This window comes from Enhydra lutris, unplaced genomic scaffold (genome assembly GCF_002288905.1).
Source record: "Enhydra lutris kenyoni isolate GAN:26980312 unplaced genomic scaffold, ASM228890v2 scaffoldscaffold12, whole genome shotgun sequence".
Lineage (NCBI taxonomy): Eukaryota > Metazoa > Chordata > Mammalia > Carnivora > Mustelidae > Enhydra > Enhydra lutris.
This window is the reverse complement of record NW_019154096.1, coordinates 54,107,141-54,229,036: the sequence shown is the minus strand read 5'-3', so window position 1 is coordinate 54,229,036 and position 121,896 is coordinate 54,107,141. Positions and strand designations below refer to the sequence as shown.

The 121,896-nt window shown below is 47.1% G+C and overlaps 5 protein-coding genes across 12 annotated transcripts in view; 2 read left to right on the top strand and 3 right to left on the bottom strand.

Annotated features, from left to right (window-relative positions):
• Positions 1-1,030: 1,030 nt before the first annotated feature.
• Positions 1,031-16,120, bottom strand: LOC111145155 (nucleolar and coiled-body phosphoprotein 1). Its single transcript, XM_022499849.1, has 14 exons — positions 15,936-16,120; positions 12,374-12,429; positions 12,123-12,265; positions 11,889-12,019; positions 9,970-10,135; positions 7,550-7,607; positions 4,837-4,918; positions 4,572-4,710; positions 3,963-4,091; positions 3,656-3,766; positions 2,924-3,568; positions 2,635-2,741; positions 2,100-2,192; positions 1,031-1,950 (listed from the first exon to the last, which is right to left on the bottom strand). The coding sequence occupies exons 1-14, from the start codon at positions 16,053-16,055 to the stop codon at positions 1,792-1,794; spliced, it is 2,139 nt and encodes a 712-aa protein (XP_022355557.1). The 5' UTR covers positions 16,056-16,120; the 3' UTR covers positions 1,031-1,791.
• A 1,719-nt stretch (positions 16,121-17,839) lies between these two features.
• Positions 17,840-32,801, bottom strand: LOC111144879 (peroxisome proliferator-activated receptor gamma, coactivator-related 1). 5 transcript variants are annotated; one of them, XM_022499449.1, is made up of 14 exons: positions 32,649-32,801; positions 28,687-28,875; positions 27,973-28,119; positions 27,744-27,845; positions 24,725-27,629; positions 24,368-24,421; positions 23,473-23,530; positions 22,429-22,499; positions 20,480-21,203; positions 19,355-19,501; positions 19,179-19,245; positions 18,938-19,059; positions 18,537-18,688; positions 17,840-18,240 (listed from the first exon to the last, which is right to left on the bottom strand). In XM_022499449.1, the coding sequence occupies exons 1-14, from the start codon at positions 32,799-32,801 to the stop codon at positions 18,137-18,139; spliced, it is 4,995 nt and encodes a 1,664-aa protein (XP_022355157.1). In that variant the 3' UTR covers positions 17,840-18,136. The 5 variants fall into 5 exon arrangements, 4 of the variants coding, with proteins under 4 accessions (XP_022355157.1, XP_022355158.1, XP_022355160.1 ...); XR_002640447.1 differs by lacking the exon at positions 32,649-32,801 and having other exon boundaries at positions 19,351-19,501; positions 28,687-29,040; XM_022499450.1 differs by lacking the exon at positions 32,649-32,801 and having other exon boundaries at positions 22,429-22,496; positions 28,687-29,040.
• A 12,972-nt stretch (positions 32,802-45,773) lies between these two features.
• Positions 45,774-59,203, top strand: LOC111144769 (LIM domain binding 1). Of its 4 annotated transcripts, none has more exons than XM_022499209.1 (11): positions 45,774-46,047; positions 54,209-54,311; positions 54,434-54,478; positions 54,594-54,669; positions 54,797-54,899; positions 55,071-55,243; positions 55,720-55,842; positions 56,080-56,163; positions 56,258-56,381; positions 56,582-56,730; positions 57,425-58,518. In XM_022499209.1, the coding sequence occupies exons 1-11, from the start codon at positions 46,023-46,025 to the stop codon at positions 57,653-57,655; spliced, it is 1,236 nt and encodes a 411-aa protein (XP_022354917.1). In that variant the 5' UTR covers positions 45,774-46,022; the 3' UTR covers positions 57,656-58,518. The 4 variants fall into 4 exon arrangements, with proteins under 4 accessions (XP_022354917.1, XP_022354921.1, XP_022354922.1 ...); XM_022499213.1 differs by having other exon boundaries at positions 45,916-46,047; positions 56,582-56,724; XM_022499214.1 differs by lacking the exon at positions 45,774-46,047 and adding an exon at positions 51,354-51,600 and having other exon boundaries at positions 57,425-59,203.
• A 24,216-nt stretch (positions 59,204-83,419) lies between these two features.
• Positions 83,420-86,000, bottom strand: LOC111145088 (HPS6, biogenesis of lysosomal organelles complex 2 subunit 3). Its single transcript, XM_022499718.1, has one exon. The coding sequence runs from the start codon at positions 85,973-85,975 to the stop codon at positions 83,567-83,569; it is 2,409 nt and encodes an 802-aa protein (XP_022355426.1). The 5' UTR covers positions 85,976-86,000; the 3' UTR covers positions 83,420-83,566.
• Positions 86,001-91,479: 5,479 nt separating this feature from the next.
• LOC111145330 (chromosome unknown C10orf76 homolog) overlaps positions 91,480-121,896 on the top strand; it is a 182,045-nt gene continuing 151,628 nt past the window's right edge. The window contains exons 1-9 of the mRNA XM_022500169.1: positions 91,480-91,518; positions 105,275-105,387; positions 108,603-108,659; positions 108,805-108,951; positions 110,810-110,917; positions 115,814-115,906; positions 116,681-116,755; positions 116,877-116,963; positions 121,185-121,241. Of these exons, the coding sequence (XP_022355877.1) occupies positions 105,286-105,387; positions 108,603-108,659; positions 108,805-108,951; positions 110,810-110,917; positions 115,814-115,906; positions 116,681-116,755; positions 116,877-116,963; positions 121,185-121,241 (726 nt within the window). The 5' untranslated portion in view covers positions 91,480-91,518; positions 105,275-105,285. The remainder of the gene's footprint in view (positions 91,519-105,274; positions 105,388-108,602; positions 108,660-108,804; positions 108,952-110,809; positions 110,918-115,813; positions 115,907-116,680; positions 116,756-116,876; positions 116,964-121,184; positions 121,242-121,896) is intronic.

Sequence of the window (121,896 nt, the reverse complement as noted above, 5' to 3'; positions counted from 1 at the left end):
CCATTGGCCATTCTGCCAACCCCAGTTTAGACTATGCATGATCTGGACTATGGCCTGGACAAGGCACCATGACACAAGGAATGGCCACGAAAAGCCAGAAAGCTGCTGTCAAGAAAATTCTTCAGTGAACTCACAGGTCTCACTCCAGCCCTCTAACTGGCATCCAAGTTGTTCTGGTTTAAATAGGTGAGAGGGCTTTGGACTCACAATAAAAAACTCCCAAGACACATTATACACCAGCCAGTTTATTATTTTGTACTAAGATGGGTAACTCCTACCATGCAGACTGATGCGCCTATGTCAGCATGAAAGCTGCATATTCTTCCTAGAGGCAGTTACACGGAAAACCAACTTAGTATCAAGTTACCTGGCAAGTATGGAATCAGAACAAGAGGAGGCTAATCTTAAAACCTACACCTCCCTCGTCCATAAAGCTGGGGCACACTTTCCCACCACAGAAACAGCCCCAGTCTCCAGTTTGCTGTTGCGTCCTCCCTCCGCATCTTGCTCGGGCCAAGCACTGTCATCTCCTACAGCTTTAGGATCAGCTGCCTTGGCCTCAGAGTCGCATTTCTGCTCACTGTTTTTTTTTTACTGTTACCTCCACGGTTACTGACAGTTAAGGTTCTGAAAGGGGCACATCAGATGCTCCCATGTTCCAACTACAAACAACAATCTTGTTGGGATGCTCTCCCAACCCCACCAAGTTTTACCACCTAATATACTTCATAAAGGTTCTTCCCATTTCCGTAAGTACATACACAGGTTACCTATAAATTTGCCTAATGTAATCTAATTACTACTGAGAATTGAGATTTTTAGTTACAGTTTTTATTCTTTCATTTTCTTGATCAGTGATTTCCAATCACACAGGAGTTAATGAAGCTAATTTTGTGTCACCACTTTTACTAAAACAGAAATACCAAGTGATATGTACTTTTCAGATTAATGTTATTTTGTTCTCTAAAATGTAAAAAACAAGGAAATGCAGTCCTTAAATTAGTACTACTAAGGGTCATCAAAAAAAGTCTCCAAACAATAGAAAAGTTTATGCTTTCAAATTAAAAAACTAAACATATACTGCAAACATTAAATGTTAATATTACAGAAAACAAGATATTTAGACTAACCCCACAGCATTCACACTACACCAGAATTTTAACTGTAACAAAAGGGGATTTTATCCCCAAAAGTAGTTAAGTCCATGCTCGCTGAAAACATCAGTCCTAAACCCCATGAAAGAGGATGAACTACACAGTACATGCTTAGCAAACATATACATTAACCATTCTTAACTGCCCCTTCCCAAAGCTGTGAGGGGTAGGACGGATGAATGTGAACAAATGACAGAATTCTCCAATTATAAAAACTCCATAATGTAACCTTTACTACATCTTGGGCAATAGCTAAGATTTTACCTGTGGGTACCCACCTGTGAAATCACAAAGAAAATCAATAGGAAATGATTTAATATAAAATATACAAATTTCTCAGCATGAGGACTTCCACAGAACAGGGAGAAGGGAATGACAACTAAAATTTTTCTTTTTCTTAAAAAAGAACACTCCCCTTATGTTGTCCTTGCTACTCAACACTCAAAAACAAATCTGTACAAAACTACGAACACAGAAAAGAGCCAGAGAGGATGTTACAATGCAAAGTCTTCGGACCTCTTCTAAACTGCTGTCCTCGCCAAGACCCGTCCTTAACAGAGCTGAGAGTTTCCCAGGTCCGCTGGGGAAAGTAAGTGGCAAGGATCACCACCCCTGCTTCACCACACATGGCCCCAGGTCACTCGCTGTCAAACTTAATGGAATTGACCTGGACAGAGATGGAGCCTCCCCGGTAGCTGCCCCGCTTCTTCTTGGTTTTCTCATGCCGGAACGATTTGCCTTTGGTGAACTTCAGAACCTGATTGGCGCGCTCCCCCCAGTCTCCAGCTGCACCCCGCTGGTAAGCAGAGAGAAGTGGTTAATACACAGAAGGACAACACCAAGGCCCTGTTACTTTCTTCTCCTTGCTCAAGGCAACATGAACCAAAAAGCTGCCCTCTCTTCCACCCAGCCCCCTTAAGAACAGCAAACATGCTCTCCCCTCACCTTGGCATCAAAGGAATTATCTGCCACTCGAGCATCTACCTCAATTTCCTCCTCTCTGATCCTTCGGAAAGGGGATGATGCCCTTTTTTCTCCCTCGAGAAAAATGAAGTGAAAAAGAAATTAGGGGCGCCTGGGTGGCTCAGTGGGTTAAAGCCTCTGCCTTCGGCTCAGGTCATGATCCCAGAGTCCTGGGATCAAGCCCCGCATCGGGCTCTCTGCTCAGAGGGAGCCTGCTTCCTCCTCTCTCTCTGCCTGCTTCTCTGCCTACTTGTGATCTCTGTCAAATAAATAAATAAAATCTTAAAAAAGAAAGAAAGAAAGAAAGAAAGAAAGAAATTAAAGACAGAGTAGCCATTTAACAGAAAAGCCCTCCTTAGCTACACATGTGCGAGAGTGCCAGGCCATGCAGAGAGTTGTCAAGATCTCACGACCCTGAGGGGAAATCAAGAGTTGGAGGCTTAACCAACGGAGCCACCCAGGTGCCCCTTTCTACTCTTTAAAGGCTGGCTCCCGACAAGAAAATAAGATAACTTACTTTCTTCCTTTTTGGAAATGTGTTGGGGGTCTGGGGCTTTATCTTCTTGGCTTGAGGAGTCTCTGCCTCTTTGGCAGCCTCATTCTGCTTCCGCTTCTTTCCTGAACCTACAAAACAAAAAGCCAGACTCAGGAGACCAGCTTCCTATTCCTCCTCCCAGGTTCCCACACCGAGGGCATCCAACTGGAAGCCTAACTGTGGGCCTCCTCTCCCTACCCCATCCCCCAAGTGTATATCCCACCCATACTTGGGAGAACAAACCAAGGAGACAGATTCTTTGGATATAGACCTGGCTTAGAAACTGCTACTGCTGCCTTTTTCTTTTCTTCTTCTTCCTCATGGCTATCCCTGTCTGCTTTTCCATTCTGCGTAGTCACTGCAGAGGTCCCATTGGTCTTGAGGGCTTGTGGCCTTACACTGCCCTTGCCCTTAGGCTTCTCCTTCTCTTCTTCCTCACTGGAATCATCAGAGGAAGAACTGCTGCTGCTCTCGGCCTTTGCTTGCTTTGTGGAAGCCACCTTGGAAGAGGCTACAACTCCTGCTGCCTTCTGTGGCTTCTTTTTAACTGGGGATTTTGACATCTTCTCCTCCTTCTCTTCCTCACTGCTAGAACTATCTGAATCAGAGCTGCTGTCCCCACCACCCTGGGGGGCCTGTTTGGCAGGCAAAGACGGAGCTGCTTTGGCCGCTGCCTTGGACTTGGGGGTGACCACAGTCTTCTTCGTCTTTTCCTCTTCACTAGAACTGCTCTCCTCCTCGCTGGAGCTGCTATCAGCCTTTCTGGTGAGAGGCTTCTGGCCACTACCTACAGGCTGCTTGGGAGCTGTGGCTGGTTTAGCTGCAGGTTGCTTGGGAGTGGCAACTGGCCTACTTGGTAGATTCTTGGTGGTACCGGCTGATCTGGCAGGAGCTTCATCCTCAGAACTGTCAGAGTCTAGACAGAGAGCAAAGAATATATAGAAATCAGACTGAAGAGAGCCCCTGGAGCTCCCACCACCCTGAGGGCCTCCATATACCTCACCTGAGCTGTCTGAAGAGCTCTCTGGTGTTTTCTTTGCTGGAACTGGTTTAGAGGTTGCTTTAGAGATGACTGCTTTAGCTGGAGGTTTCTTTTCTTCCTCAGAACTTGAATCTGGAGAGAACCTATGGCATTAGGCTGGGACCAGAGTCCCAACCCAACCAAAAGCAACAAAAAGGAGGCTGCAAAGACCCACACAGAAACTTAAGCCCTGTCTTGCTTCAGTGAAAAACAAAAGGCATAGAGTCATTTTTGTCTTTTGTATTCCTCATCTACTCCCCCAGGCCCATTCTCCACAGAGGGGACTCACCAGACTCATCGCTGCTGTCCTCACTGCTCTCCACAGGCTGCTTCTTCTCTGCAGCTTTCTTGGGAGCCTGGGTTCCCAGGGACTTCTTGGATGGGGCAGCAGAAGGTGGGGGGACTGAACTATAGGGACCTGTTTTTAAAAAAAAAAAAAAAAAAACAAGGGACACCTGAGTGGCTCAGTGGGTTAAGCCTCTGCCTTCAGCTCAGGTCATGGTCTCAGGGTCCTGGGACCAAGCCCTGCATCGGGCTCTCTGCTCAGCAGAGAGCCCGCTTCCCTTCCTCTCTCTCTGCCTGCCTCTCTGCCTACTTGTGATCTGTCAAATAAACAAACAAAATATTAAAAAACAAACAAAAAAAACGATAGGGACCTGCTTCCCCCTGCTTATGCACACGTGCACATGCTCTCTCTCTGTGAAATAAGTAAATAAAATCTTAAAAAAAAAAAACAAGTGTTGTGGTGGGGCTCCATCCTTACTTAGCAGGAAGTCCACTTGGGATTCTCTGACTTTCCCTCTGCCCCTCCCCTCCCACTCCCACCTTGTGCACATGCTCGCTCGTGCTCTCTAAAAAAAAACAAATAAATAACTTTAAGGAAAAAACAAAACCTCACCTGGTTTTTTTTTCATGGGTTTTTTCTGCTCTTCCTCCTCCTCCTCACTGGAAGAGTCCTCACTGCTGGAACTCTTCTGGGTAGGGGCAGCCGTTGCTTTCACTGGAGCCTTGGCCACGACTTGCTTCTTAGGTACAGTCTGTGTCATATGGAGAAATTTAGTTACCACAGGAAAAAGCTGGTCCAACTAATCTTGCCAGGAAATGGAGATACCCTCACTCCCCCACCTCCCCATCCATCCCCTGGTAGAAGTTATGGCCCAAACCTTCTTAGGTATGGCTGTCGCCACTGCCGCCTCCTCCTCCTCACCACTGCTGCTGCTGCTGCTGCTGCTGCTGCTGCTGCTGCTGCTGCTGCTGCTCTGCTCAGAGGGAGCCTGCTTCCTCCTCTCTCTCTGCCTGCTTCTCTGCCTACTTGTGATCTCTGTCAAATAAATAAATAAAATCTTAAAAAAGAAAGAAAGAAAGAAAGAAAGAAAGAAATTAAAGACAGAGTAGCCATTTAACAGAAAAGCCCTCCTTAGCTACACATGTGCGAGAGTGCCAGGCCATGCAGAGAGTTGTCAAGATCTCACGACCCTGAGGGGAAATCAAGAGTTGGAGGCTTAACCAACGGAGCCACCCAGGTGCCCCTTTCTACTCTTTAAAGGCTGGCTCCCGACAAGAAAATAAGATAACTTACTTTCTTCCTTTTTGGAAATGTGTTGGGGGTCTGGGGCTTTATCTTCTTGGCTTGAGGAGTCTCTGCCTCTTTGGCAGCCTCATTCTGCTTCCGCTTCTTTCCTGAACCTACAAAACAAAAAGCCAGACTCAGGAGACCAGCTTCCTATTCCTCCTCCCAGGTTCCCACACCGAGGGCATCCAACTGGAAGCCTAACTGTGGGCCTCCTCTCCCTACCCCATCCCCCAAGTGTATATCCCACCCATACTTGGGAGAACAAACCAAGGAGACAGATTCTTTGGATATAGACCTGGCTTAGAAACTGCTACTGCTGCCTTTTTCTTTTCTTCTTCTTCCTCATGGCTATCCCTGTCTGCTTTTCCATTCTGCGTAGTCACTGCAGAGGTCCCATTGGTCTTGAGGGCTTGTGGCCTTACACTGCCCTTGCCCTTAGGCTTCTCCTTCTCTTCTTCCTCACTGGAATCATCAGAGGAAGAACTGCTGCTGCTCTCGGCCTTTGCTTGCTTTGTGGAAGCCACCTTGGAAGAGGCTACAACTCCTGCTGCCTTCTGTGGCTTCTTTTTAACTGGGGATTTTGACATCTTCTCCTCCTTCTCTTCCTCACTGCTAGAACTATCTGAATCAGAGCTGCTGTCCCCACCACCCTGGGGGGCCTGTTTGGCAGGCAAAGACGGAGCTGCTTTGGCCGCTGCCTTGGACTTGGGGGTGACCACAGTCTTCTTCGTCTTTTCCTCTTCACTAGAACTGCTCTCCTCCTCGCTGGAGCTGCTATCAGCCTTTCTGGTGAGAGGCTTCTGGCCACTACCTACAGGCTGCTTGGGAGCTGTGGCTGGTTTAGCTGCAGGTTGCTTGGGAGTGGCAACTGGCCTACTTGGTAGATTCTTGGTGGTACCGGCTGATCTGGCAGGAGCTTCATCCTCAGAACTGTCAGAGTCTAGACAGAGAGCAAAGAATATATAGAAATCAGACTGAAGAGAGCCCCTGGAGCTCCCACCACCCTGAGGGCCTCCATATACCTCACCTGAGCTGTCTGAAGAGCTCTCTGGTGTTTTCTTTGCTGGAACTGGTTTAGAGGTTGCTTTAGAGATGACTGCTTTAGCTGGAGGTTTCTTTTCTTCCTCAGAACTTGAATCTGGAGAGAACCTATGGCATTAGGCTGGGACCAGAGTCCCAACCCAACCAAAAGCAACAAAAAGGAGGCTGCAAAGACCCACACAGAAACTTAAGCCCTGTCTTGCTTCAGTGAAAAACAAAAGGCATAGAGTCATTTTTGTCTTTTGTATTCCTCATCTACTCCCCCAGGCCCATTCTCCACAGAGGGGACTCACCAGACTCATCGCTGCTGTCCTCACTGCTCTCCACAGGCTGCTTCTTCTCTGCAGCTTTCTTGGGAGCCTGGGTTCCCAGGGACTTCTTGGATGGGGCAGCAGAAGGTGGGGGGACTGAACTATAGGGACCTGTTTTTAAAAAAAAAAAAAAAAAAACAAGGGACACCTGAGTGGCTCAGTGGGTTAAGCCTCTGCCTTCAGCTCAGGTCATGGTCTCAGGGTCCTGGGACCAAGCCCTGCATCGGGCTCTCTGCTCAGCAGAGAGCCCGCTTCCCTTCCTCTCTCTCTGCCTGCCTCTCTGCCTACTTGTGATCTGTCAAATAAACAAACAAAATATTAAAAAACAAACAAAAAAAACGATAGGGACCTGCTTCCCCCTGCTTATGCACACGTGCACATGCTCTCTCTCTGTGAAATAAGTAAATAAAATCTTAAAAAAAAAAAACAAGTGTTGTGGTGGGGCTCCATCCTTACTTAGCAGGAAGTCCACTTGGGATTCTCTGACTTTCCCTCTGCCCCTCCCCTCCCACTCCCACCTTGTGCACATGCTCGCTCGTGCTCTCTAAAAAAAAACAAATAAATAACTTTAAGGAAAAAACAAAACCTCACCTGGTTTTTTTTTCATGGGTTTTTTCTGCTCTTCCTCCTCCTCCTCACTGGAAGAGTCCTCACTGCTGGAACTCTTCTGGGTAGGGGCAGCCGTTGCTTTCACTGGAGCCTTGGCCACGACTTGCTTCTTAGGTACAGTCTGTGTCATATGGAGAAATTTAGTTACCACAGGAAAAAGCTGGTCCAACTAATCTTGCCAGGAAATGGAGATACCCTCACTCCCCCACCTCCCCATCCATCCCCTGGTAGAAGTTATGGCCCAAACCTTCTTAGGTATGGCTGTCGCCACTGCCGCCTCCTCCTCCTCACCACTGCTGCTGCTGCTGCTGCTGCTGCTGCTGCTGCTGCTGCTGCTGCTGCTCCTTCTTGCTGGCCACTTTCCCATTGGTTAGTTTAGGTACCACGCGAGCTGGCGTACCTGGGAAGGAAAAAAAAATTGGGTAAGAAATACCAAGGCCTTAATGGACCCTGGAAACCTATTAGCTTAGAGCCTAGGAGTCTATCGATTCTCTTGCCTTCATTTTACTTTTTTAAAAGATTTTATTTATTTATTTGACAGAAAGACAGCTAGAGAGGGAACACAAGCAGGGGGAGTGGGAGAGAGAGAGAAGCACGCTTCCCGCTAAGCAGGGAGCCCGATGTGGGGCTCAATCCCAGGACCTTGGGGATCATGATCTGAGCCAAAAGCAGACGCTTAACAACTGAGCCACCCAGGCGCCCCAATTCTCTTGCCTTTACAGAAGGCATGAGGGAAACCGCCACGGCTGACTATCAAAGGATGACCTTCCTGACCAATTTCAAACATAAAACTATCTTTAATAAATGATATGATGTAGTGGGGCTCCTGGGTGGGTCAGTCCATTAAGCATTCGACTCTTCGTTTCAGCTCGGGTCATGATCTCAGGGTCAGTTTCAAGGCCTGCATCGGGCTCTGGGCTCAGAGCGGGGGTCTGTTTGTCCCTCTCACTCTGCTCCTCCCCCAGCTCATGTGTGAACATTCTCTCTCTCTCTCTCAAATAAATAAAATCGCAAAAAAGGAAAAAAAAATGTAAACAATTCAAATGTACTCTATGAAATCTTTTACTCCGACTTCATTCAGAGAAGCTCCTATAAATCATAACCTGTCATCACAAGAATACTACAAGAAAGAGTTTAAATTCTCACAGCTCCTACAGAGTAAATGCACAGGACAGATGGTGGCAATGAAAAGCACAAAACATAGATGTACAAGTGCTCATAACAAAATGGCATTTATAGGAATGTAAATCATCTATTAACAAGAATGGCAAATGGATACTTTTTTAAAGACTTTATTTGTTTGACAGACAGAGATCACAAGTAGGCAGAGAGGCAGGGAGAGAGAGAGGGGGAAGCAGGCTCCCTGCAGAGCAGAGTCCGATGTGGGGCTTGATCTCAGGACCCTAGGATCATGACCTGAGCCGAAGGCAGAGGCTTCAGCTCCCCAGTGCCCTGGGATACCTTTTAAAGATTTATTTATTTTAGGGGGCACCTGGATGGCTCAGTTGTTAAGCATCTGCTTCTGGCTCAGGTCATGATCCCAGCATCCTGGGATCGAGCCCCATATCAGGCTTCCAGCTCAGTGGGGAGCCTGCTTCTTCCTCCCCTGTTCTTGCTTTCTCTCACTGTCTCTCTCCCTCAAATAAATAAAGTCTTTAAGAGAAAATAAATTTAAAAAATAATAATAAAGATTAACTTATTTGAGGAAGAAAGAGCATGCAAGACTGAGGGCACAAGGAGAGGGAAAGAGAGATTTCTCAAACAGACTCTCTGCTGAGTGGAGCCCAACACGGGTCTAAATCCCATATCCCTGGGATCAGGACCCAAGCTGAAATCAAGAATTGGACACTCAACCGACTGAGCCACCCAGGTACTTCTGGATACCATTTTTTAAAACACATTTTTTGGGGGGCACCTGAGTGCTCAGAAGGTTAAGACTCTGCCTTTGGATCAGGTCATGATCTCTGGGTCCTGGGATCAAGCCCCGCATTGGGCTCTCTGCTCAGCAGGGAGCCTGCTTCCCCCCCTTCTCTGCCTGCCCCTGCCTACTTGTGATCTCTCTCTGGCAAATAAATTCTTTTTTTTTTTTTAAAGATTTTATTTATTTGAGAGACAGAGATCACAAGTAGGCAGAGAGGCAGGCAGAGAGGAGGAAGCAGGCCCCCCGCTGAGCAGAGAGCCCAATTCGGGACTTGATCCCAGGATCCTGAGATCATGACCTGAGCCGAAGGCAGAGGCTTTAACCCACTGAACCACCCAGGAGCCCCAAATAAATTTTTTTTTTAAAAAGCAAAGATTTAAAACAAAAAAACAAAAAAACTACATTTTTCCTCACTGCAGACTATTTCTCTAGCTACTAATCCCTAATTATGAAATGTTCCACTTATTAATAAAAACCCTCTTTAAGAAAAAAAAAAAAAGACACTAAGCAGTATTTCTAATTCAACAACCAGTGCCATTTCACCCCTATGCTAAAGGAGCAATTTTTTTTTGAGAGAGGGCAGGCAAACGTGGGCACAAGCATGCACACGTGGGATGGGGAATGGCGAAAAGAACAGGGAGAGAAAGAATCTTAGGCACGCTCCATGCCCAGCGTGAAGCACAACGCGGGGGTCAATCACAGGACCCTGAGATCATGACCTGAGCTAAAGGCAGAAGCTCAACTGACTGAACCACCCAGGTGCCCCTGAATGAGCAATTTTAATACTAGTCCCCAGAGCAAACTAGTCCCCAGCCTGGCCTCTTGGGAATGGAAATAGTACCTGGTTTGGCTGAGGCTTTAGTCTGAGTTTTAGCTGCCACAGGTGTTGTCTTTGGCTTCTGGTTCTTTGGTGACTCATCTTCTGAGCTTGAGTCTGAATCAGAATCAGAGCTCTTGGCCTTCTTAGGAGGAGCTTTGACTGCCTTGGGTTGGGGCTTAACTCCCTTCTGTGAGGAAACACACAATGAAGAGAATCAGCAAGAGGTTCTGGGTACCCAAAGGGCATCCTAAGGTGGAAACCATCCTAGACTACTTTTATTTTTTAGGAGCTAATGGAGAAGTAAGAGCAAATAAATGCTGAGCAAGACGACATCTGAGGGCACCTGGATAAATTAGTCAGTACAGTATGCATCTCTTGATCTTGGAGTCATGAGTTCAAGCACCATGTGTGACACAGAGTGTACCGAAAAAAGACAGCATCTGAAAAGGGCACCAAATTCTTCATGGGAAACAAAAATATTGGGGCACCTGCCTGGCTCAGTGGTTAGAGCATGAAACTTGATATTGGGGTCATGAGTTTGAGTCCCACACTGGGAACAGAGATTACTTAAAAATAATTTTAAAATCTCAAGAAAAAGGGAAAGGACGGATGGACAGATAGATGGAAGGAAGGAAGGAAAGAAGGTGGAAAGGAAGTGAGGGAGGAAAAGGGACTCCTGGGTGGCTCAGTCAGTTAAGTGTCTACCTTCAGCTCAGGTCATGACATCAGGGTCCTGGAATGGAGCCCACATCCGGCTCCCTGCTCAGTGGAGAGTCTGCTTCTCCCCCTGCCCTCCCTTATGTGTGCACACGTGCATGCTCTCTCTCTCAATAAATAAAATCTTTCTAATAATAGGAAAGAAGGGATGCCAGGATGGCTCAGTTCTTAAGCGTCTGCCTTTGGCTTGGGTCCTGATCCCAGGGCCCCAGGATCGAGCCCCACATTGGGCTCTCTGCTCAGTGGGGAGCCTGCTTTCCCTCTCCCAGTCCCACTGCTTGTATTCCCTCTCTTGATGTGTCTCTGTCATATAAATTTTTAAAAACTAACCTTAACAAAAAAAAGAAAGAAAGAAAGAGAAAGAAAAATCCAACCCTGTCCTTGTCATTCCCTGCTTAAGAGTTCCCAATACCTGTCTACAAAACATACTCTTATTTACTCTTGGGATCTTAGTGTCCCAGAAAAAACGAACGCCACCTTGGAAACAGAATGGGTTCCTCTAGATTCAGAGTGCAACTTCACCCTCACATACCCTTTCCAAGCTTCATACTTCTATTTTCTCCACCATGGTCACCTGTTATATATTTTACGTATTTATGTATTTAAAGATTCATTTTATGGGGCGCCTGGGTAGCTCAGTGGGTTAAGCCTTTGCCTTCGGCTCAGGTCATGATCTCGAGGTCCTGGGACTGAGCCCCACATTGGGCCCTCTGCTTGGCGGGGAACCTGACCCCCCGCCGCCTACTTGTGATCTTCTCTGTCAAATAAATAAAAATCCTTAAAAAATAAATAAAATTCATTTTATTATAAAGAAGAGGGGGCATGCACACTCACACACACTTGGGAGTGGGAGGAGGGGCAGAGGGCGAGGGAGGCAGAGTCGCAGAACCCCTGCTGAGCAGAGAGCCCAATCGGTGCTTGATCTCAGAATCCTGGGATCATGACCTGAGCCAAAACCAAGAGTAGGAGGCTTAACCAACTGGGCCACCCAGGCGCCCCTTATTTATTTACCTTTTAAGTAATCTCTACATCTAACATGGGACTCAAACATGTAACTCCAAAATCAAGAGTCCCATGCTTTACTGACTAAGGCAGCCAGGCGCCCCCGTAGTCACCTCTTATACACCCACTGGCATCCCTTGGTTCCAAGCTATTAAGCCAGGACTCTAGGTTTCTTCTTCCTAATCCCTTCAACAACCTCTTTCCTTCCCAAAGATGCAAACCTGAACAGGCTTTTTCTTCTTGTCATGGTCCTCCTCCTCATCACTAGATTCCTCACTGCTGCTGCTCTCTGATGCTTTGGCTGCAGCCTTTCCAGGATGCTGAGGCAAACTGGCCCGCTTGGCAGGTACAGCTGAACAGAACCACAAACCCCAGTGAGAATCAGCCACGTGGTACAGGCAGGCTACAAATACCTTTCTGGGAATCACTAACACCAACTCCTTGCCCAGCCTTACCAGCTTTCTTAGCTGGAGGTCCTTGGGGTTCTTCCTCCTCACTACTGTCCTCACTGCTATCACTGGATGAAGTCTTCTTCTTAGCCTTCTTACTCACTGGTCCATTTGCCTGTACCTTCCGCTTTGGGGCCTTGGCGGACCTGCTGAGGTAGATGAGGCTAACTTTTGGGGGATCAGGATCTTCCCACACCAAGGAACACAGCCCAACTCCTTGGGGGAAAACCAGTCACAGTGATACAGGGAAGACTTACTTGAGCCAGAAGCTGTAGATGTCTAAGAGAGAAGAGGCGTTGGCGTCCTGTTGGGTCTATAAGAGAAAAAAATAACTCAGTAAGAAAATTTTATCCTGGTTGTTCTAGCAGGAAATCAGATTTTTTTTAAAATTTTATTTATTTATTTAACAGACAGAGATCACAAGTAGGCGGAGAGGCAGGCAGAGAGAGAGGGGGAAGCAGGCTCCCTGCTCAGCAGAGAGCCGGATGTGGGGCTCGATCCCAGGACCCTGGGACCATGACCTGAGCCGAAGGCAGAGGCTTAACCCACTGAGCCACCCAGGCACCCCAGGAAATCAGATTTTATTCTCTCTTTAAAAGTGACCTGCTGGGGCGCCTGGGTGGCTCAGTGGGTTAAAGCCGCTGCCTTCGGCTCAGGTCATGATCCCAGGGTCCTGGGATCGAGCCCCGCATCGGGCTCTCTGCTCAGCAGGGAGCCTGCTTCCCTTCCTCTCTCTCTCTGCCTGCCTCTCTGCCTACTTGTGATCTCTGTCTGTCAAATAAATTTTAAAAAATCTTAAAAAAAAAAAAAAAGTGACCTGCTTTGGGGTGTCTGGTGGCTCAGTCAGTTAAGCATCTGCCTTCAGCTCAGATCATGATCTCAGGTCTTGGGATGGGGCCCCGCATCAGGCTCCCGGCCCAGCAGGGAGTCTGCTTCTCCCTCTACCCTCTGCTCACACTCACTTTCTCTCTCAACTAAATAAGCAAAATCTTAAAAAAAAAAAAAAAAAAAAAAAAAGGTGGCCTCTTCTATACCTGCTGTATTTGGTGTAAACGTTACATCTTTGTAAGACTTCTCCTACTTGCACAAATTAAGAGAAAAAAAATCTATTTATGTACTTTCCAATTTTCGACATCAAAAACTTGGGATACTCACAGTTTCTGTCACCATCTATCCCCAGTGAATCCTATTTATGAAAGCCTTTTAAAATATGTGCTTTCCCAGGACACCTGGGTGACTCAGTTAAGTGTCTACCTTCAGCTCAGCTCATAATCCTGGGGTCCTGGGATCCAGTGACAGGCTCCCTGCTCAGCAGGGAGTCTACATCTCTCTCTGCCCCTGCCCCGCCTTGTGCTCACACGTGCGCAATCTCTCTCTCAAAAATAAAATCTTTTAATGTGCTTTCCCTTTAAGCTAGCAATGCATTCGTTGTCTAGGAATTCATCCTTACCCATGAAACAAGAACACTAACAGAAGAGAGCATTTCCTGCAATATGGTTTATAATACCAAATCATTGGAAATCAACCTCCAAAACTGGTTAAAAAGCTAAGTTATAGGGGCGCCTGGGTGGCTCAGTGGGTTAAAGCCTCTGCCTTCCGCTCAGGTCATGATCCCAGGGTCCTGGGATGGAGCCCCGCTTCGGAGCCTGCTTCCCTTCCTCTCTCTCTGCCTGCCTCTCTGCCTACTTGTGATCTCTGTCAAATAAATAACTAAATTCTTAAGAAAAAAAAAAAGTTATATACTCAATACAAAAATTACTTTCAACTATTAATTACACTGATAATAGATTGTAAGTTGATACAAAAAAAAAAAAAAGCAAAACATTGCAGTACCATCAAGAGTACAGGCTCACAGTTACATGTGTATAAATGTGAAACTCACCTCTGCCTGTGTGTGACCCTGAGCAAATAACTTAATCTTTTCAAGACTGTTTATTTCTCTTTAACATGGAGATAATACTGTACATCTTATTAAGTTGTTGAGAGAATTAGGGATAATGCATATAAAGGACTTAGCATCTGGAAACACCATCTGGCCTTCAGTAAGCTTTGCAGAAAGATTAGTTTTTGTTATATAAAAAAATCCTGGGGCACCTGGGTAGTTCAGTGGGTTAAAGCCTCTGCCTTTGGCTCAGGTCATGATCCCAGGGTCCTGGGATCGAGCCCTGCATCGGGCTCTCTGCTCAGCAGGGAGTCTGCTTCCCCCTCTCTCTCTGCCAGCCTCTCTGCCTACTTGTGATCTCTGTCAAATAAATAAATAAAATCTTAAAAAAAAAAAGAAAATCCTGATTCTGAAAAAGACCCAATTCCATCCAGCCCATTGTGAAAATACTTTCTGCAGACTCCCTAATGGTCAATTAAAAAACAGTTCCAATATGAAAGCAGTTGTAGGGGATCACAGGGCAGGCTGTCCCAGCTTAAGGTAACCCTTTCTGAAGCTGATCTGATTCTGTCTTTGCGCAGCCTGATTCTGCCACAAAGAATAAATTTAACTTCTGAGTCAAAGGCTAAGACTGTCAAAGACTACATTCTACCCTCTTTCTTTTTTTTTTTTTTTTTTTAATTATTTGTCAGAGAGAGAGAGGGAGAGAGAGCAAGCACAGGCAGACAGAATGGCAGGCAGAGGCAGAGGGAGAAGCAGGCTCCCTGATGAGCAAGGAGCCCGATGTGGGACTCGATCCCAGGACGCTGGGATCATGACCTGAGCCGAAGGCAGCTGCTTAACCAACTGAGCCACCCAGGCGTCCCCATTCTACCCTCTTTCAAGATGTTTTCCCATGCATCAGGATTTTTTTTTTTAAATTAAAGATTTTATCTATTCATTTGACAGAGAGAGAGCAAGCACAAGCAGGGGGAGTGGCAGAGAGAGAGAAGCAGGCCCATGTGGGGCTTGATCCCAGAACCCTGAGATCATGACCTGACGCTTAACTGACTAAGCCACCCAGGCGACCCATGATTGCTTTTCTTGCGGGAGATTCCAACCCTTTCACATCCCTGGTCCACTTTTTACATGTGTTTGGACCATCCTATATTACCATAAATATGTATTACCAGAACTATGATAACAGCTTTCACTCACTGATGCTTCCTGAGCACCAGGCACTGGGATTGCCACTTCGTATTTATCACGTTACTGAAATTCACAAAAATATTATAAGATGGATGATGGCATCTCTGTAGGAATAGAAACAAACTCAGAGAGGTTCAGCAAGCTGTTCAGGTTACACATCTTAAGAAGTAAGAGAGCCTGGTCCCAAACCTAGATGTGCTTGATTCCAGAAGTCAAAGATCCAAGCCCACTACCTGGTAGGGCTGTGATGCTCAATTCTGCTTTGGTATACCTCTACTCTCACTTTCTTCTTTACTAACGAAAATCCCATCCCCCATTTCTAAAGCAATTTCATCTTTGAGTCCTGGGTAAATTCGACTGAGTTCAGGTCAAGTCACGTTTTGCATCAACCAACGTAAAACCCAAGAAGGAACCAAGAGCCTCCAATGCCTCCGGTGGGACACCACGCTCCCCGCAGCTCGCCGCACTCCGCCAGCCACGTGACCTGGGCCACGAGGAACCCACGCTGCCGTCGCTGCACCGCTCAACAGAAAAAGGCAACAAGATTCAACGCTACCTAGTGAGACCTCGTGAGGTATCAGTTGCCGAGACTCCAGGCTCCCGGGTCACCGCCGAGAGCTCGGCACAAAGGCCCCGCAGATACTGGATTGGAAGACCCTAGAGACCCCGGTACCCGGAAACCTAACCCAGTGAGGGCCGGAAGACCTGTGGTCCTCCCACCCCAGCCCTTGTCCCAAGCCCGCACTCACAGCGCCTGTTGCCTTGGCAAATTTATTGGCCACCTCCGAGAGCTGGTTATCGCGCAGAAAGCCGAGCACGAGGGGATACAGGTCGCTGGGAACCACGCGGCGCAAGCTGGCGTCCGCCATCCTCCGGGCAACACGCGTCACTACCGTTGCCGACGCTCAGGACTCAGGAACTCAGGAACTCGGGAACCCGGGAACCCGGACGAATGGGGACTGACCCCTGTGACGTCATCACGCGGCGCAGACGTACGGCGGAAGGGGCGGGCATACTCCGCAGGGCAGTCCCGCCTCCAATTTGGTGGCAGGATCGAGGCGAAATCTATAAACTCTTTCCGGTGCCACAAGCGTCGCCATCTTGGTGAGGGCGGAGCCCTCTGTCCACCACCTTGCGAAGGCGGAGCCCTGACGTCACGGCTCACGCCCTCGCCAGTGGCGGGAAAACTTTAGATTTCCCGCGCCCTTTCAGCTGGAGCCGCCGTTGTTTTTTTTTTTAAGAGCTGCTGCAACTGGGATTTGCATTCCAGAGTAGAGTGGACCGGAAGGCTTGAGCTGTCTTTGGACTCTCTAGACTCGGCCACAGGATCTCCCAACCACTCCCATTCGCGGCGCCAACCGATTCCCACCCTTCATTTTCCCTTCCTCGAACACCCAGAGAGGCTCTCTATGTCCGATACCATTCCAATTCTCACCTTCACTGCAGAGGATTCTTCAGATTATCCATGGTAATAGTGGTAACAGACAATCCCTAAAATTGCCTCTCTTTCAATCATGATTTGCCCTTGAGACAACCCCTTCCCCCTTACTTACTCATTCAGCATTAAGTCAGCTCCATGAAGGGAAAAGCCATTGTGAATGAACCCTGAGCAACACAGTAGCAATCTCTGCAAACCTATAATCCTAGAAATTGGGGCGCCTGGGTGGCTCAGTGGGTTAAAGCCTCTGCCTTCGGTTCAGGTCATGATCCCAGGGTCCTGGGATCGAGCCCCGCATCGGGCTCTCTGCTCGGCAGAGAGCCTGCTTCCCTCTTTCTCTGCCTGCCTCTCTGCCTACTTGTGATCTCTGTCTGTCAAATAAATAAATAAAATCTTAAAAAAAAAAAATCCTAGAAATTATCCTTCTATCTCCTGAATCACAGTTCACACTTGAACTCTCCCTGTGGGAGAACTAGAAAACCCTCCCAATGCCTCTGTCGTGAGTATTCAAAAATTAATGCCCAGGCCTGCCAAGTTAATTCCAATGTTCCATTACATTTCAGTTCACATCAGCAGGCATCATTCCCTTTACCCACTACCATTTAATTGCTTCCCCATTAATACCTGTCAGGAAAGGTAAGGATCCACTTTCTGGGGGGACATACCTCTCCTTTGCTCTTCTCAAAATAGGCACTCTCCTAGATAAACTCCTACAGATCTCCCTCTTACCCATGTTTATTCACATGTATGCATTCTTCTTTATACCTATTGTGTGCCAAGCATTGTGCTCAAGCTAAAATGGTACATACATGTACACATAAGCCTCGGTTTAGAAAACCTTTATTTGGAACAAGTATGAGCTTCCTCTAGGTCCTTAGTGGTAAAAATCCCTTCCTTGGGACTGTAGCATCAGCATCCCCTTGTTTGAAATGCAGAATCTCAGGCCCCACCCCAGAAGTCAGAATCTACATTCTAAAAAGATCACCAGGTAATTCAAATTTCCTTTTAAACTTGAGAAGCACTGCCCTAGAAAACTGATTTCACTGACAACACATGCTAAGGAACAAAGTTTTAAGTCCAATAGGATTTTGCACCTGACCAAAGGGAGGTCCTAGGAACTAAACGGAGATAACCATGTCCTTGATTGTGTTCAGATTGGAAAAGTGAGTATGTCTGGCACTAGCACCATTAAAAGAAGCACAACAGCACTTGGAATTCTCTCTAGTTCATGTTTATTAGTCTGCATAGTAACTTAGATCTTCCAAACACTGGGGTACCCCTCAGCCCCATCAGAACATAGGAATGCAAGTTAACTTATTTCAATGCCTGTTATAAAAAATGAATAACCCTTTAAAAAAATCTGATTTAACACATTTTTTATTTCACTTTTTTCCATTTCTTTATAAAACAGTCATTTCCTCACTAGCAGCTCTCTCCCCTAAAGTGGGGGAGGGGGGGTGGAGGAGGTTGGACACCTCCAAAGAAAAAGGGAAGGGGGAGAAGGGCCCAGGGTTACCTCCTGAGGTTCTTCTGGGCCTGTTTCAACAATGTGTCAAAGTCAAGAGAATCAAATTTGCTCTTTACAGGAGCAGGGTCAAAGTCTTCCCAGTTGGAGTCTATAAAAATAGAGACAGACATCAAGGTCTCTGACAACACTTCTCTACCACAGGGTCCTCAAACAGCCAGCCTGCTCCCACCCCAATAATGGACAGAAATAATATCACCCTGGTTTTAATTAAAAAACAAAACAAAAGAGCCCCCATTTCTCCTCTCATCCCACCCCCAGGTTCTTTGTGTGTCACATTCAGCATTAAGTTAGCTCCATGAAGGAGAGCCCCACTCTCAAAAAAGCTGGGAACCCTTCTGGGGACAGTATGAAGTATACCAAAGCTTCAGGGTTTCTTCCACTCACCAAGATCAGAATAGCTTCTCTTGCAGAACTGCCTGCGGCCCCCAAAGCAGAGATCAAAGGGTTGTTCATCTGCCTGCCTCAGCTTGTGGCCACTCTCAATGGCTGCAAATGCCTCCTCAGCATAGCGGTAAGTGACGAAGCCGTAGTTGTCACTGGTGAGGAAGATGAGGCAAGGCTAGGATGGCTAACTGGGCACATGCCATGGAAAACAGGTACTTCCCAGGGTACAGAGAGGGACTGGGGTGGTTCTTCTTATTCCCCAATGGCCAACCCTCTGATTGTGGGAGTGAAGCTATCATCCTACATTGCCAAGCACATCAGAGCAAGGGGGAAAGACCAACAAGCATCACGGTAAATGAATGGGAAGGAAAGGACACTCTGACCTTAGGGCCCAAGCTTACCCTTGGACACGGAAGTGGATAGTGCACTCCTCAATCTCTCCGAAAACAGAGAACCTCTGTTTCAGTTCTGACCTAGTCATGCGGCCAGGTATCTTCCCAATGAAGACCACTCTTCTCTCCTCCTATGTTGGAACAAGGAAAATTGATACATCGTGACCCAGAGCTACCAGTGTAGGAGACAATCAAAAGCTCATGGCCCAGGGGCAAGCCCCATTCTCCCAAGACCTGTTCCTCTACTCACTATTGCACGCTCCTTCTGCAGCACTCTCTGCCTTTGGTAATGGTCATGTGAACGGTAAGAGCCGTACCTGACATAAGAAGAAGGAGCCATCAGCCCCCCAGACAGAGATACCTCAAGTCTCAGAACTCTCAGGCACTTGCATCCCAGATGCACAGACTCCATAATCACATACTCACCGCCGCCTCCTGTCACTTCTCCGTCGGGGTGATGGGGAGCGGGACCGGCTTCTGGAACTGGATGAGGAAGATGAAGATGAGGAGGAAGATGAAGAGGAGGAGGAAGAAGAGCATCTTCGGGAACGTCCAGAGGAACTGCAACTGGATCTGGAGGATAAAGGGGCAGGCGGGAATGCTGGGAGCGGTGCAGAAATATTCTACTTACTTACCTTACCTCAGCCCCAGCCTCGCCTCCCTGTCAAGAAGCTCAGGCCCAAAAACAAAGCAGAGCAAAAGAGGTCTAGAAGAACTCCACAGATGACAAAACTGAGGCCCTCATGAACTTTAGATGTATCTGGAATGTTTTAGAGTGTTTTGGCACAAATCATAGATCATAGTTATTTTCAATCATGCAATTAAAAAAATATTTAACAAGTTGGTAAGAAGAAAAATAAATGGAGACTCAGAGATAAAGGGCTGTGCCCTAGGTCTTACAACTAGTTGGGGGAGCCAGGCCTAGGTCTCTGGGTTCCTGCTCCCCTAACATGTCTCACAGCAGTGCTGTGACCATGGCATAAAAGGGAGGTGACTTGTTAGACCTGTAATAGAGATCATTTCTCAAGAGGTCATTCTGGTTCCAAAACCAGGAATTCTTCATTCATTAAGCAGGAAAATTTGGGTCTGTTACGGAGAAAAAGGTACTGCCCGAAAATATATGAGGCCACAATAACAAAGGAATTGTCCAGACTCTGTCCTCAACGGATGATTAGAAGAACTGCCATCAACAACCCACCATCCCACCTTCCAACAGTCCACCAAGAAAAGAGCAGAAGTGAGAACTGATATAGTATGTGACAGATTAAACACAGGCAAGATCCAACCCTAATGGTCTCCCCAAGGCAGGGCTCAAGGAAGCAGGAGACTTCAGGGATACCCCAAACTCAAACAGGGGATAGAAGCTATCTTCTCACAGCTTGCCTCCTTCAATAATTCAAGAAAGGGGGAGAAGACAAAAGCCAAGGACAGAAGTGGAAGCCTTAGAGTCTGAAAGTATCAAACTCAATATGCAAAAGCTTTCAAAGTAAACTGGAGGAGAGGACATGGACTTCTTACATGAAGAGGACCTAAGAGGCCATCAGAGCTCACCTTCGCCACCTCTTGTGTGGGGGGGAGAGGGACCTGGACCGGGACCGGGATGAGGAAGACGACGATGAAGATGAAGAGGAAGATGCTTCGCTGGTCCGGTTGGACCCAGAGCTGACAGAACGGCTGCTGCGGCCCCGACAGCCCTGCCAGCCCCGGCTTGGGGGGCTGGCTGACCTGCAGGCTTTCCGGTAACAGCGCACTGACCGCTGCTTGGCTGAGGGCTCGAGGGGAGTCCTAGTGTTCATGTCATTCCGGCAAGGCGAGGCCTCAGGGGACAGCAAGGCAGATGGGGCGAGGCAAGGAGCTGGGGGATCTGCCTGCTCACTGCTAGTCCTGTGATCAAGTGGCTCCTGTGAGGCAGCTGTGCGTGGGGGGAGGGGGATGACTGGGCCCAGAGACAAGACAGGTTTGATGGTGATGTCCTGATGGCGTTTGACGTTCCATCGGGAGCCCACCTCTGGAATGACTAAGGCAGGCATCTTTTTGGGGGGAGTCCTGCTCCGGACACAATAATCATGGTCCCCAGAGCCCACATGGACTGGACTAGGGCCATGGACCCCTTCTTGGAGGCGGGCTGCAGCTGGATGTTTGGCCTCTGTAACTCCTTCAGGCTTCAGGGTTCCCTCCTGGGCGGTAGACTTAGGAGATCTGGCTTTGGCCAGCAGTGAGACAGCAGCCAGGGGCTTCCATAATTGGTGGGGAGGGGTAGCTGGTGGGGTGAGCCCTGTGAGGGGAGGGAGGATGGAGATAGCAGGATGAGATCTGATTCTACACTTCTAAACACTGCGTACATAGGCTCCACAGACCCCCACCTCACGTCACAAAGTAACCAACAATAGTCAACAGCCCAACTTCTCCCACTGTTGCAACTACTCCTTCCCCCAAGTTCCCTATCTTGGGGACAAAGCAACAGACACCCAGCTAGCTAGGGTCCTCCTGAACCCCTCAACCTCTCACTGCCCAAACCTAGCTATAACCTAGCTATGACCAGCTCCTGCCTGGTCCACCTCTCCATTCTTAGACCCAGCCCTCCCCCCAGCACTACCTGATTTCAGGGCTGCATCTTGCCTGGATTCATTCATGTAATCATCTTCCAATAATCTCCTACCTCAGGCTTCACACTCATCTATCCTGTCTTCTACATTCCCACTAGAGGGAGCACCCCAAAATCAATTGCTTCCTAAATACACGAGATAAAGTCCAAACAAATTAACACGGCATTCAAAGTTCCCATAATCTGACCTCCTACTTACCACTTCAGCTTCATCTCTTGCTTAAGTTCTACCCACCATTCCCATCAGCCACTATATTCTAGCCAAACCAAACAACTCCCCCAAACGTACCAGACTGGTTTTGTTTCTTCCGTTCACTCCAGCTGCTCCATCTCCCTAGAATGCCCCATCCCCTAAATCTATCTGATTGGTAATCTATCTCATTACCAATCAATCTATCTGATTGATTTTCTCAAACCTCTGCTTCAAGGATTACACCTTCTATATATAACCCTCCCCTGACTGTCCCATCTCAGACCCCACAATAAACCACAAAGGCAGGGCGCCTGGGTGGCTCAGTGGGTTAAAGCCTCTGCCTTCGGCTCAGGTCATGATCCCAGAGTCCTGGGATCGAGCCCCGCATCAGGTTCTCTGCTCGGCGGGGAGCCTGCTTCCTCCTCTCTCTCTTCCTGCCTCTCTGCCTACTTGTGATCTCTGTCTGTCAAATAAATAAAATTTAAAAAATAAATAAATGAACCACAAAAGCTTCTTTAACATCTTTAACATACAATCTCTCTGATCATTGGCTTATACATCTGCTCCCTGGACTCTGAGAACCTCAACAATGAAGATCAAGAGCTCTGTATTCCCAACATCTACACACACCCAGTGCAGGGCAGGCTCTATAAACATTTGCTGCATACTAATCAAAGGCAGAGTTCCCCGCTCTGAACCCACCTGCCACGTTGGCCAGTTCTGGGGCTTGTAACCGGTCTAGGGGCCTCTTCTCCTGGGGAGTGTCAACGCTGCTGGCAGGGGGGAAAAGGGAAAACCTGGTTCATTGCCTCCTCAACATCTTGCATATCTGTTTTCCTTACAAAGGAATGGGAGAGGGGTGTATGCAGAGAAGAAGGGGATACAAGGGGCGCCTGGGTGGCTCAGTGGGTTGAGGCCTCTGCCTTCGGCTCAGGTCATGATCTCAGGGTCCTGGGATCGAGCCCCGCATCAGGCTCTCTGCTGAGCAGAGAGCCTGCTTCCTCCCCTCTCTCTCTCTGCCTACTTGTGATCTCTGTCAAATAAATGAATAAAATCTTTAAAAAAAAAGGGGGGGGGGGATACAAAAACTGCCCCTATTACTCTCCTCCAGCACAACAGGCTCTTAGTGACCGAAATGTGGACTGGGTCTCAACTCCACTCTGTTCAATTCTAGGAGGCAGGCTGGCTATGACCCTGAATAGCCCCCACTTCCTTTAAGCCAGGAACCTTGCCTACCTCACTCAAAACCCAAAATCAATGTGGATGGGTGCCTGGCAGAACAGGACAGGGTAGCATGAACATGATAAATGAAAAAAGGCCTCTCAGTGCTGGAAGACTGGGGAACAAGTATGTCCAGGGTGCATCCTTCAAGGAGTCAGGAGAGCCCTAGCCATGAACATCTTCCCCACTTGACCTTATACCTTATACCATCACCAGTGTTGAGCAAGCTTAAAGTCTGTTAAAGAAAGGAAAGAAATCCCCAAAGGCACAATTTGCCAGAAGACAAAAAGTACCTCCAGGACATTTGGAATCCCAGACTGGCATCAGCAGAGGATGGTACACATCCGCCTATCTCACCATCCAAGACAGTGTCCAATAGTGCTGGGCTGAGTGAGGTAACAGGGAGAGACTCTAAAGCTAACTGAAAGCCCCTGCAACACAGGCATCCAGTTGACAGTCCTGCAGCGCCAGCCAGCTGCTGACCAGCAACTGGAGAGTAACTCACTTGTATGTCTCTGTACTCACCCTGAGTTTCCTATAGCCAGGCTGTCAGCAGGAGCCGGGGGAGGGCATTCCTTTTTGGCTGCAAAGAAACCAAATTAGTGAAAAGGCCAACCAGATGTTCCAGACAGAGAAGGTGCAAAAGGGCTTGCTTTGAGGCCCAAAGAAGGAAAATCCACTTTACCTTCTTATTTCACTGGGCTCTCCCCCAGAGATCCACTGTCTGCTAGTAGGTATGCCAATACTGTTTTTAATCACGTCTCTGCTCAGAGACATCTGTTAATTACTCACTGAATCCGAGACAGAGCCCAAACTTCTAAGCCTAGCATGTGAGGTTCCATGTAACCTAACTTCCTGGACGTGTGGTCTATTTGTTCTACACTTATCATATTTCATATTTTTCCTTGTACTATATAGATATTTGTTACTAATTCAGGGGTCATTTCTGTTGTTTTCTTCCCCAATCAGACCATAAGCTCCTTGAGAACAGGACACAATACCCTCACAGTACCTAGGGCCCTGCTTTGTACTGAGAAAGCTGAGCTATCCCTTGCCTTCCAAACACACCACACACCATCCTTCCTATACCTTGGACTTTATTCCCCCCCACACACATCCTGCCTTTCAAGGCCCAGCTTGAGAGCTACTATCCTCTACAAAATGTCCCCAACCAACCTGACCCTCTTGGATCGCCACATCCATTCACTCTGGATAGTTCTTGCCATGCTGTACTACCACCCTCTCCCAGGCTTAGGTTGCACTGCAGTGAACCTTATCTCCCCACTCCTATCAGAATGAGATTAATTCTCTGAGACTGCCCCTCCACCACTCCCTTCCTTACATCTAAGTTAACTACAGGGCTGGACCCAAAGAAAATAGTAACAGAAAGGGGTTCAGCATAGCTACCCAGGCTCCTCACCTTCAGATTTCTCGAACTGCTCCAGTAGACTGGACAGGTCCGACGCCTCAATTCCTGTGGAAGCACAGAACACAGGATTGGAAATGGAAGTACCCAGGTCCTAGAATTCACCAATCACCTCCCTTCTCCCTTTATGTTCTCCCTGTCCACTATACTAAGGAAACAAAGACAGCAACAGAAAGCAGGAAGAAATCAAACCAATCCAGAGCTCTGGAGAATACTCCAAACAAAACAAACCATCCTCCAAACAAATCCACAAAGCCCAGCCCCATCAAGGTGGTCTGTCCCATTCTAGAGTGTGCTCACCATCTAACCCCCATGCCCTTCACTCACATCAACAAACTGTGCAGCACTTACCAATCTCACTGATGAAAGCCTGTACCACATCCTCAGGGCCTTGAGTACGTGGGGTAGGCAAGAAGGAGAGCTTCCTTAGACGGGCTGGGTGGACAGCAGGCAGCTTAGTTACAGTGCTCTGCTTTGATGTTGGTGTGGGTGTGGGAACAGCCTTGGCAACAGGAGAGGGGGGCTTCTCTCTGGGCCTGGTCTCCTGGGTCTCAGGATTTAGCCTCTCTGATACAGGCTCCTCAACAGCCACACTCTCAGCAGACAGACATGGTGGAGCCTTCATCTGGGGGCTTTGTACTGGGGAGGACACCTTGTGTTTCAGATGGGGAGACGCAGGCACTGATTTGACCTCCACCTTGGTGGGCTCCACCTGTGGAGCTCCCTGGCTAGCTGACCCAAGACTGAGGGGAGGAGCCACTGGCCCAGGAAGTACACTTTCAGAAGGGCCAGCTGGAATGCCACTGGGCTCCACCTTGGGTGGAGGAGCAGCTCTCCCAACAGATGCTAGAGGCAAAGGAGGTGGTGGCACAGTAGGCCAGAATGGAGGGTGTTGCAGCCCTGGGCCCCATCCCAAGGGCCCATAGGCACAGCTGGAGCTGTAAGGTGGGATTGGGGCTGGAGGGGGTACCCAAGGCACATTGCAAGTGGGGGGCACAGCATAGGTGCCAGGAGTACCAGATACTAGGGGCACTGTTGGTGGGGGGGGCAGACAAGGATAGCCAGAAGGGGACACAGGGGGATAACAAGGCCAAGGTGGTACAGGAGCATAGTGAGTATAGGGATCACGTGGCACTGGGCCCATAGACACTGGAAGACTGGGAGGCTGCAACGGTGGTGGGGGCAGACTGGGGATCCCTTGCCTGCTTGTAGGAAGGGGCAGCATGGGGGTCATGCCTAGCCCACCTGGGGGGAAAGGCAAAGCAGTGGGCATTGTGGGAGGCATGGGCTGCACAGTAGGAGGTGGGGGTCTTGCTGGTAGTGGCAGCTCTTGGGATGGCAGCTGCTCTGTGGGAGTTGAGGCCATAGCTTTGCTTGCAGGTGGTTCAGGACCAGGAGAAGCAGGACTGTGACCCACAGGCACAGAGCAAGCCTCAGGAGAAACCTCAGGGCTTCTCTGCAGACCTATCTTCTTGGATGGGGCTGGTGGGATGACAAGACAAGGGATGTCTGCTAGTCCTGTGGGGGTCTCTGGGAGACTGGGCCACTTCCCAGCTGGGGGCTGGGGACTTCTCTCTTCTGCCTCTGCTTGGCGCTGCTGCCTTCGTCGCCGGTACTCTGATAGGCTAAGAGGCCGAGGTCTGGCTTCCTGGGTTGTAGCACTGGTACCACTTTCTACCTTCAGAGGACCCACAACCTCCTGGACTTCAGGGATGATGGCCTTTAGGGAGTCCAAGGACTCTGACTCTGGAAGGATCTGGGGAGCTGGACTCCCCTGGACTGATGACATGGCACCACGTCTGGGATCAGAAGGCCTAGACTTAACTAGCACAGAATCAACTGGACCCAGGTCACTGGGAACAGAGTCAACTGGTGCCGAGCTCACTGGGACAGGGTCACCTGGTGGCAAGTCATCTGAGATGGGAACAACCACTGTAGAGTCAATTTCTGTTGAGTCAGCCAAGACTGGGTCAATCAGCACTGGGTCAGCTGTGAGAGGGTCCACCAGCTCTGAGTTTGCTGAATCATGGTCACCCAATGCAGGATCAACAGGTACAGGATCAGCTAGAACAGGATTAACTGCAGTAGGATTGGTTTCAACAGAGTCAAGTGGCATGGAGTCTGTTAGACCAGAGACATGGGTTGGAACAAGGTTGGCTTGGATGCTGTCAACCAGATTGGAGTAAAGGTCTAGAGGATCTTCTTTGTCAGGACTAGCTTGCCCAGCACTACTCTCCAAGTTCCCAGAGCTAGGTTTCTCCAAGGCAGCTGCCCAGGCCCGAGCCCAAGCCCGGGGCTTCCCTCTACTACGAGGAGGCCCAACCTCTCTTGGAAGTTCCTCCTGAGGCAAGTTTCCTGCCTGAGAGGTCACCTCTGTAGCCATGGTAGACTGCCCACGAGAAGCTGACCTCAGTCTCCTGGCATAGCCTTCTGCACAGGCTGCTGGCTGCTCTTTGCTCTTCTTCTTCCTGCCCTTTCGAGCTCTCTGGGAGCTCAGCATTGTGTTGGCCAGTGGGTTCTGAGGCCCCTTGGGCATCACTGGCTCCATGACCTCCCTGGGGTCCAACAAGCAGACTGACTCCAGTTTTTCCTCGGAGTCCACTGACAACCCCTCTTTCTCAGGGCAGAGGTCTTCCTTGAGCACAGGAGCCTCTGTCTCCGACTCTAGCGTAGGCATGAGAAGCTTCAAAGCTGGACTGGCCTCTAGCGAGTCATCCAGGAGCACAGGCTGGGGCCCAGCAGGGATCTGCCGTACCACAACTGGAATCTCCAGGTCATTACCAGCTGTGGCTGCCTGGCCCACAATCTCTAGCACCACACAGTCCTCAGGCAGTGTCAAATCATCCGGCTGCTCCTGAAGCTCATCCTCGAGTGATGTCAGCTGAGTGAGACTGGGCAGGCAGTATGGATGCATGGCCCGCACCAGCTCACTCAAGGAGGAGATACTCTCATCACCAGCTGTCTGCACTGCCATCTCTGCTGCTGCAGTTTTATCTTCCTCCTCGGGGCAGGCCAGGTGCATAGGGAAGTCTGGGATACTGCTCACAGAGTTGTCGAGCTCCCCAGCAAGCAACTGGCCGCTGAAGCTGGCCACCTCCTCCTCTTCTTCCCCATCACTACGCTGCTGGGGAGGAGGCGACTGGCCCCGGCGGGCTCTTGATCTTGGGGGTCTCCAGCTAGGAAGCTTAGGGGATGAGGTCTCTAAGAAGGAAGGTGGAGAGAAGTCCCAAGGAGGATCTGAGAGAGACATCTCAACCTGTAGGAAAGAGGAGAAGCTGCAGAAGTTTTCTCTGGGGATACATTTTTCTAGGCCTGTCCCCACACACTCCTCCCTCCTGGGAGTCTCTGAGGCTCCCTTGGTCAGGCTTACCCCACTCACTCTACTACTGCCTGTGCTGGGCCCCAATGGGTCAACCGGGGTGATGAGGTCACGTTCCGGGGGTGTCCGGGAAAGGGTGAGCAGCTTGTGTAGCTGAGAGGGAGGAAAAGACCTGAGATGAGTTGGTGCTTCACAACCATATGAGAAGGCCCACAGTCATGGCTCTATCCTTTGCAGCAACCAACACCATCCCACCCCCCAACGGCAGTCCCACACTCACAGAGGAGCCCTCCCGAGGTGACACAAGCAGTTCTGAGTCAGGAATGCTGTCAAACGGAGACAGGTTCTCGGAATCTGCATTGTCCAAAATTTCTGTCAGAGCTGTGAGCAGCGACACTTCATTCTGGTCCTCCAGAGATAACCTGCTCTGCTCCAGAAAGACAACAGGAAGGTTCCACCATCATCCCTAATGATCTACTGGCCACTGAAAAGGACTGAACACCAAGAGAAATAGTCTCCCAAGCTACGTTCAGCTCAATTTCCCAGAGAGGTCTGAATGACAGAAAGCATGGACTCCAATCTCATTCACTGCCATCTCCCACCTTCCTAGTGCCAAGACAGGCCTGTCAGAATTGAGACTAGGCTTATGTTTCACATACTCCCTCCACCCTCGGGGATGATGTGGATGCTCAACAGACAACCCTTGGCTAGGCTGGAATTGGACTCAAAACAAATTGGAACTCTCTGGACATGTAAGATGGGGGCCCATGCAGGGGAAAAGGCCTTGGACTATTGTGCAAGCCTGCCAGGGCATCCTCGCATTGGACATGGTCTAGCATCCTACAGCCCAACTCTCACTGAGAGACAAAAAACACACTTCAAGGACTTGGTTTGGGTATCCAGGAACCAAAATCCTGGGAAAACAGAACCACTGAGCCACAGCCTCAAATGCAAAGCTCCCACCTGAAGACATTTAAGCCCAGCCCCAGCTCACCTCCCCAAGGCTCCCAAAATCCTCGATGAGGGAGATGAGGGAGGCATCCATGTAGCTCTGCATGGTCCCCAGCAGTGTCTCATCCTGCAGTATCAGCTCCTCCATCTCCAGGTCCTTGTCCCTCAGGCAGGGGCCAAGCCGAGACAGACTGACAAAACCAGAATCATCCCCCTCCTCGTGCAGCAGCACCTGGGGCAAACAGGATGGTCATAAGGGCTGCAAGGTATGGGACCTCTGGGGTAGCTGTGTGACAGGCTCTCTAAACCAGGAGCTCCACCAATCACCTCAGACTCAGCTGAAGCCCCATCAAAGCCAACCAAACCTCTGGACTTGCTGGGCAGAGAGAAGTACAACTCAACCCATGAGCCAAAACACCAGTCAGGATGGCAATGTTCTGGGCAAAAAAAAAGTTTGGCCTTCATCCAGAAACAGCTGGAGCCACAGATTATTAAACTAGGGAGTAAAAACATGAGAAAGATCAAAATTGTTCAGAAAAGTTGTCTGCTGGCAATGGTAAAGGCAGACAGTCTGAGGGGTACACCAAAGGAGAGGTGGTCAGCAAGGAGGCAATTTCAGCTCCAACCACCTTACTTTCCTCAAGTCCCACTCAGGCCTTTCTCCTCTGCTTAGCTCAAACTCAACCTTGTTCAAGACAACTCAGACTTCCCCAACCCATGCTGATCTCTCCTCATACCCAATCCAATTAGGTTTCTGTAGCACTCATTTTCTGGCAATCATTATATTCTTTGCATCATTACTAAAACCGGATTCTAAGTTCCTTTGGGGCCAAATAACCTTTTGTACCATACTAGCCTATATCCTTCTTGGAACTTGGAAGGGTTTAAACTGTGCTTCTACTTCCTGATGATCTATGATGCCTGGCACAGTGTCTTATACAGAGTTAACATACACACTTAATTCACATTTTTTTTTTTATTTTGAAGGCCCTACAACATGCCACTCAATCTATCAGTGGTAGTCCCAAAGGAAAAGTTCCCCACCTCAACCATGTGAGCACAAAAGAGAAAACCTGATTCGCTGATTCACTGCATAGAAAAGCCCCACCCCACTACTTGCCTGAAAACTAGCAACATCCTCAGCCTTGACAGTCAGGGAGCCACCCGCCCAGGCCTGTCAAGAGCGCCCAGGCCTGTCAAGAGCGTGGGTGTGGGCAGGGCCAGAAGTAGCTAGAAAGGGGCTGGCAAGGCCAGAGGCCAGAACCAAAGGTATCTCCACTATAGGAAACAGATGATGATGGCCAAAGAACAGGAACAAACAATGACAAGCTAATGCCCCATCCCCTTCTGCAACTCTGTACCTCTTCCAAGGGGGGAGGAGGAAGGCAACAAATGTGACTACAACCCCCTACCCACCATCCTAACCAAGATGAGAAGTTAGTTCCAATGCCCAGAGAGAGGAAAGGCTAGATACATTTTAGGAGGCCAGCTCCAGAGAGGAAGTGAAAGGTGGCGAGTTTTTGGCACTAACTCCTCCCAAGCCTTCACAATCCTGTAATTACAACCAGCAGTTGAATAGCACCTAGCTCAGCAAACACTCCTGCATGAGCAAGGACGCTGCATCTCAACTTGCCCTGCCACCTACCTGACCCAGCCACTAGGCCAGAATCTTAAAACAATGCCCAGCTCTGGGACCCACTCACCACCCCCATTAGGCAGGTACCGGAGCCCCAATTACAGATACCCCCTCTCTTCCCCTGACATCACCTATCCCTCAATCCCCAAAGAGCACAGCACTCAGACTACCAAAATCATCTAGGAGCTAAACCCAGGCTAAAAGCCAGCCACCAGCATCCCTAACTTCAGCAACTTCCCAACTGGCTCTCTCACACGCAGTCTTGTCCCTACAGGGTTCAAAACCAACTACAAACTATTAAGAACACACATCTGATCACTTTTTAAGGTTCTCCCTAAACCCCTCCAATGGTATCTTACTGCTCTTAGCACTAGATTTAAACTCCTTAATATGACTTACAGTCTTCCCAACCAGGCTCCTCTGCTCCACTATGTGTTCTCTCTTACCGCTGGACCTCTCTCTCTATGCAACAGACATACAGGTCTCTCCATTTCTTCAATAAGCCAGGTTCTCTCCCACTTCAAGGCCTTCCTATACTATTTCTTCTGATGAAAGCTTTCCTCCCCCACAACACACAGCCTTCAAGCCTCAACTTAAAATGTCCTTTCCCAGACCCTGCTCATTATACAAGCCCAAATATGCTGCACTTTCCTTTTGTCCCACTCATCATTTATTATCTGTCTATCCCAATAAAACCATATGAGCCTAGAGACCAGGGACTATGTGTTGTTTACCCCAGGATCCCTTATGTCTGAACATAGTATCTCAATAAATATTGGTTGACTGACTAGCTTCCACACATCCACCTTTCTTAGGGGGGAGATGAGAGAAGAAACAATCTCTCCACGAGACCCTCTCCAACCCCAGACGACCACCTAAATTGGATTACAGCTGGGCCATGGATCCTTCCTGCCTCTCCCCTAAAAGGTGAGCAGCTCCCAAGCTAGGGCTTCAGAAGCAAGGGCCCGGACTGGTCTGCTGGAACTAACATTACCTGGTAGCCTGCAGCCCAATTCCCACCTAGAACCAAAACCAAACCCAAGCTAAACAAAACAACCAAAAGCTTTCAAGGACTCAGCTTAATTGCTTAAGAGATAACAGTTCAGACTAAGTCCTGCCCACCATTCTAGGTGGCAACTTTTAAGAAGCCCTCTGCTGAGGAGTGAGATAACACTTTCTAAGTATGGAGAAATGAAGACCAAGGAAACAGAATCTGACAGAAGAAGCCACCCCCATCCAATAAATGTTCCAACTAGTGTTGAATGTTCTTAAATCGCCTCCAATTTTTCCCGTCCCTAGCAAAATTCCAAAGAGTTATTTAAATACAGATCACCTCAATTTTTATGTGTCAGTTCACAGAAGCAAGCCTTAGCTGCTTCCTCAAAAGAGAAGCTGAAGGAAAAACGGAAAGAGAAAGGATTCTTTCCCTTACTTAGACTTGTCCCATGTATACGTTGACACTCCCCGTGCACCTTGAATCACGAAGAGCCAGGTCCGCAGGCAACCAAAACGCCAGTGCCCATGACTCACAAGCCACCACAAGCCGGTCAGACAGAAGCCACCACAAGCTTACTCCACAACCCTTTAACCTCAGCCTTCTGCCCTCCCCAACACACTCCACCATCCGCAGGGAACTGACTCCCCGCACATCTGGAAGGTCCTTCACCGTTCGCTATCGAGGGGCCGTGGACAATGCAGGAGAAAAAAACTACTCCAAGACCCTGGCAAAGTTGACTCTACCAGCCCCTACCTTCCTTCCCGGCCAGGGGCCCCCAACCGGGTCGGAGATGGCGGGACGGGCTGAGACACACCCAGTTCCCAGCAGTGCGGCTCCAACGCCGATACGAGATGCCCGGCAGCCTGGAGCGGGAGCCACGTGGACATACCCTCCCCGCCCCCACGTGGACCCGCGGGCCACCCCCCCCCAACCAGAAGCCCAACCCACGTGGGTGCCAGAGCCGCCTAGAGGGGGAGGGGAAGCCGACAAGTTCTCCCGGGAAAATTGCTCCCCCCACCCCACGTGGCTTCGAAAAGGCACTGCAGCGCGGTGCTAGGAGCATCCCCACTCGGCATCCTTAGAGAGAGGTTTTAACCCTGGATTCCAAGTCCCAATCTCTGACCCCCAGAACGGACCATGTTTCCAACACCCGTCTGTGCCCCTCCGGCGTTCCGAAGGAATGGCTGTGGGGACCCCCGTCTCTGCCTGCGTCCCTCCAGCAAACAGCCCAGGTCCGTTCGGCCCAACCCGTCTCCCGCAGCAAGCCGGCATCGCCTCCCAAGCGCTTCCTCCCTTTCCTGTGGCGTCCACGTGTCACCGCCCGGCACACGCCGCTTTGCTGCCAGCCGCGGGCCGCCCGCCAGCCTCTCACCTGCTCCCCGCCACTCACAGAGCCCACAGTCCCATACGGCGTTTGGCTCCGACTTCCCCAACTGCTGCCGCGGACTCCACCGCCGGGGTCAGGTCCGGGGCCCCCACTCAGAGACGGCGCGACTCCGTCTCTCCGTCCCCGGCGCGCCGCCATCTTGGCCGCTGAACACCCAGCGCAGCTCTGATCGCCGGCGCCGCCTCGCCCAGCAGATTGTGAGAAGGGAACTACAATTCCCGGAAGACACTGCAAAACTACGGATCCCAAAAGGCCCTGCGGCGAGACCCACTCCCACCTGGGAAGAGGGCTCTGGCTTCGCAAGGGACCCTGGGAATAGTAGTTGCTTTAAGTGGTACCTCAGTGGCACGTGCTACAGTAATATCGTCATGCTCAGTTTCGTGTTCTGTGGGTTGGGGAGCGTGCGGTAATAAAGGGAGCGTTAGCATTTACACATCTCTTTATTTTCCTAATTTGTCCAACTGTCCAAACGCCCTCTTTATCTGACATTCTATCGTGCGGCACTTTCCTTTTACGACGTAGCACAAGTGCACCTATGCTTTGAGTCAGCACCCCCTAGTGGGCACCCGCACCCCAGGAGCTAATTTTGACCTAATCTCTTATTGCGCCACTACCGCTAGTTTAATCTTTTGTTGTTGTTATAGTTTAATCTTCCTTTATTTCTAGTTTCATTAGGAAATATTTAATATACACCACTGTGTAAGTTTAAGGCATGTAATATGATTGTTTGATTTTCAAATGCTGTGAAACGATTAGCACCATAGATAGGTTCAGCTAACCCATCTTCTCACATAGGTAAAATTCTTTTTCTCCTTGTGATGAGATTTACTCTTTAACAACTTTCCTATATATCATTCAGCAGTATTAGCTATGTAATGTTGCACATTACCTATCTACTACTAAATTATCTTATAAATGGAAGTTTGTAGAGCTTAATCTTAAAATACATTCTTGGGGTCTCTCTGGGCTACTCAGAAACCTACACTGACACCTCATTACCAAAGGTATTTCCTGCTGCTGCACAGTATCTTGCTGTCCAACAAAGACAATTGGTGTTGTCCTGCGTTTGTTTTTCTGTTTGGAATATTCGAACTTGGATACATCTTTCATGCCCTCTTTTATCCAGGAAAACTTTCTCATTATCCCAACCAACCATGATCCCTTGCTATATTTCCACAGCTCATCACTATCACTGCTAGTCATTCATTTGCCTTTTAGAAGCTCATTCTTACTGTTTCCTCGTTTTTAAAAAAAGTTTTCTAGGGCACCTCGGTGGCTCAGTTGGTTAAACGACTGCCTTTGGCTCAGGTCATGATCCTGGAGTCCTGGGATGGAGTCCTGAATCAGGCTACCTGCTCAGCAAGGAGTCTGCTTCTCCAGCTGACCTCTCTCTTCTCGTGCTCTCTTTCTCTCAAATAAATAAATAAAATCTTAAAAAGAAAAAAAAAGTTGGGGCACCTGGGTGGCTCAGTAGGTTAAAGCCTCTGCCTTCGGCTCAGGTCATGATCTCAGGGTCCTGGAATCGAGCCCACATCGGGCTCTCTGCTCAGCAGGAAGCCTGCTTCCTCCTCTCTCTCTGCCTGCCTCTATGCCTACTTGTGATCTGTCTGCAAATAAATAAATAAATAAAGTTTTCTATTTTAAAAAGTCTAAAAATCTTTTCAATGATGCTGAAGAGGGTGGTGCAGTCCGTTAAGCATCTGACTCTGGTTTCAGCTCAGGTCATGATCTGGGGATCTGGAGATCTAGCCCCAGTTGCGCTGGCACTCAGGGTGGTGTCTGCTTAAGTTTCTCTCTCCCCTTCCCTATGCCCCTCCCTTTCCCCCGTGTGCCCATGCTCTCGCTGTTGCTGTCGCTCTCGCTCTCAAATAAATAAATATTAAAAAAATCAAATAGCACAAAACCATAATATATATACATAATATTGCATAGTATATATATAATAAAATATAAATATAAAAACCAAATAACACAAAACTATGCATATATATACACATATATGTGTACATGTGTGTATATATATATATGTATATATGGTGCAAAACTATATAGAAAATGTTCTTGGCCTGCAAATTCCAGTTCTACTCCATAAATTCAATCCTTGTCGCTTCTGGTGTGTTTTCATCCACACTTTTTGTATGCATGTAAAAATATATAGGGAAAGTTTGAGTTCTGCATTGGGTGTAAATATTACTTAAAAATAAAAAATAAAAAAAATCAGGATGGCTGGGTGTCTCGGTCACTTAAGTTCCTGCCTTCAGCTCAGGTTATGATCCCAGGTCCTGGGATTGAGTCCTGCATAGGGCTCCTTGCTCAGCAGGGAACCTGCTTCTCCCTGTACTTGTTGCTTCCCGTTTGTGCGTGTGCTCTCTCTCTCTCTCTCTTTCCGACAAATAAATAAATAATATTTTTTAAAAAGTCTTTATTGGGGTGCCTGGGTGGCTCAGTGGGTTAAAGCCTCTGCCTTCAGCTCGGGTCATGATCCCAGAGTGCTGAGATGGAGCTCAGAGGGGAGCTTGCTTCCCCCTCTCTCTCTCTGCCTGTCTCTATGCCTACTTGTGATTTCTGTCTGTCAAATAAATAAATAAAATCTTAAAAAAGAAAAGTCTATGCCAAGAAAAAAAAAGTGACCATTCCATATATATGATTCTATAACTTGCTTTTTTTCCAATATACTAACAATATCCTAGTAACAATATACTAGTCTTTACTGAGATCTTATTTACTAATACCTTAGTGAGTACCAGTTCCATTATATGACTATACTATTATTTAAATTATATTTAAGTTATTTCAAATTTTTCACTATTACAGATTAAGTTACAGTGAACATAATCTTGTACATGTGTACATGTATCTTCACCCATCTGTACATTCTGTCTATGGAATAGGTTCCTTCCAAAGAGATTGCTGAGTTAAAGGAGGTATACAATTGAAATTTCAGTGGATAATGCCAAACTTCTCTTTAGGAAGGTTATATCAACATACATTCTCACACACACAAAAAAAAATTCATGAAAGGAAAGGACCTCTGTTAGGGACTGAATTGTAACCCTCCTCCTCATCCAGGCAAAATTTATATGGTGAAGTGCTCCAGCCCCAATATGAGTGTATTTGGAGATACAGCTTTTATGGAGGTAATTAAATTTAATGACATCATAAAGATGGGAGCCTAATCCAATAGGACTGGTGTCAGAAGAGAAAGAGAGGGGCGCCTGGGTGGCTCGGTGGGTTAAAGCTTCTGCCTTCGGCTCAGGTCATGATCTCGGCGTTCTGGGATCGAGCCCCGCATCGGGCTCTCTGCTCAGAAGAGAGCCTGCTTCCCCCTCCCTCTCTCTCTCTGTCTGCCTCTCTGTCTACTTGTAATCTCTGTCTGTCAAATGAATAAATAAAATATAAAAAAAAAAAAAAAAGAAGAAGAAGAGAAAGAGAGACCTGCAAGCCAGGGAAAGAGGTCTCACCAGAAACCAGCCCTGCGAGTACCTTGATCTTGAACTTCCAGCCTCTAAAGCTATGAGAAAATAATTTTTTTGTTGTTTAGGCCACTTAGTCTATGGTATTCTGTTATGGCAGCCTGCATAAATTAATACAACCTCCTTTTATTTTCTTAATATTTCAGTTGTATTAGTTTTGTCTTTCTAAATGGGCTTTAAAAGCCACAAATTCAGAAACTGAATCTGTTCACCATTTTTTCATAAAATTGTCAAGTTTTATTTCCAAGAATTTGGAAATAATTTGCCTATGAGAAATCATTAAGAACCAATACGGGATGGCACAATTGTTCCTCTATGGAAGAAACATATCCTTTTCCTCCAAAAAGGGATTTTTCTTTAATATTTTATTTATTATTTGACAGACAGAAATCACAAGTAGGCAGAGAGGCAGGCGGGGTGGGGTGGGGAAGCAGGCTCCCCGCTGAGCAGAGAGCCCAATGCGGGGCTCGATCCCAGGACCCTGGGATCATGACCTGAGCGGAAAGCAGAGGCTTAACCCACTGAGCCACCCAGGCACCCCCGCTTCCAAAAAGTGATTTTATTATAGCACTGGGACAGGACCCATGGGCAGAAAAAGCAGCCTGGAAGAAACAAATTCTAAGAGATGCCCAATAAATACTGGGTGATTTGGGCTCTAATTATGGTCATTACTCTGGTGATAGGGCTTTGGGAAGAACATTAATATTAAAGCAGAAAACTGTGCCATTTTGTTTTTTCATCTTCCGATGAAACAGTCTATTCTCATAAGTATGTCTGCATGGAATCTACTCAAAAAGATAAGAATGTATAGGGGCACCTAGGTGACTCAGTTGGTTAAGCATCCAACTCTTGATTTCATCTCAGGTCACAATCTCAGGGTCCTGAGACCAGTCCAGCACAAGGCTCCTTGCTCAGCAGGGAACCCGCTTCTTCCTCTCCCTCTGCCTCTTGCTCCCCCTGCTTGTGCTCTCTCTCTTTCTCTCTCTGTCAAATAAATAAATAAAATCCTTTTTTTAAAAAAGAGGGGTTGGTGCCTGGGTGGCTCAGTCATTAAGCATCTGTCTTCAGCTCAGGTCATGATCCCAGGATCTAGGATTAAGCCCCATGTCGGGTTCCCTGCTCAGCAGGAAGCCTGCTTCTCCCGCTCCCACTGTGCTCCCCTGCTTGTGCTCTCACACTCTCTCTGTCAAATAAGTAAATAAAATATTTTTTAAAAAAAGGTAAGAATTGGGGCGCCTGGGTGGCTCAGCGGGTTAAGCTGCTGCCTTCGGCTCAGGTCATGATCTCAGGGTCCTGGGATCGAGCCCCGCATCGGGCTCTCTGCTCAGCAGAGAACCTGCTTCCTCCTCTCTCTCTGCCTGCCTCTCTGCCTGCTTGTGATCTCTCTCTGTCAAATAAATAAATAAAAAATCTTTAAAAAAAAAAAAAAGGTAAGAATATATCTTTGGATCTCCAGTGCCTCCCAGACAGGTGTGTCACGGTTTCTTGTCTCCTTGGCAGGTGCATTTCTTCCTTTCTTATTTTTTTTAAAGATTTTATTTTTCAGCAATCTCTACACACAACATGGGTCTTGAAATCACAACCTTGAGATCAAGAGTCACATGGTCCACCAACTGAGCCAGTCAGGTGCCTAGTAAGTGCACTTCTTTTCTCTCCTTCCCTCCCTCCCTCCCTCTTTCTTTCTTTCTCTCTCTCTTTCTTTCTTCCTGATTTTATTTGACAGAGAGGGACAGCCAGAGGGAGAGCGAGCACAAGCAGGGGGAGCCGGAGAGGGAGAAGCAGGCTTCTAGCTGAGCAGGGAGCCCAATGCAGGACTTGATCCCAGACCTGAGCTGAAGGCAGATGCTTAACCAACTGAGTCACCCAGGCACCCCTGGCAGGTGCATTTCCAAGAGCCATAAAGGAAAACCTCAGAGGTACCTGCCTACCTGGCTCAGCTGGTAGAGCATACAACTCTTGATCTCAGCATTGTGCATTCGAGCTCCACGTTGGACATAGACACTAATTTAAAAAAAAATTTTGGGGGGACGCCTGGGTGGCTCAGAGGGCTAAGCCTCTGCCTTCGGCTCAGGTCATGATCCCAGAGTCCTGGGATCCAGCCCCACATCGGGCTCTCTGCTCAGCAGGGAGCCTGCTTCCCCCTCTCTTTCTCTGCCTGCCTCTCTGCCTACTTGTGATCTCTGTCTATCAAATAAATAAATAAAATCTTAACAAAAAAAAAATAATAAAAAATTTAAAAAATAAAAAAAAATTTTTTTAGAGGCACCTGGGTGGCTCAGTGTGTTAAGCTTCTGCCTTCGGCTTAGGTCATAATTTCAGGGTACTAGAATCGAACCCCGCATCGGGCTCCCTGCTCGGCGGGGAGCCTGCTTCCCCCCCCATCTCCATCTGCCTACTTGTGATCTCACTCTCTCTCTCTCTGTGTCAAATAAATAAATAAAATATTTTTAAAAATTAAAAATTTTTTTAAATTAAAAAAATTTTTAATTAAAAAAAAAAAGGAAAGGGGCACCTGGGTGGCTCAGTCAGTTGAGTGTCCAACTCTTGATTTCAGCTCAGATCATGATCTCAAGGTCCTGAGATGAAGCCCTGGCCTCTGTCTTCAGCTCAGGTCATGATCCCAGGGTCCTGGGATCGAGCCCCACCTCGGGCTGTCTGCTCCGCAGGGAGCTTACTTCCTCTTCTTTCTCTCTCTGCCTGCCTCTCTGCCTACTTGTGATCTCTGTCTGTCAAATAAATAAATAAAATCTTTGAAAAAAAAAGATTCTCTCTCCCTCTCCTCCTCTCTTCTGCTCTCTCTCTAAAGTAAATAAATAAATCTTTAAAAAATAAATAAATAAAACTCATAGACCACCAAACTTTGGGAAACTCCCATCATGTGTCCTTGCTTGACTCCATGCTCACCAAACACTTACAGGATATAGTAACTGACTTCCCATACCATTTTCTGTCTTTTTTTCTTCTTTTTTAAGATTTATTTATTTAACAGAGAGAGACACAGCGAGCAAGGGAATACAAGCAGGGGGCATGAGAGAGGGAGAAGCAGGCTCCCTTACTGAGCAAGGAGCCTGACTCAGGCTTGATTCCAGGACCCTGGGATCATGACCTGAGTAGAAGGCAGAGGCTTAACCCACTGAGTCACCCAGGCGCCCCTTCCCATATCATTTTCTATGTTGAGAATGTGTGTTGATCAAATGAGACAAAATGCCCAGTTCACACAACATATTTTCCAGTGTGAATTAGCAAATCAGCACTCTAGTTTATTTATTGAGTGCCTACTATATACCAGGCACTGTTCTAGCCACTGGAGATACAGCAATCACAAAATAGAAAACAAAAACAAAAACAAAACCCCTCCCTAGTGGAGCTCAAATTCTACTGGGGAGACAATCTACAATGTAAATAGAGTCAAAATAATATCAGAGAGCCATTAAATGCTGTCAGAAAATATTTGGGGGGCGCCTGGGTGGCTCAGTGGGTTAAAGCCTCTGCCTTCAGCTCGGGTTGTGATCCCGGGGTCCTGGGATAGAGCCATGTGTCGGGCTCTCTGCTCACCCGGGAGCCTGCTTCCCCATCACTCTCTCTGTCTGCCCCTCTGCCCACTTGTGAACTCTGTCTGCCAAATAAATAAATAAAAATCTTAAAAAAAAAATATTTGGGATGGAGAGTGTAAAAGGTTAAGTGGGAACAATTTTATATGGTGTGAACAGGTAAGGCCTTTGAGGAGACATGTGAAGTAAGACCAGAAGCACACAGAGGACTTAGCCATTCGAAGAGCATTCTGAGGTCAGAAGAACAGTCAGCACATAGGCTGTGAAGTGGGAACCCATAACCTATGTGTTGTGTTTCAAAGGAAGACGAGTTTAACTAAAGCATTCCAGAGAAGAGGGAGAGTCTACCAAGATAATGTTTCACGTGTATTTAATCTGTGTGAGTCAGTCTCCTGAATCTGGTATGTTCTGATTCACTACTTAAATTGAATCTCTAGGCCTGTAACCAATGCTGAAGACCAGACATGGTGTGTTTGGAAACCCTCAGATGGCCCCCAATAATCTCTGCTTCTTCTTATTCACACTCTTCTTAGCCCCCTCCCACACCCCTATATTGTAGCAGGATTGATCTGTATGACCAATACCATAAAGTAGAAATGATGATCTATCACTTCTGAGATGACGTTACCAAAAGACTAAGGCTTTCAGCCCAGGTGCTCTTGTTTCTCTCTCTCTGAAAGTAATGTGCCATGTTGTGAGAGCAGCCTTATGGACAGTCCACGAAGCAAAAAACTGAAGCTTCTGTCCAACAGCCACTGAAGAAGGGAGGCCTACCAACAACCATGAGAGGGAACTTGAAGCAGATTCTCTAGCCCCAGTCAAACCTTGTGGACCCCGACAACAGCTTGACTATAATGTTGTGAGAGCCCCTGAGCTAAAACACCAGCTAGGCCACTTCTGGATTCCTGACTGGAAAAAAATTGAGTGAAATAACAGAAGTTTATTGTCTTAAAATGCTAAGTTTGAGGATAACTTATTCCACCGCATTAGATAATTTATATACCTGGACTGTAGTTACTCTGCTGGGGACCTGCAGCCCTTCAGGCACTTTCTCTTTTGGCGCTTAATTTTTAGTTCCCAAAACCCAGTTTTGTTTTGTTTTTGAAGATTTTATTTATTTATTTATTTATTTGACAGACAGAGATCACAAGTAGGCAGAGAGAGAGGAGGAGAGGAGGAAGCAGGGTCCCTGCTAAGCAGACAGCCCAATGCAGGGCTCGATCCCAGCACCCTGGGACCCTGACCTGAGCCAAAGGCAGAGGCTTTAACCCACTGAGCCACCTAGGTGCCCCCCAAAACCTAGCTTTTTTTTCTTTTTCAAAGATTTTATTTATTTATTTGACAGAGATCACAAGTAGGCAGAGAGGCAGGCAGAGAGAGGAGGAAGCAGGCTCCCTGTTGAGCAGAGAGCCCGATGTGGGGCTCAATCCCAGGACTCTGGGATCGAGACCCGAGCCGAAAGCAGAGGTTTTAACCCACTGAGCCACCCAGGTTCCCCCCAAAACCTAGTTTTAAGGAATAGTTTAGTCTTCCACTTGCTGCCGTATGTCATTGGATTCTTGCAATATCCCCGGAATAAGTAGAAGAGCAAAGATTACTATCCCCCTTCTATTGAGGGAAAAATTGAGACTAAGGAAGGGTTGATCTATTGGGGCAGAGGCACTCAGTGAGGATCCTTAGTTCCATGACTGTACTAAGCAGGTGCTTATTGAAGGAGAAATGAATGAATAGGTTTCATCCACTTGGTGGGAATGCTCTGAAGGGCAGGGACCCTTTTAGGAAAAAAAAAAAGGAACTGTTCCCAAACATAGGCATGCATAAGAATCATCAGAGAAATTTCTTTAAAATGCAGACTACTAAAAATAAATAAATAAATAAATAAATAAATAAATAAATAAAATGCAGACTACTCAGATCCTCTTCCTTCTCGGGAAAGATTTCTTCTATCCGACGGTGGGGACTTCTGTATATTTAACAGGTTTCCTGGGAGATTATGAGTGGTTTTTTTTCTTATGATTTTTTTCTTATGATTTTTCTTATTATTTTATTTCTCTACACCCAATGTGGGGCTCAACCTTACAACCCCAAGATCAAAAGTTGCATGGTCTACAGACTGAGCCAGTCAGGCGCCCCTTCCTGGGAGTTTCTTACACACTTTAGAAAACTGCTTTGGCAGACAAAGAAGTGGTGGTTGTATATGGTGATGGTGATAATGATGGTAAATGGACAAGAGGGAAAGGCATCATGTGCTCGGGCAGAGGAGGATAAATCCTGTCCAAATTCTTATATCACTTACCAAAGTTGTAGGACATATACCGGGTTCTAGGCGTTCTGTTAGGTGCTAGGGATATAGTCATTAAGACATACGTCATCTACATCCTCAATGGAAAAAGAAAATTCGTCCTTGAAAGAGAGTGATGCCAATATTTGTGGATGTTTCAGGGGTAAAGAAATGTGGGAGAAAATAGAGCAGGACAAAGTCAAGGTCAAGAGAGGGAGTTGGATGGGACAGGTTCTAGGAGCTAGAAGCAGGAGCCCACCTCTTTTTGGGAACAAGCTGACCTAGTTGCTTCTGCTGCCTGCCTCTCTGTAGGGCTCCTCTCCCTCCTTTCCTCACCTCACCTCTTCTCCTCAGTACCTCCTACTTTACTTCATCCCATGTCTACAGTCCATCTTATGATAATGATTGGTATTAAAAAATACTGGAATGTCATTGAATTATTCACTTTAAAATGATTAATATATGGCATGTAATTTCACCTCAAAAAGAAAAAAAATACTAGGTGCTCATATCCATCCATCCCAATCAGCTAAGCTTGCCATCCTCTTGGACATGTCATTATATTAAAGTCCTTCTACATAGGCTCTCTGCCTCCCTACCACACCCCAGGTCCACCTGCCAGGCAGCTCTTAACTTCCCATTTTTGCCAGTACCACAATTCTGAAAATTGCTCCAAGGTGTTCTCTCCTTCCCCAGGTCTGGTCCATAACTAAAAGTAAACTAGGGAGAAGAGCACTAGGTTGAGTACTTGTTAACTGTGTGACCTTGAGGAAGATATTTAACCTCTTTAAGTCTGCTTCCTCAAGGACTTAAACCATTTACCTTAATCATCCATTCAACCGAACTGAGATGGTATTTCCTTAAAGAAAATGGGGCCACTAGATCACCTGGGGTGGGGGTGGGGGTTCCTTCCCAGAGGGAGATGAAGCTGGAAACTGAGGTTTAAAGGAGGCATTAACTTATTAGTAGGCAAGAAGAAGGAGAAGAATGTTTTACAGACAAGTTCAAATTTATTAATCTCTCTGAATCTCAGTTTTTTGCTTGTTCAGTGGAGTATCTTCCTCCTAAGGTCGTTACGAAAAGTAAGTGGAATCGCAGGTATGAAACACCTAGCACAGTGCTGGGTACAAACTGTATGCTCGACACAGTTTTGCTTCTTTCTTGACTTCCAACTTCCATATGTGTAATCTAGAATGGAACTTCAGATTCATTCACAGAAGGCAAAGTCCCTATCCGGTGGGTTGCAAAGCCCCTTTGTCCACGCAGGTGCTTGGTGATCACCATGGAATCTGGCCAAGCTAGTTGTTTGGAATGAGTGGCCTCAGGGGTAAGTGGTCACAAGATTGGGGGAAGGCAATCTCATGGACAGTAGAAAAAGAAAAGGTTCAAAGCAAGCAGTCCCTCTCCTCCACACTATTTCTAGTCCTCCAGTCCAATCCAGCCCACTCCTGACACTCTAGAAATAAGAGATAACCTACTGAAAGCAGAAAAGAGCTAAAGTATACTGAGAACTGACTACATGGCTGGCATCAGGCTAGGTGACTGGACATACCTTGTCTATTGATTCTCACCAAGCTGCAGGTACCAATTACAGAAGGTAAGACCAGAGCTCAGAGTAGGGAAGTCAGTTGTCTCGTCATTTGCTCTACAGAGGGGCAAAGCTGGAATTCAAAACTTGGTATCCCAAATTCCAGGTGTGGGTTCTGTTGTTTTAGATTCCCCTTACTCCCTCTAGTGCTGACCTCTGCCTGGGGGAATGTGAGGAGATAGATACAGGCAGGGGATGCTGCCAAAGAAACACCTGCTTAAGTATGCATGGCTTCAGTCCGGTCTCTACAGCTCCCCCTCCCCTCCCACCCCTGGAGTGGGGGAATCCACAAGGTGGTTGGGAATGCAGGCCTTAAGAGTGTGGCTATGATCACAACTCCCCCTCCTCCACCCTCTCCTAAGCATATGGAGGGGGTCTGCCTCTCTAGGCAGGCCCTCTTTTTTTTTTTTCTTTTTAGATTTTATTTATTTGAGAGAGAGATCACAAGTAGGCAGAGAGGCAGGCAGAGAGAGAGGGGGAAGCAGGCTCCCCACCGACCAGAGAGCCCTATTTGGGCCTTGATCCCAGGATCCCTGAGATTCACGACCTGAGCCAAAGGCAGAGGCTCAATCCACTGAGCCACCCAGGCGCCCCCAGGCCCTCTTTTCAATCCCCAGACTATGTGTCTCCCCATCATTTCATGCTCCCTCAGCAAAAACAAAGATGGAGAGAAGGGGGTCTCATAAACACTAGAACCTCCACATCTGCAACCCTCCCCCACCTAGTCAAGCCAGCTGTGCAAACTCTGGGCAGGAGTGAGGGCAATCAAGCATCCCCTCCCCCAAATTACAAAGGGGAGGAGGATCTCCTACCCAGTCTGGGCCAGATGCCCTAGAGAGGGGACACCAGCCCAGGTCCCCAGTGTCTACTTCCAGAGCCCACCTTAAAGGTTAAGCTGGCAGCTGGGGACCCCCCAGAAGGAAAAGGGCCAGCTTTCCCAAACAGCTCCCTTCCCCTCCCTCTTCCCTGCTAATAGGTATTTCCTGTTTATGAGGCTGCTAAGGCTGGGCTTTTGGGAAGGGATGGAGATGGAGGCCCCCCCTTCCTAGGGCTGGGCTGGGGAGTCCTTGAGGAGTGCCTGAAGGTTGGGAGGCTCCTCCTTGGGGAAGAAGTGTTCGTTACACTGACCAGGCAGACTTTCATCCTTCCCACCCCCCCCACCAACGCCTCAGCCCCTACGGGTAGGGGTCACTGAAGGGGTCTCCTTCCTGTTCACCCCAGTCGCGAGGCCCCCAAAGGAGAGCAGCCTGCAGGCGAGGGGGGAGTGGGGTGGAGGCCCAGACTGGATGGAGAAAGGGGGAAGGGAGGAGAGTGTCTTGACTGATGAGTCAGAGCCCGCAATGGGGAAGGAAGGCCTGCGGATTACCCCCTCCCCAGCCCAACCTGGCGGTCATTCCACTGCCCCCCTCCTCCCAGCAAAATGCAGATCCCAGCCCTTAGGCGGGGGAGGGGGGGACCCCACTTAATTAACCCTTTTGGCTCTAGTCCTAACTGGTTTAGCAGGCACGGGAGGGGTGGTTAATTTAGGGAGGAGGTGAGCTGGGTTGCTACAGGAATTAGGAGAGTGCTTTCCCCGCCCAGGTCGGGGAGGGAGGGGATGGGATTTAAAGGCTTTCCAGAATAAGACTGGGGTCTCAGAGAGCAAGAGCGAGGGGGAGGAAGGGGGTGTCGGCAGTCCCTTTTCCTTCTCCGAGCGCGCCCGAGGTGGAGGGGAGAGCTACACCTCACGGCCCACCCTGGCTCCGCCTCCCCCAGTCCCGGCTCCCGCTCCGGCTCAGCTACGCTCCCAACTCGGCGACACCCGGAGGACGGACACCGAACGCTAGGCTTCGCCTCTTCTTTCTCCCCCCGCCCTTCCCCTCTGGGGTCTCAGCCTCCGTCTCCTTTTTTAAAAGCTGCGTCATATGCATGCTGTTCCCTCAACGATCCCGGCCCCTCGCCGCCCGCCCGCCGCGCAGCGCACGCACGTCGCCGCTCGCTGCGCGCTCGCCCGGGTCACTTTGACACGGCTCTCCCCTCCCACTAGCAGGCAATTAGCATATTAATAAAGCCCGGCCCAGCCCGCCTGAGGCTGGAGAGCGAGCGCGGACGACAGCGAGAGCGCGAGCGAACGCGGGAGGGAGAGGGGGTGAGCGGCGGCGGCGGCGTTGGCGGCGGGGAGGGCGGCGGGAGCGCACAGACACGCACACGCACACGCGCACACACGGACACACACTCCGGAGACGCACACCCGCGCGCACACACGCAGAGGCAGCTCGCCTTCCTGCCTGGCTTCCTTCCTGTTTGCTCCGCGCCTGACAGGCCCCTCGCTGCAGCCAGGGGCCGCCAGCACCGGGCCGAGGCCGGGCCGGGCCGGCGGCGAGGGCAGCGGGGCCGCGGGCGGCGGCGGCGGCTCATGCCCGGCCTGTCCCCGCGCGGGGCGGGCACCGTGACTCGGCTGGGCCCCCAGCGGCGGGCGATGTGAAGATGTCAGTGGGCTGTGCCTGTCCTGGTGAGTGGGGCGCGCGGCCGCCCGGCCCCTCCCTCCCAAGCCCTCCCGACAGATCCCTCACCCCTTGTTTGGCTAGAACTTGTGTGGGGAGCGTCGATGGCATGGCGGAGGTCCGGGGCTGTGAGGGGTATGCGGGGCCTTAGTCCGGGGGAGGGCTCTCAAATGCAGATACGTAGAAGCCCAGAAGCAGGGAAGGGGGTGCTAAGGGTAGTCAGTGTGTCCGTGGCGGGCGGGGGTGGGGGGGCTGTGTGTGTGTGTGTGTGTCTGTGTGTGCGTGTGTGTTTTGGTGGGGGACGCTAATTGAGGAGGGGCTTGGGGGGGCTGAAATTCCCAGAATTCCAGGGTGTTAGCCAATCAGAAGTGAGTCTGGACTTTTGACCCCCCCCTCAGGTCATCTTAGAGTTGTGATTGGCTGGTTTGGGTTGCCCCCCCTCCCTGCTGCCTATTCCTTCTTACTTTTCCTGTGATACCCCCCTCCAGGCTGTTTCTGTGGACTGTGTTTGGGGGGAGGGATTGATTGGGGCCCATCTTGCCCCCCCCTTCCAAATTTTCCTGCCTGTTGCCAGGCGAGGTTAGCCTTCCTGAGGGACAAGAGGTACCCTGGGGAGGGGGGGGCAGATAATTGGGCCCTCGGGGTCTGGCATCTCCACCCTAGTGGGAGGGGTAATATGGTGGCTACAAGCAAGTTAGGAAATAGAGTGATTTGTGGGAGTCAAGTTCAGGGGAGCAATACTTGACCCCAGAGTGAGAACTTGGAAGAGGACTCAGGCCCAGATTCCCGTCTCCCCAAAACACTTACCAGCTCTTGCTAGTGACATCCTGGGTCTGAGTTTTTTCCTGGGGAGGGGGAAGGCTCTGCCTCACTGCCAGAAGGAAAGAGAGAGGCTATGTCACTGGAGAGGTGGTCTTCAGAGGTCCTCAGAACATTGTTTATCCTCCTCCTCAGGACTCTGGGTTTTTGAATTTTGTGCAGGACCTCCTCTTGTCCCAGGCTGGAGTTAGCTTTCTTCTGAAAGTCAGGTGTCCCAGCATCTAGCCTGGTTTGGATCCTTGGCTTCTCCACAAGCCCTGTTCTCTGGGGAGCCCCATACTCCACAACTGAATCCCCACTACACCACACACACACACACACACACACACACACACACACACTCACAAACAAACATACACACACAATCCCCAAGGGGAGCTGCCAGTGCTGAAGCTTCCTTGAAAATCATGTGACACAGGCCAAGCTGGGCTGGGCACACATTGAAAGTGCGTGCTGAGGCTGACGTTTAAGGGCCATGGGGGAGTCCTTAAGGGAGGGAGGACTAGTAGAGAGAGCCTGAGGATCCTGGAATATCTGGGTGTAGGAACCCCTGGCTCCTGCTGCGGAGGGTGGGGGAGAGGAGGAAAGGGAAGAGCTCACCAAGCTGGAATTCTGCCTGGCCCTTCCTCCTCCTACCAGCTTGGTGTGCATGTTTATATGTGTATTTTCTTTATAATTGCCCTATGCTGGGTATCCATTCAGATCCATCCACACTGTGAGTCCTCCCCATGGCCTTCATCCTCCATCACCACACAGGAACTTAGCAGAAACTAAGGCTCTGAACAAGCTAGAGGGCTGAGTCTTAAATTTTGATTCACAGTTCCTACAAATAGTGGGTAGGAGGTGTGTATGGAAGGGTTGTCAGGCTAGAGGTAAATGAGAGGTTGGTACTAAAGTTGAGGCAGGGTGCCTGGGTCCAGGAGGAGAAAGGATAAAGTTTCCCCCTCAGTTTCCCTGGGAGCAGCATGGGGATGGGAAGAGGACCCATGCACGGGGGTGTGTGTGTGGTGGGGGACAGCTTCAGTCAATGCCCCAAAAGACATGTTCCTTTTGTGTGTCTGGGTGACACTCCTGGCTGGAGGAAAGGGGGGCAAAAGATGGCTATGAGTGGGGAGTTTTTTTTCCTGAATGTGAAGAAGTCTTTTGGATTGATAGCACAGAGAGTGGATGGAGGTTAGACTTCAAGGAGAACCAAATGGGGAGGGGCCTTGGAGTGGCCTGGGGGTGGGGAATGTTGGGAGTTGGAGTAAGGGAGGGGACCAGGCTTGTTTGGATGGGTGGGAGCACATGGTTGAACACAAGGGCATCATGGCAGCATGTACAGTCCAGGCCCAGATACACCCCCCACACTTGAGCAGGCCTGGGGTGGGGGCCGAGGTGCCCTGGCAGGCCGCCTGCCTGCTGCCTGCCTGCCTGTCTGAGTCTCTCCTTTGTGCTCTGCTGTCTCCCGGCTCCTCCTCCTCCCCCAGCCCAGCAGAGACAGCACATGCCCCACACATGTGACTGAGGGAAGCCAGAGCACACGCAGACCCACACACATGCAAACACGGAAGGAAACACCACAAGATACAGACGTACACACCCCTACCCCCCCAGCTCCCATAATGCTTTTGGAGTAGGTAATAGCTTCTGAAGCTTTGGTCAGGAGCAGGGAGAACCTCTGCTAAGGGGCATCACCGGGGCAGGGCAGGTTGCTGAGAGAGCCTGGGCCTGTCTGGGGCAGCATGTGGCTCAGAAGGGTTAAGGCAGGGAGGAGTAGGGGGAGGGGAGGAGGCAGCAGTGGTGGCGGCTGGGAGCCAGGAGAGGAGGATGGCAGAGCGCCAGGCCAACGGGAGGCCGGGCACAGACAAAGGAAGGGGGGCAGGCACACTGGAGGCCTGGGTCAGGGAGCCCCAGGGGCCCGGGCAGGGGGCAGTGCTGGTACCTTATCCTGTGGGCTGGGACAGGCTGCTGCCCTTCAGAGTTCCACCTCCAGGACGGGTGCTCTTCTCTCCATCACCTTTGTCGTTCTTTGCTGCTCTGTGCTTTCTCCCCACTGCACCCTCCCCTTCCCTGCACCACCAATTTTAGGGCCTTCTAACTTCGACTTGTTTCTTTAGCTGGACCTCTTTTGCTCCTGTACAAGTGGGGGAGTTAAGTCAGAACTGAGAAAGGAGCAGACTTGCTAGAGAAGGGGAACCAGGAGCAGGGCCCCTTTTTGAGTGATGGGCCAGAGTCCTGATACTTCTTGGTATTTGGGGGCCTGTCTGAAATTTGAGGAGACAAACTGGGTGGGGGTTCTCAGCTCTAAACTGGGGGCAGAAGCCAGAGCACACACCCATCCCTCTTCTTCATGTAGACAGTCATTTGGAACCTGGAGTGGCCATTCCTTGGAGGGGGAAGGGAATAGGAATGGCTGCTGTGCCCCAGGGCTGGGCTTGTATGAGTGGGGCTAGAAGTCCAGTGTTCCAGTTCAGGCCCTCCTGTCTCCTATAATCTGCTCAAGTTAGCATCGTATTTGGCCCTGTATTCAGTAGGGATCTCTTGAGGTACTGCCTTATGAATGTACTTTGTGGGAAGTTTAAAGGCATGAAACAAATGACAGGAATTGTCCTGTCACTAGGGGAGAAGTGTGGTCATCTCAGAGTTGGGCTGTTTATTGGGAGTCAGTGGAATATTTCAGTTCCTGGTGGTAGGCAGTATGTTTCAGGGTCTGGCTGAATGTCTTAGTTTTCAGTATGTTTGTGAAAGCTGGAGCATATCCTACGGTCAGAACATGATGGAGAATGGTATGCAGGTTTCAGGGAGGGTGGTGTATGGGGTAAGTCCCTGGGTAATAGACGATCAGGTTGTGTATATCATAGTCTGTCACAGGTTTTGGGGATATAATGCAGCTTGGGGTGTGTGTGTTGGGGTCAAAGGGCATGTGTCGCAGGTCCCAGTGTGTACAGAAGTCAGGGCTGTCATAGACTATGTGTGTATGTGTGTGTGTCTTGGGTTTGGGCTTATTTGGTTTTTGAGGTATGTCGAAGGTTGAAGTCTGTATCAGGTTCTGATTTAGGTGAAAGGAAGAGGTGTTATTCATTGTGGGCCTCATTCTGAGAGAGGTTCAGGGAGCCAGGTGCAGTAGGACTGCAAGTCAGGGTGTCTGTCAGGAGAAACCTTGCCAGGGGCTGTGAGAGTGTGCTTGGGGGTGGGGCAGGGCAAGGAATAAGGAGCAGAGACTCAAATTGCAAAGCAATAGGAGGTCTGTATGGCTTCACCCCCTCCTGTGTGTGTGTGTGTGTTTCCTTTTTCCTTTTTCCTATCTGTCTAGGTAGTAGGGCCTGGACCACTCTCCAAGTTTTAGAAACACTTCCTGTCTTGGGATTTCCCCCTTGCATTAGAAAGCAGGCCCTACTTCAGTAACCACATACCATTTTTTCCCCCCTGGGATGAGGGTAGGACTCAGCAGCACACTAGGTCCTTTCTGGGGACTGCTGGGTGGGCAAATTGGCCTTCCCTAGCTGTGACAGTGCCTCTTTCTCTTGCACCCATGAGACTCTGGTGGTGGGGGTTAGGGAAGGGGGTTAGGAACTTAGCTGGGTTGGGGAGAGGGAGCTTGGAATGTCCCCCTCCCTCCAGTCACTGTTTACCCACTGAAGCAGAGAGTGTGTCTGTCAAAAATAACCCCCTGGAGGCTCCCCCCAGCTGCTCTGGGATTTCACCAGGGGCGGAAGCCCAGGGTGGCAGCTCAGGGTGGCAGCTCCGGCCAGCCTTCCAACCTGGAAGATCACAGGGGGAGAGGAAGAGAGATTTGGGGGATGTTGGGGAGGCAGTTTGAAGATACTGGGAGTCTTCAGAGAGGAGAGCACCCTTTTCCATCCCTGCCACTGGCTCTGGCTAGCCTGCTCACCCCGAGCACCAGGCTTGGAGCTGGTGGTTGGGGGCATTTCAGTTCCTGGCCTCACACACCTCCGCTCCATCCAGGTCTCTCCGGGCCCAATCTGTTCTGTCTCCATCTCTCCCTCTGTCTCTCTTGGTCTCTGTCTCTCTTTTGTTTTTCTCAGCAGTCCTCCCTGCCTGCCTCGGTCTCTCCCTCCCTCCCTCCCTCTCTCCCTCTTCCTCTTTCCTCGCAGGGAGGGGGCGGGGCCGGTGGGGGCAGCTCCACCCTCCGCCCGCCCTGGGGCCTCATTCTGAGAGAGGCTCGGAGATCCGAGAGGGAGCGGGGAGGGAGGGATAGAAAGGGAGAAAAGGAAGGGAGCCGGCGGGCGCTGCGTGTGTCTGTGCGTGTGCAAGTGTGAGTGAGTGTGAGTTCCGGGCCCTGCCTCTCCTGGTGCCCCGGTGGAGGGGCCTGCTGGCCTGGGGAGGGCGGGCGGGCTGCTTGGAGGCAGAGGCAGCGAGAGGCGGCGGCGGGGAGAGCCGAGGAGGAGGAGGAGGAGAGAGGAAAGAGCGGAGCAGCCATTGTTGAGGGAAACCTTGCAAACAAAGAAGGCTCCGGACTCCCCGCGGCCCCCCGCCCCCCAGGCCGGCCCCCTGGCCCCCGGCCCCCGGCCCAGTGGCCATTGTAACTTTCCCCCGGGGCTGTGGCCGCCACGGGGCGGGCCAAGGCTGTGCGTGCGAGTCTTTGTGCAGCCGGCAGAGTGGAGCTCCCAGCCAGGCCTGCCTGTCCCACTCGGGACATGAGCAGCTGAAGTTGGCCCCCTCAGTCCTCACCCCTGCCAAGGCCCCTCTGGGCTTCCAGCCGCTCCCTGCACCTCTCCTGGCCCCCTCAGTTCTCCCAGGTAAGTCTGGGCACCCTGCAAGCCTATTGGGAGTGGGTGGAAGATCCTGGGTCTGGCCCCGGCCTGGTATGCTAGCTGGGGGAGAGGTGCCCCAGCTCATAGAGGCCAGGGCTCTCAGGCCTGCTGACCTGTGGTCAGCCCCCAAAGGGAGGGGGCCTGCCCTTAGGTCAGGCTGGTTACCATGGAAATGCCCAGCTGGAGGTGCCCCCCTCAGCCCCAGGATGCAGCTTCCATCCTGAGAAAACTTTACTAGTTCTGGGCTCTACCTCTCTTCTTCCTCCTCCTAAGGGCTCCCAGATTGCTAGAGGTTGTGTGTGTGCGGGGTTGGGAGGGGGGGCTATGTCTGACTCCAAGGCTGATGACACATCCCCTTCACCCCCACCCCCTCTTTGCTCCCTCTACCCCTGCTGCTGGGGACAGGCAGCAACAGGGACAGATGGTCTGGGTGATGTTCCCTCCCCTTCTCTTCTCACTCCCAAGCCCTTGTGCTGGGGCTACTGGGAGTTGCTATGGCTCTGAAGAGATGCTGAGTTTGTTTGTGTCCATTCACTGGACGTATAAATAGAGGTCTCAGAGCTTTGGGCTTTAGCTCTTCAGAACTGTTACCCAGCCCCAGGCAATGTCTGCCAGGTTTCTGGTGAGAGAAATTGAAGCTCTGAAACTTTTTTCAGAATTAGGGAGAACCCAGGTGTGCTTCCTATCTTCTGAGGGTCTTGAGCTGACACAATTAAGTAGCCCGGAAACTGTGGGGCAGAGGCGGTGATGCTTTGGGGAACGGATGGCCTAGGAAGGGGGCAAGGACCAGGTCTTATAATGTAGACTCTTGGGTTCATTGGCCAGACCTGGCCTTTGGTAGTCTCTGGGAGCTGGGGGTTCTTACGTGGCCTTAGTCTACCCATCTATGGAGTGGGGAGACTTGGGACTGGTGAGGGGGGTGGCGGGGAGGACTGTCTCTTTCCTAAGGATACAGGCTCCTCATTCAGTCCAGACAGGCATGTGAAGGCTGTGTGCTGTGCTGGGAGCATGTGGATATGGCCTGTGAGAGATCATGCACTGGGCAAGGGCCTGTTGCAGGAGCCCTGGTCCTGCCTGGGGCTGCTGGGTTCCAGTTCTTGGTAGGCATGTCAGGGCGAGCTGAGGGTGGAAGCCTGCTAGGCAGGATGAGGCACACGCGTGTACAGGCACACACAGGCTCTGAGTCTTGGCACCTTCAGGAACTGTGTAGTGTAGGCCCCTTTGGGACCCTCCTTTTGCCCATATTGTGAGGAGGGGGCCCTGGAGAGATAATTAAATGATGCATGTTGGCACAGGGTCTTCTTTTGTCTGTTCCCCTAAGGAACAAAATAGATTTTGTATCTAATATGGGGAGGGGGGTTAGATACAGCCAATATGGTCACCTTTCCAAACGTAATCAAGTTCTAGGGATGCCAGGAAGCACCTAGGGGCTAGGACCTTCCTTCCTGTGCCTCAGTTTCCCCTCCTATCTGGTAGAGAGGGGGAAGATAGGATTGTAGGGGTGCCTGGTTCATATCCAACTATGAATGTAAGATTTCCAGGAAATAGTATACCAGGAATAGTGTGCTGCTCATTGAGGTGGATAGGGGACACGTGTACCCATGCATAGAGAACATAAGCAGAGACCTCTGTCTAGTTACCAGTTGCCTCCTAGATGGAGCCCCCTGGAGCCTAGGTTCCTTCCCAGGTCTAGGTTTGTAAGTAGAGTAGAATCCATTGGAGGCCTGTCTGTCTCTTTTCTCCACTGCAAGTCTCAGACATGAAAGGAGGTTGAGGCTTTGGGTTTCTGGTTTGGAGACAATACTAGACCCACTGTGGGTGTGGGGGAGGGGGCTGGGCTGATAAGGGAGTGTCCGTTGGTGGAGGAGGCAGAAGGCCCAACTGGTTATCTGGTGGGAGGCACCCAGCAGGCACCCACTCCCCTTTATCTTTCTATCCCCTGCCCTCCTGAGACCCTGGGGTGGGGAGGAGGGGCAGGGAGTTGGCAAATTTCTCTCTCACACACACACACACACACACACACACACACACACGTATCCCCTCCCCCAGCTTGGTCTCTAGAGAGCAATAGAGGGGTGGAAATACTACAGGATATGGGAATCAGATCTAGGCCCAAGTCCTGGCTCTGCCACAGTTACTAGCTCTGTGATTTTGGCAAGACCCCTTGAACTTCCTGTTGCCTCATCTGTAAAATGGGGATTTTTATAGTTGACCCTGCTACCTCACAGGTGGTTGTGATGATTGAACAATATAATATAGCTGAAAAGGGGATTTATCAAAATTAGATTCTAATGTTTGGATATTCATTTATTTTATGGTATCGACATTTCTTCCCAGTTTCAGTTCTGTTATCCAGGACTCAGCCATATGAAGAAATGTGGTCTTGGTTATTAGGGCTGAGTACTTCTAGTTTCATGATAAAACAAAATCGAAGCTAGATTTAAAAGCAGAGGTACGTGTTCCTTTGAGTCATCCCCATCCCCAGTCCACCCACTCTGGGGGCTCTGGAAGACTAGTCCCTGTCCGCACAGTCTAGGAGACTTCCAGGAAAGATCCTGGGACTCAGGGGACCCTTTCTTCCTTTGCCTTCTAGGTTGTTCCTCAAAGTCGTTCAAGCTGTACTCACCGAAGGAGCCCCCGAACGGCAACGCCTTCCCCCCCTTCCATCCCGGCACCATGCTAGATCGGGATGTGGGGTGAGTCTTACCCACTTCCCATCTCTTCTTCAGATGGGATCCTGCCTGAAAGGGGGAGGGATTGACACTCCCCAATAATTCCTGTCTTCCACCCCATTCTCATAGCCTCTTCCCTTACACAGCCCAACTCCCATGTACCCGCCTACATACCTGGAGCCTGGGATTGGGTAAGTGGAGTCCAGTAAGGAGGGAGGTGCTTTCCATTATTTGGCTGAAGGCAGAAGTGGGGGGTGGGGTGGGAATGCTCTTTTCCTACTGACCTCACTTCTTCACTTCCCCCAGGAGGCATACACCATATGGCAACCAAACTGACTACAGAATATTTGAGCTTAACAAACGGCTTCAAAACTGGACAGAGGTATGACCAGGGGAAGAGGGCTGGGAGGGGGAGGACCATCTGGGAACCCCTGTGGGTTGTCTTCTAACACACACACACACACACACACACACACAAACATACAAACATCCTGCCCTGTGCTCCTTAGGAGTGTGACAATCTCTGGTGGGATGCTTTCACAACTGAGTTCTTTGAGGATGATGCCATGTTAACCATCACTTTCTGCCTGGAGGATGGACCAAAGAGATATAGTGAGTGGCCTCTGGGGGTCCTGCTGGTTCTGCTGTGAGAGTAATACCTCCTGTGTCCATCTAAGGACTGGGAGTAGGTATTGTCTCCGGGGATCTGTTTTGGCAATGATGGCATCTGCCTGACCCCTTTGGAAGTCCTTCTGTTCTATTGAGTTTGTCCCATCTCTACAGCCATTGGCCGGACCTTGATCCCACGCTACTTCCGCAGCATCTTTGAAGGGGGTGCTACGGAGCTGTACTATGTGCTTAAGCATCCCAAGGAGGCATTCCACAGCAACTTTGTGTCCCTCGACTGTGACCAAGGCAGCATGGTGACCCAGCACGGCAAACCCATGTTCACCCAGGTCAGCAGCCCAGCTGGATGTGGAACACTGAAGCACTTGGGTTTGATTCCCCTCCTTTCTCCCAAAATATGCTCAGCTGTTCCCCAGGGAGGCAGAACGGGAAGTGCCAAGACGAGAAGGGAGGGTAGGCATGCACAGCATCCATCAGGCGTTTACCGAGTTTGCACGGGACAGTTTTCTGGGCCGCAGGGGTGCACCAGTGAAAGAGAACCTGCCCTCATTGAGCTTATAGCAGATGAGTGTATCACTAGCTACTTGGGAAGAGGACAAGGGTCTATTTGGCATTGCTGCTGTGCGTGTGTATGTGGGGGGGTGGTTGACAGGTGTGTGAGCACGTGGGCTTGGTCCGTTATGCGCCCAGATTCAGGGGCAAGTGGCAGAAGTGTATTCAGTGGGAGGGTTGTGAGCAAATGGGAGAACAGGTGCACTTTCAGGTATGTGGGGAGGGGGCAGGGACGTGACAAGCTTGTCTCCAGGTGTGTGTGGAGGGCCGGTTGTACCTAGAGTTCATGTTTGACGACATGATGCGGATAAAGACGTGGCACTTCAGCATCCGGCAGCACCGCGAGCTCATCCCCCGCAGCATCCTTGCCATGCATGTGAGTCGCAGGCGGCGCCCAGGCTGCCAGGGTTAAGGGCAGGCACTGGGGAGGGTGGCTGGAACAGGGTCTGGCGTTGTGTGACCGTGACCTCAGACAGAGGGTTAGAGTATCTCCATCTGAAGAATGGGTTTCATAGCAGCTCCTCTTCTCCCTCAGGAGCGTCACAAGGCTCAGGTGATAGGTCAGATGAGCAGGTGCAGCCCAGGTGCTAGTGTTCTCTTCCTCCTCACCTAGGCCCAGGACCCCCAGATGCTGGATCAGCTCTCCAAAAATATCACCCGGTGTGGGCTGTCCAATTCCACTCTCAACTACCTCCGAGTGAGTCCTTGATCACGCAGTTTCTGCCCATCCCACTGGGTGTCTGCTCCGCATCAGCTCTCTCCTGACAAGCCACCTCGTGGTCTCCCCTCAGCTCTGTGTGATACTCGAGCCCATGCAGGAGCTCATGTCCCGCCACAAGACCTACAGCCTCAGCCCCCGTGATTGCCTCAAGACCTGCCTTTTCCAGAAGTGGCAGCGCATGGTAGCACCCCCCGGTAAGTGCCTTCCACCTGCCCCTGCTCTTACTGGGACCCAGTGGCACTCCCCGCCCCTGGTTCCGCCCCTTGCAAAGCCCCTTCCTCACTCCTGGGTCTTTGAGATTGGGATCAGGGTAGGCTCAAGCTCTTTAGGGACCAGAATGGGGAGCAAGGGACTGGAGGCCTTTCCCCTCCTAAATCTCCTTTTCTTGGTACAGCGGAGCCCGCACGGCAGCAGCCCAGCAAGCGGCGGAAACGAAAGATGTCAGGGGGCAGCACCATGAGCTCTGGGGGTGGCAACACCAACAACAGCAACAGCAAGAAGAAAAGCCCAGCCAGCACCTTCGCCCTCTCCAGCCAGGTACCTGTAAGCATCTCGGCTTTCTTCTCTCTTCTGGGCTGCCCTACTGCTGACCCCTAACCCTTGACCCTGCCCCAGCCTGAGCTCACTAGCAGGCGTAGAAGCAAAGACAGTTTTTGCTGGTGTACTCTGTCAGCATGGGCTGGCTCCTGTCACTGATGAGAGTCCTTGTCAGTCCCATGGAATGGCTGTGATCACAGACTCAGAACATAGGACACAAAGGGACAGAGACAGCCGTGAGAATGTGGATGTTCAGGAGAGACAGCTTGGAGGCACACACATCATTAGAGAGACACACACTGACAGAGGGACACACGAATTTGAACGTGTGCAATTCTAGAATATGCACATATGCACATGCACACACTTTCCCCATTGGCGTTTTGCTATCTGTTTCCTCTGTCTTACATGTGGACGAAGTTTAGGAGCCCTCTGAAGTTTGGGGGAGATGAACTAGGGAGCAAGGGAAGTAGATTGACTTCTAGAACCTAGTGTTTGTGGGTTAAAGGCTGTGATGCTCTGCAATCCTTCATTGGGAAGGATTCCAGGGACTGAGGGTGTCAGAGGAGTTGGGGTTTTAAATTGGGGTGAGAAGGGCTTGGGGGTATTGAGTTTCCTGGGTGGGTATTGGGGCTCTCTGCTGCCCTGGGCCGGGCGAGCCCCTGCCCCGATTATGTTTGGGGACCTCCGCCACTCTCAGGATGTGATGGTGGTGGGGGAGCCCACCCTGATGGGCGGGGAGTTCGGGGACGAGGACGAGAGGCTCATCACCCGGCTGGAGAACACCCAGTTTGACGCGGCCAACGGCATTGACGACGAGGACAGCTTTAACAACTCCCCCGCCCTGGGCGCCAACAGCCCCTGGAACAGCAAGCCTCCATCCAGCCAAGAAAGCAAATCGGAGAACCCCACGTCACAGGCCTCCCAGTAAAGGCCTTGCCATGGCCACCCAGTGCTCTGCCTGCCTGCCCTACCCCTCGCAGCCCCAGGGAGCAGAAGACAGAATGAAGAGACTGAGCATCTAAAATGGGCAGCCTCCATCCACCCACTTCAGGGAGGAACTGGACTCACTGGGGGCAGGTGCCAAGATTTGCCCCCCAGTGGCCCTGGGCTGGGCCTGGCCTCTACAGAGCCTTTTGGGGGAAGGGGTTACTCATGTGGATGCCTGCGTGGACCCTGGGCCTCTCAGAAATGTCCTGACCATCCCCCAGGGCATTTGCCTCCATCTTCACCCCAGGTTCTGGGTTCCCATCCTCCTGATTCCACCCCCTTCAAGCCTGGGGTTGTTTATCCCACAACCCTTAGGGACTTAAAGTTATGGGGCTTGGTTGAGTGCCCCTTTCCTAAGCCTTCCCCTAGGTGGCTGGTAGTAGAGGGCTGAAGCTCTGGCTCCTCCCTGCAGTCACCTATCCCAGCTCCCAAGTTTTTTAAAAAATAATATTATTAAAAATGTAAGTTTAAAAAAAAATCATTCATGTACCCCCTCTTTCCCTTATTAAAAAGTCCAGCTACCTCCCTACTCCTGGCAGATGTGGGGCTTGGGGCTCAGGCGGAGGTGAGTGTGGGGGTGGAGGTGTGCATTGCCATTTTTTACAGTTGGAGAGCTTCAGACCAAGGACATACTTTGCCATCTCTCTTCCCTTTCCTCTGGTGTGACTGGAGTTGGGGAAGTCATGCCTTGGGGTAGGAGGCCATTGATGGCCTCATCTTTGTGACAACCCCCTGCTGTTGTCTCTGTCTCCCCATCCTCCAGGACTCTGGCCTGCTGTCCTAGTGCTTGTGACTCCCACTGTTCCATCCCCCTCCCCCTCCCCCATGGTGTGTATGTTCTTACAAGTCCTCCACTAGAGCAGCGGTCTTGGATGGGGGGAAGGGAGGCGTCCTCCCTTGGGAAGTGTGGAGGGAAGGGAGCGCAGTGTTTGTTGGCTGTTTTTTTGTTTTGTCTCAGTTGGGCAGGCATGGGATGGAGGGGGTGGGGCTCCTCCACTCTCTCCAGTACTCTCTTCCCCCCAGCTCCTCAGACTGTGTATCTAGTCCTCCCCTGTCCTCCACCAAGAGGAAGGAGCCACGGAGGGTGTCCTAGCCCTAAGCCCACCTGGGAACAATAGACCTCTAGTCCCCAGCCGAAGTAAAGGGTCTTCATCTCCAATATCACTTCCATCCCCTTCCTCGTAGAAGGGAGGGGGGAAGCAGCCAGGATCCTCAGCTCTGTTTCACAGTTGGACACTTGGAGGCTCTGGGCCCAGGGTGAGGCCAGGAGTAGGGTCCCATGGGTCTGGGCCCAGCTCTGTGGCTTCGCTGCCTTTTCCTGTGGCCAGTTCCAGAAGTGTTAGCACCACCTCTCTCCCCTACTCTTCCTTCTGGATTCTGGGGTCCCCCGCACCCAGTTTCCTTCACTCCAGCTGCCACTGTTGAGAGGGTATTGTGTCAGGAGCTGAGGGAAGGGGTGGGGAAGATGGATGTCCCACCCCAAATGTAATGCCTTTTTTTTTTTTTCTTTTTTTTTTTTTTTTTTTTTTTGGGCCATTTGAGTCATGTATGGTACTGATCAATAAAGAGACTTTTTGGTTTGAGAGTGTTGTCTTGGTCATTGATGCCTAAAAATTCAGTCCCAAGCAGTCTTTTCCCCCACCCCTGCTCCTCCTATGGTCCCTAAAGTCAGTTATTAGGAAGGAAGTAGGAATTGCTTATGGATCCCCCTTAGTCTCACCTCACATTTCCCCTCACTCTTCTGCCCTTGCTCCTCCTGTCCCAGACTGGCCCTTGTCTCCCTGAAAAGCTGACTTCCTTGTCCCCTGGGACAATTGTTCCTCACCCCCAACTGCCATGGGGCTGCCAGACCAGTGGCCTTTCTGAGGCAGGTTTCCTGGGATGGAAGGCCCTGGATCAGACTTTTGGGGGAGGGGGTCAGGGCCGGGGTCCTTGCCTAGGCTTGGGTTGGAGGAGCTTTGGGTGGTTAGAGTGACTGGGAGACTTGGTCCTATTTTTGTCAGTGAAATTCCTGTCCCTACCCAGCATCAAGCCTGCCAGCCCAGCTGAGCTCCCTGAGCTGGTGTCCCCTGGTGTTAGGTCCTTGGATGAGGAAGTATGAGAGTAGCTGGGTTGTTTGTCTGCCTGCTGACTTTGGGTGGGGACACGGAGGAGTGTGCCTAAGTGCAATTGCTAGGGGCAGCCAGAATCTCCTTGGGTAGAAGGAAGAATAGCCTGCTTTTCAGACTCCTTTCTAGGTGGTTCCTCCTCCCAAGTCCTCTTCTCTCTAACCATTAAAGAAGATTGGCAAGACAGGGAGACCCTGCTGTCGGTTGGGGGGTGGGGTCTTAGCACCCACCAATTCCACTGCCCAGGCTCTTTTTTTTTTTTTTTTAAGATTTTTATTTATTTATTTGACAGAGAGAGATCACAAGTAGAGAGGCAGGCAGAGAGAGAGAGAGGGAAGCAGGATCCCTGCTGAGCAGAGAGCCCAATGCGGGACTCGATCCCAGGACCCTGAGATCATGACCTGAGCCGAAGGCAGCGGCTTAACCCACTGAGCCACCCAGGCGCCCACTGCCCAGGCTCTTCATGCCAAGCAGGGGAATCCAGCCTCTCAGACTATTCCCCCACTAAAGTCTTTGGATTTGAAGTAGCCTCAAAGACCTATATCTCTACTCTCACCTCTCCAGTGGGCAGGAAGAAACCAGAGGAAAGGACTACATGACCCTTCTCACCCCCGCTCCAGTCTACACAGTTACCTAGGCCCTTCCTGCTGCCAACCCAGCTCCTCGCTGCCCATTGCCTCAGGACCCCAACACCTGCATTCGTGCACATGCCCACTTCATTCCTCTGCAGGCCTGACTTGATGGACGTTTACCAGCCAGATCACCCTGGGAGTGCTAGCGAACACCTATCTGCAGCGTGATTGTGTTTGGAACTAGGTGTGTGTATAGCCGGCTTTCTTGCCCCAGTGTGTGCCGGTGTATGTATGTGGCCACCGGGCTGGGAGAGGGCTTGGATATGGGTATGTAATGGAACACTGCATGTGTGACTGTATGTAGGCTTATCTATGCATTTGTTTATGGGACTTGTCTTGGTGGATTTATTTGTTCATTGAGCCCTCTCTAGGTGCCAGGCCTAACTCTAAGTGGTAGAGATAGGGTGCTGAACAAAGCAGAGAAGGCCTGACTGCTGGGTGTGAATGGGAGGCTACAAGTATGTAAATGAGGGCATGTTGTCGAATGCATGGCTTGGCAGTATTGTGTTGTGTTATGGGGCTGCTGTGCCAGCAAGTGTGTGACAAAGTTGCAGGTCCATATCTGTGTGTGTGTGTGTGTGTGTGTGTGTGTGTGTGTGTGTTTTGGAAGAGGCAGTGGTCATGGGAAGAGGAAGATTGCCTGGACTCTGCCCTGCTTGGGGGAAGGCAGTGAGCCAGAGAGACAAGGGAACCCACTTTTTGAACTCAGGAAGCATAGTGGCCAGTGACTTCCTCTGGAACCCTAGTTCCGGCTCCTCCCCTGGGTCCTCCCCATTTGCCCCAGCAGCCCCTCTGGGGAAGGCCCTTAGTCTGGAGGAATTGCTAGGGTGGAGGGAACGGAAATCCCTTCAAGGCCCAGCCCCAGCGCCCAGCATGATGCTGAAAAGCTTGGTTCAGCCCATCTGTGTACCAGTCCCAGTGCAAAGACACAAGCCCTCAACCCCCAGACCCCGAGATCTGCCTGAGCCAAGCTCCTTCCTTATGTTTCTATTCTAGCTCAATCCAGTCTGACCTTCACCCCCTTTCATAGGAATTCCAGCACAACCTCCAGCACCTCTTTTATATTCTTAGCCCAATTCATCCTGACCTCTATCTAACCCCTTCCCCAAAGTTAAGATTCCAGCCCAGACAGACCAGCTCAGTTCAATCTGACCTCAAGTCCCTTATCGGAAGGTGAATTCTAAGCTGGTCCTCCAGGGCCTTCCCCTAACACTTAACTTCACAAAGCAGGGCCTTATCTTGGGGATTGGTAGAAGCTGAAGTGAGGGTACAGGATTGGAGCTACAGCCTGGAAGAAGAATGGGCAGGGAAGGCAAGCAAAGGAAGAGCAAGAAGTGGTGAAAATGGCCTAGGAGTGTTCTGGGCCAGGCTGAAAGGAAGGAGTATGTAAAATGTTTTGAGTCAGCAGCCCACTAGTTCTAAGCTGAACTTTAAAGATGCTGGGTTTGACCCGTGCTAGTTCCAGCTCTCCAGTATCCAGAATCCTTACAACTATCTACCATGTGGCCCCATCTCTCAGGACTCATCTCTAAGGCTCCTCCCCACCCCCACCCTGAGGTCTTTGACGAAGTGGAACAGGAAATGGGTGGGAAACTACACACTTGCCCTTCCTAGACTGGAGAGTGGGGGAAGCTGGATAGAAATAGAAGCCGACCTACATCTCCAGGTTCCCATTTCAGCCTTGGGAAGGGTCCATTTTCCCACTAATTCCGGGACCCTTTTCCTGGAGTAGCCAAACCCTGGATTACTCCCCTTCCTGCTGCCCCACCAGCTCACCTTTGCAGGAGGAGAAACCAGAGACAGTCGGTGAAGAAAACCCTAGAGAGGGTTGAGGGGAGAAGAATCTTCTCACCATCACTCCCAAATGAGTAAATTTGTTTGGAGAAGGTGAGCATAATTTCTTTTCCTTTAAGGATATCAGGTGCACAGAATTAGATTAATCATAACTTTGGTTCATGACACATTATTTTCTTTGTTCCATGCACAGGACACATTTATTTATTTATAATACTGTTGCAAGATCTCATCAACATGAAAGTTAGGACCTTGGAAATAACTGAAGTCTGTTGTCCATCCCCATCCCACTCTTCTCCCATCATTCCATCATTGTTTTTTCCTTTTTATATATTTATCTTTGCCATATGTACAGATTTCCCCCACTATCCAAAAGTAGAGCATTCCTATGCAACCTGTAACAAAAATGGTATAAAGGAAAGAAGCAATGACCAGTAATTTATATGGAAAAATTTTTTGAGGATTCCTAGACTCAAAAAATAACGTTTCAGGCTTTTTTTTTTTTTTTTTTAAGATTTGTTTGTTTATTTATTTTTGTGAGTGAGTGAGTGAGAGAGATTCCTAAGCAGACTCTGCACTGAGCATGGAACCCAATGTAGAGCTCAATCGCACAATCCTGAGATCGTGACCTGAGCTGAAACCAAGAGTCAGGTGCCTAATTGTGCCACCCAGGTGCCCCAAAAGTGAGAATCTTCAGACGTTTTTCAGTTGTTGAAAATAGATACTAATGGAGGTCTTTCATAAAAGTGAAGTGGTTTAACGTGAAGTTTTTTTTTATATGAACTTTTTTTTTTTTTTTTAAAGATTTTATTTATTTATTTGTCAGAGAGAGAGAGGGAGAGAGAGCGAGCACAGGCAGACAGAATGGCAGGCAGAGGCAGAGGGAGAAGCAGGCTCCCTGACGAGCAAGGAGCCCAGTGCGGGACTCGATCCCAGGACTCTGGGATCATGACCTGAGCCGAAGGCAGCTGCTTAACCAACTGAGCCACCCAGGCGTCCCTAATATGAACTTTTAAAAAAAGATTTTATTCATTTATTTGACAGAGATCACAAGCAGGCAGAGAGAGGGGGAAGCAGGCTCCCTGCTGAGCAGAGAGCCCGATGTGGGACTCGGTCCCAGGACCCTGAGATCATGACCTGAGCCGAAGGCAGAGGCTTTAATCCACTGAGCCACCCAGGTGCCCCGAGAAATGTTTTGACCAGAGATCTGAGAAGGCTTCTTGCTGGAGGTGAAATTGGTTGTGACTATTGAAGAGAGGGAGAGCTGTGGCAGGTGATTTCGGTGAGGACCTACGGACGTTCTAAGTCCAGGGAAAGTTTTAGGGAAGGTACTGAAGCAGGAGGGTCTGGGGAGAAGACAACTGAGCAAGTAAGTGGGTCTGTAGCAGCAAAAGGTGCACTGTAGCCTTTTGGGGTGTCGAGAGAAGGAATGGTGTGGGAGAGAAGGAATCAGCAAGACTGCCCTCCACAGCCTTCCTATATTGTAGAGAGTTTTGAATGACAGGCTGAGAAGTTTGACTTAATTTTATTGGGAATGGGAAGCCACCAGCAGTTTTTGAACAGAGAAGTGAAGTATTTAGATCTGTTTTTTTAAATAAGATTAGCTTGGTATAGTGTATAGGACTAGAGATGGGGGACAGTTAGAAGATAATAAAGTCTGTACAGCTAGCAACTTAAAAAGCCAAAACAAAAAGATCCTAACTTATCATAAAATTAAAGAGCTAAATGTAAGCAAATAAAACCAGAAGAAAGTAAATGAAATTGTATTCATTAACCTTCTAAGACTATGGGTGGGGAGGATAAACTTGCAAGTATAAATGCCGTAGAAGAAATCAGAAAGGTAAAGAGTGAATTTCACTGGAATATAAAAAAAAAAAAGAGTGATCAATCTGACTACATACAGAGTAAATTTACAACTTTGGTATGTGTGTCTATAAATAAAAAGCCAGGGATGCCTGGGTGGGTCAGTCAGTTAAGTGTCATGATCCCAGGGTCGTAGGATTGAATCCCACATCAGACTCCTTGCTCAGCAGGGAGTCTGCTTCTATCTCTGCCTGCTTCTCCCTCTGCCTGCTGTTCCCCCAACTTGTGCTCTCTTTTTCTCTCTGACAAATAAATAAAATCTTTAAAAAATAAATAAATAAAAATTAAAAAATAAAAAACCAAACTAGATCCATGCTCCCCCTTCTCCATGCAATAAAAGTAGATATGCTGGGAAATATACGTTTATATATTATGTAAATTACATATATTTATACATCTTACACAAATATGAGCTACACTTTTTGTATAACTAATATAAATTTAAAAAAAATTTTTTTAAAGATTTTATTTATTTGAGAGTGAGAGAGATTGAGAGAGAGCATGAGAGGGGAAAAGGTCAGAGGGAGAAACAGACTCCCCATTGAGCTGGGAGCACGATGCAGGACTCGATCCTGGGACTCCAGGATCATGACGGGAGCTGAAGGCAGTCGCTTAACCAACTGAGCCACCCAGGCATCCCTGTATAACTAATATAAAACAAGTTTTACAAAAAAGGGGCTTCTCGGGGCGCCTGGGTGGCTCAGTGGGTTAAAGCCTCTGCTTTCGGCTCAGGTCATGGTCTCAGAGTCCTGAGATCGAGCCCCACATCGGGCTCTCTGCTCAGCAGGGAGCCTGCTTCCTCCTCTCTCTCTCTGCCTGCCTCTCTGCCTACTTGTGATCTGTCTGTCAAATAAATAAATAAATAAATCTTTAAAAAAAATAATATGACTTTTTTTGGTCTGTTAAACTAATATTTTTCCTGGTACATTAAAGATATATGAAGATATATAGACAGATATAGATATATACAGCTTTATTGAGACATACTTTACATACTATACAATTCACCCATTTAAAGTATAAAATTCAATGGCTTTTAGTATATTCATAGTGTTGTACAACCAACACCACAACAATATTTTAAAACATTTTCATCACTCCAGAAAGAAAACCATACCCATTGGTAGTCACTCAACATTTCCCACCCACTAGCCCAGCTGCAAGCAACTACTGATCTACTTCATGTCTTTACAGATTTGCCTATTCTGGACATGTCGTATAAATGCAATCGTACAATATATAGTCTTTTGTGACTAGCTTGCATCATTTAACATGTTTTTAGATTTGTCCATGTTACAACATGTGCCAGTATTTCATTTCTTCTTATTGCCAAATAATATTCTATTGCATGGATATGCTACATTTTAATTCTCCATTCATCAGTTGATGGACATTTGGGTTGTTTTCGCTTTTTGGCTGCTGCGAAAAGAATTGCTGTGAACATTTATGCATACGTATTTGTGCGAATACATATTTTGATTTCTCTTGAGCACATCCCTAGGAGTAGAATGCTGGGTCTTTTTTTTTTTTTTTAAGATTTTATTTATTTATTTGACAGAGAGAGTGCACAAGCTGGGGAGAAGCAGGCAGAGGGAAAGGGAGAAGCAGGCTCCCCACTGAGCAGGGACCCTGACTCAGGGCTCGATCCCAGGACCTTGGGATCTTGACTTGAGCCAAAGGCAGCCACTTAACCAACTGAGCCACCCAGGTGTCCTTGAATTACTGGGTCTTATGGTAAGTCTATGTTTAACTTTTTGAGCCACTGCCTGATTTCCAAAGTGGCCACACCATTTTGCATTCCCATCAGCAATGTATGAAAGCTCAAATTTCGCTATATCCTCCTCAACACTTGTTATTGTCTGTCTTTTTTATTATAGCCATCCTCAAGTGTGCTAAGTGGTATCTCATTATGGTTCTGATTTGCATTTCCCTGATGACTGATGATATGGAGTATCTATCTTTTCATGTGTTTACTAGCCATATGTACATCTTTGAGAAATACCTATTCATTTATTTTGCCCATTTTTCATTGACTTGTCTTTTTATTTCTGAGTTTTAAGAGTTATTTATATATTCTAGGGGAGCCTGGGTGGCTTACTCAGTTAAGCATCTGCCTTCAGCTCAGGTCATGATCCCAGATGGAGCCCAGAGCCAAGATTCCTACTAAGCGGGAAGCCTGTTTCTCCCTCCCCCACTCCCCCCCTTGCTGGTGCTCTCTCACTCTCTCTTTTTCTCTTTCCCTCTCTCTCTTTGTCTCAAATAAATAAATAAAAATATTTTTTAAAAAATGCTTAGGGCAGGGCGCCTGGGTGGCTCAGTGGGTTAAGCCGCTGCCTTCGGCTCAGGTCATGATCTCAGGGTCCTGGGATCGAGTCCCGCATCGGGCTCTCTGCTCGGCAGGGAGCCTGCTTCCCTCTCTCTCTCTCTCTCTCTCTCTCTCTGCCTGTCTCTCTGTCTACTTGTGATCTCTCTCTGTCAAATAAATAAATAAAATCTTTAAAAAAGAAATGCTTAGGGGGCGCCTGGGTGGCTCAGTGGGTTAAAGCCTCTGCCTTCGGCTCGGGTCATGATCCCAGGGTCCTGGGATCGAGCCCCACATCTGGGCTCTCTGCTTAGCAGGGAGCCTGCTTCCTCCTCTCTCTCTCTCTCTCTCTGCCTGCCTCTCTGCCTACTTGTAATCTTTCTCTGTCAAATAAATAAATAAAATCTTTAAAAAAAAAAATGCTTAGGGTGCCTGGGTGGCTTAGTGGGTTGAGCCTCTGCCTTCGGCTCGGGTCGTGATCTCAGGGTCCTGGGATCGAGTCCCGCATCGGGCTCTCTGCTGGGCGGGGAACCTGCTTCCTCCTCTCTCTCTCTCTCTCTCTCTGCCTGCCTCTCTGCCTACTTGTGATCTCTGTCAAATGAATAAATACATTCTTTAAAAAAAAATGCTTAAAAAAGAGTTATTTATATATTCCAGATACAATCTTTTTTTTTTCAAAGATTTTATTCATTTTTATTCATTTATTTGACAGAGAGAGACAGCGAGAAAGGGAGCACAAACAGGGTGAGTGGGAGAAGCAGTCTTCCCATCAGAGAGCCCGGTGTGGGGATTGATTCCAGGACCCTGGGATCATGAACTGAGCTGAAGGCAGACGCTTAACAACTGAGCCACCGAGGTGCCCCTAGATACAAGTCTTTTATTAGATATATGATCTACACATATTTTCTCCCATTCTGTGGGTGGTCTTTTTACTTTTTTTAGGGTGTCTTTTGAAGTACAAAACTTTGTAAACTTTGATGAAATCTGAATTATTTTCTTTGTTGTTGCTTATGTTTTTGGTGTGCTCAGTGAACTTTGTATTGAAGTATAACATATGGAAAAGTACACATATCATAAATGTACAATTTGACCGTTTTCTCAAACTGAACACACTCTGTAACCAGTGCTTAGAAAAGTAGAACCTTCCCAGCACCCCAGAAGTGTTCCTCACAGTCCTTCCCCTCCAAAGGTAAACACTGTCCTGATTTCTTTTTAATCTTCCTTTTTTAAAAAAAAATTTTTTTAAGAGTTTTAAAATTATTTATTTATTTGACAGACAGAGATCACAAGTAGGCAGAGAGAGAGAGGAGGAAGCAGGCTCCCCGCTGAGCAGAGAGCTCGATGAGGGGCTTGATCATAGGACCCTGGGATCATGACCTGAGCCGAAAGCGGAGGCTTTAACCCACTGAGCCACCCAGGTGCCCCTGTCCTGATTTTTAACCCCATGATTGGTTTTGCCTGTTTTGTTTTGTTTTGTTTTTAACATTTTATTTATTTTTAAAAAAGATTTTATTTGGGAGAGAGTGGGAGAGAGCATGAGAGGGGAGAGGGTCTGAGGGAGAAGCAGACTCCCTGTGGAGCTGGGAGCACGATGTGATGCGGGATTCTATCCCTCAACTCCAGGATCATGACCTGAGCTGAAGGCAGTCGCTTAACCAAATGAACCACCCAGGCACCCTTGTTTTGCCTGGTTTTGAAGTATATAAACGGAATTATACTGAATAAGCAAAGATTTTCAACTTAATGATGGGAACCTTACCTAATGCTGGGAAGGATATGAAGAGACTAGAATATCATACGCTTTGAGCAAACTAATCTCTCAGAAAAGCGGCTTGTGTTAATGTGTATATCATTTGACTCACTAATTCCACTTCTGGGAATCACAGCATCATTTATAATACAGAAAATAAGGAAACTTCAGAAAGCGGTGGGTAGGAGAATGGCTGCGACATCCTAACAGAATGTTACACAGTCATCAAAATGACCTTTACCGGGCGCCTGGGTGGCTCAGTGGGTTAAGCCTCTGCCTTCGGCTCAGGTCATGATCTCAGGGTCCTGGGATCGAGTCCCATATTGGGCTCTCTGCTCATCGGGGAGCCTGCTTCCTCCTCTCTCTCTCTGCGTGCCTCTCTGCCTACTTGTGATCTCTGTCTGTCAAATAAATAAATAAAATATTTTAAAAAATGACCTTTACCAAGAGATTAAAAGAATGTGAAAAAAACCCCTATGATAAATGTTAACTGAAAAAGTAGGATCAAGAATTATTATGCAAAGTGGCTCTAATAATGTAAAAAGGTCTATGCATAATAAAAATACATGGGAAGAGGGGTGCCTGGGTGGCCTAGTCGTTAAGTGTCTGCCTTGGCTCAGATCATGATTCCAGGGTCCTGGGATGGAGCCCCACATCAGGCTCCCTGCTCAGCGAGAAGCCTGCTTCTCCCTCTCCCACTCCCCCTGCTTGTGTTCCCTCTCTTGCTGTGCTTCTCTCTGTCAAATAAATAAATAAAATCTTAAAAAAAAATTACATGGGAAGAAAGTACAATGGTGATAATAAGATGACTAGATTCTAAGTGAATTTTTCTTCTCTTTGCCATTTTTCAAATTTCCTTTAATTACTCATGCTACCTTTTTAACAACAAACACTAACCATAAAAAAGACAGAATCCTGGTGGGAAGTTACAAACACCTGACTAGGGCCAAATTATGGCATCTGTGTTAGGACGGGTGGGGAGGAGAATAGCTACGGTCTGGTTGCTCACTGAATATGGAGTGATGGGTTGGAAGGATGGAAGGCAATGCTGAGGTTGGGAGGAACTGAGGGGATGCTAGTGCCATGAACTGAAACAGGGATCCTTGCAGTAATCATACCGCAGTGGTTCAGAAGATTGGCTCTTGCTATAGAAGCCCCTGTTTTGGATCCTTGCCCAACCACTTATAGGCAGGTAACCCTCAACAAGTCATTTAACCTCTTCTTCTTCTTCTTTTTTTTTTTTTTAAAGATTTTTATTTATTTATCTGACACACAGGGAGACTCGTCGAGAGAAGGAACGCAGGCAGATGCTTAACAACAGAGCCACCCAAGCGCCCCAGTCATTTAACCTCTTTAAGCTTGTTTCCTCATCTCTAAAATAGGAATCCGGGACGCCTGGGTGGCTCAGTGGGTTAAGCCGCTGCCTTCAGCTCAGGTCATGATCCCAGGTCCTGGGATCGAGTCCCGCATCGGGCTCCTTGCTCAGTGGGGAGCCTGCTTCTCTCTCTGCCTCTGCCTGCTTGTGTTCTCCTGTGCACGCTCTCTCTCTCTCTCTCTCTCTCTCTCTTTCTCTGATAAATAAAATCTTAAAAATAAATAAATAAATAAATAAAATAAAATAGGAATCCTAACAGCATCTCTTTTAGGATCCTTAGGGGGATGAATTGATATAGAGAGTTTAGAAAGTGCCTGGTACAGAGTAAGCTTTCAATAAAGATTAGCTATTGTGATACGCCCAGAGGCCCTGGGAGATGAGAGATGGGGCAGTGGGTAAGGATGTCTCTGTCCCCATCATCTGTCACACCAGAAGTAGTCCCCCTACTTTCCCCTCCCCGCCAGCTCACTGCCAGGACGTTGTCCCTGGGGATGCTTCAAGGCCCACAGAAGTGGGAATGGATGGGACCCTCAAGTGGGAGACCTGGAGTGGTGGAATGGGAGAGTTGAGAACCAGGAAATAGCAAATTATGTGGGCCCATGTAGCAATAAAGCACAGAGGCTCTGGAGTGCCCCACTGTCCCATGTCAGGACATCAGGATGCTTTCGGGATGGTGGAAGGAGGGGCGTGGGAGAAGCTGTCCCCTTTTCCTTGATGGGTGCTGGCTTATTAGGTCCATTCTGCCTCATCACTCTGCCTCCCCCCTCCACCTAGACCTAGACTTGCTGAGAGCATAAAAAGCAAGGACTGCCAGTGGGATATCCACAAGACGGTAAGGGGAGCTCTGTTTGTAGGTCAGACCTCTAGAGGCCACCCCTGCCTCCACCCTTCCCTGCCCTGCACACACAGGAGGTAGGACTAGGAGTAGCTACCCAGATGTCCGGCTGAAGCCCAAGACCATATTCCCTCCGATTTTCCGCCCAGGTCTTGAAATCTGAGGCAGGCTACACAACTGGGCCTGGCGGTTGCCTTCATCCCCGGTCTGGTGCTCTTCCTGTCTGGCCTCAGCCTGTCTGGCTGCTGTGGGAGTTCTGTAAGGCTATTAGTTCTGTCCATGCACTCCCCCCACCCCCACCCCGGCCTCCACCATGACCAGCCTGCCTGCAAGCTTCCTGAGGGCGGCGATGGTGCTCCTCTTCCTTGTTGCCTTCCCTGACCCAGTGTTCACCCCTCCTATCTGAAAACTGGTCCCTTAGACCAGAAGCCACCTCTGGTCTCAGGGAAATCCCATCCTAACTTGGGATGCTGTCACACCCTGTGCAATTTGCTCCCCACTTTGACTATCTGGGCTCCAACCCTCCAAGAACCATCCCCTTTCATGAAGCACAGCTCCCCAAACCCAACTCCTGCTCATATCCTAGTTCCTCTCACTTGCCCCCTGATCCTCTTCCATTTTCCCTCATCCCTGATTCCCCACCTTCCTTCCTCCCTAACAGCCGTAGCTTCACCTGTCCTCTACCTCCTTCTCTTCTTCTGACTCTCTCAGCGCCACTCTGTATTATGACCTGGCCTTGAGTTCTCTCCCCCTTGCCCTCCCGCCTTGTCTCCCCAGGGGCTAGAACATCGGCAACTTCACAAGCAACGAGCAGCTATGTGAGGCCATTTCCTACAGTGGCTACTCCCTCAGAAATAACTCCTCTCTAAGTCCATCCTCCAGACTCAACTCTCCCTCCACCCCTGGGAGTTTCCCTAGGGGTCCCAGACTCCGATCCCACCCCCACCTCTGAATCCCAGCCTGCCAGAGAGCCTCGGGGAAAGCCTCAGTCACACCCATGGGAGTGTCAGATTCCAGGCATCACAGTCGCAGATGTTAAGACCCCAGCCCATCCAGTCTCATTTCTTTTTTTTTTTTTTTAAGATTTTATTTATTTATTTGACAGAGAGAGAGAGACAGCAAGAGAAGGAACACAAGCAGGGGGAATGGGAGAGGGAGAAGCAGGCTTCCCGCCGAGCAAGGAGCCCGATGCTGGGCTAGATCCCAGGACCCTAGGATCATGACATGAGCCGAAGGCAGACTATTAACGACTGAGCCACCCAGGTGCCCTGGAATTGCCATGTTTTGACTCTACCAGGTTTTGACCCAGACCGTGACTTTAGAATCCAACCCCTTTGTAGGATCCAGTTCTGCTGAACTTTGTGAGTTTACTTGGTCATTTAACCTCTGAGCCTGTTTCCTCCTGTGTGGAAGAGTTAAACTGACCTTAGAGATCCCCGAGTTTCCTAACGATGAGTGCCCTCCAAGTGATATGTATAAAATTTACAACTTACAGTAGTATTTGCCACATTCTCTCTCTTTTAATCCTCAAAACTTATCCTGTAAGGTAGATACCATTATTTTTCCTATTTTATGGCTGAGGAAGTTGAGGGAGCCTCAACTTAAGGCTCTCTATTATGAAAGTTATTCAAAGTTATGAAAGTTATTCAGGGTAAATATAGTCCCCAGGGGAAGGGGATGGGCACTGACCTAAAGCCTGCAGGCTTGTCTCCTTTCTAGTCCTGGCTCTCACCTGTTAGCCAGGGATCTAGCTTGCCAGTTTTTCAGCATAGTTTTCTTATCTGTAATGTGGGCATCATAACCCCTGTCCTCTGGGCTTTGGAGAGCAGGAAGAGCAGATTAAGTGACGGATAGGGAGGCCCTTTGACATGTGAATGCTCTTTCTCTGTGTGTTACCCAACGAGTCCCCAGGATTGTGGCCTCAGCTTGGCCCGGCAGCACAGTGCCTCCCTGGGCTGAGGTCAAAGCCAGGTCCTCTTCCCACTGTCAACACCAAGGCCTGAGTCCTGTTTGTTGTTCTTGGCTCCTCTCCTAGCAACCAAAGCTTCAAAAAAGGTTCTGCAGAGCAATGGGGACCTTGTCTCTCAGCTCACTAAGAAGAGGGACCAGCTGAACCAATATCTTCAGATCCTGGGTAGCCATATTAGACTAACCTGAGCAAGTACAGGGAGCAGCTCTGCCAGCAAGGACAAGTTCATGGCCTAAGGCTCAACCTCAGCCTTAGCCTGGTGAGGAGCCTCCTGAAATTATCTATCCTTTCTTGCCGTCCTGTCTCTGGCCCAGAAAATGTAGCCTCCACCCAAAATATACACCCTATCCTTAGGGAGACCTGATGAGGGAGAATGGATCTCAATTCTTTTCTTTCTTTCTTTCTTTTTTTTAATGGATGGTATCTTCTTCTTTTTTAAAAAAATGTTTTATTTATTTATTTGACAGAGAGAGGGGGAACACAAGCAGGGGGAGCAGCAGGCAGAGGGAGAGGGAGAAGCAGACGCTCCACGGAGCCAGGAGCCCGATGTGGGGCTCAATCCCAGGACTAGGGATCATGACCTGAACTGAAGGCAGATGTTTAACTACTGAGCCATCCAGGCGCCCAAACAGACCTCATTTTTTTTTTTTTTTTAAGATCTTATTTATTTGACAGAGAGAGATCACAAGTAGACAGAGAGGCAGGCAGAGAGAGAGGGAGGGAAGCAGACTCCCTGCTGAGCAGAGAGCCCGATGCGGGACTCGATCCCAGGACCCTGAGATCATGACCTGAGCCGAAGGCAGCGGCTTAACCCACTGAGCCACCCAGGCGCCCCAGACCTCATTTTTGAGGTGTATGTTAACTTTCCAGGGTTGCTGTACCAAATTACCATAAACTTTGTTACTTAAAACAACAGAAATTTATGGTCTCACAGTTCTAGAGGACAGAAGTTCAAAATCAAGGTGTCCACTGGATTGGTTTGTTGTGGAGGCTCTGAGGGAGATTCTGTCTGTCCCATGCCTCTTTCTAACTTCTGGTGGTTGGGAGCAATTCTCGGTGTTCCTTGGCTTGTAGACCCCTTACTCTCATCTCTGCTTCTGTCTTCACATGGACTTCTTCTTCTATCTTGGTGGTTTCTCCTTGTCTGTCTTATAAACATACTTGCTCTTGGATTTAGGGCCCATCCTGGTCCAGGATGATCTCCTTTTGAGGTCCTTACCTTAATTATATCTGCAAGGACCCTTATTCCAAATAAGATCAATTCCAAGGTCCTCGATAGACATATCTTTTGGGGGCCAGGATCCAATACACTGCAGGTATCCAATTTAATGGGGAAAAACCTCAGCCACTCTTGGAGGGCCCCTGAGTCTGAGAGGAGAAATCTGACTCTACTTTAAGAAGTTCCTTTACGGGCGCCTGGGTGGCTCAGTGGGTTGAGCCTCTACCTTCAGCTTGGGTTGTGATCTCAGGGTCCTGGGATCGAGTCCCGCATCAGGCTCTCTGCTGGGCGGGGAGCCTGCTTCCTCCTCTCTCTCTCTGCCTGCCTCTCTGTCTACTTGTGATCTCTCTCTGTCAAATAAATAAATAAAATCTTAAAAAAAAAAAAAAAAGAAGTTCCTTTATGATGGGAAAGACCTTGATTCCCAGCCTGGTCCCTGAGAGCCTTTAAAGTGAGACAGGTAAGGGGTGTTTGGGTGGCTCAGTCGGTAACGCATCAACTCTTGGTTTTGGCTCAGGTCATGGTCTCAGGGCCCTGGGATCGAGCCCTGCATCGGGTTCTCTGCTTGGCAGGGAGACTGTTTCCCCCCCTCTCTCTGCCTGGTTGTCTGCCTCCTTGTGATCTCTCTCTCTCTGTGTCAGATAAATAAATAAAATCTTAAAAAAAAAGAAAATAAAATAAAAGAAATTCTCTGCCTCTCCCTTTCCATCTACCCCTCCCTCCACTTGAGTGCTCTCTCTTTCTAAAATAAATAAACAAAATGTGTAAAAAAAAAAAAATAGGTGCACAAATGCTGGTAGTAGGGAAGGGCCAGCATTGGCAGAATCCAGACTACTGTTCTCTGTGGGACAAAGTGAGGGCATTGTGTCCAATTCACGTCAAGATCTGGAGTGGGAAGGGCGGAGGACTTTCTGCCTCCATGAAGCTAGTGAGGCAAGCAGGGCTCCTGGCTCCAGTCTTTGCCCAGTTTTTCTTCCAGCTCCCAGATGTTAATGAGCTGACATTGTTAAACACTTTTCCCCCCATTTGATTGGAAAACGAATTCCCATATGATCCTAAACAAAGTGGGACTGGGGGGGGGTGTCTTACTATGCTGGGGAGACCATCAGGGTAAAGCCCCCAGAAGGGTCCTTCCTTGCATCCTAGCTAGCTCTCTGAGCCCTGTTTTCTTTCTCCTTTCTTGCCAGGGCCTAATGATTCAGATAGGGTTCTTTCTCTCCCACTCTGGGGATTCTCTTCTCGAACTTGAAGCCAGACAAGCCTTGCAGTTGTCCATTCATCCTGCTCACTTTCTTCCCTCCTACAGGCTAGAGGGGCCCCAGCCTGCTGACTATCTATCCATTCAGTGCCTGGGCTCCTCACACTTCTAGAGTGGATCCTGAGTGGGGCATACTCCCCTCACTTCATTGTCCCCCTCTGCAAAGATCTCTCTAAAGACAATCACATGGTATCTCCCCTCTGAAGGCTGTACAGTTGATCATCATGGGGAAAGAGACCCAATGCTACCAAATTACGATCCTGGGGAAGGTTTGAAGCTTTCAGAAATCCTGGACACTTTCCGCCAGCCCTGGTCCTCTCCTCTCAGCCCTGTCCTGAAAATACCGACCAGGGTAATCACTCCTGTTCCTCCTTATCTCTTAGATAGCTGCCTAGGAGCATTTCCCAATTGTTATTCTCACCTTTGTTCCCACCCACATGATCCCTTGGAGCTCTGCTTCCGAAAAACTATTCACAGGAGAAGAAATGGGTTGCCCACAGATTCTCTTCCTGGCTTTCCCTCACATCGAGCACCGAGCCCTCCTTGAGTTAAGGGGTCTGACTGCTGATAATTAAGCGGGTGATGGACAAGACTAACAAGAGTGACAAACACGGAAACAGGAGCCCACTCTGAGCTTCGGTTACACAAAGGCCACACCCCACCAAGGTCTCAGTAGAAAGATCTTCTGGGATCACCTGGGAAAGTGCCACATTCTGCAGGGAAAAACTATCTTGTATTGGAGAAATCACAAAGTTTTAAGAAATCCAACCAGTGTTCTCCACTCGGTCTTTCTGAGTCTGCTTCTCTGGTTTGATCCCTCTTGGCCATGCACTTCCAAACTTTCTAATCTGGAGCCATTTCCATCCCCTCTTCTTCTTCTTCTTCTTTTTTTTTTTTTTTTTAAAGATTTTATTTATTTATTTGTCAGAGAGAGAGAGAGAGAGAGAGGGAGAGTGAGCACAAGCAGATAGAGTGGCAGGCAGAGGCAGAGGGAGAAGCAGGCTCCCTGCTGAGCAACGAGCCCGATGTGGGACTCGATCCCAGGATGCTGGGATCATGACCTGAGCCGAAGGCAGCGGCTTAACCCACTGAGCCACCCAGGCCTCCCTCCATCCCCTCTTCTGAAGCAGCTTTTCCCTTATGCCCTGTAAAGGCCTCCTTACATCCTTCCCTTTCCCAGCATTTATAGGGGAGGCCTACTTGCTGGGGAGCTCACTAGGGCCTGATCAGTGTGGTGGAGGGGAAAAGTGGGTCACCCATATGTCCTTTCTCCCTCTGCAAAGCTCCCCATAAGTCTCCTATCCCATACTGACCCTCCACTGTCCCTGAAGGGACCATAGAACAGTGAGCCAATCTAGTCAGTGATGAGCGGTCACTTGATTTCCCCTTTAGACAACAATTCACTTATATTCAGGTCAGTGTCTTCCAACCTTGGCCCAGGACCTTGACCTGGCTATATCTGTGTCCCCTTTGTCTCTACAACTCCTCTCAGCCTTTCCTTTGCTTCCCCCTCTGTATCCTTCCAACCTGAGTCAGGGCTCTGCCCATCTCTGCTGGGGAAGCCCTATCCTCTAATTCTTTGGCTCCAGGCTGCTCCTAGAGCCTGCAGGGGGCTGTTGTGGGGGACAATGTCTACTTCTCCCCATTTCCCCCCAGTACAAAGCAAAGATAACAGAGACTTTGAGATGACTGAGTATCGCTTTGGAATCAGGCTGCCAAAGTCTGAGAACCTGAAACCTATGAAAGACCTAGACAGTGGGGCTCCTGGGTGGCTCAGTGGGTTAAAGCCTCTGCCTTCAGTTCAGGTCATGATCCCAGGGTCCTGGGATCAAGCCCGGCATCGGGCTCTCAGCGTGGCAGGGAGCCTGCTTCCCTTCCTCTCTCTCTGCCTTCCTTTCTGCCTTTATTTATTCAAATGAATAAATAAAATCTTAAAAAAAAAAAAAAAAAAAGACCTAGACAGTCTGCTTCTCCAGAACCTTCAGCTGAGGGAGGCCCAGGATGAGGCTGACCATCCTCATTCTTGGAAACCCCCCCCCCCCCCCAGCTCATCACAGCTCTTTCCCTTTTCCTTTATTTCCCAGATAATGGAAACCTCTGGAGACCACACCTAGACCAGCTAACTCACTGGCTCTACACTTTGGCTGTAATTCTGGTGAGAGTCTTCAACGGACCCCTTCTCTGCCCCTTCCTCAATCATCCCACCATTCACACCTGAGAGCCTCGTCTTCTCCCCAGAGTAAGTACATATCCCTGTCTCTCTCAGGCCCCTCTCCCCAGTCCCATCTGGTTGTCTCTTTGTCCTATTCTAAACTCTTACTCATCTTTCTGACTTTGTCTCTCCTCATCTTTGTTCCTGCGCCGATGAAGAGACCTTTGGAACCAGGCTCAGGCCTTCCCTCTGGCAATTAGGGGAGAAACTGCTCCAAGACGTCTACCTACAACTGGTGAGTGACCCTGGCCACTCAGTCCTGACTTCATGACCTGATTCAGCCTCTTTTCCCACCTGAATTTTTGTTACCAACAGAAATGGGGACCCATTGGGTAATAATGGGCAATTGGTCTACAATGCACACTATTAGCCTTGAAATTGTGATTTTCTTAAGATTTTATTTATTTATTTGTCAGAGAGAAAGAGAGAGTACAAGCAGGGGGAGCGGCAGGCAGGGAGTTGCAGGCTCCCCGCTGAGCAGGGAGCTCAATGTGGGGTTCCACCCCAGGTCCCTGGGATCATGGCCTGAGCTGAAAGTAGACAGTTAACCGCTTAACCGACTGAGCCACCCAGGCATCCATTAAATTGTGATTCTTGAAAAAGTTTTTATTTAGGGAGATTCACTTCCATTTCACATTTTGTGCATAAAGTAAGACTTTATTGTGTGTTTTTTTAAAAAGATTTTTTATTTTAGAGAGAGAGAGTGCATGAGTGGGGGGTACAGAGAGAGAGAGAGAGAGAGAGGGAGAGAGAAGCAGATTCCTCAATGAGCTTGGAACCCTATGGGCCCATGTGGGCTCAACACAGGGCTTGGGGCTCTATCTCATGATCCTAAGATCATGAGCTGAGCCAAAATCAAGAGTCGCACGCCTACTGACAGCCACCCAGGCACCCCAGACACTTTACTGATTTTGAATAATGCCTGACATCTTATTCCTATATTTCAAGTTCATGTAAAATATGACCTTACTGTGTCTTCCCGGAAAACTCTGCTATGCCTTCCAACTTCCTCTCCAGTTGGATCAAAGTATCCAGTTCAGGCTGGTGGAGTTCCAACCCTAGAGAGAAGGCATGCTGGCAGATCAAAACCTCTTTCTTCTGGGAGATACCTCCAACACAAATCCAAGTTCCTTTCCCCTTTCATGATTTTGCTCCCTAAATTCTACCCTGACCTCCTCCTTAATTTACCACCTCCAGAGGAGGCTTCCTCAGTCCTTAGTCAATAAATGGGCAAGTATGTGCATGTTTGAAGGTAAAGGGTGGAGATGGCGATGATAAGAGTAACCACCAGGGGGAGCCTGTGCCTAAGCAGACACTGAGTGGGGGGCCTAAGGCCCCTCAAGTTCCTTTTTTTCCCAGAGCGGTAAAGATGTCAGGCATTCCAGCTTGAGGTGGCTCCCTACGGAACTTGGGGGTCTAGAGCTGCCCCCTTCTCACTCTCTGACTCCCTTTCTTTCGCTGACCACGCACAGAAAGTGTGAACTAAATTCTGGTGCATCTGAACAATGCGCAATACTTCCTAAGGACAAGTTCCCTGATAGCCATATTCAATATGGGAATTAATCCTCATTAAAAAAATTTTTTTAAATTTTTTAAAAATTAAAAAAAAATTTAAAGATTTTATTTATTCATTGACACAGAGAGAGAGAGCACAACTAGGCAGAGAGGCAGGCAGAGAGAGAGAGGGGGAAGCAGGCTCCCCACTGAGCAGAGAGCCTGACTCGGGGCTTGATCCCAGGACCCTGAGACTATGACCCGAGCTGAAGGCAGAGGCTTAACCCACTGAGCCACCCAGGTGCCCTAATCCTCAGTTTTTTTACCTCACCCCACAGCCCCCACTAGTCGCTGCCACCCATCCCTCCACATAAGCCTTACCCAAGGCTTTCCCACCTCTCTTTCCCTCTTGGTTTAGAGATCAGGGGCCCTGTGTAGTACAGTTACGTCCATTCCTTACACCTTCACCCCAAATCCCAAGGTGGCCCTGGTGCAGCGACTCCCCCCACCTCTGTGACCCATGGTCCAAGGTGGTCTGGTTCTTCCTTCAGATTCAGCTGACCTATCCCCATCAACTTCAGTTCTGGATCAACCAAACAGTGAGTCTGGCCTATGGGAAGAAGGAAAGAAAGTCAGAGAATTCCTAAAGGCTAGAACCTAATCCCTTTGCACCCTAGGCCACAGGGGCCAGCCAGTTCCTGCATCTATAATCAAACCAACTATGCCCCTAGTACAGTGATACATGCTGAGGATACAAGAGCACAAATAACTATGGCCTCTGCCCTCCAGGAACCTGTCTGCGAATCACGGAGACAAATAACTAGGCAATCACAAGTCAGCTTGACAAATGCTTTTTTAGAAGTATGTACCAAGAACTGTGGGAGAACAGGAGAAGGTGCCATTACATCTCTTGGGGGTGAGTAGGGAAGTCTTAGTAGAGGGGGATGACATTTGGAGTGTATGCTAAAGGGTTTAGGCCTGCAGAGAGGAGAGTGAAAAACTTGCTAAGCATGAGGTACAGAGTGAGGGAGAAATCTAGCAAGTTCAGGGAAACACAAGTAGTTCCAAGTTATCATATATTCTTCAGAGGGTGGGAGGAAGAAGTGAGTGGAGAGAAGACTGGAAAGAGAAGCAGGGCCATTTGTGAGGAAAGAGATGTGTTTGGCTTTTACCATGAATATTGACGGAGTTTGATTCGATTTGTTTGTTACAGTACTCTTGATAAGCAAGGTTAGATTTGAGGAGACAGGGACACCAACTTGGAGTTGTTAGGAGTCTGTTAAGAGTTTCCAAGACAGGTGGCCAGGGCCAGGCCTAGGGCTAAGCCAGTGTATGGGAGGAAAGCTGGAGTAGTTTGGGCACTGGCTCACCCTAGCCACCAGGTCTAATTTCTTACAGGTCACATGGAGAGGGAGGGGTGGGGCTCTGGTCTCTGGCTTCCGCAGGCTGGAAGACTCTGGTGGCTGTAGTCCTGTGGTCCACCATTGGGTGATGTAGAACTTGTGGTCTTCGGTCAAAAAGGGATTTCCTGGTGAGGGCGGGGAAGTAGGAGGCTAGAACTGGGAATATTGGTATGCAGTAGGGAGATGAAAAAGGGAGGATTGGACTCCAGGGCTATATAGGCAGGTAGAGGAGCCTTTGGCTTTACTTTCTTTCCTTTGCCCAGACTGCATTCTGGTCCTGGCTACCTTTAGCTTCACCTTCAAGCTTTCTAGAGGCTTCTGCCAAGTGAATTATCAGAGAGTTCCAAAGGTGACACCTCCCTGTGGAAATGCTCCTACCCAGTGGCCTAAGGTCCTGTCCCTCACTTATCCAGGGACATCAGAGAGCTCCAAAGGTGACACCTCCCTGTGGAAATTCTCCTACCCACTGGCCTAGGGCCCTCTCCCTCACCCAGGGACCTCAGGCCCTCCTACTTCCCTCGTCCAGGGGCCATGGACCTGGGACCTTGTCCACTGCTCAAAACCTTCAGCCCTAGATCTCCCCTGTTTACCCAGACACCCAAGATCAAAGACCTCATCTCTTAGATCACCCGTTTCCCCAGGTCCCAACGTCCTGTCCAGGGACCCTCTCTACCTCTGGCCCTAGAACACTCCCTACCAACCAATGACCTCAGACTTGGGATCTCCACTCACCTACTCAGAGTCCTTTGACTCAAGAAGATCACATCTGAGTCATCTCTCTGATGACCTCACATACTCTACCCAGTCACACAATAATATCTGCATCCCTAAGCTGTTCTCCAAAGTCCTGACACATGGTTCAGGATCACTTGTACCTCCTATATTGGAGGTGGGGCATAAGCAAGGACAACAGCAAATAAGTGGCCAGTCTGTAAGAGCAGGAGCAAGTTTCCATCTATGCCCCCTTGCTCCCCTAAGAGATGCCGTGCTGGGTGGTTCCCCACCTGGAGGCCCTACTAGTGGGCACCCTAAGGAACTTCCTTGAGCCATACAACTCCCCAAAAAAAGCCTGGTCCGCTTCTTCTGTTCATGCTCTCAGGAGCCCACTGAGTACAATTCCTTTTCTTCTGAGCTCAGACAGAGACCCAAGCCAAATCTTAGGCTGAGAAGAAACAACCACCATTCAGCAGGATTATGAACAGGAAGAGGATCCCTGCTTTTGTCCATTTCCAGTTTCTCTCTGAGAAGCCAAATGGGTCCAATCTCAAAACCTAGAAGAGGAGGAAGAGCCCCTCCCAAACCAGGAAGGGGCCGAGGTGGAGGCTGAGGGATGACTAGGCCCTCCCTAGTTCTGGGCCTCTGCCAGGAGCAGTAGCTTAAGGGCCAGTAGCTTGACTCCTGGTGTTGGTAACAACCTGGCTTGAAGGTGAGGACGGAGGCCATCCAAGTTCTTAGATGAGGCCAAGGTACCATCCTTAGGCTGTAGTAAGGCTGAGGAGCCATCTCGGAACTTGGCCATGCAGACGAGCCACCTCAGGACCTCCATGAGACTGAGGAGTAACACCAGCCCTGGACAAGCTTGAGGGGCTGCCCCCCTTTCCCAGAGAGACTGGGGACCTGTCCTTAGTCCCATAGGAGCCTAAGAGCCACTTCAAGCCCAGGACGAGGCTGAGCAAAATCTAAGCTGTAGGTCCCGGCTGAGGACAAAGCTGAATGGTGGTCCTTACGTTGGTCCCAAGCCTTGGACAAGGAATGGCTGGGGGCCCAGGATGATGGTGATTAGCAGCACCCAGGGCCCTACCCTAAGCCCAGAACCAGGCTATGAGGTCACCTGAACAGATGTGGGCAGGGAAGCCCTCTTTAGAGGTAATCCTGCAACTAAATCCAGGTAATGGACATCAGTGTTAGAGATACTTTTATTTCTTAGGGAGTCAGCAGCAATGTGGGCCCTCCCAGCAACCCTGCTTCAGTGCCTCTCATTCCTAAACCAAAGGGGTCTGCATGTAGCTCTCCTGTCTGTGGCAGCTCCTCCCCTCAACCGGAGCTGCTCCAGGAATCCCAGGGCGGACAGGCATGGGCCCAGAGCCCACCACAATTCCTACCCGGTTTCAGAAGTCTTGGGGGAAGAATGCGTGCAGCTCTGCAGATCCCCATCCTCACAACACGTGACACAGCTAGCATTAAACCAGGAAAGAGGAGTGCATTCAAGCCCAAACAGGTAGCAGCTACTAGGCTGTATAGTGAAGTGGCTCAAATCTTTGAGTTGCTACTTTCTAGCTGCCTGACCTTGGTCAAGTGATCTTTCTAACCCTTTATTTCCTCACTTGTAAAAATGTGGATACTATTAGTACTTTTCCTCTGGGGTTATCAGAAGCATTAAATGTGGGAATTTTTAAAGACCAGCAGAGTGTCTGGCATATATTAAATACTCATAAATGTTAATTATTTTATTAATAGAAGTGGTCACTTCAGCCAACAAATTCAGATTCAGCTACTCCCTCCATTACCCACAACCCTGAGACCCTCAGCTGTTCAAAAACACACAGCTTGTATGTGTATTTCTGGAGTGCTTTCCAACACTGACAACTAATTCTCTAAAGATACCAACTGGGTGTCCTTTTTTTTTTTTTTTTCAAGATTTTACTTATTTATTTGAGAGAGAGAATGAGAGCAAGCATGAGATGGGGGAAGGTCAGAGGGAGCAGCAGACCCCTTGCTGAGCAGGGAGCAGGAATGTGGGACTCGATTCCAGGACTCCAGGATTGTTATATGACCTGAGCTGAAGGCAGTCCCTCAACCAACTGAGCTACCCTGAGCAGGGTCGGGCCTGGTTAGTACTTGGTTGGGTGTCTCACATGTCAATTCAATTCTTACACGAGCTACCTGGGGTTAGAGCAGGACCCAAAGGTTAAGGTCTCTGTCCCACAAGACTGACCCCACTTCCAATGCCAGTTGCAAGTCACTGTACTTCTGACCCACTGGCTAGAAACTGGGCATTCCCATGCTACAACCTGGTTTGATGATTTGCTAGAATGGCCCACAGAATTTGGGGAAATACTTTAATGACATTTACAAGTTTATTACAAAGGCTACAACTCAGGAATAGCATGATGGAAGTGATCCATAAGGCAAGGCCAGCTTGGGGGGAGGGGCGTGTGTACAGCTCCCATGTCTTCTCTGGGGGGTTTTATCCTCTCAGCGCCTCCATGTGCTCTCACAGAATTTCCTCATTCAGGAGTTTCTATACAGTTCAATCTCTAGCCCCACTAGCCTCCCAGGATGCTGGGGAAAGGGCTGAAAGTTCCAACTCTCTCCTCCCTTGGTCTTTCAGGTGACGTGTCCCCACCTTAAGTTACCTCATTAGCTTAAGTGCTGAAGTGACCTAAAGAAGCTCCTTATGAATAACAAAAGGCACTCCTATCACTCAGGAAATTCCAAGGGTTTTAGGAGCTCTGCACTAGCACAATAACCTGAGGTCAAAGACCAAATATATATATTAAATCATATATTTATCATATATATATATATATTTTAAGATTGCTCTAGAAGAGAGAAAAGTATTGCACGCGTAGGACCCACCCTGGCTCTGGGCCAGCTCCTAGGCACCTTCCCTGATTGCTGTGTCCTAGAAATGAATTTTAGCCTGTGTCAGTCACACAGAGGCCCTGTCCAGATGATGCCCAGGCCTCCAAGTCTGGGTGGTCTGATGCCTGGAGGGTAGTCATAGGTCCCCGAGGTGGGGTGGGGGGTGGAGTGCCTGGGTCCCATAGGATGTCCTCATACAGGCTTAGAACTGGGCCCGAGGGCCGTCCTTGAGCCCCAGTCTGCTCCAGTAGGGTTCTGAGCAAGCCCACGGTGAGAGGAGGCTCTGTTCCAGGCTCAGGAAATGGGGTAGGGGGTTCCGACTCATCTGGGAGGTGTGTCCGTAGTAGAAGCAGGAGCTCAGCTGGAGCCAGGTCCGGTGGGCACAGGCGGCAAAGGAGAGGGAGGTGAGCATCAAGTCGACGGTGCCGGGCAAATTCGGCCAACAGCAGTTTGAAGATCTCACTTCGAAGCAGGGGACTGGAGGGGCCTAGGGCCAGGCCTGCTTCTAGAGCCCGCTCCCATTGCTCCTTTTGGACAAGCTGCCCCACAGCTTGGAGCACAGCTTTGGGCCGCCCACTGCCCAAGAGCAGCTCCAGCTCCAGCGCCTCAGATCTGGTCCCCTCTTCACCTAGGACTGCCAGGGCTCGACGATACAGGGGCAGCCCCGGGCCCCCCGCCCCCCAGCCTGGCCCACCCTGCTGCTGTGCCAGTTCCACAAATGGTGGCAGCCATCGCGGCTCCAGCCGACAGAGGCACTGGCACAGAAGTTCAAAGACGGGCAGTATCCCATTGGGGGGTTCCTTTGCAGTTGAAGTACCTCCTAGTACCTTCTTCCACACATCAGGGGGAGCATGGGACCTCAGCCTGCCATTCCCATCTGGCTGGAGCTGCAGGGCCCTGAGGATGGCACCCCAGGCTGCTGTAGGAAGGGCTTGGAAAACTGTGTTGAGCTGGGCCAGCTGGTCTCCCACCAGTTCGGTCCTCAGCAGGCGTGCCACTTCGTGCTCTGCCAGCTCAATCCAGCCAGCTTCCTCATCATCCCCAGCCACCAGGTGGGCTTTGAGCTGATCTAAGGCCCGGTAATCTCGAAGCTCAGCCCTCAGTGTGGTTAACAGTGTAGACGGGGACACATGTCCCTGGAGAATGGAGGCCAGAGCCTGAGGTGCCCGGAATGTGCTGTTGTGTCTCAGTTCCTCTGGGGTGAGCTGGGTACCCCGCAGGCTCCGTCGCTGGTAGTACTCGCAGGCCTCCTCGAACACCAGGTCCTCAGCTGAAGGCACTTCAAGGCCCTGTGGGGCTTCCCAGCCTACTCGAAACAGACCCAAGGCTGAAAGCAAACGAAGACCCCCTCGGGTCTCCAGCTCTTCCTCATCCTCCATGCCAGGGGCTGGGGGTGCCAGTAAATGTACTCGGTCTGTACTTAGGACCTTTCTCTCCAGCAGCTGCCCGCTGCCCATGTCCAGCAGTTCCAATGTGGAGCCCAGCACACAAGCCAGAGTCCCATGAAATGTTCCCAGTGCTGCAGACCCTGCCAGGCCTGCAGGTGCCTCCTGCAGTGTGCCCACAGCCCGCATACCACCATGGGATTGCACCAGGCTCACAGTGCCCCTGAAGTCAAGCAATAACAGTCCCTGGGGAGTTGGGGCCCAGGTATGTACAGTCAATGGCTTCATGGGGGACAGAAGCCCAGGAAGGCCTCGGAGCAGTGTCCGGAAGTCCCATGTGTCCCCTCGTCCGGGATTCAGGCTCTGACTGTGGGAGAGGCCAAGACATGGGGCAGCCACCATTACCTTGCCCTTGCCTGGGCTCCAGATGAGCAGAATGTGACTCACGCCAGGCCAGGTAGTGGCAGTGGGCACCAGGAAGAGGTCCTTGCGGGAGGCCAGTAGTCCGAGAGAGGGGCAGTGGTGCAGCAGGGTGTGTGTGCGTCCCTGGTTGGTGCCGGCCTCCCCGCTGGGCTCCAGGGTTCGGAAGCACACGCAGTGGCTGAAAGCAGCAGGCGACCCTTGCCAGCCCTCAGCGCCATCCTGCCGCTCCTCGCACCACACCAGGCGGCCTCGGGACGCCGCCACGGCCACCACGCGGGCTCCACCGCCCGGACACAGTTCGGTGCTCCGCAGCAGCCGCCAGCCAGGCCCCACTCCCGTGCCCCACACCTCGGTTAGGCCACTTTCCCACACCAGGACAAGCGCCGGTCGCGCCGGCCACGGCAGGAAGAAGGCATCTAGCGGTGAGGGGTGGCCGGCCGGCCAGGCACGCTCCAGCTCCGCGCCAGGGCCACGCACCGCGACCAGCAGCTGCGGGCTCGGCGCCCCCGGGGGTCGCAGGAGCAGCAGGTGGCGGCCGTCCGGGCTGCAGCGGACTCTTACGGCTGGGTCCCCGGCCAGCAACTCCCGGAGCCGGCCCGCGCCGCTGAAGTGGCTGAGGTCAGAAAGCAGCCGCAGAGTCCCCATACGCTTCATAGTTCGCCCGCGAGGGTGCACGACCGGGCCTGGCCGCCCTATAGGGCGAGGCTCGGCGCTCGGTCGTGGGTTCCCGGCTGCAGACAGAGCCGGGCCGAGACTTCCGTCCCCCGTCGATGAGGTGGGCGGACGCCAGGCCCGGGTAGTCGGCTCGGTCTCACCCGGTTCACGCCCCGCCCGCGCGACCCCGCCCGCCAGGGGCGGAGCCACGGTAGCCTCGCGGGGGAGGAGCCTCCCGAGCACCCAAGGGTCTCAGCGCCTCCTTTCTTGCCAGTACTACCCAGGCTCTTGGAGTCGCGTTGTAGGCCAACGCCCCAAGCCCGGGGAAGCGCAGAGCCTTACTCAGGAATCTCTCAGGCTGAGAGCCCTGAACTGAAAGTGTCACACTCCCAAGGCTTTCCTTCCTTCCAAGCCTCTCTCTTTCACCCCAGTTGGTCATGAAATTTTTCTCAAGCACCTGCTAAGTACCCGGCTGAGTAGGGAGGCCTGAGCAAAACAGAAAACTTCAACCTCACGGAACTATCTAGTGGGTTGACTATCTAATGGAACATAATAATAACAGTTAATACTTACAGAACCACCCCCCCCACGGGCCCCCGCTAACAAGCCCCTGGCACAGATACAAAAAACAAAGCACAGAGAGGTTAAGTGAATTGACCAAGATCAAAGGGCTCTTCAGCGGGTAGAGGGAGAGGTGGGATTTCGATCACAAGCAATCTGAGTCTAGAGTCCTTGCACCATACATACCTCTTTACTATAACAACAATTCATCACCAAAACTAAGAATTTGCTAGAAAACATAATTAAAACACAGTTTAGAGGCACTAAACAGTCTCTAGCAACACCCACAAACTGATAAGCGGGAGTCCTTCCGACCCAGCTGCCTTCTCAAGTGTATTCCTTCTCCCTCCAAACACAATTCCTCTTGATGAACCCTGCTTCTCTCTCCTTCCCCCAACAACTTCAGTGAGAATTTTCATCCATTTCTATTTCATCAGCCTCCTTCTGTCCTCTTGCTTTCAGCATAGAAACATTCTCCAGTCTGTTTGGTCTCAGAAGTCACTCTTTTTTTTTTTTTTTTTAAGATTTTATTTATTTATTTGACAGAGAGAGATCACAAGTAGGCAGAGAGGCAGGCAGAGTGAGGGGGAAGCAGGCTCCTTGATGAGAGAAAGCCTGATGGAGGGCTGGTTCCCAGGACTCTGAGATCATGACCTGAACCAAAGGCAGAGGCTTAACCCACTGAGCCACCCAGGCACCCCAGAAGTCACTCTTTCATCCTCATCTCCCCACCACCTCTATCGCTGTGGCTTCCTCTCCTCCCCCACTTTAAGGCAAGTTTCTTGCAAAGATCCTCTAGCATTTGCTACCTCCACTTTCTCTCCTATTTATTCCTCAGATCACCTGTGGTAGATTTTCCTGAGGTCTTCAAGTATATATATATTTTTTAATTTTAGATTTTTTTTTTTCAATTTGTCAGAGAGAGAGAGAGAGAGAGAGCGAGCACGGGCAGACAGAGTGGCAGGCAGAGGCAGAGGGAGAAGCAGTCTCCCTGCCAAGCAAGGAGCCCGATGTGGGACTTGATCCCAGGATGCTGCGATCATGATCTGAGCCGAAGGAAGCTGATTAACCAACTGAGCCACCCAGGAGTCCCTCAAGTATATTTTTATTTCCTTTTCTCTTTGAGAAGTTTGATGACCTCCTTTTTGAAAGTCCCTCCTGTGATTTCCATGGTATCTTTCTCCTGTTGTTTTCCTCTTTTTTTAAGATAGTATTTGGTTCATCAATAAATGTTGGTATTTAAATTCTATCATGGGCCCTTTCCTCTTTCTTTTTTAAAAAGGGTTTATTTATTTATTTTAGAGATAGATGGATAGATAGATAGAGCACGAGGGTGGGGCAGAGGGAGAGGGGAGAGAATCTCAAACCTACTGAGCCACCCAGGCACCCCTATTTATTTCCTTCCTTCCTTCCTTCCTTCCTTCCTTCCTTCCTTCCTTCCCTCCCTCCTTCTTTCCTTCCTTCCTTCCGTCCTTCCCTCCTCCCTTTCTTTCTTTCGCCCTCTTCATTTGAACAATTACCCCTAAGCCAATGACTCAAAAATATTTATCTACAACCTAGGTATCTCTGCTGAGCTCCAAAAAAGGGTACCTACATGTCTACTAAATACTTCTGGCTGAATGTCTCATGGACATTTCAATCTCAACATGTCCTAACCATCACCTTCCTGCCCAAATTTGCTCCTCCTCCAGCTGTTGCTAGTTGTCATAAGATTTCTTTCATCTTTGTATCCTCACTTTTAAATTAGAGCTTGGCACAAAGAAAGACTTTAATAGATGTTTGGTGAAGGAATGAGTAAGCTTGAGTGAGCACATGTCTATGTGTGTGATATCCCTTAGAAACCTTTTGGCTAAGAGTTATAGAATAGTTACAGAAATAGGCTATCTTAAGGAAAAGTGAAATTTATTAGGATATAAGGGGCTCACAGAACCTGTAGGAGACAGAAGGGACAACTTTGGAAAATGAGCAGGAAGCAAGACACTCTTTGAAGACCGGAAATAGGAAGTATAACTGTTTTTCAGCAGGAATCATAAAGCCAGGATATATGTGTTATGAATGAATTCTGACCATCCTTTCATCTTTGCATTTTTTTTTTTTAGGATTTATTTATCCATTTCAGAGAGAGACGGGGAGAGAGAGAGAGAGAGAGAGAATGAATGAATGAATGAGCAGGAGCAGCAGAGGGAGAGGGAAAGAGAATCCCAAGCACACTCCATGATGATCTCGGAGGTTGATGTGGGGCTCGATTCTGGGCTCAATCCCATGACTATGCAATCACGACCATGAGATCATGACTTGTGCCAAAACCAAGAGCTGGATGCTCAACTGACCATGCCACCCAGGTGCCCTGATCTTTGCATCTTTTGACCAAGAGTCAAAGCCCTTGGAGGCTGCACCTAGTGGCCAAGCCCAGGTCACATGAACTAATTTACCTTGGTTGCTCAGGGCCTAGTTTTCCACCAAACTACCCAAAGGAAGAGGTCACCAGAATAGGAGAGGAAGGGTTCAAAGCTGGATAACCAAACCAATATGCCTTAGGCCTTTTATTATCCCCATTTTTCAGGTGGGAAATAAAGGTTTATTTATTTATTTAAGTTTATTTATTTTTAGTAATCTCTACACCCAATGTGGGGCTTGAACTCATGACCCAAGATCCAGAGTGACATGCTCTTCCAGCTGAGCCAGACAGGCACCCTGAAATCGAGGTTTAAAGAGCTTAGGTAATTGTCTAAAGTCATACAGCAAGTAGGTGGCAGTCAGGATTTATTCCACAGTGTTCCAGATGTTGTGCTTTTACTTATTCAGTGTATGGTCTTCTAAACTTAACTCTTGTCTGAATTTGTATTTAATTAACTTCCTGGACCTAGGCATGGACAGTGTATTATGCTGCTTCACCCTTATACCCTCTCCTCTAAGACAGGACTCCAACTTCATTTTCCCCCAGGAAGCCTCCGGAGACTGACATGGAATTTTCCTTTCTCTGAACTTCCAGAGCATTTACAACTTGAACCTTCCTAAGCCTGACCTTGATAACTCACTGTCTGATATTTAAAACAATTAACTGTATATGTATCAATGTATCTATTACTTTGTTATAACATAATCTCAGCATTGTATTAATAATTATTGTTTTTACTACTCACGGAATTGGGTATTCAGTAGATGCTTAACAAACATTTGTTAAAAGGAAATCAGGTATGGGGGTGCCTGGGTGGCTCAGTACATTAAACATCTGCCTTTCGCTCAGGTCATGATCTCAGGGTCTTGGGATGGAGCCCCATGTCAGGCTCCCTGTTCAGTGGGGAGTTTGCTTCTCCCTCTCCCTGTGACCCTCCTCCTCTCTCTCTCTCTCAAATAAATAAATAAATAAATAAATAAATAAATAAAAGAATCTAGGGAAAAAAAAGGAAATCAGGTATGAAAAGGGATTTATTCAGGTGGATAGATTTCTAACTGGTGTTCAGGAATTATTGGGGGTTATTAGTTCAAGATACTTTCCTTTTGCCCCTTCTCACCCTAATATTCTATTAAGGTATAACTTTTTACCACTAATCTCATCTTACGTTACTGTGTAAATAGACAAGAAAAAACAATTTTTTTCCCCCAAAATAGAACCTGAGCTTCTAGGTCTTTAAGATCACTTTCCTGGGAGGATTTGTCTTCAAATTCTCCTTCACCTCTTACTAACTCTGGAGCATTAGGCAAGCTATCTAATTACACCTTTTTCTCACCTGTGAAATATTTACTTCATGAAGTCATAAGGATTGAATGACTTGGGGTGCTTGGCTGGCTTAATTGGTGAAACATGTGACTCTTGATCTCTAGGTTGTAGGTTCAAGACCCACATTTGGTGTAGAGATTACTTTTTTTCAAGATTTTATTTATTTATTTGTCAGAGAGAGAGAGAGAGAATGCGAGGGAACAAGCAGGGGGAGCGACAAGCAGAGGTAGTAGCAGGCTCCCTCCAGAGCAAGGAGGTAGTAGCAGGCTCCCTCCTGAGCAAAGAGCCAGATGCGGGACTCCATCCCAAGACCCTGGGATCCTGACCTAAGCCAAAGGCAGACACTTACCCGACTGAGCTACCCAGGCGTCTCTGGTGTAGAGATTACTTAAAAAATAAAATCTTGGGGGGAAAAAAAAATCTTGGGGGAAAAAAAAGGATTGAATGACTTTATTCATTCATATACACATGCAGGTGTGCAGACCTTGCACGTGCTCACACCAACACGCGCACACACACACACACACACTGCCCAGCCCTTTTTTAATCTTCCATTTTGCATAGAGAAAACTAAGACAGGGAAGTTACCTGCCCAGTTAACACATGGTATACTTTACACATAGTAGGCACACAGTAGGTATTTGTTGAATGGATCTGATTCCTATTTTTCATTTACAAAGTTGCAATAAACATCCTGGAACATACACTTTTTTTTTTTTTTTTTAAATAAGTGGGCTCACCACCCAGCGTGGAGCCCAATGCGGAGCCTGAACTCAGGACACAGAGATCAGACCTGAGGTGAGACCAAGTGTCAAGGTTAACTCTCGGAGCCACCCAGGTGCCCCATGGAACATATACATTTTTATTCCTATACGTGGAATTGCCGAATTCAGAGTCCGCTGTATTTAAAAGGTGTATATGTATAATTCTCCTATATTTTAAAAAACTGCTATTGCGACTTTCATTCAGGAGACCCTCAATAGATGCTTCTTTTTCTAAAGTCTTTCTCGCGGTGCATTTCGGGAATTGTAGTCCTTGTGATGCTTGCTGGGAACCGCGTTCTGAGCCAGCCTCAGGAAACCGGCGCGGACGTACCTATCACCCAGCGGGCTTTAGGACCCGGCAGGGCACCGTGGGTCGGGGGAAGGGTCGGCGGAGGTAGGGAGCGCGTCCGTGAGCCCGAGGAGCGGCGGCGTCGGTGGCGTCGGGAGCGAGTGGGCCCAGGAGCGGCGAGGGTGGTGGAGGAGGAGCCCAGGGCTCGGTAAGCGGCGCCGGCCCGGGCGGGTCCCGGAACCTGGCTAACCCCTGCAGCTCCTGCGGGTTAGGCCTTGGCCCCGAGGCAGCTCTAGGGGCGGGGCCTACGCTCGTCTAGGGGACGACGGTGGTGACGCGGGGGGGGGGGGGGGGGGGGGGGGGGAGAGGGAGGGCCCGAGGACAGCTGGTAAGGCGGGCTGAGGCTGCGTGCGGCTGGGAGGCTGGGCCCGGGCGGTGAAGCGGAGCTAGAAGCGTTTTGCTCCTCCAGGGGCTGGTCTTTCCGACCTTCCGGTACCTGTCGCGGCCTTCCCGCTCCTCGCCGGGCTCTCCTGGCGGCGGAGATGCTGACCTTTGACCCCAGCATGGGGCTGCTCCCGACGCCTCAAGCAGTCTCCAGAGCTTCTTTACCCCAGGTTGTCGCCGCTCCTGGGAGGCCTTCTGCCCAGTCCAGCCTGACCCTAGAGTGAGGGAGGGCTTTGGGCAGGATCTCTCAGAAGGGTTAGAGGCAGGCTGGGCCGGTCTTTTGAAGTCTTTCAATTGTCCTGGAAGGGCCCTCAGCCTGCCGCTCTTTTAATTCTCTGACCGCTGGGCTTTAGCCCACCCTATACACAGAATCAGTGAAGCTGCTGTTTTCTCGGGGTTACTTGGAGCGAGCCCGGGAAACATACTTGTTCCCAGGCAGGTGTGGGGAAGAAATAAGAAGAGAACAAGCTGGTTCCCTGGGGAAGGAGCATAGGCTATCAGAGGCCGAGGAGTTCTGCCTCTTGGGGACCGGGGGAGTAGGAACTTGGGCCAGACTGGGAAAATGTTATCTGGATCTTCATACCCTCCCTAGTTCTTTCTTTCCAGCAGAAGTTTTGAGCTTAGTGAGAACGGTTTCTTTGCTATTGTCAGCCCTCAGTGACTTTGTAAACCAGAACGACTATGGTTTGTGTCCCTGTCCTTAGCCCAAGTTAATTGGGTGTTTCTTAGACTGGATCAGTCTGCACAGTTTTCCTATGTGGAAGCTTTTGGGATAGCAGATCAATCAGTCTTAGAGGAAGGTGGATCCTTCTTGTTACGATTGTAAAGGGGGAATTTCCATCCTTAGTGATTAGGTGAGTCTTTAAGACTTCTTCATTGTATGTTTAGGCATTATAATTCATTCATTTGTTCAACATTTGCATGATTAAAAAAAAACCTTGAAAACTGAAAGCATTTATGAACGTTGGAATCGCACATAGAGTTAAGTTCAAAAATCCATAAAATTTGGAGAAAATAGCCAAATCACAAACAGGTCCAGGATATATGAAGGTGAACTGTTTATTCAACACACATTTATTGAATATGTACTATGTAACTGGCACTGGGGTTAGAAATACGAGTATCTTTTCTCAACGACATCAGAGAAATGTATTCATATGAAAATTGTAGTGCTGTGTGTTACCTATCCATATAAAGGCGTTTATACAGTGTGAAGGGAATATTGCCATATGTGGGAGAGTCAGAGATATTTTTGCAGGGAGGAGATACTTGAGTTGGGTTTTGAAGGATGAGTAGGAGCTTGTACAAATAAGTTGAGCACAGCATGCACAAAGGGATGGTAAAAGTGTGAAGAGAAAAAATAATGTGATGTTTAAGTCTCAAAAATTTGTCCCAAACAGGATGTGTGGTGGGGAAATTGCCAGGAGGTAAGACTGAAAAGAGATTAGGGAGCCATTGGAGTTTTTTATGTTAGGGAGTGACAGAAGTGTGGATTAAAGTAATGAGAAATGAAGCAGTGAGACTAATTAGAGTTGTTGCAGTTGACTGAGAGTCTGAATTAAGGGTGCAGTGGAAATGAGGAGGAGGGGAATGGATTTTAGAAGTCTTTCTGAGATGGATGCAGCATGACTTAGTGACGAGGGAGAGAGAGTAGGCTAAGGTTTCTAATTTTTTTTTTTTTAAAGATTTTATTTATTTATTTGACAGACAGAGATCACAAGTAGGCAGAGAGGCAGGCAGAGGGAGAGGGAGGGAAGCAGGCTCCCTGCTGAGCAGAGAGCCCCTATGCGGGACTGGATCCCAGGATGCTGAGATCATGACCTGACTACAAGACACACTGACTATATTAATCCACTGAGCCACCCAGGCACCCCTAAGGTTTCTAATTTGAGAGATTGGGTGAATGGGAATTTCATTGACCAGGATATGGATTAGAAAAATTAGAGCAGGGGCACCTTGGTGGCTCAGTGGGTTAAGCCTCTACCTTTGCCTTAGGTCATGATCTCAGAGTCCTGGGATTGAGCCCCACATCCGACTCTGCTCAGCGGGGAGCCGGCTTCCTCTTTCTCTGCCTGCCTCTCTGCCTACTTGTGATCTCTGTCAAATAAATAAATAAAATCTTAAAAAATGTATATAAAAAAAATTAGATCGGGGTGCCACGGTGGCTCAGTGGGTTAAGCCTCTACCTTCGGCTTAGGTAATGATCTCAGGGTCCTGGGATCGAGCCCCGCATCGGGCTCTCTGCTCAGCCGAGAGCCTGCTTCCCCCTCTCTCTCTGCTCAGCCGAGAGCCTTCTTCCCCCTCTCTCTCTGCCTCCCTCTCTGTGATCTCTCTCTGTCAAATAAATAAATAAAATCTTAGGAAAAAAAATTAGAGCAGATTTTTAAGGGCTCGAGAGACTATGGAAATAGGTATAAGGGAGATAGTCTGCTATGCTGAGATCAAGTTGCTTGTGAGGTGTGCACGCGGAGATATTACTAGGCAGCTGGAAGTAAGGAGGCCTGGTGAGCTTAATATGGTGGGAATAGCTCTGAGTAAGTGAAGGCAAATATGAAAAATCCTGGGAAAAATAATGTTTGTTTTGTTTGTTTTTAAGGAAGAATCAGAATATGTACTTCTGAACAATGAACTTCTCAAGGCAGGGACCATAACTTAGTAATTTTGGGGCCCCTTTTTACCTTGTACTGTGGCTGTGCTATTATAAAGTCTGATAAATGTTAGTTTGTAAGGTTGCAGTTACCTTTTGGGCTTTCTTTAAGAAGATTATGGGAGTCTGTCTTAGAAATTTCATTTTATACTTAGGTGGTATTCATGAGGCTTGTATGGTTCAACAGGAAAGGAAATGAAGAAGCTATGAGTGACATTTGCTACTTGAGGAAGTTCAGGGCTTGAACAGGAGATAGACAGTATTAATTTAAAGGAGGCTCCTGCTCATTGAGAAGAGGATCTTACAATGAATTCTCATTTTCGGAGATGTCAGAAAAATGTGATTTTCAATCAAAGTTGCCTGAAATTCTGTCAATTTGGAGTTGGTTCCTCCTTATGAAGGTGCAAGTGCATTCCATCTTGTATAAAATAATTTGAAAGGGAAGCTGAGGTAGACATGTTTATTTAAACCTCTTCAGCTGTATTATTAGTTAGTGCAAGTAGGCAGACTCAGTAGATTCTGTTGGGACTGGCTTGAATTCTCTTCTGTGAAGCTACTTCATCTCTAGTAGATGAAGACGATGGCTGATACCCTAGGGTAAGGATTGGGAAATTCCTGGTTTTGGCCATTTACTGCTTAGTCTTGGGAAAGTCCCTGAATTACTTCCACTTTCAAGTATAGGCTAAACACCCACTCTGAGTTGAGCCCTTTTCAGAGGACATGTAAGATGAGGATGCTGCCCCATAGTGGCTCATGTACCTGCTGAACCAGGCTGGTTCTGTCCGTAATTAGAAAATAGAAATGGTGCTTGTCAGACGGTGCCCTGAGTTGACCGACTTTTCTTGGATAAAGTGGGAAAGTTGATATTATGGCTATCAGTTTGGAATTTCCACAGAATTTTAACTGAATATGGATTTTATTTTATTTATTTATTTATTTATTTATTTTTTTAATTTTTTATTTTTTTTTAAGATTTTATTTATTTATTTGACAGACAGAGATCACAAGTAGGCAGAGAGGCAGGCAGAGAGAGAGAGGAGGAAGCAGGCTCCCTGCGGAGCAGAGAGCCCAATGTGGGACTCGATCCCAGAACCCTGAGATCATGACCTGAGCCGAAGGCAGAGGCTTAACCCACTGAGCCACCCAGGCGCCCTGAATATGGATTTTAAATATTTTGTAGGTCAACACCTGATTTTTTGCACTAATGGGATATTCTGATAGGGAGAAGAGCTACCAGAGAGAAAGGTTTGTGGCTGTTTTACTTTGGGCAAAGTGAAATCCTCGTTGTAAAGTCATGGTAATAGTACCTACTTTATCTGTTGTTGTAAAGATTAAATACAGTATATTTAAAGCATTTAAAGAACAGTGCCAATAGTGAATATTCAGTAATGTTATTTATTATATAGCACCTTGTTTGGGAGGCTGTGCTTGGAGGAATGAGTGATGAATTCTATCTCCAGAACTTAAAAAAAGAAAAGTGATAGCATAAGAGGATTGTGGCCTATCCATAAAGGGAATTCAAAGAGGTGGCTTCATGAGTGCAGGCCTCATTCTGTTCTCATTTCAGAGATAGAGACTGGAGTACCTAGCTAAAAATCCATTAAAATGGAAAGACGTTATATGCTTGTTTTAGAACCAGTGTGTGGGGTGGAATTGGTGGAACCTGGGTCCCTATGAGAGAAGCTTTTGTCAAGGAATCATGTGAAACAGTAGGATGTGAATCCAGCAAGTAACCTAAATCCTTGGACCTTCAGAAAGGAAGAGGCATATTAGGAACTAGTTTGAGAAGTTAAGGGCTAGGGTTTGGAAATAGAAACACTCTGCCTTCTCTTAAATGCTTATAGTGCTCGTATTTACCTCCAGGGAGTGTATATATGCCTTGCAGAAGAACTTAGGGAGCAGATAACTTCTGCCTAAGAATTTTACACACATACACACAGACACAGACACACACACACACACATACACACACACGACTTGTAGGAGAGCCAGGGCAAGAGACTGTATTTCTGGTTTTATAAACATATTGCTTCCTCTTGTGTATTGGGTGAGTAGCCAGTGATCAGACAATGGTGATATTTGACTCACCCACAAATTCTGGGCAGATAGGATTTTCATCTTCTTCACTAAGCATTGTGGATTAATATAGTCAGTGTGTCTTGTAGTGATCTTTCACAGATGGACAAACTGAGGCTAAGACCCTAAGGGAAGGGATGCCATTAGTGAGTTAATATGGGAAGAATGAACTGGGAGTAGGTGAGTATTGTTCCAGTGTCTTTTCTAGAGGTGACGAATTTTATTCATCCTCTCAAAATTGTCTTATGTCTTCTCCTCATCTTCCTTTCAAAGCATTTGGTGAGTTTTAGGCTTTAATGAGTACTTTGCAAACTTTAGTGAGCATCAGAATGACTTGGGGAAGGGTTTTGCAGTCTCATTGCTGTTGACGTATTGGGCCAGATAGTTCTTTGATGTGGAAACTGTCCAGTGCATTGTAGAATGTTTAGCAGCATCTGTGACCTCTGTTAGATGCCAGCAGTATTTCCTTTACCAGTTGTGATGGCCAAAAATGTCTCTGGCCGTTGATGTTCCCTGGATGGCAGAATCGCCACAGTTGAGAACCACTGACGTGGGGTGCTTATTAAAAATCTAGACCTTGGGGCGCCTGGGTGGCTCAATCATTAAGTGTCTACCTTACTGCTCAGATCATTATCCCAGGGTCCTGGGACTGAGCCCTGCATCAGGCTCCCTGCTTGGCAGAAAGCCTGCTTCTTCCTCTCCCATTCCCCCTGCTTGTGTTCCCTCTCTCGTGTGTCTCTCCCTGTCAAATAAAATAAATAAATAAATAAATAAATAAAATCTTAAGGAAAAAAAAATCTAGACCCTTAGTGTCAACTATCCTTAAAAACAATAGCAACAAAAAATTAAAAACAAATCTAGATTCCTAGTCCTTATCTTGAAAAGTCTGTTTCAGTAGTGGGGAAAGGGAGCTTAGGGATCTGTATTTTCAGGCACCTCAGGAGACTCTGCAACAATTGATCACAGCTCTGTGATGGGAAAGCATTATCTGTCCTAAGCTCAGGGCTGTACAGATTTATCCTTGACTTACTCTCCCTTTCATCTCTCTGTCTTACTGTATCTTTCCATTCATTATGAAATTCTGGTGGAGAATTACCCTCAGAGCACTGGCTAAGCCCAGTTAAAATATTATCAATTAAATCTTGTAGATTGTGGATATCAGTGTATTTCAGCTTTTTTTTTTTTTTTAATTATCGTATTGGATACATTTATCAACTTTCTAGACAGATTCCTCTCCAGTGTTTTCTTCCAAGTTTTCTACCATTCCATTCACTTGTGTAGCACTTTACCATTATCAATATTTATATACGCATGTGTGTGTCAGACGTGCATGTGCAGCTTTTACTGTTTACTGTGGCACCTCTACCCACTGGCAGACTAGTGTGTTGAAACTCAAGATATCTGGACATCCCAGAGTTTGTTTATTAAGGCCAGTGAGTACATACTCTTCGTCTTCACTTACCTGGAACCTGGTTGCAGTTTCTCTGCAGAGCTTCCGCCTTGTTTATGTGTAGGTCACACCACTTCTGCCCTCTCCTCTGCCTTTTGAGAAACAGTATAGCACAGTGGTTAAGAAGAGGGACACTAGGGGCCCCTGGGTGGCTCAGTCAGTTAAGCGTTTGACTCTTTTTTTAGATTTTTTTTTTGAACAGAGAGATGGATTACAAGTAGGTAGAGAGACAGGCAGAGAGAGAGGAGGAAGCAGGCTCCCAGCTGAGCAGAGAGTCCAATGAGGGGCTCAATCCCAGGACCCTGGGATCATGACCTGAGCTGAAGGCAGAGGCTTTAACCCACTGAGCCACCTAGGCGCCCCTATGCTTCCTTTGTAAAGTTTCTGGATCATAGGTCTGTGAGGATAAAATCAATTAATATATATGAAATGCTTAGAATGGTGCCTGGTGCATAGTAAGTGCTATTTTTTTTTTTTAATTTTTTTTTTTTATTTGACAGACAGAGATCACAAGCAGGCAGAGAGGCAGGCAGAGAGAGGAGGAAGCAGGCTCCCTGCTGAGCAGAGAGCCCGATGCGGGGCTCGATCCCAGGACCCTGGGATCATGACCTGAGCCGAAGGCAGAGGCTTTAACCCACTGAGCCACCCAGGCACCCCAGTAAGTGCTATTTTTTAAAAAGATTTTATTTATTTATTTGAAAGAGAGAGAGAGAGGGAGAGGGCGCATGTGTGCAAGTTGAGGGGGTCCGAGGGAGGAAGATAGGCAGACTCCACGCTCAGCGCTGAGCACGAGCCCACCTGGGGCTCAATCCCATATTCCTGGGATCATGAGGTGAGCCTAAATGGAGAGTCACCCACGTGCCCCTAATTGTTATTTTTTTTATTAATTAATTAATTAATTAATTAAATTTTTTTTTAAAAAGATTTTATTTATTTATTTGACAGAGAGAAATCACAAGTAAGCAGAGAGGCAGGCAGAGAGAGAGGAGGAAGCAGGCTCCCTGCTGAGCAGAAAGCCCGATGTGGGGCTCGAACCCAGGACCTGGGATCATGACCTGAGCCGAAGGCAGCGGCTTAACCCACTGAGCCACCCAGGCGCCCCTGTTATTTTTTTTTTTAAAGATTTTATTTATTTATTTGACAGACAGAGATCACAAGTAGGCAGAGAGGCAGGCAGAGAGAGGAGGGAGCAGGCTCCCTGCTGAGCAGAGAGCCTGATGTGGGGCTCCATCCCAGGACCCTGGGATCATGACCTGAGCCGAAGGCAGAGGCATTAACCCACTGAGCCACCCAGGCGCCCCCTAATTGTTATTTTTGATTCGTGTCCTGAGTGTACAAGTCAGGATCCCTACTAGCCTCTGTTCTAGTATTCTGCATGAGAGCTATTAATTTTCATGTATGTATGAATGTGCTGGCTTTTTAAAAATTTTTTATTTTTATTTTTAATTTTTTAAAAGATTTTTTTTTTAAAAAAAGATATTATTTATTTATTTGACAAATCACAAGTAGGCAGAGAGGCAGGCGGGGGGGGGGGGGGGGGGGGGGGGGGGGAGGGAGCAGGCTCCCCGCTGAGCAGAGAGCCCGATGCGGGGCTCCATCCCAGGACCCTGGGATTTTGACCAGAGCCGAAGGCAGAGGCTTTAACCTGCTGAGCCACCCAGGCGCCCCAGTTTTTTATTTTTATTTAAAAAAAGTTTATTTTTTTATTAACATATAATGTATTATTAGCCCCAGGGGTACAGGTCTGTGAATCGCCAGGTTTACACACTTCACAGCACTCACCATAGCACATAACCTTCCCCAATGTCCATAACCCAACCACCCTCTCCCTACCCCTCTCCCCCTGTGGCTTTTTTTTTTAGATTGAGGAATAGCTTATGTAATGTAAAGTGTACAACTTGATGAATTTTTTTTTTTACACATTTGTGTGTAGATCTACTGCAATCAATATAGAGGATGTTTTCAGCATCTAAGAAGGCTTCCTGTGTTCCTTCCCACTCATCTCCCCACAGGATAACCAGTATTCCAACCTCTGTCACCATAGATTAATTTTGCTGTCTTTGAACTGCATATAGTTGGAATCATTTGTTTATACTTTTTTCTTTCAGAGGTTTTTATTCAACATCTATGAAATTTATTAATTTTTTTAGCAACTTGTTCTTTTAAATTTCTGGGTAAAAAAACTCATTCTGTGTAGTACTTTATTATATGAATATGTTATCTTCCTACTCTGCTAATGGACATTTGAATTCTCTTTATGTAAGAAAAAAAACTCAAACATGAAATGCCCACTTCAAAAAATTTTATGACATTTCAAAAAAGGAATGTTCATACTGTAGGCACTCTGGCATTTACGTTTCTTGAACATGTCAAGTATGTTCAAATCTTGGAGCCTTTGCATTTGCTATTCCCTCTATCTGAAACACTTTTCCTGAGACTTTCACATGGCTCTTTCCTTTCTTTTATTCTGATCTGCTCACCTATCCCTTATTTTAATAGCCTACTCTAATCTCCTAGTCTATTGTAGTCCCCCTAGATAGTTTGTCTTCAAGGTATTTGTCACTGTCTCAACTTGTTTGTTGTCTTTACACCCTCTAGAATGAAAACTCTGTGAAAGCAGAAATCTTACCTGTCTTGTTCACTGCTGTATCCCTAGCCTTTAGCACCCAACAGGTGCTCAGTAAGTGCCTATGGAGTGAATGAATCCCTGACCTATGCATGATTTCTTCTAGATCATGGGCACACTTGTTTTTATTCATTTTCTTTTTTTTTCCTTTTCTTTTTTCTTTTCTTCTCCTTTTTCTTATGTACTAGGTGGAATGTTTTAGGATGTTTACTTCAGCATCTACCTATAGTGTTTTGGAGCCTCCCTGACAGTGAAGAGAGGGTGATAACTTGATAACAGTCCATTATCAGTATGAACCTAGAGCCACAGGCCATTAAATTTGGAAGCCTATGGAAAGCTATTCCATGGCTCTTTTATTCCCTGGTTTCTCGAGATATAATTGATCTGTTATGGAGATTATAATTGATAGAACATCGGTATATAAATTCAAGGTATAAAATGTGATGCTCTGATACACATGAAATGATTACCATGATGAGGTTCGTTAACACATTCATCCATCACCTCACGTAAGCATATTCATGTTGTTCCGAATGGCAGGATTTCCTTCCTTTTTGTGGCTGAATATGTGGCATGTGTCTACCACATTTTCTTTATCCATTCATCCGTTGATAGACACTTAGGTCGTTGCCAAATCTTGGCTATTGTGAATAGTGCTGCAGTGAACATTGGGCTGCAGATATATCTTCAAGACAGTGATTTCATTTCCTTTGGATATATACACAGAAGTGGGACTGCTGGAGCTTATCATAGTTTTATTTTTAATATTTTGAGGAACCTCTATACTGTTTTCTGTAGTGACTGAACCAATTTAAATTCCCAGGAGTGCACAGAGTCTCCCTTTTCTGCATATCCTTACCACTGCTTCTTTTTATAGATTGGCAAGTTGAAGCCCAGGGAAGGAAAGAAAACTAAAGTTTATAGATGAGTGTATAAGAATTGGGACTAAAACCCAAGATGTTTTGTTTTTAGATTTATCATTGACATACATCAGTGTATAAGGTATATAGGATGATGGTTTTATTTACGTATATTGTGAATTGATTACCTCAGTTGGTTTTGTTAATATCTATCATCTCATATAGATAAAATACCAAGACTTTTGGTAGATTAACTATTAACTCTAGAAATTAGAGTGAATTTATATTAAATTAATTTTCTGATACGAGAGTTGGCATTTATTGTGTTGTGTTCAAGAAGACAATAAATGAATAGCTAAATATAACTAGCATTTCTTGCATATTAGACATTGGAAGTGTTTGGCTTTAGGTTTTAAAATCTTGGAGCACCTGGGTGGCTCAGTCAGTTAAGCATCCACCTTTGGCTCAGGTCATGGTCCCAGGGCCCCACAGCACACTCCCAGCTTAGCCTGCTTCTCCCTCTCCCTCTGCGTGCTGTCTCCCCGCTCCCCCACCGTGCTCTCTCTCTTAAATAAATAAAATCTTTTTAAAAAGTCTCAATATTTGGTTATTTTATCCTGAAGGGATATGAAGTGATGTGGATTTAAGACGTTTGTGGCTAGATTGCCTAAAGATATTCTTAAAAAGTTGTGTGACTTGAGTCTTTCAGAGAGAAGTTGTGCAGTGGGTCATGGGACCAGCAGTCTCTGAGGTTTAGGAATAAAAGACTTCATTGATTTACCATTGGGTTGGGAGGATTTGAAACCATTCCTAAGTTGGATGGTAGGTGAAATTAGTATTGGTATGTTGCCTGATTCTGTTTTATACTTGGCCTATTAAATCTTATTTCTGAGAAACTGTGTTAAAGTCTAAGATGACATTTCTGTGGGATTACTGTGGCTTGCTCTATTTGCTTCTTTGCCAGAAGGATTTAAAATCCCGGATCACAGAAGTCATAGTGTAGTCATAGAATGCTTCTTTTCCTTTCTCATGGTACCATAACATTTTCTTTGTGCTTTTACTCTGTTTCTCATGACTTGCCTTGTGCTGTGGGGTTATTATTTGTCTGTCTCTGCCAGTAGATTGTGAGCTCCTAGAAGATCAGGTCTGTCGTTTCCTCTTTGTAACCCCATAGTGCCTAAACCACTGCTTTACAACATTTAGGTGTTTCATATGTATTTGTGGTATTTCAGTGATGCTGAGAGGATCATTCAATAGTATGTCTAGTTCAGTCCCCTTGTTTTATGTGTAAGGAAACTAGGAAGCACAGTGACTTACTCAGTGTCCTGTATTCTAGTCTCGTCTGCTGGTTGGTTGGTCCATTATGCCTTGCTGTTCCTTAGCTGCTCCTCATTTTCTTCAAAGAGGAGGGTAGTGAAAGAGGAGAAAAACCCTAGAGGACATAAATTACACTGTCGTTACTGACGTGCTCTACCAGTCAGATATTTTACTTCTAAATTTAAGAGCAGAGGCTGAATTTCTGAAGTCCCCCCTCCAAAACTTTTAGGGGTTCTGCATTTAGTCCACCATCCTCTGAACACTTTTCTGTGTTCCATGGGTAGAAGTGCTGGCAGGAGGAGGAGACTATGTTGTTAGTTTCCAGTCACATTTCAGACAAGCTTGGGTGGTAAATTCCAGTTGCCTCTGATGATGACAGAGAGTAATGAGATGAGGCCTTTGGCTGAATTTCCCCCTGTTCCAAATGGAGGGAGAGTGATGAAAATAATTTAACTTCTTAGGAAACTTGGTACTTTGGATTGGAATTGTTTTTTCCCCACTCTCCTATTCCCTTTTGCTTATTAAAAGTATTGATTCTGAAATAGGGAAAGTGAGTTTATTAGATTTGGGGTGGACATTGATTAGCTGTAACCTAATTATAAATCCTCAGAGGGGCCTGTTTGTAAACAGGTGCTTTTCACATCCAGGAACTCATAGTTCCTGCTATTCTTGCTAATCAACTGGTTGAAGCTGAACACATGAAAGATCTATATCCACTAAACTTAGAATTGCATTGCATTTGATTTATTTTAATGGGGTCCTGTTGATTTCCAATTTATTTTCCCCCCATAAGGACATCTTCCTCTTGACAGCCTATTTAAAAGACACAGGAATGTTTTGATCGGAGGCTGTATTTCATGCTTTAAGGCAAAGCCGTGATCAATATAGTATAAATTGCCCCAAAGCATCTTCTCTTTTTCTTTTTTGTTGTTGTTGTTATTTTTTTCCTTCAGTTTTCTTTGGACCATAATGGAATTTGAGGACTCAGTGAGGCCTTGGTAGAGACAGATCTTAATAAAATTTTAGGTCACATTTAGGACTTTTTAGGTCCTCCTCCCCTTATTTCAGAATCAGTCAGTGATGAGCATACGCTGAGCCTATACCCTGAGCCAAATGCTTATAGAAAAAGAATATAAGATGTAGTCCCTGTGCTAAAGATGCTTCATATCTAGTTGGAGAAATTTTCTGTGCTTTGTATTTTTTTGTGCTCAAAGGTAAATCTCATTTTTGGCTATATATATTAAAGAAAGACAGTGTCTGAGATATAATCTTTTATACTATTAGATGCATCTCTTCCTTAAATAAAATTTTGATTTTTTTAAAAAAAGATTTATTTATTTATTTATTTGACAGACAGAGAAAACAAGTAGGCAGAGAGGCAGGCAGAGAGAGAGAGAGGGGAAAGCAGGCTCCCTGCTTGAGCAGAGAGCCCGATGTGGGGCTCGATCCCAGGACTCTGAGACCATGACCTGAACCGAAAGCAGAGGCTTTAACCCACTGAGCCACCCAGGCGCCCCTAAAATTTTGATTTTGATTTGAAAGATAGCACGTATTTTGCAAAAGTCATTGAACAAAATTAATTTTATTCTGTTGTTTTGGATTTTTCTGGAAGTAAAAATCAGGCTCCTTGCTACTGTGCATACTTGCCGTTGGGTGAGATTAAGTTTCACAACTAGAGCCTAGAATTTAAGAGAGACAGGAATTTTGTCAACAGTAGAAAGAATCTGGGAAGTGAGGGGAAATGTGTAAATCCACAGTGGAGACCTGTGGGATTTCAAGTTCTCACTTGTAAAAAATTGAAATTCCTTGAAACAAGATGGGAAATTTGGGCATGATTCATGGAATTGCTTTGATATAGAATTGAAAAATGCACTGAGGTTTAATCTGCAATACTGTTATAAATATATATAATTAGATCTGAAAGAAGTATATTGTTATATTGGGTTATTTTGAAATCAGATTTAATTTTTATTCTTATAACTGCTATTTTCTGCCTTGGGTCTCTTTCCAGAGGAATTTCTGAAGACAGTCAAGTGCAGTGTGATTTATGAGGCAGTGAAGGCCAAGTACTTTGCAGTGATGAGGGACTTCTTACTTTGGGGAAATCAATGGAGCACATCAGTCTGCAGCACACTTCCTGCCTTAATGGTCCTAAGCTCAATCAATACTTGAAATTTAACTTCACCATCAGTCTGTGGGCAGTGTGTGCTTTGCAGCCTTCCTTCCATCAACCTCAAATATATAGCCAGATCTATTATAGATGGGGCTAGTTACACTTTCCTTCTTGGTTTTGGATCTGCTGTAAGCCTTGTCTACTGGCATGTTTTAAAGATGTAAAATGTGTTTTGCTGTAGGCCAAGTAATGATTTAAGCCTTGAAATTACCTGGTCAGGGGATGGGGTGTTGGACAGATGCACAAGATGTATTACATGGTTGTTTATCATTTTTCTCCTTCCTAAAAAATTTCCCATTGAGAGCTTTTCGACAGACTATCCAGCATCTTGGAGAGCATTTATAGCACTGATTGTGGCTTTCTTTTCACAGATTCTTTAACCATGGCACAGGTGGAGAAACGAGGGGGTTTGCTCCGGAAATCTTCAGCCTCCAAAAAGCCACTAAAGGAAAAAGTGGTACTGATGTATGATGAGATCTTTATGGTAAGGCCTGGAGCTCTGACAATTCTGCACAACTTGACTCCTTAGTTTCTTGTTCCAAAATGAGAAATAAGCTCATCCCCGCCTGCTCAATTTCAGTTCTTCAGAGGTAGAAAGAGAGAGCAAGGGTGAGAGTGAGTGCGAACTCTCTTATGGTAGAAATTATGATCATGTATTAATAATTATAGATTGTTCTTCTTTTGTTGTTGTTTAAGATTTTATTTATTTATTTGGCAGAGAGAAAGAGATTACAAGTAGGCAGAGCAGCAGGCAGAGGCGGGGTTGGGGGGGAAGCAGGCTCCCTGCTGAGCAGAGTGCCCTCTGCAGGGGCTCAGTCCCAGGACCCTGAGATCATGACCCAAGCCAAAGGCAGAGGCTTAACCCACTGAGCCAGCCGGGTGCCCCTAGATTGTTGTTCCTATAGATTGTTGCCATGAGCTCAATAAAACAATTGAAAGAGGGAGGAAAGATTGGAAAGCTTTTTTTTCTGAGTATCTTTAAGAAAGACTTGTCTTCTGTATGATCTAACATAAGGACTCTTCTATCTTAGATGTTCTTGAAGTTCCTTTTGGCCCTAGAATTCTGTGATTCAAATATATATATATATTTTTAAAGATTTTATTTATTTATTTGACAGAGAGATCACAAGCAGGCAGAGAGGCAGGCAGAGAGAGAGGAGGAAACAGGCTCCCCTAGAGAGCAGAGAGCCCGATGCGGGGCTCGATCCCAGGACTCTGAGATCATGACCTGAGCCGAAGGCAGCGGCTTAACCCACTGAGCCACCCAGGCGCCCCTCAAATATTTTTAAAAGATGAACTATTATATTCCATCTCAAGTTGTTAGTGGACAGAACAATTGCTTAGTCTGTCATATTCTCCAATTATATAAGATAACTGACAAGTTATTAGTAATTAATTATTAGATTGGATTGAGGCTTTCTTTGGGTCTCCATAACTTCTGATTGACCATGGTCCAAGCGTTTGTTGTGAAATCTATCCTTTCAGGGAGGGTTAGAGTAACCTACAGGGGTACTTACCTTCTGAAATTCTGATCAGAACTAGTGCATGTAAAATGGAATAATACTTATAAAGAAGTTACCATGTTTTGAATTTCTACTATGTGCCTGGCGTCTAAGTGCATCATTAAGTACATTAATTCTGAAGAATGCTGCAAGAGTGCCATGTTTTCACATGTGCCATGTAAAGAGCATTTTACAGATGAGTAAACTGGGGATCATAGCTGGAAGGTGATGGAGTCATGGTTTGAACCTTAGTGTTTGACTCCAGGGCCCTTACTTATTCAACTTTGCCACATGGCCCAGAATAAATAATGCGATCAAGTAAAACCTTTAACTCTTGGCAAGCCTTAGAGATTGATATGCAAAAAATTAGTACAGAATTGCACAGGTCATTACAGGTGGTTATATAGAGAAAATGAGTGGGTACTCAGATCCTGTTAGGGCTCTTTCTATGTTAAGTAAGGTTGGTATGCATAGGACTATTGATTGAGTGAGCTTTGAGGATGGGAAGTGCCAACCCACGAGTAGTCTGAGTTTCATATATAGATAACAGCCTGACATAGAAATGTGAGAATCAAGGGGTGCCTGTGTGGTACAGTCGGTTAGGTGTCCAACTCTTGGTTTCGGCTTGGGGCTGTGAGATGAAGCCCCACGTTGGGTTCCGCGCTAAGCCTGGAGTCTGCTTAACACTCTTGTCTCCCCCTCTGCTTCTTCCCACTGTGCTCTCTCTCAAATTAATAAATTAAAAAAAAAAAAAAAGTGTGAGAGTCAAAGTGTGAGTGTGACCCCTCCTAGGAGAAAGAGGTAAAAAAAAAAATCACTGAAGGAGCATCTTTTGAGAAGGCCAGAAATGTTGCTTCTCTGTGTCATTCTCAGATAAAAATCCTGAAGAGATTCCTAGTATAGTATTTTCTTACTAGATGAAGAGTTCTTAACTAATGAAGATATTAGTTCTTGGTAGTACTTTTATTTATTGTTTATTTTGGTAGTAATTTCAAAAGGTCAACTTAAGGGTGATAGTGGGTGATTGACCTACTGGTTTTATGTCATTAGCCTTCCTCTAAAGTAGGATTTGTTTTATTTTGCTCCTTAAACAGAAGCCTTTTCACTCGTTAGAATTTCTGTTTGAAAATTATTGCTGAGAAGATTTGTATCTTAGCACTATAATTTTGTTAACCTTTTGGACCGATTCGAATTAAGGAAAGAGAATATTAAAAGCTCTCTACAGAGAACTAAAGGCATACAGGAGGCCAAGTAGCAGCCGTCAACACAGGATGTTGTAAACCATGGCAGTATTGATAATGTGGTCTAGGTTCTGGCTCCTGTACTGGTGTAAATAACTTTGTGGATCCTCTTTCCTAAAAGAAGGATACTTTTTTTTTAAAAGATTTTATTTATTTATTTGATAGAGAGGGAGAGAGAGTATAAGTTCGGGGAGGGGCAGAGAGAGAAGTAAGCAGGGAGCCTGACACAATGGGGGCTCAATCCCAGGACCCTGGTATCATGACCTGAGCGGAAGGCAGACACTTAACTGACTGAGCTACCCAGGTGCCCCAGCTAAAAGGATACTGATAACATCTATCATACCTGGCTCTCTGGGCCATTGTATTTCATGTATGTGAAAGGGCTTTGAAGACCCTACAGATGTGATGGGGACATATCATAATGTGACTATCTTATTCAGATGGTTATGTTCACTTCTTGCTAGAAGATAAAGATTTGAGGGAGATTCTTTGAGCCATTATTTAACGTTTGGCACAGGGAATATATATCTACGCACAGTGTCTTCCATTTTGGGGAAAAAAGCCTCTGAAACTATTGTTCCCTATTATAACAGTATAGAATGACCAAGCATTTTGAAAGTTAATTTTGAAAGGTAATGTTGATTATGTATAAGTAGCCCTTTCAGATGTATTCTTTTTTTTTTTTTTTAAGATTTATTTATTTATTTGAGGGAGATAGAGAGAGAGCGCACTTGTGTGAGTTGGGGTGGAGCAGAGGGAGAGGGAGAGAAAATCCCAAGCAGACTCCCCACCCAGTGTGGAACCTGAGGTAGGGCTCTATCCTACTACTCTGAGATCATGACCTGAGCTGAAACCGAGAGTTGGACGGCTGAGCCACCCAGGCGCCCCTTTCAGATGTATTCTTAATGCTTCAGTGTTAGCTGGGAATATTGAACCTGCTTGTTTTCTGGTTTCAGACAGAAGACCCGAGTAAGTGCAGTCCTCGATTTTGGGAGGAGCTCTTCCTTATGAAGGTAAACTTGATGATATCTCTGGATTTTCTTGGTAACTGAAGTTGCTTTCTCATATGTTCTAGGTGCTACACTAAAAATGCACTCACATTAAATACAGTTCACTAAAAATGTTACTAAAAATAACTCCCTACCCTTTCCTTGGTAGGTGAATTTGGATTACCTAGAAGGCAAGCTGGAATCTCTTGATGGTGAGGAGTTAATGAAGATCAAGGATAATATTAATTGCTTATTTCAACACTGCATCCAGGCTCTCGGAGAGGAACATCCAATTCGAGTTGTCAATGCATTGCAGGTACAAGGTTGGGAGACTAGGGATGTTTTTTTAATAGGGGAAGGGAATTGTAATACATGTGTTGGGACCTGAGGAACCTTAAGTTGCCCTTAGGTATCAAGTTTTGTTTTTTTTTTTATTTTGTTTTGTTTTGTTTTCCTTTCAGTCATAAACATCTATGCCATGTTTGTTTAGCCGTCTTACTGGTTAAGCAAATTGACACTTGTACTAGTTATCTTGTCCGCTTATATAATTTTATCTAATGCCAGGGCAGATTGACAGAATTCTTATGATTATTTGAGGAAAGGAAGTGATAGAGGGGAAGCTATGAGTCATGGATGGTCTACAGCAAAAATCAGAAGAGATTCTTAATATAGTATTTTCTCACTAGATCAGGAGTTCTTAATCTGAGGTTTCAGAGAGTCCTTGACTCCCAGAAGTTATATGTAATATTTTATGTGTGTGGATACATTTTTTCTGAAAAGAGAGCTTTCATCAGATTTTCAAAAGGGTCTGTAACTTAGAAAACATTAAGAATCATTGTTCTTATGCTAAGTGGTATGGCCACTGAATAATTATTTCTCGAATGACAGTTACGTGCCAAACATTGGGTTGATGGGGATACATTATAGGGTTCTTGAAAGCAAAGACTTTGGTAGTTTCTTCCTAGCATGTAGGACAGTGTCTGGTAAATACTCAGCATTTTAGAAGCAAATTTTTAATGAAGGAATGATGAGCAAAATTTCTGAAGTTTATAGTATAGTAGGTCCAGTGTAGCCTAGATCAGGCTGTGTAGCTAGGACCGTGATTGACAAGCTTAGAATATGAAGAATCTGTGACAACATAAAAGATTTTAGTGGAACTTTTGATACATTGGGTTTAAATTTCTAACTTAACTAATTGGGTAAATCACTTCGCAAGCCCCAGTTTTCTCATCTGTAGATTGTAGAAATTACCTATTGAACTGATGTCCCAGAAAGAAGGACTGTGCATTTTGGGCATCTCAGTTGTAGGGGCTCACTGAAAGCTGAAATGAAAGTTGGAAATTATGCTTCCTATAACCTCAGTGACTCACTGTGTGGGCATGAATGGTAAACTGTTTTTAATTCATTGGAAATAAATTGGCATTAAGTCACTTGGTGACCCATAAAAATATAGTACATTGTTGTAATGGCTTGCATTATTATAATGAGGCTTGTTAAGCTTTAACAAGGTTTCAAACACTATTCTTGGAGTATTAACAAAGTTCCAGGGACTCTTCCAGGTGCTTTATGGTGTTAATTCACGTAGTTTTCACAACATCCCTATTCGATGGTTGCTATTATTGTCATGCCCATTTTATAGATGAAAAAACTGAGGCACGAAAAGTTAACTAATTTGTCTGGGATTACACAGCTAGTCAGTAGTGGATGGGGAGTATAAAGAATTTTAGTTTTGAAGCAATTGGTCGTTACATGGACTGAAATAACTTTTGTAGTTATTAAAAAATACTTAAGAATTATCAATTATAATGTAAATACTAGAATTAATTTTAAATAAAGGAAAGCTCCACCAATCACATGACTCAAACTCAAGAACTGTTTTTATTTTTGAATTCACCTTCCAATCTCTGTTTGCAGTGCAGTTTTTGAAAAGAGGATGAGGCCAAGAAAACAGCAAAAAAAGAGGATGATAGCAGTTTCAATTGCTATTCCTCTTTTCATTTCTGGATTTTGCACATAGTAAGACTCAGACAGTTTTGGAGCTGAGAGTGACAGAGCAATTGAATGTCAGCTGTGTAAGGAGGAGGTTCTGAGGTGTAGTGTGAGGTGGCAGATCCAGTGCCCTTCACGTTTTGAGACTTCTCTCTACAAAAGAATTCTTTCTCTAATCTCTACAGACCTTGTGTGCACTCATTCGAGGAGTCCATCAAAAGAATAAATCTACCTCTGGGTTTGACATTATCAACATGCTGATGGGCTTTGACAAGGCAGAGTTGTGCATGAAGGTGAGGCATAAGTTGCAGATGTGCCTGTGGATGGCTGCTTCTGACAGCTGTTCGTGGATACCATCTGCAGACAGTTTCTGTACTAGACGATTTGCACTCAGGTAGATACAAATGGTTGAATTTGTTCTTGAATTGGAATGTTTTTGTTTTACAAATAGGGTTTGTCTGAATAAAGGAAGAGTTGAAATTCAAATGTAAATTGAAATATCCTTCCCTTGCAGGATAAAGACTGAGTGGTTTATTTTTTGATTTATAGCATGTGCTCGTACATTTTTTTAAAAAATATAACCTTTAATTGCAGGGGTTCCTGGGTGGCTCAGTTATTAAGCATCTGCCTTCGGCTCAGGACATGATCCCAGGGTCCTGGGATCGAGCCCCACATCAGGCTCCATGCTTGGTGGGAAGCCTGCTTCTCCAAACTCTCCCACTCCACCTGCTTGTGTACCCTCTCTCACTGGGTCTCTCTCTGTCAAATAAATAAAATCTAAAGAAAAAATATATATATAACTCTTAATTGCAAATGGATATATAATATTTTTTACATTTATTTGCAAACAAGATCTCTGCTTATTTTTTTTTTTTTTAAGATTTTATATGTTTATTTGGCAGAGAGATAGAGCACAAGTAGGCAGAGCATCAGGCAGAGGGAGAGGGAGAAGCAGGCTCTCTGCTGAGGAGGGAGCCCCACATGAGGCTCCATTCCAGAACCCCGGGATCATGACCCAGGCTGAAGGTAGCCGCTCAACTGATGGAGCCACCCAGCGCCCCATGCTTATATATTCTTAAAAACATTTAGGAACTCAAATAAAATATAACAAGGGAAATATAATATATAAGGGTAACTTTAGTTCTAAACTTAAGTTTTCTTACTTAACACAATGACTATCAGAATTTTTATTTCTGTTGTTTGACACTTAAAAAAAAAGCTTTATTGATAGATAATTCACATCTACATTTCACCCTTTTTAAAATTTTATTTTATTTTTATTTTTTTTATTTTTTAAAATAATTTATTCGACAGAGAGAGAGATCACAAGTAGGCAGAGAGACAGGCAGAGAGAGAGAGAGGAGGGGAAGCAGGCTTCCCGCTGAGCAGAGAGCCCGATGCGGGGCTCGATCCCAGGACCCTGAGATCATGACCTGAGCCGAAGGCAGAGGCTCAACCCACTGAGCCACCCAGGCACCCTACATTTCACCCTTTTAAAGTATAATAATTCAGTGGGTTTCTTTTTGTTTTGTGGGGGGGGGGGTTTAGTTTATATTTACGTAATCTGTATACCCAATGTGGGTCTTGAGCTCACAATCCAAAGATCAAGAGTCACATGCTCTACCAACTGAACTAGACAGGCACCCCTCATTCAGTGGCTTTTAGTATCTCCACGGGGTTGTACAACCATCACCCCTGTTAATTTTGGAACGTTTTTATCACTCCAAAAAGAAAACATGTACCCATTAGCAGTCATTCTCCATCCCCCTTCTCTCCAGCCCCTGTCTACTATTAATCTACTTTATGTCTCTCTTGGTTTACCTATTCTGGACATCTCACAGATGTGGAATTATATGTGGTCTTCTGCATCTGGCTTCTTGCACGTGGCATAATGTTTTCAAGGTTCATCCACGTTGTAGCATGTATCAGTACTTCATTCCCTTTTTTGGCTGATGAATATTTCATTGTATGAATGTACCGCATCGTTTTATTCACTCATCAGTTGATAGATATATGGGATATTTCAACATTTTGGCTATTGTGAATAAGGCTGCTGTGAACATTCGTGAACAAGTTTTTGTGTGGATGTAGGTGTTCGGCTGTCTTGGGGATATACCTAGGAGGAGATCTGCTGGGTCATATGGTAACTCTACATTTAACATTTCAAGGAACCTTCAAACTGTTTTCCAAGTTGCTATACCATTTTACATTTCCATCAGCAGTGTATAAGGGTTCTGATTTTTCCACATCCTCGTCAACAATTGTTTTTTATCTTTCTTTTATATATATATTTTTGGAGAAACGTCTCTTCAAATCCTTTGCCCATTTCTAGATTGAGTTATTTGCTTTTTTAATGCTGAGTTGTAAGAGTTCTTTATATATTTTGGATATAAGTCCCTTATCAGCTATCTGATTTATAGTGTTTGACACTATCTTGAAAGAAGGTTGTTTATAATATGAACTTCGAAGAATTAGTTTTCTATCACTCATTAAATTTAAAATAATCTATTTGACAAAGAATCCTTGTAGGGATTAGGTTATTTTTCAAAAAAAGTTGTGAATATACAATTATAAATACACAAAGACTTAGTACTCGGAGTTAGTTTTTTTTTTTTTTTTTTTAAAGATTATTTATTTATTTATTTATTTATTTGACAGAGAGAGATCACAAGCAGGCAGAGAGGCAGGCAGAGAGAGAGGAGGAAGCAGGCTCGTTGCTGAGCAGAGAGCCCGATGCGGGGCTCGATCCCAGGACCCTGAGATCATGACCTGAGCCGAAGGCAGCGGCTTAACCCACTGAGCCACCTAGGCGCCCTCAGAGTTGTATACTCTATAAGCAGTTGCTGTTTATACCCATTCACATATCCCTAAAGTACCTCTTGCTTTGTATCTACAAAATGTTTTCCCTTCATCTATTTTTTTTTGTTGTTGTTCATTCCCAACTTGATGGCCTCACCTGTTGTCTCAGTCACCCAAGCCAAAAACTTGGGAGTCATTCTTGACTCTTCCCTTCATCTTTCATATCCAGATGATCACCAAGATCAGCTAATTTTGCCTCAGTTCATATTTCTCACACCTTTCTTTCCGTTTTTTCCCCTACTGCCAGTGTCCCCATTGTCTCTCACCTGAACTATTGCAGTGATGCCTTCATTCATTCTTTTGACCAGCGTTGGTTGGCTCTGATGTGCCAGGCACTGGGGATACAGAGGGAAAAAAGACATGGCAACTTGCTCAGAAAATTGACAGATTGGTCCTCATTTGTCTCCCTCCCTCCAGGCTTACCATTTTTAAATCTGTCATCCACACTAATACCACAGTGATAAATCTTATACTCAGATCTTTCTTGCTTAAAACTCTTCATTAATTTCCCATCACAAACAGGATAAAGGCCAAACTCCCTAGCTACCCTTATAGAGCTTTCATGATCTGCTTCCTATTTATTTCTCCCGTCTCCGCCCTCACCACTGCGCCTCATCTCTCACCACTGTGCCTCATTCTGTACTTCCATAATTTGGAAGTTGGAAGTTGTATTCCAGCTCCATACCCAGGGCCATTTCATTCCTCATGTGTCTTTGATCATGATACTGCCTGTCTAGAATTCTTTTCCTCTTCAAGTTTTAATTAATTCCTACTGATTTTTCAAAATATAACCTACCCCTGAGGAATCCTGGAATAGGTGACTTCTGAGCTAATTCCCCTTCTCCATGTATATTTCTGTCATAGTAACCATTAAATTAAAACTGTTTGCTTAGGGGCGCCTGGGTAGCTCAGTAGGTTAAGCCTCTGCCTTCGGCTCAGGTCATGATCTCGGGGCTCTTGGGATTGAGCCCTGCATCAGGCTCTCTGCTCAGCAGAGAGCCTGCTTCCCCCTCGCTCTCTCTGCCTGCCTCTCTCCTTACTTGTGATCTCTGTCAAATAAATAAATAAAATCTTTAAAAAAAAAAAACCTGTTTGCTTAGTAAGACTGATGAATCACTGGCCTCTACCTCTGAAACTAATAGTACATTCTGTTAATTAATTGAATTTAATAAATTTATTAATTTAATAAAATAAATAATTTAATAAATTCAATTAATGAATTTAAATAAAAAATTTTGAAAAGGAAAAAATTGTTTGCTTTTGCTTATTTTTGTCCTCTAGTAGACTAAAAATGCTTTGAGAGCAAGGGTCATTGTCTTATTTTTTCCTTGAGTTCTTTGAAAGCACAGTATTTACCATATAGTAGACCCTCACTGTATATTTGTTGAAGTAGCTTATTTTGAACCTTCACTTGAGCTTCCAGCATGCTAAATCCTATTCTTCATTCATTCTCCTCCTTCATTCAGTGTCAAATATTTCTTTTCTTGTTTCTTCTGCTGTAGTGTGTGAGGGTTTCATCTTTTGAACGGATTGGGTCTATAGCTAATTGTTAGTACAAGTAATATACTCCAATCATGTTGTCTAGTAGAATCAGCCAGAGTGGACATGGCTAGCTTTGTTGGGTAGTATATATGGCCAGTGATCGCCTGTAGTGATATTGTCTTTGTTGTTTGTTCAGTGTGCCTTCATCAGATGATATACTTTATCTACAATGATTTAACCATTATTTATCTTTAACCACTTACTTTTCTTAATTATTTTAATTAGTTTATTGTTTATTTATTTAAAAAAAAAGATTTTATTTATTTATTTCATAGAGAGAGATCACAAGTAGGCAGAGAGGCAGGCAGAGAGAGAGAGGAAGGGAAGCAGGCTCCCTGTTGAGCAGAGAGCCCGATGCGGGGCTCGATCCCAGGACCCTGAGACCATGACCTGAGCCGAAGGCAGAGGCTTAACCCACTGAGCCACCCAGGCGCCCCTGTTTATTGTTTTTAATCTGTTATTTAACCACTATCACTAGCCTTTTAACAATTTACTTCATTCTAATCTAAAGGTTTATATAAGGATGACAGGCTGCAAAGACTTACTTGGTAAAGTAGTGAAATCTTTATTGTTCTGTGCAGTTGTTCTAAAGCATTTTTCCCCAAATAGCTACATGTTGAAGTCTTCCTTTTCTTTGTCTAATCTTATAAGGCCTAGGCCTGAGGGAATGGTATGGTTGCTTCATTGTCATGTGACAATGACCCTGTGTAACATAACCCAGAGTTGGATAGAGACGCAGTAGAGATGTTATTTGGTATGTTTTAATACTTAATGGATCTCTTTCTCAGAATTTGATGGAGAGTTTGGATTCATTGCTTTGTGCTGAAGGTTCTGAAAGTCTGAAGAGTTTATGTCTGAAACTTCTCCTTTGCTTAGTGACTGTAAGTGACCCATCTATATGTTTCTCTGTCAAGGGTATTATCAACAGCAGGGGCAAGCTTATTTGAATATTTGAGCCTAAAGTTAGAAAGGAAAAGAGGAAAAGAAAGAAATCTCTGCCGGGGCATCCCATCACTCCAATGCAGGTGAATGTGTAGAAGGAAGTGAGTTGAATGGGATTTCACTTCCTGGAAGCTGCTCTTTGGAGCAACTTCTGGCATTTTTAGCCTGCAGGGCCCGCGATATTTATCACTTCAGCAGTATGACTCCTAGAGATTTCTTGTCTTCCAGATGGTCAGATTTGCCCTTCTCACCAGGTCTTACCTGGAAACAGTTTTTGTGATTCTCTTTATTTGTTCTGATTTTGATATAACTGGCAACTGGCCTGTATCTTCTAGTGGGAGGAGGGCAGGGTGTTGTTCATTTACTTCAGGCAGTCGTCTTTCCCTGCCGTCACTCAAAGACTGCTCGATCAGAAATTTCTTCCTTTGCATTTGAGAAATGTAAAGAAACTGTTAAGTAAATGCTTACGTAAGGGCGTCAGGGAAACAATGAGAAGTTCGGAGATTTGGAAAGTTTTAATTAGCTAATTTCTTACCCTTCTAGTGTCTGCTTACTCAGGCTCTGGTAGCTTCAGGGGAGCTTATTAAAGGACTACTAAGTGTTTAGTAGAATGTTTTAACATTTCTGATTATCTTAGATGGTAGGGGAGGAGATATACTTGAGATACCAGAGTTCCTCAGTATAGACTTTAAAAAGCCTTTTGTTGCATTCAGGTGACAGACAACATCAGCCAGAACACTATCCTAGAGTATGTCATGATCAACAGCATATTTGAAGCAATTTTACAGGTAGGTCAATTCCCCCCCGTCACCTCTCTCTCTTTTGGGTAAACCACCTCCTCAAATCTTCTATGTCTGCATTCCTAGGAACTAGGAACTGGTACTCATTCACTTCTTGTTTTTGTTACAGATACTGTCTCACCCCCCAAGTCGCAGGGAGCATGGGTATGATGCTGTTGTCCTCTTGGCTTTGTTGGTGAACTATAGAAAATATGAGGTAAGTGGGCCCCTTAATGGACAGTTACGATCTTTCTATAATCTTCCTAAATGTGGCCACTCCTAGGGGACTTTGTTACTTTAATGTCGAAGACATGTTCTTGGTATATGGTATATAGATTAATTTTGATTTATCAAATTCTAAAACTTCTTTATTAAATGCATGGGGCAGAGGATGTAGCCATTTAAAGGAATCCCTTGGTGCAACTTCTAATAAAGTGAGTAACCATCCCCTAATGTAGTGGTTCTCAAACCTAGCTTATTAGAATCACCTAGGAACTTTTCAAAAAGAAGAAATTTCTGGGCTTTACTTTGGACACATTGAATCTGAATCTCTTGGTGGTGGGAACTGGGAATCTTTTTTTTTTTTTCCTTTTTGATTCCCCTGTTGAGTATGATGATTAGTCAGGATTGGGAACCAGTGACCTAATGCATCTGTTTTGAAAGATTGGACTTTGTTTATTGGATTTCCATAATGCGGTCCACTTGTGTAAACCACTGTTGGTCAGGGAACTCTTTCTGATTTAAATAGAAAATTGAAGACAGAGCCTTATGCATGTCAGTTCTGGTGTTCTCTTTGTTCCCAAAATAACCAGGGAGAGATTTATAGGTTTTTGAGATTAAAAAACAACTCAGAGATTTATACTTGGTTTCGTGCCTCTACTTAATTCTTCTCAAAAGGCAGAATACACAGATAAGGAAGGAGGGCCCTCAGGGAAGACCAGAGGCCTCTTGGGGGATGGCTTTGGAGGAGTAGGGAGCTTTTGGCACTGAATCCTGGACACTAGGAGTACTTTACTGAACCCAGAAGTCAGGATCTGCATTGAGGCGACCTGACTTTCTTCACTCAGCAAGTAGCAGTGCTGTGAGAAGTGGGCCAGCTGGAGGGAGGCTTTTCATTTCTAATCTTTTGGATCTTCACTTAGAGTTTTTTTTTCTTTTTTAAAGATTTTTTATATTTAAGTAATCTCTATACCCAGTATGAGGCTCAAACTCGCAATCCTAAGATCAAGAATCACATGCTCCACTGACTGAGCCAGCCAGGCGCCCGCACTTAGTGATTTTTGAGATGGTTCCTAGTCAGGTTGAGAGTGATGGGTAACACAAAATCAGGAGTCTATTCTTATAAGGAGAATATGGAAGAAAGAGAGGCTGTGAGAAATATTTAAAAGAGGGCCTGGAATATGTGGAGCAGTGTTAACGTGTGTATAATTCCCAGAAGCTGATTGCTTTCATTGTCTTGGAAGAACTGACAAATGGTATGTAGAACTACTAATAAATATGTAATTTATCACCAACACCTGTTCTACTGGTGATCTGGGGAGGTTGGCATGGTAGCCATTTTGATCTCTGTCATGTGTAATAGCCTCTGAGGCCTTATTACAACAGCAAGAAAACTAGCTGAGGAAAAATGCTGAAGATAGTTAATGAAAGTTGAGTTATGTGTAATAGGAAAGCACCGTCATCAGTAATGAATATTTTCAGAACATTCTGCTGGTTGCAGGCCACTCTGAGGCAATGGCTTGGTTTCTCTAAATGTGAACTGAACCCTGGCACAGCCCAGCAGGCCCCTCTGAAATGTCAGCCTGAAAAATTGGACATGGCCAAGGAACTAGAGAAAATCATATTTCTGGAGCGAGGTATGCATCTCTAGTCTGTCAGAAGCCACAGAAGAATTAATATAGTAGGCAAGGGCAAGCTGGTGGGCATAATTTATCTGGGCTTTGCAGCTTTTGATATAAGTCACTCACTAGAAACCATTAAGGAAGCCTAGTGACCATGGAGCAAGAAGGTTTTTGACAGGAACATGAGGAATTCCAGATGAACATTGCAAAACCAAAAGCTGGTGAAATTTTATGCAAACTAGTATGACAGAGTGTGTGCTGGGTAGAACAGCATTCTGGCTCCCACTGCAATCCATCCCATGACATTTGGGGAAGTTGTAACCTAGTAACGTGCAAAGGGCTCCAGAGAGGCAGGGTGCCCACCTAATCACAGGGAAGGCAAGGTCGTTGGACTTAAGGAATGGAAGTGATGGAAAAGATGTCACGTAGTAAATGTAAATAGTTCTTCTTTACCTCAAATAATGCATTCCATTTTCATTATTTTCTCTAAAGAGATAGAGGAGGCAATAAAGAAAAAAAAAAAAAGCCAACAAGAAAGAGTAGGTATGGTTTCGGTCAAATAAAGGCAGAGCCCCATTAAAGTAATCCTGTGCAGGCTCGCTGAGTTTGTAATTCTGTCTTTTGGGTGAAAAGTAGATTGCCTTCAGTTTAAAAATGTGACTGACCAGCACAACAGGTGTATAGTGTTAAAGGAAACTCCATATCTGGTAGAATAGAAATTTTCACAGTATTAAGATCCCGGCCTTCTAGGTGAACCCAGTCTCCTATGATGAATGACTTGGTCCCCAACTGCTATCCTAAACATGATGTTTCCAAGAAATTACAAAATTGTTTATTGTCCACTTACAAATTGGTCTTTTTCTTTTTCTGTCCTTTTTTTCCCCTAAAAAGCTTTCTTCAAATGTAATAAAAATGTTAAAGGAGAAAATATATAGGTACCAATCATTGAGTCCTTACCATCTGCCAGATACTATGCTAAGGATTTTACATGTCTAATGTCATTTAAGTCTCATAATAACCCTGAGAAAGAAAATACCCACATTTTACAGATGAGGAAGTTGAGCTTAGGTTAATAAATGTGGCTTTCTTGTCATAATTAGTAAGGAGCTGGAACTCCTAGTAGAGGAGCTAGAACTCAAACCCCTGCTTTTTGCCCCCTTACCTTTTCTTCAACTGCTAACGCATAGGTTGTTCTTGTTAATCAGATGATCCTTATTATTACTTAAAACAGTGGACTTTTGGGAAGGTGAGGGATAAGAACTTTAAACAATTATGCCAAGAAATAGTGGCCTGCTCCTTCTATTGTTGTTCTCTTCATCATGGCATCTCTAGGTCAGCCTGCTGCGGATTTTCTTTTCTGAGGATCCACTTGCGTAGGATCTTGTCTGACATCTGTGGCGTCAGTAGGATTTGACTGCTGGTTATAGGAATCAGTGTGGAGAGCCTTCCTCTGTCAGGTCAAGTGACAAACAGAGTGGGTTTTACCTTCTTGGGCTGTGTTGTAGAAAATCTTGTATACATTTGGGCTGTTAAGAAAGCAAAGCTGTCTCTTTGTCTATTCCCAGTTGACATTCCAAAGATACCCTCAGAAACTTGATTAAATAAGGTCTATGTGGGGGGTTTCCAAATCTCTCAGTAATGAGTTTTCTTGGTTGCTGTGAAAACTACCAGTATTGTTCCTTGCTTCCCTTGGTTTAGAACTGGTGTCTGATCTAGATGAGGTCTTTCCTCACATCCCATATATGGGGTGTTTTCAAGGTGAGTAGGTCATTGGTTCTCATCCCACTGGTAGGAGATGGCCCAGCTGCTTAATGAGTTTAAATATATGTCCATTTCCATATGCTGCCCAGCTGAGATTGGGTCTGGAAAAACTCAAGAAATCTTCCAATGCTATAAGTGATGGGACAGTCATTAAATCCCAGTGTTCTGACCAGATTGTAGTTTGGGTAATTACATCCTTTTTTTCAGTTCCCCTGCAGTGTTATTTGGGTATTGGATCCATAAATGGCCTCTCTGGCTGTTCAGCAGCTGCCACTTTCCACCCCCAAGGTGGCTTTGTTTTACGGGTGGGTGAACCAGTCCTTGCATATAGTTTGTGGAGTGGTAAGGGAGCCTTTGGGATGAGACTGTAAGTTAGCAACTTATAAATTTGTGCCTTATGGCAAAGAAGCTTTATGTTCCTCCCAAGACTGCTGTCCCTGTGGACTCATATTATTGGCAGGATAGGACAAAGTGAGTTTTGTGGAGTGTTCACTTCTTAGAAATAAATAAGATGGAAAGATGGGAGAAGTAGAAGACACAGGCCTGGGCTGATCCACCTGGAGAAAAATGCAAGTAGAACAGAATTGGGGTGTGTGTGTGTGTGTGTATGAGAGAGAGAGAGAGAGAGAGAGAGAGAGAGAGTGTGTATTTGGTGATTGCTGTGCACGCTGAGAGATTTACTGGAAATGGGGGAGTTAGCTGGCAGAATGGGTTGAATCTGGGTATTAGGAGCATCACTACAGAGGGCCTTATAGAACCATTTTTGTTAACATTTTGTTAAATAGCTAATGGGTTCTTAACTAAGTCACTCTCACCTTGAGTCTCTTGTTTAACAGTCTGTGAATCCTTATATTGTGAAGCTGTCTATTGTGGATGATGAGGCTACACTCAATGTGAGTATATGGATCCTGTGTTATTGTCTTAATTACTTGCTTTTGGCGGCCTCACTTTCAGTGGATATTTAGAACAGAGAGCTGTTGTGTTAATTTCAACTGGTGACAAAGAGGGAATCGGTACTTATTTTAGAGCATCAGTGTGTCTGTCTTACCATATTTTATCTTCTCGTCATGGAAGGAAAGTTTGATATTTTATTGCAAAGCATTTTAACTGGTTTTCCAGCCACAAGTAGGCTCTTCCATTGAGCCCCATCATGATGAAATGGTTGGTTCTGTTTCATGTTCTAGTGTGCTGAGGTTGGTGATCCTACAGAGTCAATAAATTACATTCCCAAGAATAAGAAGGCTTAGATGATATATCAAATCAGCATAATGTACACTTTAAATATCTTACAATTTTAATTTTGTATGTTATACTACAATAAAGCTGAAAATTAAAAAAAAAAAAAAAAAGAAAGAAAACAAATCAAGGCTTGGATGACTAACCTATGGGAGATCCCTTCTTGTAGAACTGGCCAGATGGCATTTATAGCTTGACGTGGTAAAGCTGGAACATGGAAGATAATCTGTGTACCTGCTACATATGTCCTTGAAAGTTTGGGAAATAATATCTGTTCTCTGAGTAAGGGAGGAAGAAGATGAAGAGGTGTCT

Bases quoted from the DNA above. Each gene is read 5' to 3' on its own strand.
- LOC111145155 (XM_022499849.1), bottom strand. From the start codon at position 16,055: ATGGCGGACGCCAGCTTGCGCCGCGTGGTTCCCAGCGACCTGTATCCC. The intron at 12,266-12,373 runs GTAAGTCTTCCC...CATCTACCTCAG, and splicing joins ATCTACAGCTTCTGGCTCAA to CAGGTCCGCCAAGGCCCCAA. The intron at 4,919-7,549 runs GCAGCAGCAGCA...CAGCAGCAGCAG, and splicing joins AAAGTGGCCAGCAAGAAGGA to CAGCAGCAGCAGCAGCAGCA.
- LOC111144879 (XM_022499449.1), bottom strand. From the start codon at position 32,801: ATGGCGGCGCGCCGGGGACGGAGAGACGGAGTCGCGCCGTCTCTGAGT. The intron at 27,630-27,743 runs GTAAGCCTGACC...TCTTTCCTACAG, and splicing joins GCAGTAGTAGAGTGAGTGGG to GTTGAGATGTCTCTCTCAGA. The intron at 19,060-19,178 runs GTGAGTAGAGGA...GTTCCAACATAG, and splicing joins TGCAGAAGGAGCGTGCAATA to GAGGAGAGAAGAGTGGTCTT.
- LOC111144769 (XM_022499209.1), top strand. From the start codon at position 46,023: ATGTCAGTGGGCTGTGCCTGTCCTG. The intron at 55,843-56,079 runs GTGAGTCGCAGG...CTCCTCACCTAG, and splicing joins GCAGCATCCTTGCCATGCAT to GCCCAGGACCCCCAGATGCT. The intron at 56,164-56,257 runs GTGAGTCCTTGA...GTCTCCCCTCAG, and splicing joins CCACTCTCAACTACCTCCGA to CTCTGTGTGATACTCGAGCC.
- LOC111145088 (XM_022499718.1), bottom strand. From the start codon at position 85,975: ATGAAGCGTATGGGGACTCTGCGGCTGCTTTCTGACCTCAGCCACTTC.